The sequence below is a fragment of the Doryrhamphus excisus genome, chromosome 6, assembly GCF_030265055.1.
Source record: "Doryrhamphus excisus isolate RoL2022-K1 chromosome 6, RoL_Dexc_1.0, whole genome shotgun sequence".
Classification (NCBI taxonomy): Eukaryota; Metazoa; Chordata; class Actinopteri; order Syngnathiformes; family Syngnathidae; genus Doryrhamphus; species Doryrhamphus excisus.
In genome coordinates, this window is record NC_080471.1 from 10,215,806 (window position 1) to 10,344,875 (window position 129,070).

At 42.3% G+C, this 129,070-nt stretch overlaps 12 protein-coding genes, 1 long non-coding RNA gene and 2 other non-coding genes across 27 annotated transcripts; 8 read left to right on the forward strand and 7 right to left on the reverse strand.

The window, feature by feature from the left end:
- Nucleotides 1-2,098: 2,098 nt before the first annotated feature.
- Nucleotides 2,099-8,399, reverse strand: LOC131131185 (calcitonin gene-related peptide-like). 4 transcript variants are annotated; one of them, XM_058075646.1, is made up of 5 exons: nt 7,739-7,915; nt 7,578-7,669; nt 6,340-6,468; nt 3,915-4,100; nt 2,099-3,016 (listed from the first exon to the last, which is right to left on the reverse strand). In XM_058075646.1, exons 1-4 carry the CDS (start codon nt 7,784-7,786, stop codon nt 3,941-3,943), a joined length of 429 nt encoding a protein of 142 aa, XP_057931629.1. In that variant the 5' UTR covers nt 7,787-7,915; the 3' UTR covers nt 2,099-3,016; nt 3,915-3,940. The 4 variants fall into 4 exon arrangements, with proteins under 4 accessions (XP_057931629.1, XP_057931628.1, XP_057931630.1 ...); XM_058075645.1 differs by having other exon boundaries at nt 3,915-4,103; XM_058075647.1 differs by lacking the exons at nt 2,099-3,016; nt 7,739-7,915 and adding an exon at nt 8,316-8,399 and having other exon boundaries at nt 3,973-4,872.
- A 17,895-nt stretch (nt 8,400-26,294) lies between these two features.
- On the forward strand, nt 26,295-31,709 carry psma1 (proteasome 20S subunit alpha 1). Its single transcript, XM_058076397.1, has 10 exons — nt 26,295-26,418; nt 28,283-28,327; nt 28,401-28,502; nt 29,621-29,724; nt 29,805-29,893; nt 30,803-30,873; nt 30,956-31,085; nt 31,160-31,239; nt 31,305-31,409; nt 31,481-31,709. Exons 1-10 carry the CDS (start codon nt 26,416-26,418, stop codon nt 31,541-31,543), a joined length of 792 nt encoding a protein of 263 aa, XP_057932380.1. The 5' UTR covers nt 26,295-26,415; the 3' UTR covers nt 31,544-31,709.
- A 41-nt stretch (nt 31,710-31,750) lies between these two features.
- ric3b (RIC3 acetylcholine receptor chaperone b) lies at nt 31,751-35,384 on the reverse strand. The gene is made up of 6 exons (XM_058076396.1): nt 35,175-35,384; nt 34,526-34,749; nt 34,088-34,166; nt 33,916-34,009; nt 33,084-33,220; nt 31,751-33,014 (listed from the first exon to the last, which is right to left on the reverse strand). The coding sequence occupies exons 1-6, from the start codon at nt 35,293-35,295 to the stop codon at nt 32,551-32,553; spliced, it is 1,119 nt and encodes a 372-aa protein (XP_057932379.1). The 5' UTR covers nt 35,296-35,384; the 3' UTR covers nt 31,751-32,550.
- Nucleotides 35,385-35,561: 177 nt separating this feature from the next.
- On the reverse strand, nt 35,562-45,937 carry LOC131131491 (rhombotin-1-like). The gene is made up of 5 exons (XM_058076239.1): nt 45,671-45,937; nt 43,890-44,103; nt 38,990-39,115; nt 38,627-38,723; nt 35,562-37,116 (listed from the first exon to the last, which is right to left on the reverse strand). The coding sequence occupies exons 1-4, from the start codon at nt 45,690-45,692 to the stop codon at nt 38,630-38,632; spliced, it is 456 nt and encodes a 151-aa protein (XP_057932222.1). The 5' UTR covers nt 45,693-45,937; the 3' UTR covers nt 35,562-37,116; nt 38,627-38,629.
- Nucleotides 45,938-53,027: 7,090 nt separating this feature from the next.
- On the forward strand, nt 53,028-58,166 carry LOC131131493 (uncharacterized). Of its 2 annotated transcripts, none has more exons than XR_009130195.1 (3): nt 53,028-53,349; nt 55,565-55,683; nt 56,131-58,166. It is a non-coding gene; the product is annotated as an uncharacterized LOC131131493 (long non-coding RNA). The 2 variants fall into 2 exon arrangements; XR_009130194.1 differs by lacking the exon at nt 53,028-53,349 and adding an exon at nt 53,400-53,561.
- Nucleotides 53,337-59,781, reverse strand: rerglb (RERG/RAS-like b). The gene is made up of 5 exons (XM_058076238.1): nt 59,324-59,781; nt 57,679-57,735; nt 57,482-57,555; nt 56,152-56,300; nt 53,337-55,192 (listed from the first exon to the last, which is right to left on the reverse strand). The coding sequence occupies exons 1-5, from the start codon at nt 59,373-59,375 to the stop codon at nt 54,904-54,906; spliced, it is 621 nt and encodes a 206-aa protein (XP_057932221.1). The 5' UTR covers nt 59,376-59,781; the 3' UTR covers nt 53,337-54,903.
- On the reverse strand, nt 55,344-55,415 carry trnaa-cgc (transfer RNA alanine (anticodon CGC)). The gene has a single exon. It is a non-coding gene; the product is annotated as a tRNA-Ala (tRNA).
- Nucleotides 59,782-64,150: 4,369 nt separating the features above from the next.
- Nucleotides 64,151-68,623, reverse strand: LOC131131242 (tripartite motif-containing protein 66-like). The gene is made up of 8 exons (XM_058075750.1): nt 68,332-68,623; nt 67,873-68,118; nt 67,734-67,789; nt 66,658-67,011; nt 66,474-66,579; nt 66,332-66,406; nt 65,982-66,134; nt 64,151-65,155 (listed from the first exon to the last, which is right to left on the reverse strand). The coding sequence occupies exons 2-8, from the start codon at nt 68,095-68,097 to the stop codon at nt 64,955-64,957; spliced, it is 1,170 nt and encodes a 389-aa protein (XP_057931733.1). The 5' UTR covers nt 68,098-68,118; nt 68,332-68,623; the 3' UTR covers nt 64,151-64,954.
- Nucleotides 68,624-69,209: 586 nt separating this feature from the next.
- On the forward strand, nt 69,210-72,181 carry rpl27a (ribosomal protein L27a). The gene is made up of 5 exons (XM_058075490.1): nt 69,210-69,306; nt 69,889-69,952; nt 70,031-70,106; nt 71,732-71,906; nt 72,009-72,181. The coding sequence occupies exons 1-5, from the start codon at nt 69,304-69,306 to the stop codon at nt 72,135-72,137; spliced, it is 447 nt and encodes a 148-aa protein (XP_057931473.1). The 5' UTR covers nt 69,210-69,303; the 3' UTR covers nt 72,138-72,181.
- Nucleotides 70,568-70,697, forward strand: LOC131131744 (small nucleolar RNA SNORA3/SNORA45 family). The gene has a single exon (XR_009130248.1). It is a non-coding gene; the product is annotated as a small nucleolar RNA SNORA3/SNORA45 family (small nucleolar RNA).
- Nucleotides 72,182-73,293: 1,112 nt separating the features above from the next.
- On the forward strand, nt 73,294-78,434 carry akip1 (A kinase (PRKA) interacting protein 1). Of its 3 annotated transcripts, XR_009130160.1 has the most exons (8): nt 73,616-73,761; nt 73,849-73,911; nt 74,658-74,844; nt 74,906-74,980; nt 75,065-75,172; nt 76,188-76,367; nt 77,395-77,657; nt 77,747-78,434. XR_009130160.1 is itself a non-coding variant. In XM_058075679.1 (7 exons), exons 2-6 carry the CDS (start codon nt 73,901-73,903, stop codon nt 76,335-76,337), a joined length of 531 nt encoding a protein of 176 aa, XP_057931662.1. In that variant the 5' UTR covers nt 73,616-73,761; nt 73,849-73,900; the 3' UTR covers nt 76,338-76,367; nt 77,395-78,434. The 3 variants fall into 3 exon arrangements, 1 of the variants encoding a protein (XP_057931662.1); XR_009130161.1 differs by lacking the exons at nt 73,616-73,761; nt 73,849-73,911 and adding an exon at nt 73,294-73,411; XM_058075679.1 differs by having other exon boundaries at nt 77,395-78,434.
- Nucleotides 78,435-81,948: 3,514 nt separating this feature from the next.
- LOC131131303 (nuclear receptor-interacting protein 3-like) lies at nt 81,949-86,451 on the reverse strand. 3 transcript variants are annotated; one of them, XM_058075901.1, is made up of 7 exons: nt 86,165-86,451; nt 85,516-85,692; nt 85,351-85,433; nt 85,112-85,251; nt 84,738-84,790; nt 83,697-83,779; nt 81,949-82,718 (listed from the first exon to the last, which is right to left on the reverse strand). In XM_058075901.1, the coding sequence occupies exons 1-7, from the start codon at nt 86,330-86,332 to the stop codon at nt 82,709-82,711; spliced, it is 714 nt and encodes a 237-aa protein (XP_057931884.1). In that variant the 5' UTR covers nt 86,333-86,451; the 3' UTR covers nt 81,949-82,708. The 3 variants fall into 3 exon arrangements, with proteins under 3 accessions (XP_057931884.1, XP_057931883.1, XP_057931885.1); XM_058075900.1 differs by having other exon boundaries at nt 85,504-85,692; XM_058075902.1 differs by lacking the exon at nt 83,697-83,779 and having other exon boundaries at nt 85,504-85,692.
- An 869-nt stretch (nt 86,452-87,320) lies between these two features.
- znf143b (zinc finger protein 143b) lies at nt 87,321-96,168 on the forward strand. 5 transcript variants are annotated; one of them, XM_058076065.1, is made up of 15 exons: nt 87,321-87,598; nt 88,963-89,078; nt 89,572-89,760; nt 89,850-89,930; nt 90,055-90,251; nt 90,682-90,750; nt 90,839-90,955; nt 91,032-91,107; nt 91,238-91,363; nt 92,657-92,836; nt 92,946-93,173; nt 93,250-93,398; nt 93,479-93,592; nt 93,989-94,117; nt 95,799-96,168. In XM_058076065.1, the coding sequence occupies exons 2-15, from the start codon at nt 88,973-88,975 to the stop codon at nt 95,880-95,882; spliced, it is 1,845 nt and encodes a 614-aa protein (XP_057932048.1). In that variant the 5' UTR covers nt 87,321-87,598; nt 88,963-88,972; the 3' UTR covers nt 95,883-96,168. The 5 variants fall into 5 exon arrangements, with proteins under 5 accessions (XP_057932048.1, XP_057932045.1, XP_057932047.1 ...); XM_058076062.1 differs by lacking the exon at nt 87,321-87,598 and adding an exon at nt 87,633-87,723; XM_058076064.1 differs by lacking the exon at nt 87,321-87,598 and adding an exon at nt 87,667-87,723 and having other exon boundaries at nt 88,966-89,078.
- Nucleotides 96,169-96,322: 154 nt separating this feature from the next.
- On the forward strand, nt 96,323-102,700 carry wee1 (WEE1 G2 checkpoint kinase). The gene is made up of 10 exons (XM_058076061.1): nt 96,323-97,238; nt 98,494-98,699; nt 98,860-98,926; nt 99,005-99,180; nt 100,359-100,627; nt 100,705-100,827; nt 100,907-100,992; nt 101,071-101,241; nt 102,091-102,236; nt 102,469-102,700. The coding sequence occupies exons 1-10, from the start codon at nt 96,765-96,767 to the stop codon at nt 102,596-102,598; spliced, it is 1,848 nt and encodes a 615-aa protein (XP_057932044.1). The 5' UTR covers nt 96,323-96,764; the 3' UTR covers nt 102,599-102,700.
- A 1,163-nt stretch (nt 102,701-103,863) lies between these two features.
- Nucleotides 103,864-117,487, forward strand: swap70b (switching B cell complex subunit SWAP70b). The gene is made up of 12 exons (XM_058076476.1): nt 103,864-104,148; nt 105,362-105,502; nt 108,087-108,260; nt 108,684-108,914; nt 110,025-110,171; nt 111,104-111,212; nt 111,284-111,465; nt 114,747-114,854; nt 115,132-115,298; nt 116,127-116,325; nt 116,660-116,756; nt 116,846-117,487. Exons 1-12 carry the CDS (start codon nt 104,053-104,055, stop codon nt 116,962-116,964), a joined length of 1,770 nt encoding a protein of 589 aa, XP_057932459.1. The 5' UTR covers nt 103,864-104,052; the 3' UTR covers nt 116,965-117,487.
- Nucleotides 117,488-129,070: the final 11,583 nt, after the last annotated feature.

Below are 129,070 nucleotides of genomic sequence, written 5' to 3' on the forward strand. Positions count from 1 at the left end.
GCTGCCCTTGCGACCTGCACCTGAAGAAAATGGATGGATGCTACAAAGGAGGCCCAATCTGGTAAATTTGACCAGTATTGGGCTGATACAGAGCCTGAGTATCAGATCAGATCATCCCAAATTGTATTTCCAATATATACATTTACCCTTTAGTTGGGATAACAGTCATACTACAGTATAATTTGTGCTAAACACACTGCTAACTACGGATTGGTCGACAGAAAAGTCACTTGGAACAGTAAGAAAACCAAAAAACGGAGAGGAATTATTGCTTGTGTTGTGTTGGTTTGTGTTGGATATTTACAGATAGCCATGTTGTGTTTATCTTTCTTAATTAATTGGTGTGTTAGCCACATAGCAGCTATGATGTCATGTTTTCTAAACAACCGTGGGCTACTTTCCTACACCCTCCACAGTGTAAATGAAAGCCTCATCAGGGTTTTTCAGTCTGAACTGTATCACTCGGTTGAAATGTGTTTACACATGTTTGGTCTGAAATGAAATCTACAAGAAGTCAGTAATAAAAGTGAATTAATGCTGGTGTCGTTCCTGGTTTCTGGTATTTTTCCTCTTCTCCTGCTTTTAACAACAAAAGGCATTAACTGCATTTCCAGAAGAACTAAAAACCAAAGGTCTCCGGTTTGGAAAGGGCTTTGTGGTGTCAGATTCTGGGAATTGGGTCTGGGTCTTCTTCACTTTTTTAGGGGGACGGCTTGTGTCTTGGTTTCTCTTACACAAACCCTTTAATTTTCAGCTTGGAGGGGCCCCATGCAATGCATCTGTGGACCATTAGGACCACTTCCCTCGCTGCCATTGTGGCCTTGTTACATCACTGCTGGGACGCCAGCCCTAAACCAAAACGAGCCACAAAGCAGCCCTCCGGTTCCCCTCCGCACAAAATATTAGAGAAGTAAGAGAAGTTGATATTTTTCCTGCTCGGTCGTCCAGGAAAAATTTCCATGCGGTTGTGGCTGGTCTCCAGTCAGATAGTAAGATGGAGAGAACAGGAAAATGATGGCCTGAGGGGGAGTAACTATAACACATATTTCTTATGAATGGGTAGCTTCTATCGATATTTTAGTCATACATCTCATTAAATTAGCAAGAGATGAACTTTGCAGTGTCAAGTTATGACTTCACATTTTTGTTATGTTGGATGCTTGACAAAATAACATTCAGCTATGAAAGTGATGCTTGCGGTGACAAATTTCCTGCCCTCGCTCTGGTGCCCTCTCACCATTCATCCATGCTGCTAAATAGGATCAACCATATCCTGTTTTGCAATTTCACCGTTATTGAATTGGCTCATTATGCTCTCTATGCGCAAATTTGTCAGCCTCAGTTGACGAGCCTTTTCATCGTCCCTTCAATGGTTTGCTGGCCAGCACTGTACCATGAATCTGGAGCTTAACCTTTACCTTGTTTGTGCATATCATACAGTTATATATGTATGCAGTAATTCATAAAACCCAAAATTGCAATAAAAACCCTGGTCAAACAAAGCAACAGGTCTTACAGTATTGCCCTTAGGATTAGCCAACTGTACTGCAGCCAATCGTCCACAGTTACATTTCACAAACATTCATCATAGTCTCTTAATTAATGCAGACGCTCCTGATTTGTTCCAGTTATGAAATAATTTTACCAATGGGATATAACTAATCAGAAAAAAGCACTATGAATGGTACAGTTAGTTTTTCTGTTCTCAAATTAAATGAAACAGTTATAGACACTGGTAATAATACTATATGATAGATGATGTGCTTGCATAAAGTTTGTTGTTTACTCCAGTATCAATGAAAATATGATGTGTAGCATGATGATGTGTTGTTATGTTTGGTTAATTGTAGCAATAAAATACACTCCAGTGGTTAAACAGGGTGATTATACTGTATGTGCTCTTCATAGGGCCACTATTGAAACTCTGAAATTGATAAAAATGGCGCCACCTATTGGATCTGTGCGGTAAAAAGCACGTGGTCAACCGTTCTGAAAACGTCTCATGGAAGTGCATGCGGTTCATTTCCGTCAATTGAAGCTCCAAAAGAACAAGTCTCGTTGCAGGTTTGACTGCCTTTTTATTCAGCAATTACCCATGCAGTTTGTTTTTTTATTTTCTTTTTGCCTATTTCTCAACATATCCAATCATCTCAACAGAGCGTGTGCATATGTGCTGTTGTGTGCACGTGACCCAAATCAGGAATCACTCTGTTCCGGTGGAATTGTCGTGATATTTTGTCACTAATAATTGATCAACAAAGTTTTAAATATGTGAATATACAAATATATGTATGTAGCCTCTCAGAATGTGGCCGAGCTAGTCGCCCCCTTAAAAACCTGTGAAGAACAACACAAGTACCCCAAACCCGAGTGTATCTAAAATACATTTTAATCTTGCTGAAACTTCGTTATTTTCACAATAATTTTCACAATATTCATCATCCATTGTCTCCATTCGCGCTCGGCTCTTCTTCACAGAACTGTACAATCATGTAAATTGTTCTACATCAAGGCACAAGACAACAGCCGTTGTGGGGGGAGGGGCAGTCCTGGGGAGGCTGATTTTAAATGGGGGGGGGGGGTCCTGCTGGCGTTGAGATATGATGGTACACGAAAAGAAGACCACAAATGGCGAGGACGAGGGGGGGCGCAGAGTTATGTGCTCTGACAAGGCCAAAGGAGCAAAATGTAAGGAGGTGAACACTTTTTAGTTTTTTTTGTCTTTTTTTTCTCTGATATTGATGCAAAAAAAAAAAAAAGACAGTAAGGAAGTAATTTGTTCTGTACAGAAACTAAAGTGCTTTTTTTCAATATTTTTTTTACCTGTTTGCCAAAGGCAAAAAGGTTCACTGACAAGATGGAAACTTTTTTTGTTTTTATTATTATTATTTAACGTAAGAATGCTATTAAGTGAGTGTATAAACGGCCAGTTTACTGTTGATTTTCTGCTGCATTTTATGTTCTTCTTGTGTTTTTTCTCCTTTTTTCCTCCCCGATGGTTACTTGCCGTGTCAACCTGTGGAAGATACAAAGAAAGAGACAAAACAAAATGTTACTTGTTTGTCTTCCATTTTTCCCCCCTCGGGGTCACCATAGCAAATCAATTGCATGTTTGAGTTGGCTTCATTCAACCCTCCCATTTATGTGGGTTTGGTCATCTTCAATGGCTGGGTGTTAGGCTGTCAAATGAGAATAAAACCCACAAAAGGTAGCAACTTGTACCATTCCAACACCAGGGTCCGTGTTGTTATACATATGCAGATATGTTTTTACACATCTTCTTCTTCTTCCTTCTTCTCTTTGGGCTTTTCCCTTCAGGGGTCGCCACAGCAAATCAATCTCCTCCATCCAACCCTGTCTTCTGCATCTGTCTCTCTACACACCAACCACCCTCATGTCCTTCTTCACTACATCCATAAACCTCCTCTTTGGTCTTCCTCCACGCCTCCTACCTGGCAGCATCCTTCTACCAATATATTCACTATCTCTCCTCTGGACATGTCCCAACCATCTCAGTCTGGCCTCTCTGACTTCATCTCCAACGCCTCTGATGTACTCGTTCCTGATCCTATCCATCCTGGTCACTCCCAATGAGAACCTCAGCATCCTCATCTCTGCTACCTCCAGTTCTGCTTCCCGTCTTTTTTACACTGTAAACAAAAATGTTAATGGTGTTGATCACGTGGACTTGGTGCGATTCTGGTGTTGTATTTTTATTATCAGTTAGTTATCAGAATTATCCTCCAAACATGATGCAAGGTTAATTGAAGACTGTAACTGTGAGCGTTAATGTTTTTTTGTCTAAATGGATTGGCTGCCGACCAGGCCAGGTTGTACTCCACCTCTCACCCAACTTATCTAGGAAGTGTGATAGAAAATGGATGGATGGATGGGTTTTTTTTAAATCTTATTACCGTTTTCCCTGAAGACATCAGGGTGCTCACATTGTGATGCTTCTCCTCCGCCGGCCAAAGGCTTTGGCGCCAACATTGGTGGGGACAAAGTTGCTGTTGCCCATCCCTCCCGACCGGCTCAGGAAGTCGGCCAGGCGGTGGGTGACGCAGGTGGCTGTGTTGCAGGCTCGCTTCTGTGCTGTAACGCTGCTTCAGGAGAAGCAGAGTGGTGGTTAACGCAAAGATTGTGTATGCAAAACTCATGATATTTAAATGAAGCATGTCAAGTTCAGCTGTTTGCCTGTTTTTTTTTATTCTTACCTGAGCACACGGTGAAAGCCTCAAAGATCTTTTTACAGCTCCCCTCCCCCGCTACTCAGTGCCTCTAAGAGCCTATTTAAATCAATTTTATAGCCAGGTCACCGTGTACTGGACTGAATAGTAGCGTGTGCCAGCCGTCTGAATGAAAGTGAGCTAAGGCTTTCTGGTAGAAAAATATGTTTATTGAACAGGAAAAATGGCGTCTGGTGAGTGGAGCAGTTAATTATGTTACGACGAGGTATGTGTGCTTTCGGTTTCTCTGCAAAAGTAAAGGTTTGACGGGTCTTTGCATGTACAGCAAAGAACATCTGATTGTCTGACATGTCGAGGCTCTGCCAAAAAATGGGGGGATTGCTTTTTTTTTGCTGTTTTCTTCACGTGTCAGTCAGGCAACTCAAGCCAACATGCACTTGCCAATGAGCTCTACTGGGAGATAATGACAGGGCAGGGAAAGGGGGGCAGGCAGGGTTAGATGGTGTCAAAAGTCTCGCCGTAGCTTGCATAACGCTCGCTCTCGGGCGCTCTGCGCTTCTTGCCGGGCGTGCCCGCTCCCACGTTGGTGCGAGGGAACGTCTGCAACTTGTGCAGCTCCTGAGACAGTTTGCCCAGCACGCAGGTGCTGAGGTTGGAGCAGCGCTTGGTTAGGGGTCTGTCCATGCTGTTGGGGAAGGGACACAGATCACATGCAGAGAACAGGCTCATAGACATGAGGGAAAAAAGACATGCAGGAATTAATTTATCCCACCGGAATTCCTGGATTCTTCTGGTCAAGCAAGTATTACTTCTACCTGAGGGGTGTCCAAACATTTTCCAACTAGAGAGGATATTTTACTTTGTGTTACAGGTATAGTGTCAAATAATGTATAACATTAATAATATGCCAAGAGACCCTGGTGGTGGTGTGGGTTCAATTCTTGGCCCCAACACCCAATCATAGGAGATGTCAAGTGCTGATGCCAAGGATAGATGGGAGGGGTGAAGCTCCTCGAGTGTAAACTAAGCCAAGCAAACCACGCTGTGGTACTGTATCCCCTGATTGGAAAAGCCAAAAGGCAACAACAATAAAATAAGTAAGTGGCTGCAGATAGCCGGGCTGGCCGCTGCTCGTATCGGCTATTTTCCCTTTGTGGCGCTGGTCTTGTGTCTATGTGTGTGAACAATGTCTTTTACCTGCCGATTTGTATGCCGAGGTTTTTTTTAACGGTCCCACACTGTACTCCTTCATCTAAGAGTCTAGTTTGGAGTTGTTGTTTTTTTTCCCCTCCCCTCTCCTCGTGTTGTCCCCCCCCTTCTCCCCCCACTTCATGCAAATTTCCCCACTGTGGGACGAATAAAGGCATATCATCATCATCAATATGCTGAGGGCCTCTAATGGCCCTCACAGGCTGCACATTGGACACCCTTGTCCCTTGTTTTTCCGAATGAAAATGGCCTCCTGGATCTGATGGTGTTTGACTTCTTATGTGTCCACTGTACTTGAAAATGCTTGTTAACACAAGGGAGCACACATTGGCTTGAGCAAATGTACTAATTGGAACGCATGACAAAAAAAATCCAGAAGACATCCGGTGGGATACGTAGTGGTTGTCTACAACCATGCATTTGTCATTACATCCATCTTCAGCTTGCCCTTTTTCCCCATTCCAGTCACACGTTAATGCAGGCGTTGTCATCACATGCCTCTGTGTTTTCATGGCAAACCACCCAACCTCTTCTCATGCCCCCTCCCGCCATCATGCGCTTCCGATCCCACCACGCCACCTCGCCCGCCAACCTTTTCACACATTTTTTTACACCCACAGAACAAACAGAAACCAGTTGCTTCTCTCTCTCATGCAACTCCACTTGGCTACCGTCATGCACAATTATTCAATGCATGCCCCTCCCAACCAAACCCCAATCGTGCATTAATAGGAACTCAAACTCGTCCATGCGGGGGTTTCATGACAGAGAATTACAGTTGAAATATGTGTTGGAATGTGAGAAGTTACAGTACCTTTAAAGTCTAACTGATTGCTATCATCGTCATTGTTGAAGCACAAAGAGAGGAGCTGTCCATTGTACCCACTTTGTTTCCATTTGTTAACCCCCCCAACTTCCTGAGCACCCCCATCAGCACATGTACCTGTTCCCATCAGTTGCTTGCTGCTCCTCGGCCGTCATCTGCACAAACTCCTTTACGATGGCATTGAGTAACCTTCGTGCCTCGTAGTCCGTGAGCCTCACTCGGTCTGACATGGACTCCAAACCCGGTCTGTGGGAAAGGGGAAGGGCGGGCAGGGTATTAAAAAAAAAGGAGAGACATATTCAACCCTTTGCGGGACATTAAAAGGTGGTGGCTTGATTGGGGGAGCTGGGGGTTGTCAAGGCAGTGTGGGGTTGGGAGAGGTCACTGGGACGTCATCAGCTTTGAGGGGTATGACGTCTGACTTGGACTTTCGCCCGCCAACACAGGAAAACAATCTGTACAAAGTGCCTCGTCTCGTTTTAGATATATGAGGCCTCGTATAATATAGACAGCAAAAGGCCAATACATTTATCCCCATTAAAAGGTACACACATTAAGTACACGCTCGTGGCATCAATGCAACAATGACTTTTTTTATTCATTCAACTCTCCTGTCTAGATAAATAAGGGGACCAATATATGAGAAACTGTATAAAAATAATCATATTCATAATAATGATTGATTACATTAAAATTCAACCAAAACTGTGCCATATTATTTTTGTAAAAGCAACTTTTTTGCCGGATCTCAGTGCAGGTGTACCTAATTAAGTGTCCCTTTCTATACCCAGTGTCCCTAAAATCATATAATATATATATACATTATACAAAATTAATTTCATTTTAATTAAGCAATAAATAAATGCATGAATTATACAATAAGTAATCAGTTATTTAAACGTATATTCATAAATAGTTGTTAATTCCAATATTATATAAAGAAAAAAAAATTCTACATAGTAATTTAAAAAAAAAAAAAATATATATATATATATATATATATAAAATAAAAACATAAAATATAACATAAAAACATCTTCGCCTGTGTCCACCCAGTACTTTAGGGCATGCTTAGTGAAATTCACGTGACTGACTTCACCAGAATATTTCCTTTCCAAAGGACAGTACAGTTACATCGAATTAGCTTTAATTTATTAATTGCATTATTTTCAGTCTGAGTGCTTCAAGCAGGAAAATGAAATTAGAGATGAGCAATGGGATCTTGGAACTTGAAATAAGTGGATTAGCGGCATGGAAGGACATCTCCTTCAACTCGTTGCTTTAATCACACCCATTTTTACTGTGCGTTGATGGTTTCAGTTCTAATTCAAAATGTAAAGTGTCAAAGGTCTCACCTGGCGGGGGCGGCTTGTGAGCAGTACATCTGGCAAATGACCAGGGCGTAGGCAACGAGGAAAGCGGAGATCTTCAACATAACCATGGTCCCCTGCACGGCGAAACAGAGACCCTTGTCAGCTCCTCATCCTTACATGCGTAACCCCCCCCACACACACACATTTTCTTGTGTTCCAGCAAGCAAGGCAGGAAAACAAAAGAGTGACATTTGTCACAAAGTCCCGAGCTCCTCTACACAAAACCTCTTCCACTAATCCTCCTCAGCAATGCTGTGCCAAAAGCATCCCACCAAAGAACGAGGGACAGCTCGTTCCTGCAAGTGTGTGTGTGTGTGAGAGAGAGAGAGAACGTTAGGGTCCTAGCCTGTGCTCTACATGTTGCTTTTGCACTGGGAGCAGAGAGGAACAGGGTGACAGGGATGGTTGAATTTGGGAGGGGGGGTTACTCTAATCTTGCCAACTCCCTGAGGAACCAGTGCATTAGTGTAATGAGCTGCCATTGCCTCACACACACACACACACACATGCTTCCTTGTGAATGTTTTTTCCCCTTGCTCTCGTATTGCCGCTTCTTTCATTTACCTTCACTTTAATTCCCTAAAACCACCCACTTGGCCTCAACAGTGCAGCCGGTGGTGACCCCAGCGGCCGCCATCCAATTCCTACACATATCATCATCCTGGTATCAACATGCATGCAAACATCTCCTCACAAGTCAGTATTAAAGTCAACACTCACCTTCAGCAAGAAGCACCCAACTCAAAAGAAATAAATCTCTAGTGGTGGGACTTTGTCCTAACTTGCGATACTCGTGCTCAATCTTGACTGTTGCGTGTAGCGCCAAGGAAGCGGCCTATATATCCCTCCACTCGGATTTGTGCATTGACTGTGTAGGTGTTTAATTATCTACAGGCAGCCAATGGGGCAGCACCAGCGTCTGCAGGCAGCCAATGGGACACATCAGCGGGCCGACGAGGCAGGCGGCTCGTCGCTGACGTCCGTCCCCGGTCACTAAGTGCTCCATTCACAAAATCCACCAGTCGGACCACTTCCCTAATTTGCATTGATGTCATTAATGAAATAGGAAGCGGAGCAAAGTGGCGGAACCTTACCCACCCACCCCCACTCCAAATAAAAAAGTTCCATTGCATTGTATGCTATATCTTAAATGTCAAATCGATAAGGGTCCCCCGCCCGCACCCGCACCGGCACTTGCAGGCGGGGCCATCTGCTGGAGATGGCCACATACTACATGATGACGCACTTCATTCATGAGCCCAATTGTGTAGCTCAGTAGACAACTTATGTAAGCACATAGTTATTGATTCTATTAGAAGAACATGACTCACCGCAAATGCTAAACTTTTACATATCATCTTTCATCACATCACGTATGAGGCACGCGATGTCTGTTTAAAACAAGCGACTTTGCTGTTTGTGGTTAAACATGAGCGTGCGAACCTTGGTGCTCACAACAGCGCACCATCAAAGCCAATTGAGCTAATAGAGTGATAGCGCAGCGGCTGCACTAATGATGGTTGCCGCCCGGGCCTCCGCCCCCACACTAAGTAAACGAGTTGTCCTCGGCGGGGACCGATCGATGGAAGCTTCCTACAAGAGCCGTTTCTCAAAAGCAATTACACAACTCTTTGTCATGCGCCATCGTCTCAATTCCCTTCCTTTTCATTAGCAAGTGCCAATGTGGCCTTGTTCGTGTATGTGTGTGTGTGTGTGTGTGTGTCTCAGTCAGTACAGGGTGAAGCAAATGAATGGCTATACAGGATGAGTGTGTGTCTTTTCTACGTGTGTGTGCTAGATGATATGTCAGAGGAACAGGAAGGGAGGGGCCTGTGCGTCATAGAGGAACCCCATTAGACGGGATGAGCCTTTTAGTGCTATTGAGCCAGCAGGCTCACCCATGTCAGGTGCTAAATCACCTCTCACCAGACAGCTCTGCTTCTCAGGCCTCGAACGTGGACCTGCTTCCTGCACTTTTACACCACGGAGGAACTTAGTGAACCCAGTTGGGTTCTCATCACAGGACGGCATTTCTGTGATCGTTTCATTGCGGTTTTTAGCTCTCTTTAATGGTCTAAAGCAGGGGTCCCCAAACTGAGGGCCAGGGGCTGGACTTGGCCTGCTTCCACATTTGACCCGGAACCGGAAATGGTAACCCCTACTGTGAGCCACGTTACTACAACCTCACTTTGCAAGGAAAAGTTATGGAGCCCTCACTAGACCCCTGGTCTAAAGGTGTTTTCTCATTTGGTCCTTGATCCCAACCACCTCAGTGTGTACTCACACTACCGTGATTAACATGGCCGCGATTCTCTTCCACTCTCCTGAGCTCACGTTGAGCATTTGTTCCTACGGCTGGTTTACTTGTCCCATCACTTCTGTTCTGCTAGGTTACTGTCATTTTCCTGACTTTGTGGCTCATTCAATTTTCTGATTATTTTGTACTTGATGGCCACTGTCAAGTCTTTGGTCTTTAGATTTAGTTACAAGCTACTTCCCCCAAGAAGTACAGAAATACTCCTTCAAAAATGTAATTACTTGCAAAGGAAAGTAATTTGCGATGCTTGAGATGTTGGAACTGAGCACTTCTGTTGATGTGCTAAGGTCAGAATAAAGTAAAATTAGTCAGACTCTGTGGGACTAACACAGTGGTCAGCAACTTTTTTGAGGCCAAGACAGGCAGGATCTGGCAAAATTGGTAGATCTCGTTATTATTGCTTTTCAGTTTTTTCCCATTGTGACTTTTGCTGTATGAGTAAAATTGTTGCTGTTTATTAATTTTGTTTCAGCAGTGTGCCTCAGGCCAGTGGAAAATAATAATGTGGCTCTTGACTCTTTGGGAATCCAAATATTGTGGCTCTTTTTTGGTTTCAGTATGTGGTATCACCTCTGTGGCAAACTACAACTAGTTTCAACTAGTACTTGTATCAACTAGTAGGACAAATAATAAAAACAGAATGGGGCACAGGACTGAGCCCTGGGGGACACCACGCAGTACATTTCCAGGCTCTGACATTATACGGTTGGCAGACACACTGAAACTTCTGCCAGTCAATTATGAGGTAAATTATGAGGTCGCGCAGTCTGTTGTGATCAAGCGTGTCGAAGGTCCAGCAGGACTAATACTGTACATCTCTCTATGGCAGCAGACATCATGAGGTCATCATAACTGCATACTTTCAGTAGGGAAGTTTCGGTAGAGCGGTGTTTCCAAAAACCTGACTGACTCATAGTTGTTATGTGACTCAAGGAATGACACAAGTTGTATGGAAGCCACTTTTTCTAGCAGTTTGGCAAGGAAGGGAAGTTTAGATATTGGCCTGAAGTTCTTCAGTTCTGACTGGTCCAATATTAATTTCTTGAGTTTTGGTTCCACGATGGTTTGCTTGAAAGAACTTGGAAACATACCAGAAGAGAGTGACAAATCGAACTGCTTGGTCACCCATGGTCCAATTATGTCAAAGACTGTAGCAAAAAGCTTAAATGGCAGCAAATTTACAGAACTGGAGCAGTGCTTCATTTTAGCAAACATTGTTGAGATTTCATCGAGTGACACAGGATTAAAAGATGACCACGACTGGGAGGGAGGTTCAACATCTGATGTTAACTGATGATAACATGTAATACTTGCAGCATCTTGTCGTATGTTCATTATTTCAAACAATTTCAACATACTTTATGTATGACTACGTTCACTTATATACAAAATAAGGATACTGTAATAGCTTAGCTTTCTAAAAATGTGACCCACAGAGCAATTTAGTTGAATACCCCTGGTCTAGTTCGTCAGTGTCGCCCTGTTATCCTTTTTGAATCTAATTGGTTTGGGATAGTTAGATAATTGTGTTTGTGTGTCTTGTCATTTTTCCAGCGTAGGTGGGACTCTTTGGTTTGTTTACATCACAGTCCGCCCCAGAGAGTGGACACAGCCATCTGGACGGCTTCAAAGTTTCCCTTTCGTTGTTGGAAACAAAAATTTAAAAAAAAAAACTTTGAGGCATGAGTCGATATAGTAACCTTTGCAAGCAGCACACCCACCTCCATCAACACACCCAGGCTAATGCACAATAAACAACTGCTTCACTGGATGTGCATAATGATTTAATGGCTTCTCTGTTTTTGTTTAAGTATGAAACACAATGTGTGGCTGCAGACATGATTATTGAATGACCTCATTATAAGACTGACAGCCATCCTTAATTGTTATTAACCCTACCAATTACCAATTTGTACCGATTGTATAGATTTTTGTACCTCAAATCATTATCACAATAAATTGATAAATGATAATAAATGTGTGATCAATCCCGGACTACATATATCTTTGCCATCTGAAAGTAATAGCAGGAAATGCTAATTAACAGGCTTTACATTGATTTATTGACCAAATGGCACACATTACTTTCATTGAAATATAATGCACGTAATGGGACATATCTATTCTGCTTTCTGGAAAAAAACCTCCATAAGCACCAACAACACTCCATTCATATCATGTGCTTTGGGTGGTGGACCAGTTTTCATTCTCACTTTGCAGTTTGTGCTCTTTTGTTCAACATCATCTTTGTAGAACCCAAAATAAAAAAAATTATCCTTATTTCCAGTCTTTTCAAACTACTATTTGTCAGTGTCTGTACAGATTCTGACTGGTTGGGAGAAAAAAACATATCATACAAAACTGCCTCTACTCCAAATGGTCCACACACAACTTTACATTGACTTTTTTATGTTGTTTTGATACTTGCTAGGATTTCAGCTTTATATTTCAGTCAGAAGGCTGAATGGCGGAGGAGTGGTTAGCGCACAGGCCTCACAGCTAGGAGACCGGAGTTCAATTCCACCCTCGGCCATTTCTGTGTGGAGTTTCCATGTTCTCCCCGTTTATGCGTGGCTTTTCTCCGGGGACTCCGGTTTCCTCCCACATTCCAAAAACATGCTAGGTTAATTGGTGACTCCAAATTGTCCATCGGTATGAATGTGAGTGTGAATGGTTGTTTGTCTATATGTGCCCTGTGATTGGCTGGCCACCAGTCCAGGGTGTAGACCGCCTCTGGCCCGCAAAGAGCTGGGATAAGCTCCAGTACCCCTGCAACCCTCGTGAGGATAAGCGGTAGAAAATGAATGAATGAATGAATTTCAGTCATAACTATCTGATTTTGAATGATACTCAACTCAATGGCACCCAATTAGCACCTCTTTGTTGGTTACAATTTCCTATTGATCTTCTACAGATGTTCCGCCTTTATTGATTTTGAACAAGACGCCTGGCACAGTGGAGTTGCTGGTGTTACTAGTGGTTTCACTGTTGCGTGGATGTATGGCATTGCTAATTAGTGATGTTGCATGTGTGTGTGCTCGTATGTGTTTCTAATGACTTACCTCATTAACACTGTGGTATTTATTACAGGTCATTGTTACAGCTTCACACATGGCTTTGCTCAAATCAGCTCAAATACAGTAGTTAAGATAATAATACAACAGTGATGTGATGAATATTATTTGTTGACATAAGAATATCCATGCTGTATTGTATCTTTGTTCATTCCACTTTGTTCTCCCAAATGTATTACAGCCCATTTTGTCACTTTACTTATCTCAGCATAAAAAGCACAGATGGTGCATTTTAAATGACCGTGCTTAAAGTCATTCCACACACAGCATGTTTGGCCAAGACTAGCATTAGTGTTAGCATCTGGTCAAGGGCCTTAACAAAAAAACATAACCTCCCCACCCACAACCCCTCAAGGGGAATATGTTATGTGAATAACCTTTGTATTTTATTGTTTAGGTTTAACCTTGCTTATATTAAGTATTACTTGTTACCTGTATTGTTTTTATGACGCCAACTATTTCACCCTGGAAGGGATTATGTCTACTACCATTATTTTCCTATACGTTACGCCCACACAAGAAGAATGAGCGGAAACTTCCCTGTATTGAATATTGGATGAACTAAACTAATGAACGTACCTTTCACTCTCGGAAAAGGAAAAACAATTGAAGGGACACCAGTTTCAATATTGAAAGTGCCAGTGCCACCCACGGAAAAGCAGGAAGAAGTTGATGTATTTTCACTCCAATGTGATGAAGAACCCCAAGTGAAATGCAGGAAATCAAATATAAGGACAAATAATCAAGTTGATCAAGCTGATCAAATCCCACCTGCAAGCTTTCACAAGCTATTGTCTATTATTTAGGAACAAGTGATCAGTGACATGCGAGTCGGAGTCCTACATATAATGAGCACCAGAACATCACACATATACAGAAGCTATTAATCGTCTTTGATCCTGAAACAGAAACGGTCGATTATGCCAGCGCACATGATGTGATTTATGAATGGCCGTGTTCACTCGCAGGTACCTCCGTGTTTGTCGGAGCCACAGCGATCCAGATAAATCACTTCCTGAGGAGAATCAGTACTTAAGTCATTATCCGGCTAATGGTTCTTCAACTTCAAATCTAATCAGCTGCTTGCCACCACTAAGGAAACCTCACCACCTGATTAAATGTTTGTTCAACCACCAATGTGAATGTGGCAGCTTTCACTCAGAGGGACTGTTTGGAAATCCTGGATGGCAACGGAACACCTGGATGACTGGGAAGCTAATGGCAAACATGGAGCATCACTTAAAGTAGCATGCGTAACCTGTCCGGTGAAGACAGCCTGCTGAGTCGAGAGTGCCATCGAGCAAAAATCCTGAGCTCCTGAGAATAAGGTTTGTTCTTGCACAGCTGCACCAGATGGAATTTCTTACATTGGCCACCCTAAACCTCATCTCCATCCTGGTCACATCCCCAATGTAACCCACCTGATCCACCCTGGCTTGAACCAAGGTCTGTAAAATCAAAGTCGAGAGCACCGGCCATCAGGCAAAAACTTGATGTCCAGCACGACTCCTAAAGCATCAGGGAGTGTGAGGTTTACCAGTGTACTCATACATTAGTTGGCCTCTGCTATATTCTCCACCCTAAACCTCACTCTCATCCACGTCATTGCCCCAATGTAATCCAGCCAGCCCCGCATTATGCCCAGGCTGGAACCAGGATCTGCAGAATGAGAATCAAGAGCATTACCCATCAAGCCAAATGCCGGAGCTGTCAACTCAATGTCCAACACAACTCCTAAAGCAGGGGTCTCAAACTCAATTTACCTGGGGGCCACTGGAGCTAGGTTCTGGGTGAAGCAGGGCCGCATCAGGTTTTCAAAAAAAACCCAAAACGCATTTATTGAAAACTGGAAAAAACATCAATAAAAAAAATATCTTCAATGCTTTTGCTTCTGCTACTTTTTCAGTACTTTGGTTCCGGTTTTTCCACACCAAAATATCTGATAAAACATTCCACTGTTCTCAAATATCTTAATTTTTATTTTTCTATACACAAAATGAGATAAAAAAATAAGAATAAAGACAATAAAACAATCAATCAGTAATAAATAAGTAAAATAATAATAAAAAAGCAAATAAGAAAAACGTAAGAAACCACATACATGTGTTGGTAGAGAAATTATTTTTTTCAGATTCAAATGTACAGTATTAACAGTTATTTAACCTTTAACATGAACATTAATGAAATAATTGTACCCAATTAGCAAGTTAGCATCGTACTCAGTTCCATCTGGGAGCAGCGTCGTAACTTTAACAACATGTTTGATGGGATGCATTATCTTGACATGTATTTTCCGTTTTATTCCAAATCATTTCCTGCATTTATTTGTACCCAGCGTCATAAGCCTTTAGCTTCATTGCTAATCCAAAGCAAAACAGGGCGGTGTAACAGGGTAGGGTAACAGTATGGGCGGGGCAAAATTATGTTGTGTCCGGTGTGCACACAGCTTTAAGCTGTCATTTCAACATTAAACTTTGGTATCAAGGTGGGGGCCTCAAACTAGCGTCTCGCGGGCCGCATTTGGCCCACGGGCCACGAGTTTGAGACCCCTGTCCTAAAGCATCAGGGAGTGAGGTTTACCAATGTACCTTTGCACGGCCGCACCAGCTGGCATCTGTTACACGTGTCAAGTTGGAAGGAGTGTTCTTTAACAGTTTGCAGCTTGTCCTTTGCCGGACATTAGGAAGATTACATCTTATGTTTGAAACCTGGAAGCATCCATCAAAGCCTTCAACGTGATGACATGTTGGATGCTGTGACTCTGCATATCATTCAAGGGAAAAGGAGTGACAGGCGGGTAAACAAAAAGGAAAAAACTAATGGATAGAGAGACACGAACAAATGAAGTGGAGGAATGCTAAGGAGAGTTTGTGTTTCTGAAAGGTGCCTGCTCGAAGCTCCATTCGTTATGATTACACAAGAAGGAATGAAGTAGCAGCCGTTGTGCTTGCCAAGTCAACTGCATAAAATCTTACCAGGATCAATCACGCATTTTATCCGCTCACATTTCTCTAATAATAGCCTCGCCCTGTTAGCTGTGTGGAGGATGTGCACAAAGCTAGTGACATGTCAGTGACTGTTTAGTGAGTGGAGACCTCCACCAAGGCCAAACCATAATGGCAGATAGTGCTTAGTTCCTGGTATGAAAAGTTACAGTCAATAGGTGGCAGGAATGCTGATGGTTCTTATGGTCTCAAATTCAATTTACTTGGGGGCCACTGGAGCTCGGGTCTAGGAAAAAAAAACAATAAACACATGTATTAAAAACAAAAAAATTTAAAAACTTCGCTTTGGTTCCAATTTTCTGCAAGAAAATCTCTGATAAAACATTCCACTGTTCTCAAATATCTTACTTTTTATTTTTCGACACAAAATAAGATGAAAAATAAATAAACAAATCAAGAATAAAGAAAATCAATCAATCAGTAATAAAAATAATAATAATAATAAAACGGCAAATAATAAAAACGTAAGAAACCACATATAGTTGGTGGGTAGACAAATTATTTTTTTCAGATTAAATTGAACAAAGCATTATTAGAGCCCTGTAGACATGACAAAACGCGACTATAGTCACATTTATACTCTTTTTATTTACAACATATTGCGCAACTGCAGGGTCTTGAGACACATGCTAACTCGCAAACTTCTCTCTTGGAACTTGCCACAATCCGAAATCCATTGATAAAAATATAGGGGTGCACCAAAAATCAGAAACAATGGTGAGTTTGATACACAGGAACATATGAACCCATTTCTAAATGATGATTTCACACTTCATTGTCAGGCTAAAGCTAATGCTAACTCTTTGCATGCCCTGTCCCCCAGTGAGCCTCTATAAGGGATGAGCTCACATCATGTCAGCAGATATTAGCATTTATGCTTTTCTTCTCGTGTTGCAGCAATGATGTTTGTGCTTGCTTGCAAAAAAGTCTTGAGGTTTTTTTTTTGTGGCATTTTTGCTTGAAAGTGTCGGTGACTCAGGCTGACGTGAAGAGGGCAGTTCCTCTGAAGTATCTTGAGAAAACTTGGCTTTCATCTGAGGAGTCATTTCAGATTCAATCACACTTGATCAACTTGGACGGCGTCCTGCGGTATTTATAGAAAGTTAAACGTTATGCGGTTATAAAGCCTGGCCGCGGCCCAACAATATGCTTTCATTTCTGTCTCTGCACCAAAGCTCCCAGTTTGCCCTCAAATCACGCCCAGCTGGAAAACGTTGATTAGCTGACAAAACGACTTCTTCTGGTTTTTCCAGCCACCCAGATAAATTGAGACCATTGTCAGTGGTCTGTCGTGGATCATCTCAGTCCTGTGCTGCATCATCTTCTTTCATTACCTATTTACTTCTCTGCTTCTACTTTTGTGCTGCTGGGAAGAGTACTCATCATCCTTTGGAGAGCCCTATTTCACACCGAGAGAGGGATAACTCCAATTGTCAACCATCAGATTCCTGAACTATGAACCTTTTCTTCCTCTTGTTACAACCCCTTCTCCCTTTCACTCATTGATGTCATTGAGTCTGACAGTAAAAGCTTTGGCTCCGGTGGTTGGTGACTGTGATCATGTGATTCTTTACGTCAAGATGTGTTTGCATGCAAAGGCAATAAGAACATTCACGTTCACATGTTAATCTTTTTTTCAGCTATTGATATAAAAATACAGTCGAGGCCAGTTGGAATTTCCAATTTCAAAATGTTGCCTCGGTTTGTGTACATTTCCCAGTGAAAAAGCACAGTACCGATATTGGCCAATACTTGCTTTAAAATGCTGATCAGCGCCGCCCCTGCTGCAGCATTAAGAACAACCTGTCACGGTCGGTCACGGGAGCTTTGCGGTGCAACCCCAGGATCCAGAAAGCAGGACCAAATGCAGGTAAAGATGAATTTAATGCTTATAATAGCAGCAGCAGCATACAACAACTCAAGACATCGACGGACAAACTATAATGATCCCACACAGGGAGAAGCACACACCTGAACTAAATACACACAGAAATTAGGGACAGGTGTGGGTGACTATGGCAACGAAGGAAGACAGGGCAAAACAGGAAGTTAAATACAAAATAAGAGCATGCAAAACGGAAACCAAAGCCCAAACAGGAAACTCAAACTCAACTGTCACTTGGGAACCCACACAGGGCGTGACACAACCACATTTGACGTGTGTGGGACTTCCTGTCTTTGTGAGAGTGATATAATTTTTGCACCCTCAAAAAATGTCTCACCGGGGTGGCGCTTTGAAAAGCTTTAGATTGGTACGGCAATTATTCGGGGGTGATCACTTGCAGGGTGCAGTGTGTTTGAAACTGATGTGATCATCCATCAAGCAGTGGCTAAAACCCCGGTCCCAAACCGCTGTGCTGGCAACTGTAGGCAAGGATTTGAGTGCATGCATACACTATGTAGCACTTTTAGTGCAGGAGGAACTTTTGTTGGGTGCAGGGCTGCAGGTGTGTGATCGGTATTGGTATCGGTCAATTTCACTCATAGATATTATTGGGATCGGTATCAGTAGCATAAAACCCTGATCAGAAGATCCCCAATTCCCAATCACAGTCATCTGTTCTATGAGCCCAAAGCGTGTGATGGTCGGCTAGCTCAATAGCATGCCGCTTTCAGGCACTTAAGCCCACCTGGGTGGGATGTGTTGACAACAGTACTCTGGAACAAGTTGAAGATTGGTGAACCGGTGCTGCTGGGAAATCCAATATCAAAAAGTTATTGTCAAGTGTAAGATGTTAAACCAGACCAGATAGGAGCAAAATAGTACTATAAATCAGTGCTCTCAAACACGCGTGTGTGGCCCGCAGGACACTAGTTTTTGAGGCCCCCGCCTTGATATGAAAGTTTAATGTTAGTGCGGCCCGCGCAAGTTTGATATGGATGCTGTATGGCATCATGTACCCAGAAAAAAATATTACGTTTGATTAATGTTCATGTTAAAGGTTAAATAACTGTTAATAGTTATCCTCCCTATCCGTGTGGAAGTGGTAGGTTTTTGGCTATTTAAGTTTAAAGGAAATAACTTGAAGGCTACCGTTTAGGTCGCTAGCTCTCTAGTTTGCGAGTTAGCATGTGTCTCAAGACCCTGCAGTTGCACAATATGTTGTAAATAAAAAGTATAAATGTGACTATAGTCGTGTTTTGTCATGTCTACAGGGCTCTAATAATGCTTTGTTAATTTTAATCTGAAAAAAATAATTTGTCTACCCACCAACTATATGTGGTTTCTTAAGTTTTTATTATTTGCCGTTTTATAATTATTATTATATTTATTCATTTATTACTGATTGATTGATTTTCTTTATTCTTGATTTGTTTATTTATTTTTCATCTTATTTTGTGTAGAAAAATAAAAAGTAAGATATTTGAGAACATTGGAATGTTTTATCAGAGCTTTTCTTTTGGAAAAAAAAAATTGGAACCAAAGCAAAGTTTTTTTTATTTTTTTGTTTTTAATAAATGCGTTTTTTTTTGGGGGGGGGTTTGAAAACCTGATGCGGCCCAGTCTTACCCAGACCCGAGCTCCAGTGGCCCCTAAGTAAATTGAGTTTGAGACCCCTGCTATAAATGATACTATAAACCTGAAAATCTGGAAGCTTCTTCCTTGCCATCCATCATGTTCTTCTGCTAGTTTTCTTTAACTGCCCTTGTTACCATGGTGTTCATCTCAGTTCTTTTTTGCCTAGATCATCGTCCTCAACTCGGAGTGCCACTTTAAATGAATGATTCACACCGATGTCGAGTGGCTGCAAATACTTTGCTGTGCCCCCAGGAATCACAGCTGGAGTGGTGTTTGTCCTCTTGATGGCCACTTTCACAGAATATGTTCTATGGGCCCTCATGGGTGCACAATTAATCTTATTCATGATCCCTTTCAAAAGCAGCATCGGATGCATTTCATAACGTGTTTTCCATGATGGAAAATTGTGACTACCGGGTTGTCATTGCACATGTGCAGAACATGTCTACATCCGAGCGACCTCCATGATGAAGAGCACTTCTATATTCCGGTACAGTAGGTGGCGGTATGCACCTAAACGTTGGTTGTGAAGTAATCGCGTTTTCCAAAATACATGTTGAAATGAAGAGGCAAAAAGTGAAGTGCAACTTGTGTCATTATCTTTTCACATACAACATGACAGCTTGACCCCAGTGTAATTGTACACAGCTGGTGGCAATTACAATCAGTGGGGTTTAAATGCCCAGCGTCACCAAAGGGACGGCACTGGTTCATAGCGACTGACTCGTGGGCCCTCACCTGTGCCGTCACCTGAATTAAGTTTTTGTCATTACAGAGTGTTTTTCCTCTTTTTCCTTTTGTTGCTTCTGCCCGTACTCAATAAAACTATTGTCTCAGCATCCTGGGGGTCATTGACAGCAGCCTGAGATCTGTTTATTTGGTGGGATCACCATTAGATCTGGGACTGCACAGTGGACGAGTGGTTAGCTCGCAAGCCTCACAGCTGGGAGACCTGAGTTCAATTCCACCCTTGGCCATCTGTGTGTGGAGTTTGCATGTTCTCCTCGTGCATGCGTGGGTTTTGTCCGCCTTCCTCCCACATTCCAAAAACATGCTAGGTTAATTGGTGACTCCAAATTGTCCATAGGTATGAATGTGAGTGTGAATGGTTGTTTGTTTATATGTGCCCTGTGATTGGCTGGCGACCAGTCCAGGGTGTACCCTGCCTCTCGCCCAAAGTCAGCTGGGATAGGCACCAGCACCCCCGAGACCCTAAGGATAAGCAGTAGAAAATGAACGAATGAACCATTAGCTCTGCTCTTCAAAAAATTATTATTGGGCTATGGACCAAATCTAATCTGATTCTACCATGAACACCCTCAGTCAAAGACAGGCCTAATATTTATCATGAATTACATTTGTCTCCTCCCTCACTCCACAAATGTAAGCCCTGACCACACTATTTTATTTATTTACATTATATATTTTTTTTCTTTAGTCTAACACTTGTTGCGTGTTTGGGTTGTGCGCAATGTATTTCACTAAGCTCAACAAAAGCGCACGGTGACGTCAATGAGTGCTCACGTGACGTCCAGCTGGCTCAGCATCAAAGAAACGCTACATTTCCTGTGAAATACATCCTGATCAGATTGGCCGGAAAAATCTCATCAGCACCAAAGTGGTGAGTCAGAGTGAAGTCGTCAGCCCCGCCCACTGCACCGCCTACAGCACGCATAGTCATTAATTAGTGTGATCATGGAGCATGCAACATGATGTTGCAGATCTGTTTGACATGCGAACTTGACTTTTATTATTTGGTGGTAAAACTGCAGCACTACATGAGCAAATGTAATTAAAGCAAGGAGGCAATGTGCTGTGTTAAGACTGCAGCCCATCCGCCCATTCAAAATGCTTTTACTGGCTCACTATTTGTATGTTTGTAATTATTAGTGTTGTAGTTGTAGAGACATCAGAAAGGTCCTGGGATTAAACTCAACATTTCATCAATTTCAATCTGATGATAATTTATTTTAACATTGTCTTCTCACATTCTTTCATATCAGTATACATCACATATCACAATTCCACATGTCCAAAAGGACCAACCTGCAAGCTGTCTGTCCCCAACACAGCGGTTATATGCTCATGAAGCACACAAACTAGTCCTGTGCTTTCAACAAGAAGCTTGGCGAGAAAGAGACCATAATTGGTGCAATAATTCGTAAATACCAGAAATACAAGATAACAGTCAATCGCACTTGCAATGGAAGATGCAAGTTTTCACCTGGTGGGGTGTGGATGATTGTGAGAAAGGGCAGGTGCCAGACCAGAATTATAATTGTAGCCAGTGGCTTAATTGTGCCAGCAGGGGTCGCTGTGGTTTGTCTGCAACATGTTCTGTTCCTTTGGTCCCTCTTGGTTGCCTTTCTCCATGAGTATGAACTTCAGTTCCGTTTCCTGTATGTGAAGGTAGGCAGCATGGCTGTTTTCTCTTGAGTAATGGCTTTGTTTAGGCCTCGTATGATTGTTTTGTGTCAATCGTTTTTTTTATTTTTGCAAAGTACTTATTGTCTGTAATGTCGAGTAGTTTATTTGATTATTAACAGTTCCGTTTCCTGTATGTGAAGTGGGAATAAAGAGACTATCAGCATCACAAACGCTCCCTGCTTCGTGGTCATCTCCGTTCGCCACACCTAATAAAAAAACACAATGCAGAGCCACGAAGGTGCAGCAGCCATGCCATCGAGCGGAAAGGGTTACATAATCAAGGAGCTGCTTAGTGATGTCAAGGGAGTTGGGAGCACACTCTGAACATTTGACAATCTTGAACGACTCAGATAAAGCTTGGGTGAATGTGATGCAGTCGCAAGAAACCACAATTGAGCTCTTTGGCATCAAGTGGACTGAAGGCACAGAAACACCACCATCCCTACAAAAAAAATGTAACCTACATTTTGTGTACATTTTCCAGTTAGCATGGCGCATGTTTTGTTGTGTTATTAATAAAATCCATGAATCCAATCCTGTTTGCATTGTTTGTTGTGTGTTTAAAAAAAAAAGCCTAGTTGGGCTTCAGCTAAAAACTTTAGAAGTGTTGTTTCAGCGACTGTTCAGACATAATCATCAGGGTGATGGATGCTAGTACTTGGGCCGTACTCGCTGGCATCAGAATCCATGAAGATGATGGATAGATGAACTCTAATCACTGCTAGCATCATCGACCAACAGCCTCTCCCCCTTCACAGCCCAGTGTATCATTCAGTCACTTTTCATACTCGGATTACCATTTTATTTTATATATTACTGTTGATAGGAGTGGCTCACAGGTTGCCTCAAACAACATTACAACAAAAATACTTGTTAATGACATGGCCTTTGGAAGGAGTAAAAATGATAGCACTTCCATCCCTGAGTTGTACTCGAGGAACCTCTGCTGATGTTTTTTTTGAGAACTTGTCACAATGACGTTACTTCTTGTGGACATCCATACAACGCTGCTCCTTTTGTGTGCTAGAGACGAGCAAAGTGACCATCTATCTCGGCTGTGATTATTAAGTGCTCCTCAATGTATTTTGCACCAAAAAGCTTCTTCAGCCATTTGCAGCTGAAACGCTGCATAAGCGCTTTCATCAACAGCGAGGAAACTGGCCTCTGTTGCTTAACAGGATCTCCCACTTCACCTCCTGGCCTCCTCTCGCTCCAGTGACACTCGGCAGCAACAGTAGTAGAAGTCGCTCTTCTAGAAGGTGGCTTTAAGTGACCTTGCCGGCAGATGACACGGGTAGCCTGATTGCGGAATTAGTTTCATATTGCACAAGTTGGCTTTTTAATTCCCCAATAAATTGAGTGCAAATGCTGAGAGATAATGTTACAAAGTTCAAATGGCAGCCTATTATAGCAATCCCCCAATCGCTATGCATCCTAGTGGCTGTCAGCGGCTTATGGATGAGCAATCTACCAGCGTCCTCCCTGTCATGAAGCAATATCCCTTCTTTTCGAGATGCAAATCAACTGCTGACTCTGGGCCTTAAGAAAGAACACTCATATATTGTTGATGCATTTGTATAAGTAAATACAGTAAATACAGTAAAGGTCACTGGACTTCTCACTCCACTACATTACACATTCATTCCTTATTTTGAAGGACGTTCATGTGTGTGGAGAATGTCTGCTAAGATGAGCTCAAAAATAAAAGTGCTTCTCGTATTTTTTCACTCAGAACCTGCATGTTGTCATCGGGCATATGGTAAAATGTTCCTTACATTAAAGCCATAAAACAATGAAAATATACTAGTGTATAAATATAAATACAATATAATATTGTAATAAAATAATATAATAAAAAAATATAATAGTGAAAATATACTCATCCAACCTGAGTCACACACTCAACCACAGACGCATGCTAAACTAAGCTAACCCCCGCTAGCTTCCATTCACGCTCATTAAGAGGAGATTCTGCCAACTTTCACCTGTGTTTATCGCCATTTCAACCTGTTTAGGTTGGAAGAGGGATGTTTAGTGTTTAGTGTTTGCATACCCCACAACATTTACAGTCTCAAAAATCTATCACAGGCAGCCCAAACTGACATTTGGCCAGAGTTATCGATGAGGCTGTGTTCATCAAGATGGCGGAAAACCAATGTGAGGTGCGACAGGTGTTCCTTGGCCAAAGGACTGGCCACCAATATGTCGTCTAGACAGACAGACAAAAGCCCAAAATGCGCAAAAATTCAAAAAACCCAAATGAGGTCATTTTTGCACACAGGAACCTGGTGATAACCAGGGACCAGGCTGCCCAGGCGCGCAAAAAAAATCCTGGATGTGCGTTATGGCATAGCATAGCATAATGATATAGCTAAGGCAGTGCAAATCGCCCAAAGTTGCAATGATGCATCCACCTTGGACACCATGTGCAGGGGTTAAGCTCAAACTACTCTTTAGCTGATTTAGGTAGCCTGCAGACCCCCCGATTCTCGCAAGAAATCCTTCCCCCACAGGGAATAGGTAATGAAGAGCAGCTCCCTCCTTTCCCCAGGGGGCCACAGCCACTAGTAGAAACCAGCGCTGGCATGTAGGTGGGTACCCAATGCCGAGCCTTTGCACCGGACCACTCGTGAAAGCACAGATCTTTCTGAGTCACCACAACATCCACCACTCTGGCCCCGTAGCAAGGAGAACCCGATCAGCTTTCTCAGCAAAGCCTTGCAGGAAGCAAAAATGAAAGTAAAAACGAACCCAACCATCATCTGAGCCTAGCAGTGATGGCATATTGTCCATCAAATCCATTGTCATGCTGTCGCCCTCAACCGGCAAAGAAAACAGTCTGTCCACTCTCTCTGAGCAGAAGCTGCTTGAGTGCGTCCAATTTCCCCACACATGGAGGTGCACTCAACAGCAGCGTGACATCATTTGGTCATCTGGTCGAGAGCACCAACGTCCAGGCAATGCTTGGGGTCATCCATTGTGATACTCCTCAAGTGGAACAGTGCTCTCTTATAAGACCATGATGGTGTGTATAAACTTGTAAACCCAGGTTTGATTCCACAGTCAGCCTTTTTTTCAGTCTGTTATTTTTTTCCCACCAAAAAATGAATTTATCTCAATATAGTATCTACTGGAAATTGCTTATTTTAGTTGATTGTTGCTATTAACACAATGCAGATCTGAAGTATCTGCTCTTTTTCTCAATACCCTTCAACACCAGTGGATGCTGTAGTAATAAGGTGGATGTAGATTTTTACATGAGCTCATGTTTAAAGGGCTCTTGGACACACTTGGGGGTGCTCTAATGTGTCAGTGATGGTGTTTGCCGTGTTGAAATAATACAGCAAAGTCAGGTTCTTTTGAGAGTGAAAGAGTGAAGTGCATGAATGGTTTCATAAATCAGAAGACCGGTTGGGGTCTTTCCCCCTTCGGTTTCCCGCCAGCTCTGCTTTGGCAGCGAGCGGCAGCTCAGACGGTCAGCTCAGTGTGTCTGAGAGCCGTCGCACAGTGACTCAGGCTGCTCTCCATTTGAAAAATTAAACTGGGTTGGGGGGGGCGTTTGGCAGATTTAAATGAGGCACCCAGGAAGAAACATGCTGATCTCAGCACAACTTCTACAATCTCAATCACAAAGGAGGAGGTTGGTGAGCTGATGTAATGGTCCAATGCTGCCTCAGTGCTGCCACAGCCTTGGCACAGCACCATACACCCCCCCTCCCTGCCCAAAACCTCAGCACACCCCCTCCCTCCACTAATACCTCACATAGCAATAACAGAATCACCAAATTCTACTCACCTTATTTTTACATTTATTCCTTACATCACATTAGACAAATCATAGCACTCCTTGTTTCAGTCAATTTGATGGAATATTTCCTCGCTCATAATTATCTGGATAGTTAGCCTTTGCTTTGCTTATTAACACTGAGAGCTCCCATTTTGTTTTGATTGTTAGGCAAAGTGATTCCAGTGTAGACTGAAATTATTTTATCCAAGTTCTATTCCAGTTTATTTATTGCCAGTTTAAAGGTTACGTTTTGCTGTTGTGTTTGCAACAGTGGATGATAAAAAATATATACACAGCAATCACACATTGGAGTGTCAAATTCATGTCAAATTCATGCAACAGAGGGCCGAGAATGAATTGTTTACCACAGTATCTTCTAATCAAGTGCTGCCTCCTAGTGGTCATGTAAAGCCGGACAATGTATTATAATGTACCATTATAATAGCGCCACTTTAATATTATAATAATCATCGCTCTGATAAAATGATGCGCATCGTGTTGTAAATATAATTTTTAAGGTTCCACTTCATTTACAAAAATGTATTTCATCGGCAACGAGCTGACCATCACATCCAGTCACTGATTTCCACTCGGAGATCGACTGTTTTTCCTGTGACGGCACGACCAGGCTAGGAAATCGAGCAAAGAGGCCGGCAAAGACAGAGGCAGGTTACGCTAGCTGGAGCAAATATGGTGAGTTTGAATTGAATGGTTGTAAGTTGTACAACGTGAACATTGTGCGTGATTTATGTGTATCATTAGTCCGTCTGCAGCTTGTTTAATGGTTAATCCTTAAGAATCTGACGGATAGCTTGGTCGTTTGCGGCTAATGCTAGCTTGCTAGCTCCGACTGCAACTGTGAGTAAGCAAAACAGCCTGACTGAAGGCTAACATTAGCGAGCAATGATGCTGGTTATAAAGTGGACTGGAAAGCGTTACATGTTTACACGAATATCCCAATCAACGTTTCAAATTCGTTACACACGCAGTGACATAGCATGATAGTTCGTCGTCATTTACGCAGGCAGAAAAGTTGAAGGTGGAAAATAATTAGGCAGCTAGCAGAAGCTAGCATAAAATGATTGTGGCACATTTTGCTTTCGTTTATTCACCGCAAAGCAACTTGCCTCTGTCAACTTATTGTATTAATTGAAACCTTGACATTTGATTGTAAACCTGATAATATTATATAGCATGGTTTTCTGCTGTAAGACAAAGTGAAAGAAATTGTATTAACTTTAGTTTACTGAACGCAACTTGATATGAATTACTTTTTATAACAAACATATAACACCGTCGCCAACTGGCATATGTTGCCAAATGGTTTAAAATATGACTATAATACAACGTGTATTTTAAAGTATGTTCAATTGAAATTATAACAGTTATAACAGATTTGTTACAGAAGACGCTCCATGCACATTAAAAAATATATAAAAATAGCCACTGAAATAAAGTGGGCCATTCTGTTTTAAATAAATATAAGAAAAAGTTAAATAGAATATTTTTATAACAAACCTTGAGCTATGCTCAAATAATCAGCAAGGAACTAAACATAAAGGAGTGCTTGGTTTAAGAGGATATTTTAAAATGTCATTTTCAGCAGGTTCATTCATTCATTTTCTACCGCTTATCCGGGGGTCACCGGCATGCTGGAGTCTATCCCAGCTGACTTCGGGCGAGAGGCGGGGTACACCCTGGAGTGGTCGCCAGCCAATCACAGGGCACATATAGACAAACAACCATTCACATTCATATCGATGGACAATTTGGAGTCGCCAATTAACCTAACATGTTTTTGGAATGTGGGGGGGAAACCGGAGCAGGTTTTAAAAGCCATTTTTCCACTGTTGCTTTGGAGACCATAACAATGTGATAAGGCTGCTTTTTCATTCATGAGGAACACAACACAAGCATGACAGGCACACATTCCTTATATTGTGCCAAGTTTTAAGGTGGTGAAGTACCACCATATTAGTGAGTTATTGCTTATTCCTTGCTGACTTCTTCTACCGCAGACACGGTAGCCTGTTGGCTTCAAATAAGCCTCCGGGCTTCTGCTCCGCAAATCCCGTCCACGACATGGTTGGTTTTGATATTGTGCTTAAAGTAAATATAAATATTTTTAAAATATCAATATATCGCCCACCCCTAGCAGCAAGGCAATGAAAGAAGGAAAACTAAATTTAAATAAAAAAATAGACAGAAAATGTGGCTAAACAGCTATTTCAACACACTGTGATTTGTGTACTTTGTAATGCTGCACTTCGCCGTTGCCACTGTGTAATGTATTTTTCTCATTTACTTTGTTTTCTGTTTAAGTCATTGTTTTTTTTTACTAGCACCTCGGGTTACTCCAGCTTACCATTATGAATTATTTAGTCACTTTTGGAACTCAAGCCCACCTTCTAGAACAGTGTGTGCCAGTCGTGTCGTTTCTGTGAGCTACAACTTATATGAATAATGGCGATGCAAGACAACTATGTAGGCCTCTCTGCAGCATCATTTCAGTAATCTATTAGTCCTCATGTGATAAATGTTTTGCTTTCATCTGCAGTTTCGCAATCAGTACGACAACGATGTGACTGTATGGAGCCCACAGGTAAGTCCGAAATGTTGATTTCAGTGGTGTCATAGTGGGAACTGACAGGTAGTGTCTCCATGTTTGCATTCAGGGTCGTATTCATCAAATAGAGTATGCCATGGAGGCTGTGAAACAAGGCTCTGCTACTGTTGGACTCAAATCCAGAACACAAGCAGTCCTGGTTGCGCTAAAGGTAAGATGAACTTCTATTGGCTTTGTTTACATATTTGAAAAGCGTTTGCTTGCCACCCGGGTTTGGTCTGATCACTATCTAAGCTACTTATTATAATAAACTCACCACACCAAGGTAATCTTTTCAGCGCCTCTGTTAAGCACAGAGGACCCATTCTCACTCTCTCAGCGGCAAAAAGGTACAAGGAGGCTGCAATATTTAGTATACATGTGAAACACTGCTAAGCCATGTCAGGGGTCTCCAACCATGGAACTGGTCCATGGATGGGCTAACAGAGCAGCTGAAAACTTTGACAAACAATTATTTTAAAAAAATTAATCAATACAGGTTTTGGAAATATGGGTGAATATTAGGGTATAGATTTGTCCCATGATAAGAAAATGGCTTATACTGGTATGAATGATAACGTAAACAAGCCCGGCTGGTGTTTACATTGTTTTGAGAATCAAAACACTTTACTTTTGTGTCGCTACCAACTTGTGGGAACGACTCTCTTCAACACCAAAAACTGACCAGAACTCGTACAACGTCATGTAAAAAAAATCTGAATTACCAGGAAAACTGCCCTTTTTTTAGAATTTGGAATAAAGCCCAACATTAAAACATCTTCAAAGCACCTCTAGCTGGAACTCACTCATAACCTGAAGGCCATCTATACTGCGGTATATATGTGGTAGTGTTCATTCCTGTACTGTGTATTGATTTTGTCCTAAAACATAACATAGAATTGAAAGATATTGTGTAGTTCTTTTGAGTACCATCATGATATGTCCAGCTTAGTGTTGCATAGCCAAGCACTTGTGTCTGATCCCACTTGGAATAGACCAGGCAAAGAAGGAGGGTCTATACAGAGTCCAGCAGTCCTGTCTGACTCTCAGACTCGCAGGCTGTGCTGTCTGCCAAGCCCCACTTCTTCATTGATGATTTAAAAGGTCTTGTGCTCCTTGTTGCAGGAGTGGCAACACTGGTTGTTTCATGCATCATGTACCTGTCTTGTTTTTGGGCTTCCTTAGCCAGCATGAGGCTAGCAGCCCCTGCTGTTAATAACAGGATCAACCACATTTCGTGCAGTGGATTACAGACGATGAGATCACATGATCGTGTGTGTGTATTTGCAGAGAGCTCAGTCAGAGCTGGCCGCCCACCAGAAGAAGATACTCCATGTTGACAACCACATTGGCATCTCAATCGCTGGACTGACTGCAGACGCCAGGCTGCTATGGTGGCTGACATCACTCTTCCTCATGAATGAAATACAGCCGTGTGTTTAAATAAATAACTAAAGCAGCTTGTCTCTTCTAGTAACTTCATGCGTCAGGAGTGTTTGGACTCCAGGTTCGTCTTCGACCGCCCCCTCCCCACGTCACGACTTGTCCATCTCGTCGGCAGCAGTATCCTTACAAGTCAAAGTCACACAACTCTCAGAGTATGAACTATTAGGGGCCATCATAGTGGTTTGGTTCGGATCTCTTTAAGAACACAGTTCAGTTTATGTTGGGTAAGTAGGGAATGCATACGTCTTGAACTAAATGGAAAAATAAAATGCAAACTGCTGGCAGGTAATTCTTTAAGAAATAAATTCTGCAACTTTAAAATTCTTACAACTTTTAATCTTGTTAATTTAGGATTTTTTTCTAGAATATCCACCTTTTTTACTTGTAAAAGATTAGCATTATTTTCATTAAATGTATAACTTTTTGTCATATGGGACGGCTGGACTGCTGCATGCTGGGGCTTGGGAGCTGGGTGCCTCGGGGCAGGGGGACCTCCTGAGGGAGTTATGGGGAAGTTTGGTTCCAACACTGGGAGAGGACGACTTTAGTGGTTTTCGTTCCCAGAAGGAGGGCAGTAATAAATGACTTTTCTGGTAGGCTACTGTTTAACCAGCCGTGTTATATGCATTTTTTTTCTATGAGTACTAAATATCCCACGTTACAATGTGGCACCTGCTGCTTCTATATTGGTGCAGCCTATACATGTGCAAATCTTTTTTCCCTTTAAATTTAGTGGGTATGGCCTTATTGTCCGGAAATTATGGTTTATTTTTTAGTTTATTTTTTTCTAGTTTATTTTATTGTACAATTACAACTATTTTTCCCCTCATAAAAAAACTGTACCGAATGTTTGTGACTAAAACATTCTGGTACATGTACCTTTAAACCCTTACTTTTCATGAACGTATTCAAACGTATGTCAGCTGTAAGGAAAATGTAAGAATTCTTGTAGAGAGACTTTGTTCAATGCATGAATTGCTGCCTTTTGCTAAAGAACCATAGCATTCATCCTTGACTGAATCCCAGAAACCCAAATCCCAACACAGAGGTATGGAAGGAGGCCCTACGGCGTTGGACTCCTCATCGCTGGCTATGATGTAAATTCGACTTAAAATAGTAGATTATGATGAGGTAGTCCCACAACGTTTGTGTGACTGACATGTTTTTGTGTTGTCTCAGGACATGGGTCCTCACATCTTCCAGACGTGTCCATCAGCTAACTACTTTGACTGCAAAGCCATGTCCATCGGAGCACGCTCGCAGTCTGCTCGCACCTACCTGGAGAGATGCATGGACAAGTTTGCTGACTGTGAGCTTCACTCCATCTAGACAACAAACGAGTAAACTTTAACTGGTGAGTGACGGCGTCTTTCTGGTTGTCAGGTAATCTGAATGAGCTGGTCCAACACGGCCTCAGAGCCCTCAGAGAGACCCTCCCCACGGAGCAGGACCTAACCACCAAGGTACCAAGCAGCACTACCTCCTAGCTGTACTTCAATCCACTCAATGAATCTAATTCATCTTGTAGAATGTTTCCATCGGCATTGTGGGTAAGGACATGGAGTTCACCATTTATGACGACGACGACGTGGCCCCCTTTCTGGAGGGCCTGGAGGAGAGGCCACAGAGAAGGGTGATTATTATCCAACTTGGCTGCCGAAGCTGAATTGCCGAAGTCTGTACTGACCGAGCTTTTTGTCTCAGGTGGCCCCGCCCGCTGATGATGACGCCCCTGCAGGTGCTGCCGACGAGCCCATGGAACACTGAGGTGTCCCCGTCGTCATTCCACCCATCCCTGCCAAACATTGACGCACTTCCTGTTTCTCAGACGTGCCACCTGATGACAAATTCTGCTAGCATCAGTCAGTGCGATGTTTGCTTTTGTATGGCTCACATGTCAAACCCGTCAACAAATAAACTCCCTTTTTTCCAATTGACTGACTTTGCAACATTAATGAGGGCTTTGCATCTAGTTGAGGTATTTCTTTATTAAATCTCACCAAACTGCTGAAAGTTACAAAACGTGACTGACGTTCTTTTGATTTAACTCAAAGATAATGCCACTTAGTTCAGCTACAGGATACAATATTAGTACTTTTGTACATTAAGAAATTGTTTAAAAAGTGAACTGTGATGTCAGTGCGGGAATCTGGGTGGAAACATCCATTTTGGAGGCACAGCAGCATATCATGCACTGCCATGACTGACTGGATAAATAACATTATCACAATATATGATCACTGTTGAGTTCAAGCACTTCCTGTCCCTGAATGTATTTTGTTTGGGAACTCTAGGAGCACAACTACCTACTTTCTGAAGGCTATGCAGAAACACATTGGAGGTTGTCTTAATTGTTTTGTTTACGTTTATGCATAGAAATAAATGTATAGATTACAGCAGATCATTAGCTCTATGAACACATGTACTGCTTCTCTCAAAGTCCCTCCATTTATCCTGCAGAAGTTCACGTTTTTACACATTATTGGGCTAAAAACAACCTGTGAGGACCAGCTTGAACCTTTCAGTCACGCTGAGCTGGTCACAGTGAAGGAACAACGGTGTGTAGAAGTGGCAATCACAGACTCGTTTGGTTGAAAAAACATTACAGATGATTTAAAAACCTCCTAAACAAACACCACACAAGTCAGGAAGGGACAATACATGAAACTGACCCCAATGTATTTTTCTTTGCTATCAGGGCGAGTCCAAAGACGTGAAATTCATGCAGCATGTTGTCGTGAAGAACAAAGAGCGACATGTTCTTCTCCACCAGGTCACTGAGATTCTTTCTTGCTTCTTCTTCTTTTGTTCCGCCGTCTGATCGCACCGCCGCACGTGTCCATCTCACTGGGTCGGATGAGGTGATCCATCTTCTCCTTCTCCATGGCTGAAGTCATCTTCAAGGTGACCTCAAGCTCCTGCAGGACGCCGAGCAGCTCCTCGTCTGGGACATCCAGTTGGATCTGACCTGCTTCCTCCTCCTCCTTGCACTCATTCATGTTCTGCTTCTGTTTCAGATGACCATCCTGCTCCATCTCTAAGTCCTCGTCAACTCCTGGACTCTGGGCTGCGTGGTCCAGGTCTGTTTCACCTCTACATGGAGCAGCTTCTGGAATGTTATGCACATGGCTGCTCCTGTCATCAGCTTCAGCCTCATCCTGTGAGCCACTACGCTGAGTAGCCTGTTGACAGCAGCAATGGGGACGCTCCCACATGACGTCAGTCTCGTCTTCATCATCTGAGGTAAACATCACACAGACATGATACAAGTCATTAGGCACCACTACTTTATCTCTACTTTGCTCACCTTCCCATCTCTTCTGGTTGGTCTTCTGGTGTGGAGCCACACCCTCCACCAGCTGACCCTCCTGCATCACACGAGTGATTTCTGTCAGCTGCTGGAGGAGACTCTCCTCCTGGTCCACTGTCACCCCCTTTGATTCCCTGTGGCACACACACACACACACACACACACACAAACACACACACTGTAGGGGATTTTGAAGGTGTACCTAATGTTGTGCCCAATATAGTTTTTTTTTTATAGTTTATTATATATATTATGTACAGTTTTTTTTCTTGTCTGAAGTCAGCTGGGATAGGCTCCAGCATCCAGAAAATGGATGGATGGATTTGTTATTATCATGTTTATTATGTATTTATTACTAATACTATTATTCTTTATAATGACTCTCATAATAATGAAGATCATTATTAATCATTACTATTATTGCATTATATTTCCTTTCTATCTCTATTATGATGATGATTATTATTATAATTTATTACTATTACTATTCATTCATTCATTTTCTACCGCTTTTCCTCACGAGGGTTGCGGGGGTTGCTGGAGCCTATCCCAGCTGTCTTTGGGCGAGAAGCGGAGTACACCCTGGACTGGTTTACTATTACTATTATCCTGTTTAATTTTTTCTTTCGCCTCTCGCACCAAGACAGCTGGGATAGACTCCAGCCCGCGCACGATCCTCATGAGGATAAGGGGTACAAAATGAATGAATGATTTTTTTTCTCTGTCGAAAAATTGGCCAACAACATATAATCTCCATAAACGTACCCCTAAATGTACGGGTCGCACTTAGGACACCCCTGCACCGCCACACAGACTAGCTAGCACGCACCTGTCAGGACTGTGCTGGGCGTTGGAAACAATGTTCTCCATCACCAGCTCAGTTTCCCTCAACTTCTCCTGCAGCTGAGCCAGCTCAAAGTCCGCTGGAGGTTTTTTAGAACGCGAGTTAGTTGAGCTGGTCAGAGATCAGTTAGTCGGTCACCTGAATAAACAACACTCACTGATCTTTCGCTTCATGTTCTCCGAGCGCGTCGAAGACATCCTGCTCTCTGATGGCTGACTGCTGCCTTTTGACGTGATCTGACAACATGGACAAACAACATTTACACTGAAATCTAAACAAAAATTATACAAACAATATTAAGATTAAAAAGATTGTAATGTAGTGTATATCATATCACATAAATAGCTTCTTTTTAATGCATTTTTATTGTAATTTTACATTTTTATTTGTTTTATTAACATAATATATACTGTATTGTATGTATGTATTTATTTAAATATCTAATATATTAATTGTTTTCTAATTATAAATAAAGAAAATGGATATTGTATGTAAAGAAAATGTACTGTAGACACTTTTAGGCTATCCTGTCCACCATAAACTGCATGCAAACACGCCCCCTAGCGTCTGTGAGCAGTATACAAATATGTGTTACCTTGAAGAGGATGTATAGGATGTAGAGTAAAATTCCAAAGCCATAGACCGGAATGATCTGTCCCGCCAGGTTGGACTTTCCCGCTGGTGCCGCCCCTGGCCCTGCTCCTTTGGCCCTGGCTATGGCCTCCGTGTTGTGGGCTCTAGAGAGGCTCGAACCCGCAGCCCTCTGGCCCCGGCCCTCTGGGGCCATCTGACGGTGCACCATGGGGGGGAAGTGACCTCCTGTAGATAGTGGACAGATAAAAGACAGTCAGCTAATCGTTATTAGAGGTTTATTGTGACCAACTCAAGACCTGGTTCACGTTGGCTTTTTCCCTGTGAGGGAACAGTGAGTGAATTGTATTGATTTAGTTTTTAAACTGGATGCCTTCATGACGCAAACTGGGAATCGAACCCATAACTGCTGCCATGAAAGAAAGGAGGGCCGACGTCGACGTAACCGTTGTGGATGAGCCACTGAATGGTACCTATTTATCGTACACCGACAATTTGGAGGTTTTGGCGCCCCCGTTGGGGAGGAAAGTGTAACTACATGTAACCATCGAGTGCACTAGATGCTCGCTTTTAACCTGAACGAAACGAAACGAAATCTACACAAAAGACAAGGACACAAAAGAGCAGAGCTATTTTTAAGCGTCGGAACGCACCTTCCGGTCGTTGGTCGGTGTCCATCCTGCCGCGGGACAGCAACATTTTAGGAAGCAGCAGCGCCACGCACAGCACGAGGCACGTGGCGAGCGTCACCTTCTGGAATGTGGACATCACCATGGCAACACGTCAAGATGCAAGAAGGACAAACAAACGTTTTCAGTCACCGAAGAGACAGACAGGGGTTAGTGATGATGATGGGGATGATCGCTTCTCTGACAATCGATTGGATTTCCTTGTTGAACCGGAAATGCGCTGTGGCCGTAATTACATGTTGTGACCACCGGGTGACGCCAAAACACAAGCCTTGATACATTATATTGTGGATACAATAACGAATGCTTTGATTATAGAAAATGTGTCAATATTTTATTAATATTCTCGATTTATGAAGGCGTTGATCCAAATAGAATTATTCTTCCCAGTGTCAGTCCAACCTTTAAATTCCTATTATCGCAACTCAAATGAATAGTTTTAGCTAGTTTTAGCTTCTGTTTATTTATGTCATAATTTTCTCCACAAATGGGGAAGTTTACATATTTTGTTGTGTCACATAAAACACCGAGATGATTTAATCCTCAAACTCCAAAGTTTGTACATACCGGTGGTCCTGTATACAGGACAGTACATCCGACTGTGATGTAAGTCGAGTTTTAGTGTAAACTGGAACTAATACATTGATCCTAATCAAGTCACACACACTGTACAAAGAACACACGGAAGGCATATAAAAGTAACAGTAATGAAAAGATTAAACACAAGAATTAAATGAAACCATAATAAAAAAAAAATGACTTTTATGCCCGTGGTTGTCTTGCAGGCCTTTCTACCATCTTAAACTGTTGTCTTTTGTTTACAAACCAAAATTAAGTCTTATCCTCTTTAGTGTCACAGGAGCATGCTGGAGCCTATCCCAGCTGTCTTGGGGCGAGAGGCGGGGTACACCCTGGACTGGTCGCCAGCCAATCACAGGGTACATATAGACAAACAACCATTCACACTCACATTCATACCTATGGACAATTTGGAGTCACCAATTAACCTAGCATGTTTTTGGCATGTGGGAGGAAACCGTGGAGAACATGCAAACTACACACAGAGATTGACTGTGTGGCCAACATGCTAACCGCTGTTAGACATCATTATTACACCTTTTGGTTGTCATATAATGACTTTTTGACACATACACACACATACAGTGTCACCATCAGAGTTGCGCAACACTTACATACGACTGATGTAAAAATATTCAGAGACACAAAACAGATATAGTCTTCAAACTTAACTCTCACTTCTACACACATGTTCACTCTCTAGAGGGGCGTGACAGCTGCTCTGTGTACTTTAATTCTCATTAGTCCTCCTTGGTGATAGAGTCCAGCACTGTAACCAAATATATTACTCTTATTTTTTAATACATTGTACATTATTACATAATACATTTTTTTTTCATTGAATTGTGTCATCATTGACCTCTTCTCCGATGGCAATGCGGTCCCAAGCTAAGGAGAAGAAATAGCACAAACACCACAAAACGTAGTAACACGGAACGTGGTAAACTGAGGACCGCCTGTACAAAGTTTCAATCTTTATAAAATAAAGCCAACGACAGTTTCTTTCACGTTATCGCATTTCTTTGGTGGCAATGAAGAAGAAAGAGTAGATTGTCCTCGACTTCACTTTGTTTTCTCGCCCCCTTCCCTGACAGATGGGTAGAGCTGAACAAGAAACATAGTTAGAGAAGATTTTTTTAAAAGATTTATCAGTCCCAAGATCCATCCATGAATTGCCTGGATATTTCCCGGAATTTCCTGGTGTTTCGAAGTCCATTGGTTTACAAATAGCAGCTTTCAGCTCCACAAAGAAAGGCCAAGAAGAAGCTGCGGCAAACTCCCAAAGAGACAAAGTCCAAGTGTTTATTCTTTCGGTCTGCTTCTTCACCTGCATGGAGAATACAGGAAAAAAGGTAAATATGGTCAATATTGAAATGTTGATGTACGTTTTCCCTACTTCATAGCGCAAACAACATTTGAGTCTGGTTGAAAAGACCAGCGTCTGAATACCTTCATACTCTCCAGATCAGGGGTCTCAAACTCAATTTACCAGGGAGCCACCGGAGCTAGGTTCTGTGTGAAGCCGGGCCGCATCAGTTTTAAAAAAAAAACAACCCAAAACGCATTTATTCAAAACTGGGGAAAAAAATCAATAAAAAAACTATCTTCAATGCTTTTGCTTCTGCTATACCCTACACTTTTTCAGTACTTTGGTTCCGGTTTTCCACACCAAAATATCTGATAAAACATTCCACTGTTCTCAAATATCTTAATTTTTATTTTTCTATACACAAAATAAGATAAAAAAAACAAATTAAGAATAAAGACAATAAATCAATCAATCAGTAATAAATAAGTAAAATAATAATAAAACAGCAAATAAGAAAAACGTAAGAAACCACATACAGTTGGTAGAGAAATTATTTTTTTCAGATTCAAATGTAAAGTATTAACAGTTATTTAACTTTTAACATGAACATTAATGAAACTTAATAATTTTACCCAATTAGCAAGTTAGCATCGTACTCAGTTCCATCTGGGAGCAGCGTTGTAACTTTAACAACATGTTTGATGAGATGCTTTATCTTGACGTGTATTTTCCGTTTTTATTCCAAATCATTTCCTGCATTTATTTGTACCCAGCGTCATAAGCCTTTAGCTTCATTGCTAATCCAAAGCAAAACAGGGCGGGGTAACAGGCTAGGGCAGGGGTCAGCAACCCGCGGCTCCAGAGCCGCATGTGGCTCTCCAGCCTCTTTGTTGCGGCTCCCTTTGCAATGCTTGAATATTTTTTAGCACCCGTGTGGTGAAAATGCACGTCTTTGTTATGAGTTTACAAAAATCCAACTTTGTGTGAGACCATGAATGCATCCTGACTGAGTTCTGACTGGTGACTGAATGAGCAGACAGGATGCTATCCAGTTCTCTCTGACAGGTTAACATAAAGGGAAATGAGTAATACTTTGAGTTATTTGAGTTATTAATTATTATTAATGAGTTATTTGACGATTCTAAAAAATAAATTAGAGCTCATTTAAAAACAAAAGTTTATCTCCAGTACTAGCAAGAGTACTCCAACTCGTCTTTTTTTTCCCTCCAATGTTGTTTTAAACATACAACGTTTTGCGGCTCCAGGCTATTTTTCTTTAGTGGGCAAGTGGGTGAAATGGCTCTTTTCATAGTAAAGGTTGCCGACCCCTGGGCTAGGGTAACAGTATGGGCGGGGCAAAATCATGTTAATTGTGTCCGGTGTGCACACAGCTTTAAACTGTCATTTCAACATTAAACTTTGGTATCAAGGTGAGGGCTTCAAACTAGCGTCTCGCGGGCCGCAAGTTTGAGACCCCTGCTCCAGATGGACAGATAGACAGATGTCTGCTTTGGCTTGTGATTGTTACCTCTCAGTGTGTGCTGCCGTTAAGATGGCCACCTTCGTAGTCCAGCTGGCACAGGATCATGTTGTTCTTCAGGAAGAAGCGGTCTCCCACACAAAATCTGCAATACAGACGAAACCATCACAATATGGAATGTGGAGTCTCAGAGGCGCCTCTGACATATCTCCAGCCACTATGCTAACAGCAGAATAAATCATAAACGATCAGAGACTGATTAACGACCCCGGTAATGAACAGGCTTTTAACCACTTGAGGCTCGTCAAACCCGGGATGTAAATCTCATCGCATTCCGATGACGGCAAACAGATCTCACAGATCTGACTCCCATGACAGTGATGTCTGGACTAATTGCTGCGCTAATCTTACCTCTGGCGACACAGCTGACAGGCGAAGCAGTCTAAGTGGTAGACGTTGTCTCGCGCCCTCATTACCATCTCAAAGGCGGGAATCAGCTTCCTGCAGGCTGCGCAGTTCCCTGTCACTCCAAAGAGCCTGCAGAGGAACACAACAACACTCACTTCATATGGTTGCGTTAGCAACTACAAGGGAATGCTTCACTTTTGGACAGGGGTGGAACGGTACATAGTCGTCCCCTTTTGCTTTATTAAAGTCTCTTGTTTGGGAACACCTCCCAATGAAATATATACACAGATTAAGAAAAGCATTGTCCAGATATGAGGAACCGGGCTACGGGGTGCAACTATTCATTCTACACTTCGGACAATGAGACAATCATTCACACTCTTCATACTGTTGTCTGTACCCTTGTACTGTACTTGTACTGTGAACCATATACAGTACACTCAATTCAATGCCAAATCACAACAGAAGTCATCTCAAGCCACTTTACACATAATGGAGGTCATAAATGAAAAGACAAAGCAACTGAATCCCATATGAGCAAGCACTTGGCAATGGAGGTGAGGAAAAACTCCCTCTGGGAAAGAAACCATGAACAGGACCCAGGCTCTGTGGGGCCGCTGGGTCAGTCTCCATCGGTTGGGTTAGGATAGAACCAAACAGAGTAGAGGGATAGATGGTAGATCAAGTGGGAAAACAAGAGTCTTTATCTTAGCCCAAAGAACAGGGAGGTGTATCAGGAGCGAGGGGGTCAGTCTAAAAACAGAGACTTTTGCATTTATTTGGAATAGAGAGCGGGTGCTTATTGCATTCTAAAAGCCCTCTGACCTTTCAACAGTGTCCCAAAGGCTCTGAGAACAAAGCCATGGTTGTTGTAAAGTGGACATGGTAGTCCCCACTTCAGTGACAAAGCATGAAGAAGAATTTCCCCTCGGCCGACCAAGTGCGGGTAAAAACTTCATCTTAATTATTTAAAGTAGCAAAAAGGATTTAGGCAAATAACTGGCATAAAGCACACATACACCAAAATAGGAAGAACTAAATACTGCAATCAACAATTACTACCAGGTGCGCCAATCAACAATTACTACCAGGTGCGTGTAAGAGCAGCAGAAAACAGTTTCACATAAGAATTGCGAATAGTGGGCAACATTGTTTTTAAACGTGCAGTTCCACTTTAATCAGGAAGGGAGGCAAGGAGGATAGTCCTCCTACATGAAGATAAGCCTCCACCGCTGTTCATTCCTTCTACTAAAAACCTTGTCCAGCTTTGGTCTCCTAATGGACGACGTCATCAAGCGAGCGGCCAACAAAAGCCAGTCCTAATGACCAACATGCTCTCATATAACGAGCAAGCACCTGGTGGGTTCTTTCCTCCTTTCCTTAACGAGCTCAATGCTAATTCTCCGCTAATGGTCCAATTAAAAGAAATCACATGCTTCTAATCCCGCGCTTCAAAGGCCAGCGCTGACGAGGAAAACAGGAGGCCATGGAGCCAATTGAACTGTCAGAAGGGCTTTGGGTCTGCTAATGAGAGACTTAGCCGCCAGCAAATCCATCTGGATCGTACATGAGACTAACACATGAGCCGGGCTATCAGGAGTTCTGCAGCTGACCCGGACCGCCGCAGTGCTACTTACTTATGAGGACATAAAATCAACACATGCTGTGTTTGGAAACACAGCCTCCAGGTTTTTCTTTCCAAGTTTCAAAGTCTTTGGTTTTAAGAGTGCGTCACGTTCCCTGGCAGGGACCCGTTCTCTTTAGCTTGGTAGGCCACAGAGACTACTTTTACTGCAAATAGAAACGTGTAGACCACCAACATCACTGCTAATTTAAGCTAGCTTACTGTAGTCCAAAACCTATTCAACCTGTACTGGGTTCTTTTCAAGCTGTTTGTAATAGCTTGGATTGTTTTTGTTCCTTAATAATTGACATAAACTTGAAGCTACGCTAGGCTAACTGTTAGCTACCTTGCTACTACATGTTTAGCAAGCTATTTACCAGGAAACAAACCAACAGGCTAATTATTGCTAGTCATATTCAATAGGTTGTTTAGGTTGCTGGATTTGCATTGTGAGTTGCTAGTAGCCATAGCTCCTCCTAGCCGATCTTGAGGCGTTCCCGGGCTAGTTTAGAGACATAGTTTCCAACATGTCCTAGGTCTTCCCTGAAGCCTCCTACCAGTCAGATGCAGGTGCAGGAAGCGTCCTGACCAGATGCCCGAGCCACCTCATCTGGATCCTTTCAATGCGGAGGAGCAGCGGTGTTACTCTGAGTTTCTCCCAGATGACAGCGCTCCTTACCCTGTCTCTAAGGGAAAGTCCAGCCACCCTACGGAGAAAACCTATTTCGGCCACTACCAAAAGCTTATAATCATAGGTGAGTGAAGGAACTGTGTGTGGGTTTTCTCCTGGTACTCCCACATTCCAAAAACATGTATGTAAGGTTAATTGGCGACTCAAAATTAATGGTTGTTTGTCTATATGTGCCCTGTGATTGGCTGGCGACCAGTCCAGGGTGTACCCTGCCTCTCGCCCGAAGACAGCTGGGATAGGCTCCAGCACCCCCACGACACTAGTGAGGATAAGCGGCATAGAAAATGGATGGATGCTTGTCATCACATATTTGTTCTTTTGTCATCGCTGCATTTTGTGGTGACGTCACGTCCAGCTGCTGCAGCTGTACGAAAGTACCTTGGTAGACCTTGGTAGACCTCCCTCCCTGATGCCATAGGAGTCATAGGAACATAGAGAAGCTTTGTCTTTCGGCTCAGCTCCCTCTTCACCACAACGGACCAATGCAGCGTCCGCATCACTGCAGATGCATGTCGATCTCACGTTGCATCCTTCGCTCACTCAGGAACAAACCCAGAGGTACTTAAACTCCTCCACTTGGGGCAGGACCTCATCATCATCATTGAAAGAGTGACATTTACTAACCTAGCTCTCAATTTCGCAACAAAGACTCAACAAGATGCTTGTTTGCTGTTAGCATTTTTAACCCGAGGACCGCAGCACAAGTCTTGTGCTGGAAGACACAGCCATCCCAATGAGAGCAGACATTGTAAGTGTTGTCGCTGTTTCTATACTGCTGTTGTTGACGGAAGTAGCCTAATCTCCTGGGATAGTGTGCCTTGGAAAGATGTTTCGGTAAGGTTTTAAATAATCAAAATACAGCAAGGTACAATAAGTATTACATTTTATCATCAATGTACTTGTTAATGCATGATCACAGTATGTATATCAAATGATACAATGTTGTTAAAATGTTTTTTGGAGGGCTTTGTAGTCAAAATAGGTAACTCCCAATGATGTGCATTGTTAGATAGCTCACACTAACTTGTTTTCTTTCGTTAGAATGCACAGAAAAGGGAACGAATTAAAGCATGAAACAGTGATCATTTGCGAAATCATTTTTTGAAAAACAGCAGTAGAGCGATGTGAGGGATGTTCAAACTGTGACGTAGGGAGGGACCAAGAGGAGTAAGGGAAGCCGTCTATGTCTCAGTTGAGAAACCAACTCTGAACAGAAGGGTAGGTCTACAACACCACCCCTATGCACTCATGCACTCCCCTACATACAATACTGTCCTTTCATTCCTTCCTAAGAGATTCAATATATTAGTCAATAACAAATAAACACAACAGGTGAATCCATGACCATTGTTACAGCTGAGCAGAATACAAACAAGGGTGATTCTACCCACTCTCAACTGTCAACCCAACTGTCATTGGCTGGTCGTTGTTGACTGTCATTTTGCACCACAAGAGAGTGACACCACGGAAAATAAATACTCTGGACCATGCCCCCAGACAACGCCTGCCCTATCTAGTATTTGAGCATGAACCAATAAAGTCTGAAACCTGAACAGTCCGGTTGAGATCAATTTAGTACCCGGATACAATAATACAATGACCTGGATGAATGACAAAATTTACAGGCATAAATAAAGTCATTTGTTGAATGCCACTACCTGTGCAGGAGGAAAGGGTGTTGCAGCTATATGAATCCAGCAGAGGCCGCTGTCTCACAAGTCAATTTGATCAACATTTTTCAGCATGAAGACGCTTTGGCAGGTTAATACGGTATGCCTGCAATTGTTTCTGAAAGTGTAAAACTGTATTTAAAATGCATTTAATAATAGTGGGTGGCACGGTGGACAAGTGGTTAGCGTGCCGACCGCACAGCTAGGAGACAAGGGTTCAATTCCACCCTCGGCCATCTCTGTGTGGAGTTTGCATGTTCTCCCCGTGCATGCGTGGGTTTTCTCCGGGTACTCCGGTTTCCTCCCACATTCCAAAAGCATGCTAGGTTAATTGGCAACTCCAAATTGTGAATGAATGTGAGTGTGAATGGTTGTTTGTCTATATGTGCCCTGTGATTGGTTGGCGACCAGTCCAGGGTGTACCCCGCTTCTCAGCTGGGATAGGCTCCAGCACCCCCGCGACCCTCGTGAGGAAAAAGCAGTAGAAAATGAATGAATGAATGAATAAAAACAGTGAAAGGCATATTATGAGGTTTAGAGAATCAAAAATTTGAACTTTTAATGCTTTGTGTAGGTGCGTCTATTATTTGCAATTTACACCATTCGCAGGGGTCAGAAAATGGCTTGAAAATGAGCTAGATTACCTTACATATTGCCATTTAGTCACATGGCTGTCACATGACAACTACCCCAAAATGTTTCCTATATGTTACTTGAGAACTTCAAGAGATCAAGTGAAGCACAAAATTGTATTGGACACCTTTTAGGACATTTAGAGATTTTCTCACGGATCCAATTGTGGAAGACATTGGCTCTGAGTTGATTGTTGCATTAAAACGATAAAACCAGCAGAAAGTGCCCCATATCCACAGGCATGCGCACTAATGAAGTCTATGTCTCTTTGTGACCCACTTGTACCTGAGGTAGTCTCGGCGGCAGAGGATAAGGTTGGCGCGGGTGTAGAGGCTGGAGCCCACCCGGCCCAGGCGGCAGTCGCAGCAGGCACACTTGAGACAGTCCTCATGCCAGAAGCGGTCCAAGGCCTGCAGCATGAAGCGGTCCCTGATCCTTCCGTTGCAACCTGCGCAGCCTTGCACCTTCTCTCTGGACTGGAGGGACACCAGGGACACACCTGGGAAGGACCAGGACAGTTTGAGTCCAAACAGAGGTGAGGTCACATATTTACTGATGCGCACTGTACCATGGTGATGGACCATTTGTTGGAAACATGCCTTATAGGTGTGCCTTATTGGTGTAGCGGTGTACGCTCACACCCTAGAGTCTCGATTGACACCAAAATGACAGCTCAGGCTTTTACCCCAATGCCCCTGTGGTTTGAGCCTCAGGCGTGCACAAGGGTGGACCAGACGGGTGATGAGAGTGAGGTTTAGGGAGGTGAGTGTAACGCATGCCAGCTGGTGCAGCTGTGCAAAAGTACGTTGGTAAACCTCACTCCCTGATGCCTCAGGGATGCCTGACTGGACATCGAGTTTAGAGCTCTGGCTTTTAGTTCGACTCCTAGCGCTCTCGACTCTCATTTGATCGACAGTGGTTTGATCCCCAATGCTATGCAAGGGGCGGACCAGGCGGACCAGACGGGTTACACTGGCGTAAAAGACCAATTTCCTGTTCTATGGTTATCATTGGGGTTCACAGTGTTGGGGTGGTTAGCATGTAGGCCACACAGTCAGGAGATCGGGGAGACATGGGTTCGATTCTCCACTTGAGCATCTCTGTGTGGAGTTTGCATGTTCTCCCTGTGTGGGGGTTATCTCCTGGTACTCCCACATTCCAAAAACATGCATGTTAGGTTAATTGAATGGTTGTTTGTCTATATGTGCCCTGTGATTGGCTGGCGACCAGTCCAGGGTGTACCCCGCCTCTCCCCCAAAGTCAGCTCCAGCACCCCCACGACCCCCACGACACTAGTGAGGATAAGCAGCATAGAAAATGGATGGATGGCTGTCATCACATATTTGTTCTTTTGTCATCACTGCATTTTGTGGTGACGTCACATCCAGCTGCTGCAGCTGTATGAAAGTACCTTGGTAGACCTTGGTAGACCTCCTTCCCTGATGCCATAGGAGTCTCGCTGAACATCATACTGATGGCTCAGGCTTTTAGCTCGATGCCTAGCACTCTCGACTCTCACATGGTAGGTTTGGACCAAAGTTACATTTGCTTCAATTTACTGTTCTATGGTTATCATCACACATTTTCTTTTTTGGCATTACTGTTTACCTCCTGTGGTGTTGTCACAACGCACAAAAAAAGGCTTTAATCTTTGGAGGTTCAACTATCACACGTTTCCAGCGCGGGTCTTTTCATGGTTAAATGGCTTTCACAATAAAACTTCTAACATTTAATGTGCTCATTGAATCTATTTTATGTATTTGTGACTTTCTTTTTAAGTATGACAGTATCCATCCATCCATTAAAAAAAAATGAGTGCCAAGAATTGCACGACTGGTGTGGTGTGTTGCAATGTGGCATTTTCTATCAGCAGAGATTTACTGATGAATTTCTGTCACCTTAGGTTGGTCTAAGTTCAGTTACAGGCAGAAAAAAGAGACACACATACAAGCAGCTCTTCATGATTAACTTTCATGCAACAACTTTGAACACATCAGTGCAATTCTTTTTCATTTAATAACTATTCCTAATTTGGATTGCCATGAAAAGATAACTTGTCTACTCACTCTCCTCCTTGTCCAGCACCATCCTTCTCTCAAACTAGACAAGACGTTCTTGTCTCTGCTGTTTGGAAGCAATGACTCACAATCCCCAAAAAACTAGAGCCAAAGAGAGTCTCCTGGTTTGAAGAAAAAGACGTGTCCACTTGGTTATCACCTCCGTTTGTTTGCAGGAGAGACCCCTTAACTGCCTCCAGGCCAGCCCCCCTTCAAATGTTGTCTTATCTGAGTTGATGTCAGAGCGCAAGCATTTGTGCATGTGTGGAGGCTGTTTTGTGCTCAGCACTGCTGCATCCTTCTTCCACCCCCTCTAACTCTATCTCCCTCTCCCTCTCCCCCTCTCTCTCTCTCTCTCTCTCTTTTTTTCCGCTGTGCTAATTATATGAAGTCATTATGCTCAGCTCTGATAGTAAGCCCCCCCCCCCTTCCCAATCAATTATTCAATATGCAGTCACACACGCGGCCTGAGGTGTTTTACAATGAGCTTATTCAACTCCAAGGACACCAATTATCTCCAGGGCGCCTTGCAGTCAACACCACCGCCTTTCACTCAGCCTTTCAGATGCTCTATGTACACATCCATATCTAAGTGCATATACGCACCTACACTGGGCAAAAGAAGTATTCGATCCCTCCGCTGATTTTGAAAGTTCAGAGATATGAGCAGTACCAAACTTTGATACTTTGATTACAGTAACAGAGAGTGTAAAAATCCATTTAAAAACATGAAATAGAGTAAATAAATTTCTATTTGATTGAGGGAAAGGATTCCGACCTGAACAGACCGGTTATGTGTCCATGAAGTACACAAATGAGTCCTGTCCCTTTAAGAAAGTGCCCCTAATCTCAACTCAGAATCTCTCTGACTGTTCTGAACTCCCATTTTCATGCCAATGTTGTAGTTGTCTCACCATATTTGGGACTGAATCAACAGCGGCTCTGCTATTTGCAGCCAAGTAGTGCATGCATTCCATCTTGCCCCATCTTTATTCAAGATTAGGAGGAAAGTGCCTTGCACAGTCACTTGTTACTAGGCAGAGTTCATTGAGCAGTGCCCCAAAGCACAATAAAGACCTAACACAAGAGATGGACAGTTTGGAAAGAAATAGTGATACCTCCGTTTTCATCATTAATTTGTTCCAAATGTTGTTCCAATTTGTTCTGACAAATGTATGAAAACTGAAGCAATTTCTCCCAGGGGGACAGTAGCTATTGCTGATTGACATTAAGGCATGCTAAACTTGGTAATTGGTCAAATATGCATTATTAAACTTACATTTGTAGGCTTAAAACGCCACTAAAGGTGAGCTAGAATGTGTTTAATTTCATGAGTATGTTTTTAATTAATTTGAGTTTGCTCTCTGACGTTATCTCTTCCCTCAGCATCACAGATGCTATGGTAACTCTTGATTGAAGCCTCAGCATGAGCTCATTGGAAACTGTCAGAGTAGATGTGAAATCTCTTAGTAAATTATTTGTCATTTCACAAGTCACAACTATACAACAATTTTCTCATCATGTGTCAAAAGCCAGTCTGAATAAATGAGTTTTTAATTGAGATTTAAAAACTGACAGCTCTGTAATAGACCTAAAAGGGGGTGCAAGGGAGTTCCAAAGCTCACAGCTATTGAGTTGTGTGCTGAGATGTGCGCAAGGCTCTGGAGTAGTGACGGACAGTTAGAAGCTCAGCCAGGTATGCTAGAGCGAGGTCATTGATGGCCTTGAACACAAATAAATTCTAAACAGTACCGGGAGTCAATGGAGAGAAGAGAGGACTGGAGTGGTATGGCTGGACCATTAGTAAGGAGGCGAGCGGACGCATTTTGAATCAACTGGAGCCTGCCGAGACGGGACTGATTTACACCAATGTAGAGGGCATTGCAATAATCAAGCCTCAAGCTGGTGAAAGCAAGGTTCTTAAAGACTGGAGCAAAAAAAAAAAGGGGAAGTGTTAAAATCGGGTTGAACAATGTTCTTCGTTTTTCCTTCATTTAAGTTAAGGAAATTCTGAGACAACCATTGTTTGATGCTGTGCAAGCAGATATGGACTTGATCTAAAGCCTTCTTGTTAGCGGTAGGTAGAGCTGGACATCATTTGCATCAAAATGAAAATTGTGTCTGGAGATGACTGATCCTAATAGTAGCATGTACATATAGTGAAACTTAAGTAGATCCAAGAATGGAACCTTGGGGCACGCCAGAGGAAAGCGGTTTTGGAGTGAAATGAATCGATCATTCATGAAAAACTCCAACAAGCACCAACACAACAGATGTTTTGGCATTGAGGGCTGTGTCATTGTGTACTTTCAAAAATGTGGATTCTGTGCTGTGGCAGGTCCTAAAGCCCGAAATGAAATTTATTAGCAATATTATGGGTTGACAGATATGGCTGGAGTTGTGAGAGGACAAGTATCTTCATGACCTTGGACAGGAAGGGCAGTTGTGAAATTGGACAGAAGTTGGACAGAATTGATGGATCTAGGTTTAGCTTTTTTAGAAGTGGTCTAGCTACAACTTGCTTAATGGCAGTGGGGAAAATACCCAACCTGAAGCAGCTCTTCATGAAAAAACAAGGCTGGAACCAATGGTATCTCTAACTCCTATCATCCTAACGTCTAGAGGTCAGTTGCTGGGGTTCAACTGTTGAACTTTTTTTTAAGAAGAGAAGTGGACATTGGTTCTCAAAAGTGTGTTTTACAAGGCAGCCGGGCAGACCAGGAACTAAGATCTTTGGAATGGATTGTCTGATTTTGGGACCCTGTCCATAAAAACAGTTGAAATGTATTACACATGTGTTCAGATTCATCATTAAAAACAACAGTGACTGAATTAATGACAGAATGAATTGTGCTATATAACACTCATGGGACAATTCCTTCACAGTTTTAGTAAGCCCAGTGATTTTAATAATAAATGATGAATGGATGGAACTTATTGTCGATGCGAACATCCGGTATATCCTGGCCAGATTGAATTTGATAGTGTCTTTATCCAGTCCAATTCACTGGATACTTTCATTGGCCCCATGGCAGGTTATTTTCACACTCAATAAAAATTCCACGGACAGTGAGTGAGAAATGCATAGGGTGCTTTATTCTGGCAGTCAGTGTCTTGTAATGGGGCACACAGTAGACGAGTGGTGAGCGTGTTGGCCACACAGTCAGGAGATCGGGAAGACCTGGGTTTGATTCTACGCTTGGGCATCTCTGTGTGGAGTTTGCATGTTCTCCCCGTGCATGGGTTTTCTCCAGTTTCCTGAATGGTTGTTTGTCTACATGTGCCCCGCGAGTGGAGTCTAGGGTGTACCCCGCCTCTTGCCCAAAGTCACTTGGCATAGGCTCCAGCATACCTCGCCAAACCAGTTAAGATAAGCAGCATGGAAAATGTTTCAGTATTAGTAATTAGTATGCAATACTGTACGTAAACAGGGACAGTGTTCGAAAGTCAAACGTTTGACAGAAAACAAATTCGAAAACTGGGACATCTGAAAACTGTATATACTTTATCATGTATATTCAAAGAACTTAGGCACTTCATTTTCTTCTTCCGCTGAGGTCATTGTAAGTCGTTAATACTGAGCACATTATTTGAGATGATTGCTACATTACAAAGATTCTCATACGAACACAAGTGTCTCTCAGCGGTGCTCATTAGATGCTGCGTCGTAAACAACATGGCCCTCGGATGAGGTCACACTAATTAAGCAGCACCATCGACCCTCCATTGTCTCATTATCCCGCCTCTCATTTGATCGCATGTGAGCCGTCTGCAGACTAATGAATCAGCTGATGAGGTGCAAGCTCTCCTTCTTCATTCTCGGCCCACACGGGAGCTAATTAGCTCAATTATTAACGTGCCTAATTAAATAGTTGCTCCCAGTAATCAGGCTCGCGCTGACAAATGGATGGAGGCTGCATGGACAGCGCTTGTCGTTATTTTGACATGCATCAGCGCCAATGCGGCGGCCCCCGACTTAACATAGCGGCCCGTTCGCAGACAGGGGGGCGCCATTAGGCTAATTGCGCTAAGAGCCGTCTGCGGCCGACATTAAAGGTGAGCTGAGGTTAGAGCGCTAATTAGCAGGCAGTGGAAATAGAAAAGCTTTTTGGACATCTGCTCATGCCCTTGTGTCCTCTGTGTGGACAAAGGGCACAGACAAATATAGACCATCTTTAGTGAACACACTGCTTGGCACTGAAACATCACTGTGTGTGTGTGTGTGTGTGTGTGTAGACAGCTGTATTTGTCAATGACACAAGCACACAATCAATCAATGTCATCTTCATGCGCTCTTTTTCCATCCTGGATTTTCAAGGCCACTTTCATACATTTTGTACATTCATTGTAGGTCAATACAGAACTACTACTCAACATCTTACCTTTGTGTTGAAGGCAACCAAAGTAATAATATCTAATAATATATATGTCATTAATATTTAATTACTGTATTCTTAATTCTTAAAGGCATAGTTCGGATATTTTGACATGACACCCCCATCAGCAGTGTAGTGCATCAACATTGCCTTTTCCCCCACTTCGTCCTGTAAGTCGAGTTCTGGTTGTTTTTTTTGTGTTGGTGGGGTCACATAAGTAAGGTATACTGCCTCTCAAAACAATATGCGTTCAAAAGAGCAATACATTTGCATACATTGTGGCCAAGATAGCGAGTATCGAAGGTGGCGCGTGTCCAGTAGAGGTGTGGACTTGAGTCACACGAGTTGGACTTGAGTCTAACTTGACTGTCTATGTCTTTGGACTCGACTTGACAATATCATCAGAACTTGTCTTGGACTTGGACATACGACTCGAGATTTGACTGAGACTTTAATCTCATGACTTGAAAATACTTACGAATTTCAGTGAACGTGTCAAATGAGTCTCCATTCAAAATATTAAACTCATGTGATCATTATTATGTAATTTAGAGCCAGACAACACATTTTCCCATGGAATCTGCCTTATTCACATCCAATCAGGTTTAAAGGGGACCTATTATGATAATATTTTGGCCTGTTGTATTGTGACTCCTATAGAGCAGCTCCACACAATAACCAGCACACAAAGATTTATCGTTCCTCCAGAATCTGCACCTATTCCAGCTGTATTTGTATGGATTTTGTGGTTCCTGCAAAAACGGTCTGTTTTAATGTATTCCACCCATGGCCCACATGCAGGCACGCCCACTCCGTTGTGGTTGGTCACACGCGACGCTAGCTGTGAACAGTATAGGAGTTGATAATCAATGTTGATATATACATTTTAAATGACGGCTTTTAATATACAGCCTTATGTGTTGGATCCTGAATGTGTTGGAGCCCCTCTATGATGTCACAAAGGAACGGTTTTACCACGCCTTTTGAAACCGAGTGCTTTGAGCCATCCCAAACTTCTTTGCTCACTTCCAAAATGCGCAACCCTCATTATCTGAAACTTTGCCATCGTTAAACACGAGAATACAACATTCTACCTTCATTTATAGGTCAGAAAAGTGGAAAAAGCATAAAGGTCCCCTTTAACAACAAACAACCAATGTGTGTATTACATTCTTGTGCACTGAATCCTACATCCTGACTTTTTCTGTGACTTGTCACACTGGCCTTATTTTATTAAAAAGATAAAACAATTCAAAATGCATTCATTGAGTTTGTCAAATGTAATCCATAGTTACTGTACATTGTTAAAATTGCATTTTATGTGGAAAACAGTGCTTATGACTTCAGACTTGACTTGGACTTGCACGTCTTCTTTATTTGAGACTCGACTCGAGACTTGAGTCTTGCACAACACTGATTCTGGTGTCCTGCACCGCACACTCCATTAGGAGCATTCATTCATTCATTTTCTACCGCTTATCCTCACAAGGGTGGCGGGGGTGCTGGAGCCTATCCCAGCTGTCTTTGGGTGAGAGGCTGGGTACACCCTGGACTGGTCGTTAGCCAATCACAGGACACATATAGACAAACAACCATTCACACTCACATTCATACCTATGGACAATTTGGAGTCACCAATTAACCTAGCATGTTTTTGGAATGTGGGAGGAAACCGGAGTACCCGGAGAAAACCCACGCATGCACGGGGAGAACATGCAAACTCCACACAGAGATGGCCGAGGGTGGAATTGAACCCTGGTCTTCTAGCTGTGAGGTCTGCGCTCTAACCACACCCATTGTGAGCAATGAGTGCAAAATCCAATGCATCTCCTCAGTGTGGACTCAGTTGTGCAGTAAAAAGACAAAGTGTAAGTATGTAAATGCACCAACAGAGGCACATCTGGTTTATCTTCATTACGGTAGCGGGGGTATGCTGGAGCCTATCCCACCCGGTACACCCTAGATTGGTCGCTGAATGGTTGGTCTCCGAATTTAAATTGTTTAATATAAAAAAGCCACTGAGCTGGAATCACAGCATAACATAAGCATTTAGATTGCATGTTATGCCAGAGATTTTGTCTCATTAAATGGAGTCAGTTTTGTACTATTCTAGCACATTCTGAGGAGATGTTAAATTATTCTGTTTTTTAAAGGACATGGAGGAGCTGATGTAGAGAGATCCATTTCTATGGAGATTCACGCCTTTTGGAAGTCATCCAATATGCTGTCAGATTTTGAGATTGCAGCAATGGAGGATGTGCTCACCAGCTGTGAGATTAAGGGGAACTGATCGATGGCCCTCCTGATTGGCTGGCGCCGCGTCCCGCCACCATCCAATCCCCCTCGGTCGGCCTGCTTGTCCTCAGTGGAGCCAAAACCAATTCTTCCTCCGCACGGGGGCCAAATAAGAGCACTGACCTGAAGCTTCAAGGCCACGCTTGAAGGCTCTGTCTCCATTTTGTCTTGGGGGGATAACCCCCCGCCCCCCGAAGGGAGGAAACATGGAGGGAATCAAATTAGAAACACCATCACACTTTTTTACAGGCATTACAGAGAAACAAGGCGGAAAAGGGTGAAGGGGTTTTTAATTTAATGTCTTTTTGATGACATCTTATTTGTGCAGCAGCTTGTCCCAGAAATAACATGTCAATCAAACAACGTGGGTGGAACTCTGATGTGTTTTTCTTTATTTCCTGTAGGTGGAATTTTTTCTGACTGCTTCCATTGAGGTTTCTTTTTACTTTATTGTCTGTGCAGTATGATATTTATCCATCCATCTCCGATGCCGCTTATCCTCAATAGGGTCGCGGGAGTATGTTGGAGCCTATCCCAGCTGACTTTGGGCGAGAGGCGGGACTGGTCACATGTACACAAACAATGATTCACTCTCACATTCATACCCATGGACAATTTGGAGTCGGTGTTGTGATGGTGATGTTCTGGATTCTGATGTTCATGAATGCACCTTGCTGTTAATGTTATGGGTGGATAGGGAGGATATGTGCGGTGTGAGAGAGTGAGGGCGACGGGGAGACTGGTTTTTAGTTGGAATTGTGCACCCTGTTGGCGTTAAGGCTTTAAAAGCTTGTCAGACCGCTACAATATGTGACTCTAAAATGAAGTTTTTTTTCTTTAATACATCGAAAATACATAAAGGTTTACAACACAGTTTCAAACAAGGACACACACAGTAAAACAGGTCGCTAACCGTTTTACCCTTTGAGGCCACCGTACTTCCCTGTCCATAGCACCCTATTTTAATTTAAGTGCTAAAGTTTTCCACACAGACGGCTGAGGTGGCAAATGTTTCAGGTAATACTTACAACTTGAAAACACTTTTTATTTAGAGGGGAGAAAAAACCTTGTAGCCTAGCATGACAGACTGCGCGTGACCAGTTCAAACTGATCTCAGAACAGCTAATGTGATGTCATGTGTAATGTGATGGTTTAGATGTCAGAAAGCGTCCTTGGACACAAATGAACTATAAGAAGAACAAACTATTTTACTGTGGGATCTTTCTAAAGTAAGTCTTCACAATCGGCATATGGTTAACAAAAAGTGTCGACACGAATAATACACTTAATTTGTGTGATCGTAGCGACATCAACTGTTCAAGTGCGGTAGTACACGTTCACTAAATGAGCTACAAAGTAGCACATTTATTGACTAATGGATTTTAGAGTAGTCATTGCGTTATTGATTGATTGAGTGTCGTCAGAATGTTTAAATCACTTTATAATCTCTGTCATCGTGGCTTCCATCTATTGGCCACACCCAATGTATCAGTTTGTGTGTAATCACATTGTGGTTTACATTTAAAAGATGACAAAATTGGCACTTTCACTTTCAAGCTAACCCTTTCAGCTGTACTTACTTTTTCCTGTTGTTTACAATAGTCTGTAAAAACACAAGCTGTGGGCCAAAACACTACATATATACCGTAAAAATCACATTACAAATATAATTCCACCCAGATGACACAGCTAATTTGTATAGAATGACATTTTATTGACATGAATTACTACCTACCAGGCTTTGTGCTCATGATGCAGCTCAACAAAACCTGAGTTTCCCAAACAAAGTTGACGATAAAACAATGGTGGCTTTACTTGGTCAAGACTCCAAGGTTTTTTTTGACGTCATATTATTCTCCTTCCGCACAAAAAGAAAGCAAATCCAGACAGAGTATGTCACTCAAGACGAGCCAGTAATTATTATGGAACATCATGAGGAATTGAACACTGTCACCGCCAATACAGCGAGGGATAAAGAATTATGCTGAGCGTGCATGCGCGATTTAACACTGATTATTATACTAAGTATACCCCACTCGTCTTTCCATTTATCAACACTCATCATTGCACAACTTTGACGTATTAACACTTATTAATTTAAAAAAAAAATCCTTTCTCTTATATTAAAAGGGACCTAAGTTTCAGAAAATTAAATTTGCATTTGAAAGAAGTTTGGGATGGCTCAGAACACTGTTTGTAAGAGTTTTTTCTAACACCGACTCCCTGTGACATCACAGTGAGCTGGGCTTCCTTATATGAGTGTTCCTGAATAGAAGCTGTACACCTGCTAAATTAAAACAGACCATTTTGGAAAGCCAAGGAAATACAGCTGGAATAGGTGCAGATTCTGGAAGATCTGGAAAGCTTTCTGTGCGGGTTATCGTGTGTATACACACAACTAGTCAGTACTTCACCTTAATGCTCAAAGGTGGTGTTGTGTCCTGTGTTTTTTGTCAGTAAAATATGGGGAGCAAAAATATAATCAGTTCAATTAAGGCTTTCCTTGGCATTATTCATCTCCTGGCTCACGCTCCCTTTTAAATAAATGCCTAAACTTGAGTTTGTGATCCATCACACGGACTTCCTCCTCTTGCCAAACACGTTGTTGATGAGCTTAGCCATGGACTTGGACCCACTGTAGCGGCGGCGGTCGGCGCGGTACTTCAGGTGTTCCATCACCTGGCGGATGAGCTGTGTGAACAGGCCGGCGATATCCTGGTAGCTCTCAGCCGCCGACACCTCCTGGAAGTGGCAGCCATTATCCTGGGCCAGGCGGCGGCCCTCGTCCTCGCACACCTGCCGGACGTGACACAGGTCCTGCTTGTTGCCCAGCAGGCACACGGGAACACACAGCAGCTCGCTGAAAAAGACACAAATCTTGGCATTGGTGTGCGGGTGGAAATATTCAACAACATAGTGGGAAGGTTTATTGTTATCTACTGTACATGTTTCTATGAACATATCATGCATTTCTAATTATATACAGCTATAAGCTGGTTTTCTTAAAGAAATGGAGATGCCAGGGATTGAACCTGGGACCTCATACATGCGAAGCATGCGCTCTACCACTGAGCTACATCCCCCTTCTTTTAAGGAATTTGCCAGGCTTGCCAGGCTTTTTGTGCATACACTAGCTGGTGGTGATATTCTTATATGTGTTGATGTTTTGATGTTTGAAGCGATTTGCATTCAGTCCATTTAATGTTGGACCTTTTATTTTTTTCCTTTACAGTGTGCTGAGCTTCACCAGAGCTTCATGCATGTCCTGCACATCATGAATCAGTTGTCCAGGAATCCGAGCATTCCACCCAGCTATCACGGCATGAGGATCCATGCGCAGCTTCAAAGAAAGTAGGATGTTACTTCCTCATTTATGCCACGTAAAGATCCCCATGGCTTATCTACACACAATTTATAGCCGCAAGCATGCAGACTTGGGTTTGTTATTGTACAAAACCATAATATGGAGGTGAAGAGAAGTACAGGAACAGTCGAAGGTTTGGTCATGCTTTTTCATGCTATTGAATGAGGTGTGCACACTTTTTATTTCCCCGACCATCATGATAGGGGTTTAGAGTCTTTCAACTGCCTTATTGTTGCTTGTGAAATGTAACTGTGGAGGAGCGATTGCATTACAGTCAGCTATGCGGTGCAAGCGCATGTAAGACACACACATAAGCACCAAATGTAACTGTACAGGCGTGATCACATGCATTACAGTAGGCTGTGCTGCATACATGTGCTTGGGGCTCCACCTAGCCTAAAGAAAGACGTAACAATACTTTCAAATATTCCCAGTGGGGCTGTGGAGCATCTGACCCTTTGCAGTGGTTCACGCGGGCCTCGCCAATCTGCCGCAGGATGTTCTTGGCATTGATGAAGGACGTGCGGTCGCTGATGTTGTAGACCACCACGAAACCATCTGCCCACTCCAATGGCTCCTTCAGGATGCAACTGGCCTCCGAGTTCTGACAGGGAGAGCAAACGCAGTGTTTGACTATTCTGACACGACTACACAATTGTTGCTTTATGTCATTCCGATGCCAGCCAGGAAGTAACACACCCAGGAAGAACACACCCACCCACAGTGTACTTTCTTCCTGAACACATCCATTACTGTCATTACGCACTTACAGTAATGACAATCACAATATTTACCCTCTTCTTCTTTTTTACTTCTTCATCTTTTTGTCTTTGTTCTCCTTCTTCTCCTTTCCTTCTTCTCCTCTTTCACCTTCTTTCACTCTTTCTTCATACCCTACTTTTTTTCCTTTCTTCTTCCCTTCCTTTCCCTCTTTCTTCCACTTATTGTTTTTATTCTGTGTTCTTTATCTCCTCCTTCTCCATTGTTTTATTTTTCTCTTCTCACCCCTCTTTCCTAATCTATCTCCATCTTCTTCTCCTTTGTTTTCGTCTTCTCTTTCTTCTTTTTGTGCCTTCTTCTCTTCTTTTTCTACTTCTTCGTTTTCCACATCTCTCTTCCTTGTTCTCCTTTTCCTTCTTCTTCTCCTTCTTGTAACTCTCTTCTTCTCATTATTTGTCTTGTCTCCTTTTGAATGGTGAATAGCAAACACTCAGTATGGCATTATCGCCAACATTTGGATCATCTGGCGTATGCCCCCACCATTGTACAATTATTACAGCTGAATTTGTTGACTTTTTTCTGACTTGCGTGTATCCCCTGATGCAAATGAAGCATAAATTACGCCGTCGTTTTTTTGTTTGGTAGTCATGCTTCTTCTGTGTCTTCAAAGAGGCTGCTCCTTGCCTCGGGACACTCACGTGAATAGTTTCAGATTCCGGACTTGATGCGGCTGGAGCATATGTGTCTGTGTGGAATGATGCGGTCCATCCCATGTCCACAGCCAGCAGGATCTGCACTGAGGTTGGAAGCACTTTGGAACATTTAGCTTTCCTCATTGGAAAACTTCCTGGGTCTCGTCCACTTGGCAGGTTTTTGCCCACGTTGGTGGACTTTTCACTAAATTAGCCCTTCTTGAGGCTTGGCGTCCAACTGCAGGACAATCACTAGGGTGTAACCGTGCAATATTCTATTTCATGATTACAATGCATCAAGCTGTTGCTGCTGTGTCTTTGCTGCATGTGAGGATGTACAAAGACAATGACACGTTTCTTGGATGTGTTGTACCTGTGAACAGGGGTCAAACACCTCCAGATTTAGCTGTCTGCCATCAATGGACAGCCGCTTTCGATACAGTGAACCTGTAGCAGCAAAAACAAAATATACAACCCATATTGTAATATGTATCATAATTGGAAAGTTAACTGTTCCACTGTAGGTCTTTGAGCCCATAAAAAGGCATGTAAACAATGCAAGAAACTCACTGGTGTTGGAGGCATATTCTCCGATGAAGCGTCTGGTCAGGAAGCGAACGAGGACAGCTGGACAAAATGGAAAATGACAAAATGAAGAATGGCATCATTGCAGGTGCAGGCAGTGTGACCAGGCAGGTTTTGGTGTTTTGGTGTTGGGTGTGGGGGGGTGCTTCTGTGGGGAATGAATGTGCAGACGGTGCCAAAAGTCGTTGCAAGTCTGCGGGTGAAACTGAAGCCTCACATGAAAGGCAGCAGGACCTTCCTGGAAGTGTTCCCGAATGTTTTTTGGCAAGCCGATGGATTTTATTTCCAGTTTACTTTTGGGCCAACTGCAGACAATCAGTTTTTATTAGCCACTCAAGTGCTGAAGTCTGCTCGTGACACAGGTCTTGCATGGTCCTCTGTGGGGGCTTAGATGGAGACACATATGGACACTTCTTTAGATACACGATTCTAATGAGAGCCAAAAACATGCTAGGTTAATTGGCGACTCCAAATTGTCCATAGGTATGAATGTGAGTGTGAATGGTTGTTTGTCTATATGTGCCCTGTGATTGGCTGGCGACCAGTCCAGGATTTAACCCACCTGAAGTCAGCTGGGGTAGGCTCCAGCTTACTCCTGTGACCCTTGAGAGGATAAGCAGCATAGTAAATGGATGGATGGATGTTTTTCATGTGGGAGGAATCCATATAAAGGATTTCCAATGTAAATTAGCATGGAGCTAGCAAATTTGTTTAAATGCATTTTGCTTTTGTTGAATGTAAATGCTCCCAGGCTGTACTTTGGACACCACTGACTTACATATTTGGTTATATATTTGGTTATTATAACCAGAAACGTCCCAAACTGGATTGTTTATCTAACTTTAATGATTCGTACAGTGGGACCTCAGTTTTTGTTATTTATTACAGTGGCGCCTCGGTTAGCATCCAGTCCTGTTTTGGTTAACGTTGAAAAGATTTGCCTCAGTTTGTCTGCAACCTCTGCATTCTGCATTCAACTGTTCTTAATGTGTTTTTTAATCACAAAACATCCTTCCTTGTTAGCTATCTATTGGCTAGTTAAAAAATGGCAACGGCCAAATCTCCAGTTTGACTCTCAAAAATGTTAACACAAATTGCATTTTTATAGTTTTGCAATGATATTTTTACATGCATAAAACCATTGTAAATGCATGTAAATAACGACTGAAAGGGATAAATGAACATTTAAGGTTACTTTTACCTGCATTGATGCGACTGTTCCCAAAGACACGATGTGGCAGTCACATCAAGAATCACGTCTTCTGTGAAGGTAAAAGCAACCTTAAATGTTCATATATCCCTTTCACGCAGCACTTATATGGATTTTAAATTGTGTTCCGCATGTAACACTATAGTTGTAAAACTCTAAAACCTTTTTTTTAGATTAATATTTTTGACTTTCTGGAACTTGTGCAAAACTGTGCAAACAAGGCTTTGCCTCTATGTTGGTAATTTGTTCTGCATTCTGCACTAAATTGAGTTCTTTTAGATCTGCAATGTAAATTCAGCCTGAGAGAATGTCTGGTGGTATACATTGTGGATGTGCATTTGTATTTTATCATGCACCCTAATAGTAGTAATAATCATCATGATTAAATATGTGTAGCTTAGTGAATAAGAAATATCTAACCTGACTTTCCAGCTCCTGGACTTCCCAGCAGAGCCAACTTAATGTCGTTCATGGTCTTGTTTCCTCGATTTTCCTGTCCCTTTTCTTCTTCTTCTCTTTCTTCAGAGTGCTGTTCTTCCACGTTTTAAAGAAGCAGAAGGATCAAAAACAAGCCCTCCTCGCCCTACTCTCTTTCTGACTCTCTAAGCCCAGTGCTGTTTTCTCTGTGGAGCAGCCCTTCCTTCTCTCTCTTCTCTCTCTCTCTCTCCCACTCATGTATCTCCTCCTCCTGTCTCTACCCAGGTCTTTCATGTCTTTGCTCAACGACATTAAATGTAAACATGTGATGTCAGTCATTTGTGAAATGCAGCAACAGCAAGTAAAAATGTTCACTTAATTGCCTGTTTCCGTAGTGCTGGATGGGCCAGTAAGCATCTAATTGTGGGATCTGATTGGAGAACCTGAGGATGGCATCAATTTCAGCTCTTGTTTGTGCAGTGCTCATTTCAATTGGCATTAAAGCTCATTTTAAAGCCATTTAAGAAATCTAACGTACGCCACCTCCCTCCTCCTCTGCAATCCTTCTTGCCTAGCATGATGTGTACCCCAAAAATCTTGGTCAGCTGTTTTACATTATTTCCTGTGTGTATATGACTTCCTCAGAGTGGACTTGTCATCTTTGTGATTGCCTTCTCCTCTGATTTTGGCTCAGCATTTGCACTAAAAGTGACAGACTCCCCTTCTCTCTTTAATTACCTTTGTTCACTAGCAATGACAGGAGCTAGCAAGCTAAATAGTTGTGGCTGCTCACATGAGTTGAGCTACAAGAGCAGGAGCATCCACAGTGCTGCCCAGGGGGCATTTGTGGCTCTTGGTTAGTTATTTATTGGTAGAAATAAAATCAAGCATTAAAAAGCCGCAAAAACATAAAAACATTGGAGCAAAAAGGCACAATGTATCGAGAAAAACTTGAACTGTTGATACCAAAAACTACAAAGTGCTCCACTGGGAGGACACCATCATAATCCAAGGCCAGATGTGAGATCATTTCTCTAGCGTGACCTAGGTCTTTTCCCCCAGGGCCTTCTCAAGGCTAGGCATGCCCGAAACACCTCATCAGGGAGGTGTCCTTGAGGCATCTGGACTAGATGCCCAAGCCACCTCAACTGGCTCATCTGGATGTGAAGGAGAAGCGGCTCTACTCTGAGCCCCGCCCGGATGACTGAGCTCCTCACCCTATCTCTTAAGGGGAGTCCAGCTACCTTACGGAGGAAACTCATTTCAGTCGCTTGTATCCACAAGCTTGTTTTTTCATCGCGACCCAAAGCTCATGAACACAAATGAGGGTGGAAACACAGATCCACTGTTAAATTCAGAGTTTGCCTTCCGACTCCGCTCTCTCTTCAACATGACAGTCCAGTACAGTGACCGCATTACTGCAGACGCTGTGCTCCTACGCTCCTACCTCCTACCACCAAATTATAAAGTTTTTCAGAATGACAAATCTTGTAGCCGGACGGTGAGCATGTAGGTCGAGACATGGGTTCAAATCTCAGCTTGGGCATCTCTGTGTGGAGTTTGCATGTTCTCCCCGTGCATGCGTGGGATTTCTGCGAGTACTCCGGTTTCCTCCCACATTCCAAAAACATGCTAGGTTAATTGGCAACTCCAAATTGTCCATAGGTATGAATGTGAGTGTGAATGGTTGTTTGTCTATATGTGCCCTGTGATTGGCTGGTGACCAGTCCAGGGTGTACCCCGTCTTTCACCCGAAGACAGCTGGGATAGGCTGTCTTTGGGATAAGCGATGAGGATGAGGATAAGCAGTATAGAAGATGAATGGATGGGATGGAAATCTCATCACCTTTTAATTTTGCAAGATCTTGTGATGGAGAAATATCTCATTTTTTCCAAGAAGAAATACAGGTCCTGAATTGATACATAAACAACGTAACTTATATATACTAACATCACACATTTCGGACATGAAAAACTCTTTTCTGTTGTATAGCTCCCATCATTTTAAGCACGGAGAGATCTGAAAGAGAAAACTTTGGATCAGAAGTTTGTTTATTCTTATGATCTCATGATTGTAAAAATCAAATCTAAGTTTCTCATCATTCTGAACCAAATTAGATTTTTTTATGGCAGCAGTGGGCCTTCTAAATAAGTTAAAATCAAGAAATCTTTATTCCTCCAGGTTACGTATATACCGGTACTTTAGTTCCTGCTGGGAACAGCTTCATAAGCCAGTCCAGAATTAATAAAACTCTCATCCAAGGAAAGTTGTTTTATTGAAATAGTATTTTCGTGAAGAAAAGGCAGTGACACTATGGGGAAAAAATGTATATGTCCATGTTTGGGGCGCTTTATCAGCAAGAGAGTCGCTAAAAGTCATAGCGTGAAGAAGGCTGTAGATGTCAACACTGATGGCAGCACCACATCCAGCATATGCATCCCTCACGGCAATCTTGTACGTTTCATTGGCACCAAATGTCAGCCAATAAAACTCAGATTCTTGTAAGCAAAAACACATTTTTCATCCGGCCGGACCCCTTGCATACTCATTCCTGGCACTTTGGACTCATTTCCAAATCGTTTTATTGGTACTGAAAAGAAAGTTTTCAATAAAACAACACAATGACGAACTGACTGCCTTTTCCAAAAGCAGTCAAAACCAAATGATGGCTAGCTGTTCAAATGGTTTTGTGGTTTTGTACTTACAGTGGCAGTGAGGCCCAGGCAATTCCCGGTAAACGCTAAGAGCGTGTTCTAGATTATTCCAAGCATCAGGAACCCCTTCAGTCAATTACAAAGTCAAGCAAATGTTTGCAAGTTCCCCTTTTTTGGACTTTCTTTCCTATGTGTTGACTTTATAGTATTGGTACCATTGAACGTTTGGTTGGCGTGAATCAAAAGATGATATGAAATGTTTACGCAATGATGTTCTCTTGCTTCTCTGCTGTTTACATATCAAATGGCTCGCTCCAGACGGGCTAATTAGTCCCAGTCAGGACATCAGGACATCATTTGATTGAATATAAAATGACATATTTTATATTGTGTCTGACTGTAATAGCATTAGGTTGCACGTCGGACAAGTGGTTAGAACACAGGCCACACAGCGAGTTCGATCCCACCCTCAGCCATCTATGTGTGGAGTTTGCATGTTCTCCCTGTGCATGCGATGCAGGGGTTTTCTCCGGGTACTCCGGTTTCCTCCCACATTCCAAAAACATGCTAGGTTAATTGGCGACTCCAAATTGTCCATAGGTATGAATGTGAGTGTGAATGGTTGTTTGTCTATATGTGCCCTGTGATTGGCTGGCGACCAGTCCAAAGTGTAGCCCGCCTCTCGCCCAAAGACAGCTGGGGTAGGCTCCAGCACCCCCGCACCCTTTGTGAGGAAAAGCAGTAAAAAATGAATGTAGCTGCACTTTTATATATTATATAATATTTAATATATACATACTTGCTATACCTGCTTCCTTGGCTCATGCTGTCCCCCACAGCAGAAAAAGGACATCGGTCTCAAAAGATTGTGGACGTTCCTGCTCCAGTCGGAATGCAGTGGTGCTACTTAAGAGGCGAGCACATGATCACACAGCCCCTTTCACATGGAACAGCATCATGTGCAACACACACACACTAAACGCACTAAACACACAGGCAGCGTGGTTACATAACGTCTATAGCCAGGGATCTGTCTGGAAGCTTTCTGTTTATTTTGCACAAAGGGTTAATCTGCCAAGTGAGACTTCAAGGCTAGAAGAATACCAAGTTGAAGTTTAAGGAGTAGCAAATGTACCTTTTGGAGTACAGTCTGATGTTGGTGTTGTTGGTTTACTATATTTGATTAGTGTGCTTTTCATTGTAAGTCCTTGCTTCCTTAAAAACAAACAGTAACTAATTACATGCCTTTGTAACATTGTCACCAGATGCCCTTTTAAAATCTGGAGGAGGGGTGGGCCAAATTTTGGTATGGATTCCATGGTACTTTTTTCTAGAACTTGCATGTTGCAATATTTGTGTTTGTGTTTATTTGTAATGTATCCACTGGCAACACGGGAAAAGAAACATGTTCATTACATAACATGTGACCTAACATTAATTTGAGCAAAGAGCTGTTGCCAATACTGGTTAATATAAGCATTAAACGAGCTGAAAAACATCTATCGATTCAATATATCGATACATCCCTAATCTGTATCATTGCTAATTTTAGGCCAATAAAAATCCTTGACAGTTGCAAGAAGTTCATCAACCAAATATGGGCATTGTGATAGTTTGAAGTATTGAAATAATTGATGGGGCATATTTGGAGGTCTTGAAAAGAAGTCAAGTGGAGCTAGGAGACAGGCGAAAGCGGTCTAAAAAAAGAGATATCTTGGACTGGGAATTCTTCTTATTCAAGCATCATTTCAGTAAAAAGTGCAAAGCATCCACTGCAGCATCCAAAGTAAACATCCTGCTCATTTGAAGACGTCCACCTCCTAATGCCGCATCTTATCCGCAACGCCAGGGAGGAAATGAGCGGGAATGACCTCAAATGACACAGAAATGGAAAACATCAGGTGGCTGATCACAGCAAATGCTGGTAGTAAACATCACATGGGGGTCTTCTTCTTTTTCCTCCATTGTCCATTCATGTGACTCACGCATAGTGTTTGATGTCCTAAAACCAAACATCTGCACGTTTCAGGTCAGCGAGGAGAAACACGTGAGGGCGGAATAAAATGACTTGAGGAACTCAAGCCTTTTTTGATAAAAATCTCACTCAATTTCCTCAGATTTGTCTGAACATGAGCCACGAGAACACTGACCCCCCAAAACGCTCCCCCAACCAACCTCCACACTCTACTCCTGCTTCTGTGATCTAAGACATTCAGCCTTTATGACCACGCTGCAGATTTCTCTTATCAGCAGACTTTGTCCGTGTCTTTTTATGGCAAGAGCTGCTTTTTCCTGACAGATGATCCTGTATATGAGTGTTTGTTTGAGAAGAGGCCAAATGTGGAGGCTGAAGAAGCTGAAAGGCCCGAGGCAGCAAGACATGCAACACTAATGCATAGATTATAGAGTATTGTGGGAAGGTTGTTGCACCCCCTGATTTGTTATTGATTTGTATGTAGGTCACACTAAAATGTTTCAGATCATTAAACAAATTTTAATATTTGTCAATGACAACACAACTGAACATAACAAAATTAAACGTTTTTTTTTATTAAGGGAGAACAAAGAATCCAAACCTACATGGTGGCCGTGTGTTGAAAAGTGATTGACCCCCTTTTCAAACATAACGTGACTGAGATTAACTGAGATCTATCAGTTTGAAAAAGGTTATAAAGCCGTTTCTAAAGCTTTGGGACTCCAGCAAACCACAGTGAGAGCCATTATCCAAAAATGATTGACACACCTAGGAAAGAAGTTCCAGTACAGATAGTTACAGTTACAGTAAGATAGTTTAGTTTTTCCCTATTAAATATAGTTTTCCCTATTTTCCCTATTACATGTTATCATCCATGTATCTGAACATGTAAGTGTGATAAACATGCAAAAAAATAAGAAATTAGACACTTTTTTCACACCACTGTAGCTGTAGCTCGAAATAACATATTTTTATTGGTGACCCAACATGACAGCCAAGAATGTTTAGAGTAGAAAGTGTTTTCTCCTCACACATCTCTTCCGTCTGCTGGCCTCTTTCCTCCTCCTGCTGCGCCACTGCAGGCGAGCGCGCTCCATCCTGTCCCGGCTGGCCAACGAGAACATCCTGTCGGGAAAAATCTCCCTCAGCTTGCACAGAAAAAACACCTCCAGGTTTTGACCGGCCCGGGCCACCTCCGAGTCGGGCTGTGGTGAGGAGAGTGCTGGGGTCAGAGAGCCTGCTGCATTTGTGTGACTTCAACATCACACCGCTAATGAGGCCCTAGTTAGTTTACTCTTACGACACTCCCACTCAAGTCCTCTAATCACATCTGATGCTTGTCCTTAAAGGCTCGGGTTACAATGCAGTTATAATAATAGAGTTGAAATGTGGTACCACAGTATATACAGTAATTTATCAGATGTGTGGACTTAAGTCACAATTTTGATGACTCGACTTGGACTTTGACATCAATGACTCGGGACTTGACTCGGACTTTAGTTTGATGATTTTAAAATACAAGAGATATTCTGTGAATGCGTTGAGTAAATTCTATTCAGCTAACGTGATTTTACGTTTTTCATTCATTCATTCATTTTCTACCGCTTTTTCCTCACGAGGGTCGCGGGGGTGCTGGAGCCTATCTCAGCTGTCTTCGGGCGAGAGGCGGGGTACACCCTGGACTGGTCGCCAGCCAATCACAGGGCACATATAGACAAACAACCATTCACACTCACATTCATACCTATGGAAAGTTTGGAGTGGCCAATTAACATAGCATGTTTTTGGAATGTGGGAGGAAACCGGAGTACCCGGAGAAAACCCACGCATGCACAGGGAGAACATGCAAACTCCACACAGAGATGGCAGAGGGAGGAATTGAACCCGGGTCTCCTAGCTGTGAGGTCTGCATGCTAACCACTCGACCGCCGTGCCGCCCGATTTTACGTTTTTATGTCATTAATATTACAAGCTGCTATCAGGGGGAAACGTGCAGCTTCCTCCTACATCAGGAATAACCATTCAGCTTACGTAGTTGAAGGTAGCACAGTTGCTGAGCATCAGAAGGACGTCGTGGACAAACTGGTCAGCTGTAAAGTAGTGCAGAGTGTTGCTCTTGTCCAGTTTCCTGCGGATCAGTGAAAGGTCCATGGGCCTCCTGATGACCTGGTAGTAGTTCCTCGCCTGAGGCACAGTCACCACTTCAATGAACTTCATGAATATTGTATGTATTATATGGGCTATTCTTTGCTTTATGATCATGTTTGTGTACTTCAACATTTCAGGGTCTCAAAATTATATATTATCAGAACTTCGCTGTTCCAAACCAAATTTGGAAACAATTACACCCCTTTTCAAGCTACAGCAGTGGGGTTACCTACTAGGTGGCTGACGGGCTCGTGGAAAGGAGCGCTCAGTGTGTTGACATACAGCAGTAATGTCAGCTTCTCACATCTCTGCAAAATAGAATACAAGAGGCTCAACTTCCTCCATCAACGTGAACGTTAACCCCTACATGCTCACCCTCTGGTCCCGATGGGACAGAGCGTACGAGGTGCTGACTCCCTCACTGGTGAAGGCTTCATTTGGGTTGTGATCTGTTGTGCACAGTGAACATGCCCAGTCTCCCCTGCAGGACAGTCAGTGGAAATGATATTTCAATGTTCATTGATGTTCATTGAAGGAAAGGAGATGAGTCAGCACGCACATCGGGATGCTCAGGAGTGAAGGAATGTGACAGGCCAAGTGGTAAACTTTTGGGCAAACGTCACAGCACAGAAGATCACCTCCATTCAGACAAACAGCACAGTAGTCTTCACTCTCCATCTCCTCACTTCCACTTTGGACCACTTCCTGAGATGAGAGGTCCTCATTAGGATCTCCACATTTGGACTCTGGTGCCTGTTCACATCCCGGCTCTTCAGGCTCAAGCTCAAGCACCATGATGAGCTGCCGGTCAGGATCCAAGTAGAAGGTGTCTGAGTCGGTCTTCCCATGCTGGTGAACCACAATGTAAGATAGATCTGGATTGGATTCCTGTTCTGGTGTCAGTGCAGGGGAGCTGTCAGGACAGAGTAGTTCAGTCCAGGATGATCCTGTTTCTGTTGTTACTGAAGGTGTGTTCACACTTGTCACACTTGCTCTGAAAAAAAAAAAAAAACTCTAGTCTCGGTCTGCCTGCTAGTGGACTATATTACTGAGTGAGGAATGCAACAATGCACCGAAACAGCTAATATGATGTCACGGAATATGAGTGAAACCAGGCAATGGTTAGCCAGAACCAAAATCATTGTGTTGCTCATTACAGTACTCACAGGTTCTCAGAAACACCGTCACCTTGGAGCACACCCCCAGGAATCTCTACGCAATATATATGCTTTTTGTTTCATCTCAGCTGGTACAATTTGGCCTATGCACCCCAAAGACATTGTGTTGTTTTGAAGACATAATGTATGTCACATATGAGGTACCACTTTGTGCGTATGATTTTGTCTTTGGTATACGTTTCATACGTTTCCGTGTCCTTCGTGTGTTCTGTGTACAGTGTCTTAGGAGTTAATTTAGGTTTGACTTAGGCATAAGATCCGACTTACACCAAAACTTAACTTACATCACAGTCTAGGAACGGAACATGTACATAAACTAACAACTTCCTGTATTTGGTCCCGTGAGAAAAATACAAGAGTGGTAACTGAACTGCACTCAAAAGTACTTTACAGTCCGGAGCAGAGTACCAGACTACAAGTGTGAAAGCACCCTGAGAGATTCAAGAAAGGTTTGGACCTGGGTCTTTTCTCTTCAATCTCCACCGCATATGATCCATTTGGATTCATTTCATTCTGAAAAGAGAAAGAGGAAAACAACAATTCAAAGTGTTATTCTGTTCATGCAAAGGACAATCCAAACATCATGACAATCGTACCAGAGTTCCCACAGGCTCCAGAGACGCTACAGATAAAGTGTTGAAGTCAAGACGCTCCAGTCTCACTACAGCTTTGCGAGAATTACCCAGAAGTCTCTGGACATCTTTGCTTACTACGTTTGGACGGGTCTCAGAAGACTCAGGCTCTATTGTCACGTTACTGTATTTGGTTTGTCCACTGGGGAAGTTGCTATGGCGTCTGTCGGGAAGATCTGCCATCTCCATGAGCTTGGGCCTCTGGAGGGCCTGAAGAAAACACAGAAGACACAAGTAAAATGTCTGATGTCGGAATAAAGTCTCACTTACATAAAAGCACTAAAGAGCAACTGAATAACCTTCTCTGGCTAATTATCTCAAGAAAAAGAGCATTAATACTACGTGCCAAATGAAAGGTACTAATTAGAAAAACTCCAACAATAGCAACAAAACACGATTAGTGCATAAAAGCATGAATCTTACCTAATTATGATGACAATAATGAGGGGATGAGCTTCCGAGAGGCTGATGAATGACTCTCCAGGCTGGATGAGAGATGATCATAAGAGCAGTGATGCAAGTATGAAGGTACCCTCTCACTGAGTCTCTGCAAGTGAGTGTCTCCTGTTAATGATGTCCTCGGTGGTCCTCCAGGGACACAAACAACAGCAATGATACACAATGAAAGACGCAAACACACTTGAAGTGCCTGTTTTGTCAATGAAAAGAGTGCTTCCAACCCTGCTGTGTTGTTGTGACAACACATGAAGCAGCTAATTACATATGATGTGAATTAGAAATATACCATGACATTTCATTTATAAGCAACATTCAGGCCACTTGATTTAAACAGCAGCTACCAATAGATACAAAACGCAGGACACGTGTAGACACAACCATTCACGCTCATATTCATACCTATGGACAATTTGGAGTCGCCAGGTAACCTAATATGCATGTTTTTGGTATGTGGGTGGAAACTGGAGTACCCAGAGAAAACCCATGCACGCACTTGGAGAACATGCAAATATATTTAGAAGCATTATAGTAGCAATAATAATATTTAATTCCACATCGTCAGAAGTAACATTAGGAAAACTGAGGTTTAACACAATTCCATAAACAAATAACTAAATATAAATATGCTTGTGTGAAGTTTGGAGGATAAACACACAACAAAGTCTTTGCCTCGTTCAAAATAATAAATGTTTATATTTGTCACATTCTGATTCTGCACATAGGCTCCAGCATACCCGCGACAAGTTGAGGACAAGCAGTAGAGAAAATCGATGAATATAAATGTTGACATTTGCCTTACATTTCACAAGCCAAACATTTATCACTTTTTAAACTGAACGCTAGAGAGCGGTCGAGTTTATTTATTTCCGGTAGTCAAATCTCACAGAAAACCGCGTGATTTTCAAGTCTCGCTCCTCTTTCAACCAGCCTCCAAAGATGGTAGGTGCTATCCTGTACCTCACCGTGGTTTGAACGCCATCTAAATCTACGTCCATCCTAGTTTTCATGTATTTACAGCAACCATCTGATGGTTCAAAGTGTTTCACATACCCGGCAGTTACAATTGTAGCAGTTATTGTGATAATTTTGTTAGTTTCACAGGAATTATGTCACTGCTCAGTGAGCTGCTGGGCCTCTGATTACGGCATGCTAACATGGTGTCTCTTAATTCATTTTGAATCCTACAGATTGTGCTCGTTTGTGTCGTTTAACATTTTAAATTGTTACAGTGTTGACTTCATTTTGGCAACGTTAATATGAGAGTGTTGTTCGAGCAAAAACTACCGGCGTTAGCATTAGCCACTTTGCATTGCTATACGGTGTTAGACGTGAAGGCGTTCATAATCAAATGGGCTAATCGATGTACAGTTTTACTGGGTGCCTGTATTGCATGTGTTAAATGCACTTTGTTAACTCGTTAATAAGGTAAGATCGATTTTCAAGCGAACGACATAATAGACCCGCACCGTGTTGGTTATCAAGTTAGCTAATGTAGCTGAATTGTCTGTCAACCTCCGACAGCCTACTAAGAAGACCAAGACCAGGAAGCTCCGAGGTCATGTCAGCCATGGACATGGTCGTGTTGGTAAGAATAAGTCTCTGTAAGTCTATTACATTGTCTACTGTAAGTGCACTATCAAATGCATTTGTTGTCTTTGCACAGGCAAGCACAGGAAGCATCCGGGAGGTCGTGGTAATGCTGGTGGTATGCATCACCACAGAATCAACTTTGATAAATAGTAAGTACTGCATTACCTCTAAGAATTTTGTACTGTTTAGTTGAGGTAGGTGACTAAAAATGTTGATATTGATTCAATATCTAATGCAGGGGTAACTTAAGCAAGTGCGCCTCATGCCTGTTGTACCGGTATGGATGTGAGCTTGGTTTTACATTGTATTCAGTTGTATTCATGATTTTTTTTTTTAGAAAGTTTTAAATTTCACCTGATACCTATCATTAAATCGTGCCTTCAGTGTGTGTGTGATCCAAGATGGTAGCATAAACACATTGCATTTGCAAACTTTAAGCAAACGTTTTGTCAAACCTGGCAATATTATCTGGCTGCTGAACCTCTATGCAGTCATTGACAATCATTCAATGCTCCAATGTGTGGTGAATAAGCGTTTTACAGTATATCCTTGTACCCGCCATTCTAAAGATGTAGTAGGACACATTTGTTTTGTCTTGTGAAGTTGTCTTGTAGAGACTAGAGTCTCATCTTGACAGTGAACGTTGTCTTGGTGTGCTAGAGTTCTCTTAGAGAAAAGACTGTTGCTATTCACCGACTGGCTCTCTTCTAGGCCAGTCAGACACATTGGCAGTCACAAGAAAACATTAAACATGGGGATAATCTTGCTTAACTAACATACTGTAGAGCAGGGGTGCTCACACTTTTTCAGCATGCGAGCTACTTTTAAAATGACAGTGTCAAAATGATCTACCCACTACAAAAATGCAAAACATCTATTTATTTTCAAATGTATTGAGGATTATTTGTACGTACAATGTATGTTGATGTACCTTACATAACCAAATGAGCCAATATTGCAAAACACACATAATTAACTATTAAAATGTTTTGTAATTACCTGAGTTTACTTTGATGACTTGCACTGAATTGAACCAGCCAGGGATGCATAGTCCGGACAGTAGCTGCTGATAGCCAGCCTCAAGCACACTTCCAAATGTTTATCAGTCATGGATAATATCCGTATGGAAGTGATGTTTTTTGCCTTTTTACTTGGTCCAGCTCCTTCACTCATTTTAGTGACCATAAACTTTAGCGAGGGCTTTAAAATCTCGCAATTCGCCGACTAGCTTAGCACTTTGCATCGTTGTTTACGCATGAGCGGTGACCTAAAGGTCAAAATTCAGTTGTCATCTGATTGGTTGTCCTGTATGTCAATCAAGTAACGGGGATGGATGATAGGCTGACATCGTAAGTTCTGCTGCACTTAGAGACGTTGTTTGATTTGATTGGTCGCCCGAAGGGCAACATTCTGTTATCTGAATGGCTGCCCTGTATATCAATCAAGTGACTGCATTGATGCTGGGATGATATTTTTTTAATGTCATGCCGCGATCGACCAGCGATCGACCAGTACCACCTCCACGATCGACCGGTAGCTCGCGATCGACTTAATGAGCACCCCTGCTGTAGAGGTTTATACTGTATGAAACATTAACATCTGTTATGTTTTAACTATAGTTGGAACCTGGTAGCATATGGGAAGGCTACAAATGTGTATTTCCACCAAGACTATTGCATGTTTTTAAGTTGTGCCGCTGTGTAAATGAAGTTGTTGATTAGTCAGTAATTTGGTTCATAGCAGAGTGTTAGTCTTTTTTGGTGTGTGCTTTCAGCCATCCCGGGTACTTCGGTAAGGTGGGTATGAGACATTACCATCTGAAGAGAAACACCACCTACTGTCCCACCATTAACCTGGACAAGCTGTGGACACTGGTGAGCGAGCAGACCAGGTTAAACTACAGCAAGAAGCCTGATGGACCCACCCCCGTCATCGATGCTGTGCGCGCTGTGAGTTGAACAGTCCTCTTCCTTCCTCGCTTGTTTTCAGCTTTCAACACCTCACAAGTTGAATTCTTTTGTGATCTTTTAATTTTTAAAAAATTCTTTCAGGGCTACTACAAAGTTCTGGGCAAAGGCAAGCTGCCCAAGCAGCCTATGATCGTCAAGGCCAAGTTCTTCAGTCGACGGGCTGAGGAAAAGATCAAGTCAGTGGGCGGAGCCTGCGTACTGATGGCGTAATGCCTTTAGTGTGCTTTTGCAAGAATAAATTGTATAAAAGGAAACTCATGTCTGGTCTTCACTACGCAGAGCTACATACACAAGGATATATTCTAATTTAAATGACGTTGTATGTACAGATGCATCAAAAAAAAATGCGCACAATTCCAGTTGGGATGATGTGGAAATTGTACCTTCAGTACAGTGATTTACAAATTATTTTTAAACTGATTGACTATGTTCACACTGGTAAACTTTATTTTTTGCAAATCTTAGCTTATTTGAAATTTGCCTGCGAAATGTTGGGACAGGTGGCAGAAAATACTGATAAAGTTGAGTGCTGTCAAACCTATTTGGAACAGGCTAATTGGAAACCGCTCTGTACCATGATTGGGTATGAAAGGAGCTTCCCTGAAAGGCTCGGCCATTCACAAGCAAGGATGAGGCGAGAGCCACCACTTGGTGAGCAAATAAACTGTTTATGAAAACTTTCTCAACAAACATACAAGGAATTTGGGGATTTCGTCTACGGTGCATAGATCGTAAAAATATTCAGAGAATATACAGAAACTGGAGAGTTTGAATATTAAATTGTTTTTGTAGTGTATTCAATTGGAAAGGACTTATGTATTCTGTTTCTGTTAACGTTGAACACAACGTCCCACATCATTGGAATTGGGTTTTGTCGTACGTCTTTGAAAAGTTACATTTCAGAAGCTCCAGTTAAGCCATTCTATAAATTGCCGACACAGTAAAGTCATGTATTTTAAGAATGGATTTTTAAGGGTGATTATAGCTTAAAACTCATAAAAGTAAAAATTAAGTATTTTGAAAATGGTCATTGTGAACTACAGGTTTACTCTCAAATCAGTAGATGACCTGCAAAAATGTCCTTTCCTATTGTCTACATTTAATGGTTGATATCACATAACTTTTGCACAATATCAAGTTGAGATGCAGCTGTATATTTCTAAGTTGAAAAAAATGCCTATACTGTATTTGGGGCTCATTTATGCACTTCAACAAAAGTCTGCAGATACTAGACAAATGTGACCATTGTTACGTTCATTAAACTATATATAAACTATTTAGGATTGAGCACATTTTAGGTCTAGTGAAGGTGAGCGGTTTACGAGTTGGGGGCGTGGTCTAAAGCGGGGCACTTCCTGCATTTTTTTCCAGGGGGCGTGGTTATCAAACGCTGAAGAATTGCTCGTCCTGTCGTGTGAAAAGTGTCATTTTTGTGAGGAGTGGAGAAATATCTCAGTAGACGTGGACGACGTGACGAGTCAAAGGTAAGATGGCGAATATTTCACAAGTTCTGTGCGAGCGCGTACGTTTAAAATGACCAATTCGACGTCCCCGCCCGCAGTAATCGCATCAACTTGCGCGAGACTCGCTGGCCCTGCTTGCTTGTTGACGTAATGACGTCACCGCTGGCCGAACCTGACAAGTCCGACTATATTTACTTTCTAATACTAAACAGTGCAACACTTAACCCCAAACAATGTAATAAGCAGGTTAAAGCGACGATGGAATGCTTAAGGAAGACAATAAGTCATCAGTAAGCTAGCATCCATTGTCACCCATGTGTTGTTAATGATTGTAATCAACAAGAAAAGTTTAATAATTCAACTTTTTTTGGGTGAGTCTATTGATCACAATACAAATTTGCTCTTTAACTTAATTTGACCACTAAACGTTTGCATGCCCAAACTGTTCAATGTTTCAGTACATTTTGCACAACTTGGCTGTTTTATGAGCTGAAGGAGCTGAACTGCACAATGGCCAGCAGGTATGATCCATGAATAGAACTATACATGCATTCTCTCATGCAGTTGTTTTTTGAGGTAGGAGTGGGTTTTTTGGCATTTGCAGCCATTTCCTGATGCATTAATTTGATGGTGTTTGTTTATTTTGATCATTTGCTGTGTCTTTTTGTTGGCCTTGGGCACATAAAAATACAATTTGAAAAAACAGCAAATATGGGGGGTAAAGAGCACAAATTTATGAGTATATTTGGACAAGAATATAAATGAATATTAACAGGAAAAAATGTGCAATTTTCTAAGAATAATAATGTTATGAGGAGGGAAAATATCCTTTCAGAAGCATAAAGGAGAAATACTTTAATGTATTAAAGAAAAAAATACTTTAAAAGCCATATTATAGGAAACAAATAAGTAGCAGTTTTGCAGTAAAAAAAAGATTTAGGAGCATTAAGCTTAAGTGCTAAAATGGAGGGAATCAGTAATTGTATGAGAATATGAGGACAAAAACAGAATTAAGTCACAATATTAACAGAAAAAATATTGTAATTTATAACTTAATGAGAATAGAGTGGTAATATGAGGGGGAAATGTCGCCTACAACCAACAAAGCATTTCTTGAAATATATAAAACCTCTTTGCATAGATGCAGGGATTGGTTTCAAACATTTAAAGTCACCTAGGATAGGCTCCAGCACCCTTCCACCCTGAACAGGATCAGCGGTACAAAATGGATGTATGGATTTTAAAGGTGTTGGGTTTTCCTTCTTAGGCGGGACCACGCCATGTTGATAACGACTGTAGCCTGGCTGGAGTCTACCATGAAGCGCTCTGCCCGCCTGGGCCTACAGGTGCTGGAGCGAGCATCCAGGCGGAGGATGGAATTGATGACAACTCCAGAGGTCTACATCGGTGAAGTGTCTGAAGACGAAGACGAAGACGAAGAAATACAAAGCAATGTGAGTCTGTCTGCTTGATGATGTGCTTTATGTGACCGTCATCGCTGTCTGTTGTGTTCAGGAAAGCCGGATAGAGCTGGGGGAGGCCTTTGCCACCATCGCAGAGTTTATGGCGCAGACCTGCTATAATTGCAAAGTCAGTGACCACCTCGCTGCACTGCGGCGCTGTTTGCAGCAGACACTGAATCAGTGTCGCGCTTGTTGACTGTTTGTATTGCAGAAGTTCTACCAGACGGCAGGATGCATGTGTGAGTCCAACATTGAGAAGAAACATGTGGCTCGCTTCCATAAGCATATGAATTTTGCTTCACGTCCACTCATACGACGTGTGAGTACATCACTTGCACTCTGATATGCGTCGGTTATAGAATGTTCAGGGTGTACCCTGCCTCTGACCTGAAGACTGCTGGGATAGGCTCTAGCACAGGGGTCTCAAACTCAATTTACTTGGGGGCCACTGGATCTAGGGTCTGGGCGAGACTGGGCCGCATCAGGTTTTCCAAAAAAAAAACGCATTTAGTAAAAACAGAAAAATGAATAAACTTTGCTTTGGTTTCGATTTTCTATACAAGAAAAGCTCTGATAAAACATTCCACTGTTCTCAAATATCTTACTTTTTATTTTTCTACACAAAATAAGATGAAAAATAAATAAACAAATCAAGAATAAAGAAAATCAATCAATAAGTAATAAATAAATAAATATAATAATAACAATAAAACGGCAAATAATAAAAACTTAAGAAACCCTATATAGTTGGTGGGTAGACAAATTATTTTTTTCAGATTAAAATCAACAAAGCATTATTAGAGCCCTGTAGACATGACAAAACCCGACTATAGTCACATTTATACTCTTTTTATTTACAACATATTGTGCAACTGCAGGGTCTTGAGACACATGCTAACTTGCAAACTAGAGAGCTAGCGACCTAAACGGTAGCCTTCAAGTTATTTCCTTTAAACTTAAATAGCCAAAAACTTACCACTTCCGCACGGATAGGGAGGATAACTATTAACAGTTATTTAACCTTTAACATGAACATTAATCAAACGTAATAATTTTTTCTGGGTACATGATACCATACAGCATCCATATCAAACTTGCGTGGGCCGCACTAACATTAAACTTTCATATCAAGGCGGGGGCCTCAAACTAGTGTTCTGCAGGCCCCATTTGGCCCGCGGGCTGCGTGTTTGAGACCCCTGCTCTAGCATACCCCGCGGCCCTCATGAGGATAAGCGGTATAGAAAATGGATGGATGATGTAAACATTGCAAGCGTTGTACCTTGTACGTTGAAGTGTTGGGTGATGTAATGCTTACGGTATTAACTTGTCTTCAGGGTAAAAGGTCGACGTCAGGGGAAGATTTCTACATTGAGGTTTCTCCTGGAGCGTACTCTGTCAGTGCCAGCCTTCCAGGCTCACAGCAGCAAACTAAGATGGTCGACCTCAACGCCGGCGAGACGATCAATCTCACGTTTAAGCTCTGACCTGGCCACAGCAAGACTACCACCACTAATGTAATCGTTTACGTTTATTTTAATGTCCAAGTGTTATGTCAGTGTTTTTATCCACAATCCAAATCATGCAGCACAGTGTCAAAATAAAAAAAATGTAATAAGAGAATGTGATGTTGTCTAACATCTTGTGGAGGCAGCTCTGGAGTTACTGGTGGAGTGACATCCTTGTGGTCCATGACCTGATACAGTGATTCCTGATGCTTTAAATGGAGTTACTCCAAAAGCAGCGCCGATGCTTGCCTTTCTGCCCCGAGAACCAGAAAGAAACACAGGGCCGTGATTGGACATAGAACCAGGAAGTGAAGTAAACTGAGAGCTGTGATTGGGCGAGGTGCTGCTTTGCAGAATAGGGAAGTTGGATCTTACAGGTGATGACAATGGTGCCGCCCTCACTGGAAACAAACATGATCACACGTCACCATATTTTACTATAACGGGTGTCCAAACGTTACCAGCATGAAAGTTGAGAATGCAGCGGGAGCCACTTTGATGATGTGCATTAAAGTTTGTGTAATATGAATGATTTTTATTTTCACAATATGCCCAGGACCAATCAAAAATGAGCTACAGGCCGGATATGACCCTTAGGGCTGCAGTTTGGAGACCCCGTATTACCATATATAACTATTATAAAAACATTAAAACTTTTACACACTGAGCAAGAATTAAAAAAAAATTACTAAATGATTTTTTGGACACCCTACATTATTTTCTGCATTTTTCCAAAGAATAATGCATTTTACTAATAAAATTCCTACCTATAATGATGATCCAATATACTTTGGTGAGTGCTCATGTTTTGAACAGGATGTCAGTGTAATGTATCCAAACCTTTCGTGTGTTGCGGTTCTGGCCCTGTTCTTCTCCAGTACCTCCACGGAGGACGTTGCTGGCTTACACGTCTTCTAACAGCAGAAAGAAGTGCACCCTCATTATCAGAGGACGATGATAGTGTCACATTGGTGTCACCCTCCATTTCAACTCCGTCATCAATCCCTGTCATGTCACATCCATTTATTCTGTCCAGGCTGGACCCGAGGTTCCATCTGTCGTATGCAGAACAGGACCAACACTTTGTGGAGGAGCGCAAGCAGCATGTAGACACACAGCATGAGCTGCTAGAACCATGGAGAGATGACGTCTGGTTGTGAAGCTCCAGCACTATTCTATGATAATGAGAGGCTGAAATAGTCTGAAGCAGACTGGCGGGTACCAGAGAGACGCATGTGTTCCACATCCGCACCTGAAGCATGCATTGGACCTCTCCTGACGGACACACAGATTAAAGGGGTAAATGCTTTATTTTCATATAAACACACTCATCGCTAATACACATGATGTCACCTGACCTCCACAAGTGTCTCCATGCACCCTCACAGCGGTCACTCTTCCAGGGCCATATCTATGCAGGTGTGGTTCCCATGGTGATAGAACAGCATCCCCACAGCGGAGGGAAGGCGGGTTTGTCCCACAGTGTTTGACCATGTCAGGGGAGGAAACCAGCTGATGCTGCTGCCGCCAGGGGAAGTAAGCACCCAAGATGACGCTTCCTGTATAGTCAAAGTCCACTACCCAAACTCCTGAACGGCCCTGTTTGGACAGAAAATAATGTTTATTTTAATAATGCCCATTTCCTCCACTGAAAGAAAGAAAATATACCAGTAGTAAGTCATAATTATGAGATTAAAAAAAAAAAAAAAGCCATAGGTATAAGATAAGAATTACAAATTACCAGATAAAACTTACGATTGGGATATTACTATATGGTAATGGTAATGGTTTTATTTCATTTGAACATGCATCAGATTACAATTGAGTGCATCACATAATCAGTTCACAGTTCCACATGTCCAAAAGGAGTAGGAAGAAGCAAAGCTAATTAAATCCTACCCCTCCATCTGGTACTTTTACAATCAGTAACTGTTACATTTGTTCACTTCCTGCTTTCCTAATATAGTTTTTTTTGTTTTTTTTTTATTTTTAATTTTTTTGTTGTTGTCCCGTACCAAAGTACGAGGTGATATATGAATATTTCACGTGAAGAATAAAGAGTTCCAGCCTTTCTAATATATTCATTCATTCATTTTTTACCGTTTTTTCCTCATGAGGGTCGCAGGGGTGCTGGAGCCTATCCCAGCTGTCTTTGGCCGAGAGGCGGGGTACACCCTGGACTGGTCGCCAGCCAATCACAGGGCACATATAGACAAACAACCATTCACACTCACATTCATACCTATGGACAATTTGGAGTGGCCAATTAACCTAGCATGTTTTTGGAATGTGGGAGGAAACCGGAGTACCCGGAGAAAACCCACGCATGCACGGGGAGAACATGCAAACTCCATGGTCTCCTAGCTGTGAGGTCTGCGCGCTAACCACTCGACCACCGTGCCGCCCCTTTCTAATATAATTTGAGTTATTTATAATTTTTTTTATAATTTTGTATTTTTTTTTTGTCATGTACCGAATTAAGGGGTGATATGACCATACAATGACATAAGTAAGTGTCAATATAGTGATATATATAGCTCATCATGACTGGTTCAAGACTCTTCATCCTTGTATTTAGCAAACACCAACTGCTTGTATTGTTTCTTAAATTCACTCATCATAGTTTGATTCCATAGTTTGATTAACTTTGTCCTAGCATACACATTATAAATACATTATATAAACAGGCTTCCATAGAACATGGCAATAACCACAAATACAATGCCTTCCATTGGCAAATTTGAACATGTGATGAAACAAAGTTGATAAGAGCAGGACAACGTTTAAAATGTCTATGTTCACCTGCACTTGCTGTATGACAGTAGCAAGGTAATAAAAAGCATCTAACTCCTTCCTGGCCAGCACTCGACAACCTGGAAAGAACTCCGAACTGGACGATATTCTGGCTGGAAGCTCACAGGAAGTCGCTGGATCAAGAGGGTGACCCCTGGAGGCCAACAGGAAGTCAACAAAGAGCTGAAGCTGCGGTTTATTGTTTACTCATATCATTTTGCAGACAGTACAGGGTGCTGTTGCCATGGAGACCCACCTGCACAGTGGCGTGGATGTTCTTCTTTGTGCTGTGAGGCAGGTAGAGATGGGTGGACAGCAACACTGGACCGGACAGGTATTTTCCACGCTGTGCAGCGGGACTGGCTGAGCACATAAACACGAGCATATTTTAGTCTTGACACTCTGCAACCTAAGCAAACTCAAACCTTATGACCTGTTTAGGGCCCCATCACTTATTTGTTGTCTACACGCAATGCAGATTTCATCTCAATGTAATGGGGGTGGGCGGCACGGCAGACTAGTGGTTAGCGCGCAGACCTCACAGCTAAGAGACCAGGGTTCAATTCCACCCTCGGCCATCTCTGTGTGGAGTTTCCTCCCACATTCCAAAAACATGCTAGGTTAATTGGCGACTCCAAATTGTCCATAGGTATGAATGTGAGTGTGAATGGTTGTTTGTCTATATGTGCCCTGTGATTGGCTGGCGACCAGTCCGGGGTGTACCCCGCCTCTCGCCCAGGGACAGCTGGGATTGGCTCCAGCACCCCCGCGGTAGATAACGTTTTGTATTGCTTCTTTTTGTCATTTTTTCTTAAAGGGGACGTGTTATGCTTTTTCACCTATAAATGTAGTCAGAATGTTGTATTCTTATGTTAAACGATGCTAAAGTTTCAGCTAATGAGGTTTGAGCATTTGGAAGTGAGCCCTGAAAAATGTTTGGGATGGCTCTGAACGCTCGGTTTCAGAGTTTTTTTATAACACCGACTCACTGTGACATCACAGTCTGATTACTTGCGAAAAATAGTGGGCAACACTGATGCTTCCTGCTACATCTTCTTATTCTCTGACAGACCTATTGTGTATGAAGTGCGGGAAACACTGCCGTACCTGGTCTAGGCCACCGTGCTGATTGACAGGAATTAAATAACAGCTCCCCCCTGTGGTGAGAGTCAGACCGTGCAGGTAGTCTCTTGTGTGGACGTCCAGTTGATCTCCATCATCCAGCAGGTGAAGGATGTTGATGGGCCTACCAGCTGCTAAGTCAGGCAGCGCCCTCAGGGCAGCTGCCGCCTGGTCGGCCAAGGTGGTGCTTAACAGCTGAACCGCTTGGCATGATGGGTCTGCGAAAGCCAGCGTCAGGGCGGACAGGAAGTCCTTTCCTGGGCCGCAAGTGATGGAGCAAATCCAGGACAGGGCTGTGTACACGGAGTGGGCAGTGCAGGGGCGCATGTAGGGGGACCAGCAGCTTACCTGTCATGGGGGGGTCGGCAAAATCAGACCCCCACAGAAGAACACTTTGGAACGACACCTTGATTCTTACCTTTCCTGAGAAGGAGACAATGTTGAAGAGCGAGTCCCTGTGGGAAGATTTGCTCACAAGCGTCTGGATCAGAAGCTCCTTCACAGACTCCAGACCAGCTTGCATGTCGGCTGAACAGTTCAACACAAACGTGGTGTTACCGCCTGGCTGACCCATGGCCAGTGTAGCCAGTGTCGACTGCCTGGACGCCATTGTTGACCAAAAGCACATATCTTCCATACAAATATTCTGCCAAAAAATGGAAGTCAAAATATTTGTTACTGTTGCATCCTTCCATTTTTCACTATGTGGACACCCTTGGGTTATAGTATTGATAATGTCCTAAATTAAATGAGTGGTGGTCATCCATTAAAATGGAAGTACGTTGACGTAAAATGTGAATATTTTCCCACCGGAAAATGTCTTTCTCTCAGTCAGCTGCTGACGACAAGCCTCTCCTTCCCTGTCTTGTTGACTGTCGTCCATGGAAACGCCACTCAAGTCTTCTCCAAAGCCACTCACTCCAAATGCTGTTGACGAGCATTTCTCATCACTACGGTAACGCCAGTTAGGTCGGTCATGCCTGTCTGGGATGGACCCTCATCGTCTCAGCTCTCATTAGTATGAAATTAATTTAGCCTGGCCCACTTTCACAGCAGACCAGAATAGCACAGACACAACCAGTCCAACATTTTTATTTCATTTCCATTGCTGAACTCTGCTACATTCCAGTGTCATGTATTGAGTTTGTAAAAAGCAGCATCCTCAATGCAATGCAATTGTGCTAAGCTTATCACCAATAAATAAACAATGCTTTGCCCTAATACAGGGGTGTCCACGCAGGGCCGCATACTGAAATATTTAATATTTAACATTTTCTAAAACCAATCCAAGGTACAATACACCTCCACATATTTGTGCATTTGTTTATCTGCTTTAAATTGTAAATTATTCATCTTTGCAGAGGCTATGAATCCAAACAGGGCGCTCAACTCACTCAAAATTTTCCAGCAGGAAGACGCTTTGACAAGACATGATGTTGTCTAAGTACAATGCTGTATACTGTACTGTACGCCTGTAATTATTTATTATTGTGTCAACCTGAATTTAAAATGTGTTTAAAGACTATTAAAGTATTAAAAATAGGTATGGAAGACGTGGGGTTTCATCGAGATGGCTCCTCTCACGAGTAGACCGAGACAGCCACTGTCTTTCTTCCACTGTAGAAATAATGACAAAAACTACAAATAGAACAGGAAATAATCAACAAAGTAAGAGTAATTTTAGTACAACTATAAAAAGTATATTTTAATTAATGCAATTCATTCCCTCACAAATAATTAATGACAGAGGACGCCTTTCATGGTAAAAAAAATAATCAAAGCGACTCCAAATATGACTGGAAATAATCCACAAAGTTAGAGAAATGTTAGTAAAACCATGCAGATGAATGTGTATTTTAATTCATGTGATTGCTTCTCTTACAAATAATCCATGAGAGCGAGAGGTAAAAATAAAACGACTCCAAATATGACTGGAAATAACCCACAAAGTAAAGATAGATTTCATTAAAAGGAACGAAAGGGTCACTGAATTAATGCAATTGCTTCTCTCAAAAATAATTAATGACAACTGCAGCCTTTTTACGGTAAGAATAATCAAAATGACTCCACAAAATAATCTACCAAGTCAAGGAAATAGCAGTAATGCAGCAGAGTAGAAGTGATGGGACAAGCAAGCAGGCTGTACTTTGGGGACCCCTGTACTACTTTACAGTTTACAGCACAAAAACCTTTTACATTTTTGTGTATACTGTGTCAAAAAATGATCTGCTTGAACAGAAACTCTCTAATGCCAAAGTAGCAACACATGTACTTAACTGCTTGCAATGCTACATGTAAAGAACATTACTGAGTGCATTTGTCAATATCGCCATCAATCTCAAACTGTGACAAGAATGCTGATGATTTCAGTGGCGTTAAGCATTCAAAGTGCTACACAGGCAGGAAACGATTCTATTGCTGCTGATGCCTTTGGTTTACACGTTTCTGCAGAGAGATAAGCAGAACAAGGAAGCCCGTCATCAACTTCAGCCAATCACAAAGCACATATAGACAAACAACCATTCACACTCACATTCATACCTATGGACAATTTGGAGTCGCCAATTAACCTAGCATGTTTTTGGAATGTGGGAGGAAACCGGAGTACCCGGAGAAAAACCACGCATGCACAGGGAGAACACAGAGATGCCCAAGCAGGGAATCAAACCCAGGTCTTTTTCCTGATCTCCTGACTATGTGGCTTACAAGCTAACCACTCGTTCACCATGCCGGCCGGCCACCATCATTCTGATTATTATTATTGTTGTTTTTATTATCATTCCACTCCCCATTGTCTCATTCTGCTTTAAAGAACATTCCATTCGTTTTTCTGTCGTTCTTCGTAGGAAGGACAGTTGACTTGGAATTTCTTAACAAAAATGAATAGGAAGACTGAAAAACTCCAGTGTTTCCTCAGGGGGGGTCCTCCACACAGGGGGATGTGTCGGGTCTGCTGAGGGGGTGCCATCCTTGGGTCCCTTCGACCCAGCCAGCTGGGGGTTCCTCCCTTTGATGTGGGGATCCACCCGTCTGTCAGAGTCGGGGGGCCTGGGTGCTGGTCCCCCGATGGCACGGCCTGCGGCTCCTCCCAGTGTGGACGGCCCCACCCCATCCCATGTCTCCCGAATGTGTATTATTGTGTGTGTTTGTGTGTGTGTGTGTCTAGTATGGAGGGTGGGAGGGAGGGGCTTTCTTTGTAATTGTTTTTCCTCTTAATTCTGGTAATTGTTTTTAATTCTGTAAAGCACTTTGTGTTGCATGTCTTTGCATTTGATTTGATTTGAAAATAATCGAAAAATCCTGAAAAAAAAAATTGGCAACAGTACATCCATTAGAATACATGCAAGTGAATCGGGATTCAATTTACTTTTGTTTGTGCAGCCCTGATGCATGTCCTAAAACATTTCTAAAACGACATCTTACCTTTCTGTCTTTTTCAAAAAGTGAACTTGCTCCCTGGTGGTTCGCCCAAAGGTGAAGGTCTGGCTCTCAGTGTCAATCACACACTGCAAAAATCATCATCTTTTGTTGTGGTATCAGTCTTTAAATGTTTGTCTTTTCCCTAGTCCTCAAACCACACACATGCTCGTGACTACACTCACTTGTGACTACACTCGCTCGTGACTACACTCACATACACTCACAGAGCACACAACCTCAACTCATCTTGATTTTCAATGGCCTATTCATTCATTCATTACTGCTTATCCTCACAAGAGTTGCGGGGGTGCTGGAGCCTATCCCATATGTGCCAATCACAGGGCACATATAGACAAACAACCATTCACACTCACATTCATACCTGTGGACAATTTGGAGTCGCCAATTAACCTAGCATGTTTTTGGAATGTGGGAGGAAACCGGAGTACCTGGAGAAAACCCACGCATGCACAAGGAGAACATGCAAACTCCACACAGAGATGCCCGAGGGTGGAATCGAACTTGGGTCTCCTAGCTGTGAGGCCTGCTCGCTAACCACCTGACAAAATTCCTATTGAAATTCAATTCAACAATTTCCTTGTTAGCTCCCACATCTTTGCTGTGCTGTCATGTTTCACATAAGGATTGTGGACGATGGGCAAAATTTAAAAAAAGTGACACATGAACACATATTTTGTTCCCTATTCTGAGAGAAAACAAAATAGCGTGAGCCAGCTAAGATGTCATGGGAGGTACCTATTTTCACGCTAACTTATTTTCTCTTTTTATTATACACAGAAAAGGGAAATAAATATGTGTTCATGTTTGACATGATTGTGGATAATGGGCTCCACACTCGGTTTTCCTTTAAGAACTGCTACTACTTCCACATTTCTCAATGAATTCAAACCATCCCCACACCCAAATATTTAGCTCTAATATTCACAAAAAAAGCATTTCAGCTTCAGCATTCACACACAATTTCGACACAATTTTCATTCTGCAGGTCAAGTCATCAAGTGCATTACATGCTTAGTAAATCACCTTGAGTGACTTTAACGTCTTGCTGCCCAGACACATCAGTGGCTTGTTGCTTTCTGCAGAAAAAGATAAAGTCTGTATTAGTGAGGAACAAATACACCTATGGACAATTTGGAATTGCCAATTAACCTAACATGTTTTTGGAATGTGGGAGGAAACCGGAGTACCTGGAGAAAACCCACACACGCATGGGGAGAACATGCAAACTCCACTCAGAGATGCCTGAGCGAAGAATCTAACCCGGGTCTATGTTGTGTGGCCTCCGCACTAACCACTCAACCACCGTGCAGCCCAATTAAATAATATATGATACTATTTTGATTGATATATTAATTGTGAGAGAGAGAGAACAATCTGTTCTAATGACTGGTCCTCACCTACGACAGCAAAGGAGCAGTTGATCTTCATTTGGCCGATGGTGATGCTGAGCTCCTGGATGGAAGCATCCATGTGAAGCTTACGCTGGAAGGGGAAGGCGTCCGTCTCCAGTTTGTTCTCCTCCATCAGTTCCTTCACACTTGAACAGCAGAGACATAAAGAGATGACGTGAATGACTACAAGTCATCTTTCCTTCAAATAAAAATAACTTTATGCGAGGACAGAAAGTAACACTCACCCTAATCTCTCCACAGTCGCTGAGGACATTAGATTCAGTTTGCAGCCCGTGTCAATCAACACATGGACCTCCTGCCCTAAACACTGGATGGACACACAGACACACACAGAGCAGGTAAAATGGCTTAGTAATGTCTGCACGAGAACTCCACACCTCATCAGTCACCTTGCAGGCCACGTAGATGAAGTCATCCTCGTCTGGATCTTCCTTGTCGAGCGACTTTGAGTGATTGCGCTTCAGGAGGAAGTTGTTATTGCCTGGTGACAGCCCGTATCCGCCCAACCTTCCCCGCGACGACAACTTGGCCTCCAGCAGCCGCTTCTGGAGGATGTGATGCGGCTGCTACAAGGACAGCAAGCGCTTTCAAATCATCCATCCATCATGAGACAAATATTGAAGATGACATCATGTTGACTACGAGGACAATAAAAGACAACTTGATGCAGTTTGAAGTCATCTACATGAAAATTATGCAAATTTCAACAATATAAATTCATATATTATACTCATTGATCACTACCAACGTAATGCTAAATCTCTACAGTGTTTACTAATTAATTATGCATTTCAAACTTTTATCACTGTATTTATGTATACATTTATATTTAATGGCATTACTTATTTTATGCATTATTACCTCTATTCCTATTTTATTGCGCTTATATTACACTTAATATTTTTTCCCACATACACTGCACAAGTTCACAAGTTACTGTCAGTTTCCTCCTCTTCCTATTTGCTTTTAAAATATTTCATTTATAAATTTCGGTTTATACAAATGTTTACATGACAGTGAAATATAAAGTATCCCCACCCCTTGCTTGGATGTTCCAAGCTTTTTGAGTCCGTCCAAAGGCAGCAGGTCCGCCGAGTCTTTGTGAAGGAACTGGACCGCCTGTTTCAGCCTCCTCTGCTGCCTGAGCCTCGCAGCATCCAGGATGCCGGACTCTTCGCGGTTCTCCGGCCGCATCCCACTAAACATGTCGTCTTCGACGTGTGCGTGTTCTGTTTGTGCGGAGCTGCGAAGAGATCCCTCAGGGATGTCTCAAGTTGACGCAAGTTAATGTCAGTGAGGACGAGGACAATTCACCTATCGTTAAGTGTGGATGTTCGAAGCACAACTTCCGGTAGTGGTGTGTTTATTCTACATTCCAAAGCATTGCTGCAGATACGCCACTTTCAACTAACGTGCTCGTTTTAAAACATTACAAGGCAGTGTGTACCCAGAGATAACAAACAAATGTCGATTTTTGTATGTATTTTTTCTTTATTTTGACAGGTTCATCACACAACATCCGGTTTGCTTCTTCGCTTCAAGTGTGACGACAGGCAATGACGCCATTAATACTACTTCATGATTCCTGTGGAAATCATTTTTTGCCGTTTATTTACTTCCAATACACGGAAAATTTTAATTTGATTGGATTTTTTTTAATCTCAGCGAATAGAATAGAAAGAAGTAAAACTGTTTGTATATCTTTTACATTTTCTTGAGGGAATACGAACTTTTAAAACGAAATAAAGCACAAGCACAATTACCTCAGTAGACCATTGTGACTCATTTTATTTTCAGAATTATACTACCTTTCATTTCGGCCTATATTGTAGTTTGTATTTGCATTTACTTTATTACAGTATAGTTTGGCAAAGCAGCAAGACAACACATCATCTTACTACTAGAAACATCAAAACAGATTGCATGGCTAAAAAATGTTTTAAATGTTCTAATATATTTGTGCAGCCATTTTGTATGTTTATAATGCAAGTGTGCCTCATGTTTTGCCCTGTCTTGTAACATTCCACTGACGTTGAGTCAGTGGTAAACCTACGTGTCTTTAGAAATTGAGCCATTGAAGAAAGTATTTAGTTGCAATGATGTGTTAGTCGTGTCAGACTGCATTGCCCACACTGCCCTTGTTTTTTTTTTTACCCACACAGCCCTGTTTCCAACATGGACGCCCAAACGGCTCCCCGCTCTTGCGGGATTTATACCAACAGACTGAAAGCCACATTCCCAAGACAAACACGTCTCCCGGTTCACAATCGGCGGCTGTTGTGCCTTTGAAGTGTCTTCTAGGGCAACGTTAAAGTCGAAAAGTCACACCGACAATAACGAACGCGACGCAGAATGGCGCCCATCAGTGGCCCGCGAACATGTATGGCTGCAATACTTCCGTCCGTGTGTGGGATAAGCGTTGGTCATAGCCAATAGGAGGCATCCCTGCCAGCGTTTGCAAATCAGAATTTGGTAAGTAGGAGTAGGCGGGCCCTCTTGCGATGATGCTAATGCTGTCATACACGTTCCCGGTGGGAGTGTTTCCTGCACTGGTGCATGGTGGTCGAACAGGAGGAATTGTTGGAAATTTTTCGGAGGTTAGTATATAAATTGGTTTTTACCCAGTGTGCAGTGTTCCTACAGCCGTCACCCGGGTAGAGGGTGTGGCTGTTGGCGATCGGGAGCTGTTCTCGTGGACTAGGATTGTCTTATAGCAGCGTTTAAAATGTTTGACAGTCTGGTGATGAAAATGCTTATGTTATCAATAATTAGCTTCTTGTTGTTGCTGCTCTGATAGAATTAGTGTGGAAGCTTCATCACCGCTGTTAGCTCGTCTTTTAGCACTTTAGCCTCAACAACTGAGCAACGGGACACTGACTTGAACACACTTTAGTAATAATATGGTCGACTTGTTACACATCAACGTCAACTTGTTTGTAAGGCACGTCTTCAAAGTCGCGACAGCACTTAGCTGCCGCAGTTAGCGTGGAGGCTAACTCGTCACTATGCTTCAGCTGTTGACGAAAACAAAAGTTATTTACGTTTTAATGGGACGTTTTTTTTAGGGTTATTTATATGTAACACGAAAAACGTAGCAGAAAATGGGTGATTCATACATAAAATTGAGTTTTCAAATATTAAAGTAGCACATTTTATAGCTGTGACTGCATCATTATCATTGATATCAAGTTTACAAACGGCTTTTTAGGTCACTAAAACGCAACATTTAACAGTACTTGCTAGAGGTAGGCGAAACTGAGAATTTCGGCATTGATCCGCTACCACATAAATATAGGGACCGTATTGCCAATACCGATATACGGAAAATGTTCAAGATCGTTGGATGACTGTGATGGTGCCTTGGGTTTCTTGATCATGATTATACTGTGGCCCACGGCGGCAAATGCCATCGTCCAAAGGCTTCAAACAGAAATGGTCCAACAACACACAAACACCATAAAAAATATGCAGCAGGAAAATGCTGCAATCACATGAATGGTGCAGGATTAAAAAACAAAAAACAAATGCAAAAGAAAAATGCTGCAAATACAAAAAAAAAACTCTCAAAACAACCCAGTGAGAGAAATGCTGCAAGTCAAAGCAGGAAGTTAGCCAGTGAAAAGGGGTGCTAGACTTGAGCAATATTTCTCTTTAAACGCTTTACAGCAACCAATTTTTAAGAGTTAACAAATATACCTTTGGGAATTCTTGTGTGGAAGCTTCATAGGAAGGTCCTGAACATCACAACAGCAGTAAAACATGTAAAACTTGTGTTTATGCATTTTTTAAAATATACTTATATATGACACTCATTCATTGGATGTGTGTGCTTGCAGCAGCTGAAGCATGCTCTTGGCCCAGATAAACCGGGACTCCCAGGGAATGACGGAGTTTCACGATGCCAACGGGCAGCCGGTCACACTCTGTCTGACCGAAGCGGTGGCAGTGGCGGGTGAGCTTCCTCTTTGTGTTCACTTAGTCAAATTTTGTCTCCCACATACTCTTTGTGCTGTGCCATGTACAGTGGAGCCATGTAGCAGTGACGTCTCCTGGTAGAGCGCGCACACCTCCTACAAGGCTTATCTTAATACTGTGTTGAGAAGAAAAAGCAGGAGGCTGAGCCATTTGTAAACCTAAAAAAAATACACTGATTGGCCTCCAGCTTGTTGTAATTGATGTGCAATGCATTACAGTGGCAAGTTGTTGCCATCATTTAACATTTATCAGTTGTACAGGCAATGTTTTAACCTGTCACAAGTCAGATCCATTAGTGTTTGAAGTAAAATTATGGACCTCAGACCACAAGGAACACACAGAAGACATTCTTCTTCTATTATTTTGATTTATATTATTATCTTAATAAATTATCTACAGTCTCTATATGATGTTTTTTCTTAAATAAAATAGTAATTAGTGGCCAATTAAATGTCTCCTATCGTTCCCAGATGGCGATCAGATGGATACCATGGACACGGTGAGCCTGCAGGCGGTCACTCTGGCGGATGGCTCCACCGCCTACATTCAACACGACTCCAAGCCAGCCTTCTCTGACGCACAGATCATGGATGGCCAGGTGATCCAGCTGGAGGACGGCTCGGCAGCATACGTCCAGCATGTGTCCATGCCCAAAACAGGTGAAACCCCCGTCACCAATGAGCTCATTAGGTTTATCTCTGTAAGACTATGCTGAGGTGCTAAGAAAAAAAACGTTTGGATATTGAAGGAGGGGAGAGTTTACAGCTGGAAGATGGACAAGCAGTTCAACTGGAAGACGGAACGACAGCCTTCATTCACACACCCAAAGGTATGAACAAATGTGTTAGCGTGTGTTAATTGTTCAAGTCATCATTGACACTGTGTTTTATTTTATTGTATTGTACCATACCAAATTTCCAAGTACTATCTCTAAATAGTGAAATTCTTGGCAGAAACGTACGAGCAAGGCAGCCTGCAGGAAGTGCAGCTGGAGGATGGCAGCACGGCCTACATTCAGCACACTGTGCACATGCCTCAGCCCAACACCATCCTGGCCATCCAGGCTGACGGCACTATCGCTGACCTGCAGGCCGAGGCCGCCGCCATTGACCCAGAGACTATCAGCGTGCTGGAGCAGTACACCACCAAGGTAAAAGGATGTCTTTCACACTGTCGCATATCTGTATCATTTGGGTTTTCTTTTCGGTTGATAATGATATTGGGCTGAGCTGCAATCACAAACGCACAAGTGTGCATACACACATGCACATACATGCACACACAAATTAACTTAACCTTCTTGAGTGCACAAGCCCCCCTCAAAATATAGGGAAAATGTTGCTTTATATATTTTTTTAATTCTGAAAGTTTGTGAAATCAAACTGTGGATGAGCCATTGCAATACTGTCAACTACACTTGAATGCAGGATTGTATAGGTGTATCATTATTAGCCCAATCTACCTGAACCCATAAACATGTGTGTCCAAACCTAACCATAGTGGAGCAATCACATTTTGGTAGACCTAGGCGAAACACTGACAGAGCTGAGCTATTTACAGAAGATGTCATTTGTCCTCAGGTGGAGAACATTGAGAACCCGTTGGTTCCCTTTGGGACAGTGGAAGCAGACAACGGCGTGCACATGCGGGTAAAACACACCCCTCCAGTTCCATTAAACACTTCCTCCTCTGTCTGGTTGCCATGTTGGAGTCACACTGGTGTTCCTTGCCTGTCAGATTGTATTACAGGGTCAAGAGAATAGGACGGCCAGGGTCGCTAATGTCGGTGAGAAGTCATTCCGCTGTGAACATGATGGCTGTGGAAAGTTGTACACGACTGCCCATCATCTCAAGGTCAGTGTGGGGTTTTATCGTTTGTCAATTAGACTTTGACACAGTCAGAAAACCTCATTCATGTGTGTTGGCACAGGTACACGAGCGTTCCCACACTGGAGACAAACCATACGTGTGCGACTATCCAGGATGTGGCAAAAAGTTTGCAACAGGTATGTTATTAGTGATGTAAATCTTTCTGTGATAGATGATTGGATTCAAATCTAGACACACAGGTTACGATGCGAGTTATCATACCTCACATGTAATGAATAATAACATGTGAATGTGAATTGTTTGCAGGGTATGGGCTCAAGAGTCACTCACGTACGCACACTGGGGAGAAGCCGTATAGATGTCAGGAGATCAACTGCTGCAAGTCCTTCAAAACATCTGGAGACCTTCAAAAGCACACGCGCACACACACAGGTACCAAAGCATCTATACAGAATTACAACCATATTTAGGGCTGTGTCTCAGTTGGCATATTTCCTCACTGGGTGAAAACAATGTAATACATAAGGCACACATAACTGTGGCGCTGTAAAAAGACACACAGAACCACGTGACACTCCAAACCATAGATGGACAACAAACACATGTCCCTATGTCCGCCGTCGTCCATTTTTCAAGGCTTATCTACATTTACGATGAAGTGGAATTACATTTGCAAGTCATTTTGGCGTCTAAGACTGCAAAATATCAGGAGAATGTAGACTGGGGTCATGCCAGTTGAAATATTCTGATATTTTGTTGGCTTGTAGTCAAAGCTCACTTCTGAGCTCACTTCATATAGCAGCAATTTGCTCGTCTACATGGAAAAGACAAGCCGGCATTTTCAGATTCTGTTTCTGATGAAAGGCTGAAACGATGTACAGTACAGGCCAAAAGTTTGCACACTCCTTCTCATTCAATGTGTTGTCATTTTCACGGCTGTTTATGTTGTATATTCTCAAAACTATGAATAAAAAACAGTGTGAAATAATTAAATATGTCTTATATTTACATATATACATATGTCTTTTATATATTTTTTTGTGCTGCAAACACCTGGTGTTCTCTCCGTGAGCTTCATGAGGAAGTCGTCTGAAGTGGTTTTCACTTCACATGTGCCTTGTCAGGGTTACTCAGTGGAATATCTTGCCTTATTAATGGGCTCGGGACCATCTCTTGTGTTGTGTGTGTGTGTGTGTCCACACTTTTGGCCTGTATTATAATACTTTGCTGTTTTGACTTGAAACGTTTCATGTGGGCAGCCCCTGAGGAGCACAGCAAAGTGCACTGTGAGGACTCTTGATACATAGCAGCAGGGGAAGGACTACCAAAAAATATTGACGGGGTGTTGACAGCCTCGTTCGAGGCACGGGGTACACACAAGTGAGATAAAGTCAGAACAAATAAATTTTTTATGATTGTGGGGCGGAATATGCTTTTATAAGCTGATCCAAATGTTGGCGATAATGCTCTGATGAGTACTTGAAATTCAGCATTAAAAAGGAGAAGACGTGTGTAAATATTGCATTTGTCATTTCCAGTAAGTGTGCAACAACTCACAGTATGTATTTGCAACACTACTGTAAAAATTGGTGCTCTTGCAAATAAAGTACACAGCATCTGCAGTCAATGAAGTATCCATTTGAGACACAGCGCATATACCCACACACCTAAATATCTTCTGTTAAACCTTGTGTCACAGATTTGTGTATCTGTTTGGTGTTCCAGGAGAGAAGCCGTTCAAGTGTCCAGTAGAAGGATGCGGCAGGTCCTTCACCACCTCCAACATCCGAAAAGTTCACATCCGCACGCACACGGGAGAGCGGCCATACTATTGCTCTGAGCCCAGCTGTGGGCGCTCTTTCGCCAGCGCCACCAACTACAAAAACCATATGAGGATCCACACAGGTAGCTTCGTCTTGACTGGAAACAGCAACTGCCACCACTGATGTGAACAATGTTTTGTTTTGGTCCATAAGGAAGAGATGTCTTCACGTCTTGCTTTTTCCTTTTGCAGGGGAGAAACCATATGTGTGCACTGTGCCTGGCTGTGAGAAGCGCTTCACAGAATACTCCAGCCTTTACAAACACCATGTGGTCCACACACCATGCAAGCCTTACAACTGCAACCACTGCGGGAAGACCTACAAGCAGATCTCCACCCTGGCCATGCACAAGCGGACGGCCCACAACGATACAGAGCCTATCGAAGAGGAGCAAGAAGCGTACTTTGAACCGCCCACTGGTCAGTGGAAGTGGAGTAAATGGTACATTGACAGTGAAGATGATTTGTATATTTAAAAGTCTTCTGCTAATCTCAGATGCCATTGATGACCCCAACGTGAGCTACACCACAACTGTGGTCGGGGGAGAGGACTCGGGCTCCGAGCAGGTTCCAGTGGAGAGCTCAGACGTGGTTGGTCAGCAACATGTTGCCTTGGTAACACAGGCGGATGGAACGCAACAGCAGGTAGTGGCATGCAGCCCTGTGTTTTTATTTAAAGTCACGTTGTGTTGGTGTGCTCAACTCTTTGTGTTCTCTTTCATCAGGTCAGTATCTCTGAAGCTGATTTACAAGCCATGGGGGGCACGATCACCATGGTAACGCAAGAAGGCACCACCATAACCATCCCAACCCATGAACTGACAACGCAAGGTGCTCAGGTACAAATAAATGTTTTTGTTTAAATCTAAAATCGTGGTAATGTATTTCGCTATCTGGTGGCTCACTTGCACTGAAATGTTAGAAACGAGCAACTGTTTGCATCCGAAGTGCGGACAGGGAAATAATAAAATGTATTATTAGACAATACACTAATAACTATGTGCTTTGTGTAAAAAAGCTTGGATCTCAATGTTTTATTCAAATAGCTTTGCATATATTGTTGATTTGTATTTATTTATTTTTTTTAGAAGAAAATGTTTAAAATTATGGGTATCATACAGAAGATTAATTTAGAGCACATTTAAGTGGAAAAGTATTCGTATTTTTATCGCAATTAATGTTTTTATTTTATGATGATGATGCTTTTCCTGACCCCACTACGCTGTCACCCTCAGGTGGCCATCATGACACCCGGCATGACGTCGTTTGAAACTGTGGAGGAGGCTGCCTACAGCCAAGAGACTGAAGACCTCCATCCTGTCACTTTGTTGGCCACCTCCAATGGCACTCACATCGCTGTGCAGGTTGGTAGAGCCATGTTGAAGACTACTTCCTTTCATGGTTGTTCACCTTCAGGAAATATTTTAAGAATTTAACAAACCGCTGGTCTATTGCTTTTGCAAATATCATATTTTTTATTCCTTCTTGTTTTTGTGTTCACGCTCATTCATGTTCTGTCAACTTATTATACTCCAGTGGCATGCTTAATGCGCAAGCCAACTGCTGAGCTAAGTTAGACATTGCTACTATTTATGATATTGTTAGCATGCTATTTCTGTGTGTTTCGTGGACTGCATATAGCTGAGATGTAGTGTTGCTGTGCATTTGTTTATGTTGCAAACTACTAGCTTCATAAACATGGCAGTAGAGTAGGTGAATATCATTAATAATTCATAATAACATAACGTAACTCGGTTTCAAAAAGGTTGGTGACCCCGGTGACAAACAGAAATGCAAATAAAAACAATAAGTGGATATTTTTGCCCTTAATGCTAAGTACATTTTACTGCATTTAATGATGCTGGGAAATCCCTTTTAAAATTCACTCAAAACATGTAAATTCATATTAAATGACGCAAGTCCTCATTGCTCATCATAAAACGGTTCAAGTCTGATTCAAATAATCTGCTATTAAAGGATCCATCCATCTTCTGTGCCGCGTATCCTCACTAGGTTTGCGGGGGTATGCTGGAGCCTATCCCAGCTGATTTCAGGCGCAAATTAAATAAAGCACTATATGTAAAAATGTCATGCAGCTGTACTGCGCATGCAGTACTAAATCCTGAAGAGGTGGAGGTGTGCGTAAACTGGAAGGTGCTTCTTGTCACTGATGTCCTCCTGCAGATGAAAAGCCAGAACTCATCAGGTGGTGATCAAGCTTTTGCAGCAAAGTATCAGAATTTTTCCAAGAGAAAGAAAGGCTGCATGCACTTCATATACAAACAAGTTACCACCACCAATAATTTGTCGATTTTTAAAGTAAATAAATGGGTCTCAGAAATATCCAACAATTCAGAACAATTTTTAACCAAAGTGATTCTCTTTTTTTGGTTGTCCTCTTAACCAACTTAAGCAACCTGTATTAACATAAAAAAACTCTAAAGCATTCAGTGCATGTCATTGTGATACTCAGAGTTTCTATCAAGACCAGAGATCCGTTTATGTTAAATGTGCAGTATAACATATTGGCAGGCGGGGTCCAGCTCAGGGGGTGTCATTCTGTTGATGGTGATTTGATGAGGGATCAAACTGAACCGAAACCACAAGAAATGTCTTGCATGTTATCTAAGCTAGTTTCCTCTGTACGCTACTGCTGTTCTGACTAACTATATTTAATCACTACCACGTCAAATTTTTGTATTGCCTTAAAATACATTCACTATGATCTACAAACACAACATTCCGTAGTATGACTGGGCAATAAGAATTTAGCTTCATATTATCTAAATGTCCTGAGGCCTGCAGTCACATCAAAACTTGCAGTTTTTGTCACCCTTTGTTTACCCTGAAAAACCTAGTTGCCATTTACTTTCTCCTCCTTCTGTTATGCTAATTACAAAGCAAACGCCATGGTGCATCTTCATGGTCATCAATTGGAATTGATGCATTTAACTCCAATTGTTTTTTCCTCTGATTAAGCCCACAGATTTAATCAATTTGTTTTAATGATTTCAGTACATAATTGTGTTGTTTTGATCCGAACAGCTCAGTGATCAGCCCTCGTTGGAGGAAGCCATCAGGATAGCTTCAAGAATTCAGCAAGGAGAGTCGCCTGGCCTGGATGATTGACGCGACATGCCATGGATCATGACTCAAATCAACTAAAGAGAACTTAGAAGTCTTCCTTCTCTGCAAAATAACTGTTTTTAAGTGTACATAGGATTTTGATAACTGGACTATTTTGTCTTTCAACCAAACAGATGATTGGATGAGGGGACATGCTTTCTCATGATCATGCACAGTGCAGGGTACAGCAAATGATATTTCTAATTAAAAAAAAATCACTCTTGGTTGAGCTGTACTTCATTTTGGAACGTTGCTGCTCTATAAACTGCTATAAAAATATTTTGTAATACATTATGTCCTATTTGTGAGCAACTATACATTTCTACTATAACCTGATAAGTATATAGTAGGTATGTTTTCTGTTCCAGGCGTCGTACGTGACGACGTCATCACTGGCATCACTTCCATTTCTGGCACGCCCACTTTTCAGATTTTCGAGGTGTCCTCTGATTGGCTGTCCAGACCACGTGACTAACGGTCGCGGGAAGTACGTTACCTAGCGCGTGACGAGACGAGGCTACTTGAAGTGTTCGTTTTAAAACAACATTTTTTCCTTGTGTTACGTCGTATGACGTGTTCTATGTGTGTCTGGACCGAGGAGGTGCTGTCGGGCATCGATACCCGCCTGGAACGGGTAGTTTAAAGTTTTTCCTTTGACTCTAACCAACGTGTGGTCGAGTTGGTCACTTGGTCGCTTCTCAGCGCGTGGAGTTGGCAAACAATTTCGCCATTTTGGGGATTAGCTGACTTCGCCAAGACGCCTCACCAACTTTTTTCTCGTTTTGGGACACTAATATCTTCAAAGTTGACTTTTGCTTAGGAGAAAACCATCGGAGGTAGTGGTTGTTGTATTTCGACGACAAACTTGTACTCGTTTAAGCTAGTATGTCGAGCTACAACCGCCATTGGGAAGACTCTCCGTCGCCCAAAACTCGACCAGTCCGACAGAAGCTAAACTTCACAGCCAGCGATGGAGAGGATGAGCCAGTTGACGACGTCAACGAGTCCGGCTTCACAGAGATGGACTCCCCAACGCCGATACGAGCTGGTGCCTTCGAAAAACTTCTGGACGGCGGCAGCAGCCCCGTGAAGCGCTCCGGCGAGGACGAAGCGGCTGAGCTTTGGACCGAAGAGGGCTTCGGCTCCCCGTCCCACTTGCTGTCGCCGACTTCAGCTCTTTTCGCCGCCTGCACGCCCTCACCAAGGAAAGCTTCCCGGCTACACCCGGCCTCACCCGAGCGGCCGTACGACCAGATCGACGAAGACGAATGCAGCTCCCCGATCCCCGCCTGCCCCGACACACCTCCACACAAAACACTGAGGAAACTGCGACTTTTTGACACGCCGCACACACCAAAGGTCAGTAATCGCCACTAAATAGGCAATATTTCCCTTACAACGCAGATATATGAACGTTAGTGGCAGTTGTTATTGCAACGTTTGAAGGTAAACCGATTTGCCGTGTCAGTTAGTGACCCAGTTACCCACTTTAATGCCATATTGCATAATACAGTACTGTTACTGTACTCTGTGCTGTGTACGGTGTACACTGGCGTTCATGTCTTAACATGTTTTTCTTAGGGATTACCACTCATCATACAACTAACCCATTGATCTACAGCCTTATTTTTAACCGGACAGTAACTTGTAACTTACGCAACTGACAACAAATAGACGAGTACAGTAAGGATTTTGAGGTGAAATTTTTAAGGGTGAATATAAAATGTATTTTAACCTATACAGGTGAACTATGCCCCTGAACATTGTTTTGGTTATAACCCCTAAAAATAGCCACTAAATAAACGTAAAGCTGGCATTGAATAATTTGAAGCAAAGTAAAGGCTTTGGACTCAAGCTGATTTTTTTAATCGTCAACAGCCAGAATCTGTCAATGTGGTTTATTTTAAATTAGCTTATTTTTTTCCTGAAAAGTTTGTTTAAAAAATAACCAGGTTGGTGGAATGAACTGGAAACATATATTTGCATTAGAATGAGTCCTTATCTAATCAGATTTCAAATTTGACACAGATACTACAAAAATGTAGCAAATGACAAAAGCCCACCCATCAATCAGCATTTTATTTTCAGTTTTATTTAGGTATTCAACATGTTTGTCATCATTAAGATTCAATGTGATTGGTCTGAGCTACATACATTAGATGAGTTGTTGGAACATTTTTGCACACAGAGGTCAATTGGCTGTTGTGCCAATAGGGAAAGCACTTTCCTATTGGTTCAAGTGAGGTGCCTATCAAAAGTTCAGTTGAGCAGTGATCATCACATAGTGTGAGGTGACTACTGCATCCACATTCATCTGAATTTACAGTCAACAACATGTGGAAAATATGCTTTATGCGTTTAGTTTGTTCATGGGGGTGAAGTGTCATGTCCACACAAAATGGGGATGAAGTGTCATGTCCACACTTTCTAACACTTGAAGGTGTGTAGAAAAGTGGTAACGTGAACGTTCCTTGATGTTCGCATGTACAAGGGGATTGTTCGGCACGATGGTGCACAGATGTATCTTTATAGATATGGCAATCTGATGATGATTAAAAAAACAAATGTATGCTTTGTTTGTCAGCACTAAACCCCGGGTTTTGTGTTTGCTCAGAGCCTTCTGTCACGTGTGAGGGGCTCATCCAGCATGAGGGGGTCCCTCTTCAAGAATATGGAGCCTGCAGCCAAGTCCCTCAGAGACGGGGTCACCAGGAGACAGCCCATGCCCCTGGTCAACTTTAACCCCTTCACACCCGACTCCCTGCTCATCCAGTCGGCCACGCAGCAACACAACAATAGGAAGCGAGCGCACTGCAGTGTGTATGTCTCCTCTTTTATCCTCTTTTCTCAGTGATTTTAGTTCATAATAATAAAGACAGCACCATGTTCACCTTCACACCAAAAACATGATATAGAAGCCTTTGGCCATGGTGCCCCTGCGGGACAGAAGGCTAAATACTCGCTCTTGTCCTCTTCACAGCTCTGGTGGTGAAGACATGGAGACCAGTGATGCCGAGGGAGATGGAGAAATCTTGCCACCATCAAAGGTAACAACCTTAATGTTTGTTTCTCTCCCACGTTGTTCAAGATAAAGGCTCTACTAAACTTTCTCTACTCTGCCTCAGAGGATCACCATGATGAAGACCAACATGATGACATCTCGCTACGCCTCAGAGTTTCTGGAGCTGGAAAAAATAGGCTGCGGTCAGTTTGGTGCTGTGTTCAAGTGCGTGAAGAGACTGGATGGCTGCATCTACGCCATCAAGCGCTCCAAGAAGCCTTTGGCTGGATCGGTGGATGAGTAAGTTTGCCAGCACATTGGGATTATATATGTCTGCCCTTATCATATTGACTCTGCTATGGCTTGTCAAACTGTGGTCGAGAGAACACTACATTTACATGCTCGAAAACATAAAATACAGGGAAAGGCATTATGTAAAGAGAAAGTAGATTGCCACACAGCTAACCAATCTGAAATGATGAGGTCGCCCCCTAGCGTTTGGGATACACACAGCGTTTGTCCATTTAGAGATGTAAAATGGAATTCACACTAAACCGTGAAAAACAGACAACTATTTGGTTAATGTGGTCTGCTTTAGTGCATGTAAATGTAGTCATGTGTGAAAGGAGACAGTCGGTTCACAAGCTGAGACTGTAGATGTTTGGGTCTACGAGGACAAGACAAAATTTTAACTTAAGAAAAGTACAATGAAAAAAACGATCAATTCAGTCTACTAATTTAATTTCTACTACGTTATACTTTTCTGCACTCTGTGTATGCTGGCGGCCCCACATATATCCACCAAGACAAAGCGACTGTATGGCTGAAAAAAGAGCTTGCCCCATTCATGCCATTGTTTTTAGGAACAAACATACCAAGGTGCTAAAGCAATGACAAAGTGAACTCTCTTGCCTATATGGAGGCGAGAAACGCATGCACAAGGCAATGTATTGAGGGCGGCAGAATGATCAAATTCATTTTCATTTGTTGTGTGTGATGAATTATCCCAGACTGAGAAACCACTGACTACTATTTATTAGAGATGTCCCCATTATAACGGATTCTGATATTGCAACCTTGAATAGTGGCCCATATCCATTCGATTTCAGCACAGGGCAAACGTACTTTCTTGTATTCTGGAATGTTGGAACAGGCTTGATGAAGTGATATTACTCAGAGAATAGTAAACATCAGTATGACAAAAAATGGACCCATTTACTTTGATGCACGCATCATGTATAGCTTTATCAACAATGGGCGTAATGTAGTGAGGCCCAACAAAGCCTTTAAACCTGACATTATGCACTACAGATGGGCTGGCTCTGTTCTACTACAGCCAAGGATTTTTTTCCATCCTGCAGAAGCTTAGGTTTTGCAAATGTTTTTAACATCGGCGTGCCAATATCTGAGATTGTAATATGCAGTCTGGGACATCCCTTCTATTCATCTAAAATACCTTCTATTTTCTTCCTCATCAGACAGAACGCCCTGCGCGAGGTGTATGCCCACGCCGTGCTGGGCCAGCACCCCCATGTGGTGCGCTACTACTCCGCATGGGCTGAGGACGACCACATGCTCATCCAAAACGAGTACTGCAATGGTGGCACGCTGTCGGATGTCATCACCCACAATGCCAAGCGTCTCTGCCACCTGACAGAGCTCGAACTCAAGGACATCCTGCTGCAGGTCGCCCGCGGCCTCAAGTACATCCACTCCATGTCACTAGTGCACATGGACATCAAGCCAAGTGAGGCTCTTATTATGAAAGCTGTTTGGTAGAAAGTGTGTGGCGGTAAAACTAACAAAGTTGCTGTGGTTGCCCAGGCAACATCTTCATCTGTCGCAGGTCTGTCAGCAGCTGTGGCGGTGTTGGTGATGATGATGGTGGTGGTGGTGATGGTGATGATGACGATGACGACCTGAACTCCAGCATTGTCTACAAAATAGGTTAGTTTTATCATTTTAATGGACTTTGTTACAAACACTGGCATTTAAAATAAGCCTTAGTAAACATGCCATCTTGCAGGGGATCTGGGTCATGTTACACGAGCCAACAACCGTCAGGCAGAGGAAGGCGACATTCGATATTTGGCCAACGAAGTTCTCCAAGAGGTTAGTGGCCTTTGAACTACAAAGAAGCTCCTCCCACAATGTCAGTCCCACTAACGCCTACCTGTCATTTCCCCTCAGGACTACACGGATCTGGCTAAGGCAGACATCTTTGCCCTCGCTCTCACTGTCATTAGTGCTTCAGGTGCGGAGCCTCTGTCCACCAATGGAGACGCGTGGCATGAAATCCGCCAGGGCAAACTACCTACCATCCCACAAGTGCTCTCATCGGAGTTTATCACTTTGCTCAAGGTGACCTTTGATGACCTATGACTTAGCTAGCATAAAATGGTGACTTTCATCTTGCCAAATTGAAACATATTTCGTGTAAATGTACAACTTATTATATATTTTTTCATATTCTAACTTTGTTCTTGTAACATTATTTTCTTGTCTAAAATGACTTTTTATTTAAAATGGCAACTTTTTTTTTCTTGTATACCAATATGAATGTGTAAAATTGTCCCTTAAATGCAGACGGTATATAATGGCCAACAAGGTTTGTTTTTAGGAAAGTGAAACAAAGCAGACAAGCACCAGCGTGAATGATTTAATTTTATCCACTTGTCTTTTGTCTTCCATATTTCACTGCGAAAGGCCCAAAGTGTTCCCAAACAGGAGATATTAGCAATAGAAAAGGGTTTTCAAGCTCTGGCTTGTCCATGGTACTATCTCTAGCCATCGTAATAGAGGTCTACACGGCTGTGCTTTTCCTTGGCTGGCCCCGCCCCACAGCCGTGGCACAACAGCCACAGCCGTCCACAGCCGTGGTGAGATTTGAGCGGCCAGCCATCAGCCGGCCGAACAAGCGCAAAAATTAAATTACCCCTTTTCAGCTCAAGATAGTATAAATTGTGTGAAAAAGATGATATAAGGAAGGATTATGGACAATATAGGTGACCTTTCAAGAAACCAATGAGGCTATCAATATTTTTTTATATTAGTTTTCCATAGCCGTGGCCATGTTCTTGAGATTTCTTCAGCCCGCCCCGTTAGCCAAGGAGTCCGGCCAGCCGTGGGGCCAGCCGCTCCGTGTAGACCTCAACATGGTAATAATGTCTTCCCTTCACTGAGCCGAAGTATCCTTTTTCCATGTTGCAGCTGATGATAGACCCTGACCCCGCCAGACGTCCATCCAGCTCTGACCTTATCCGTCACCCGGTGCTCCTGACTGCATCCAGAATGAGTGCGGAGCAGCTCAGAGTCGAGCTCAACGCTGTCAAGTTCAAGAATGCTCTCTTGCAGAAGTAAGTTCATGTTGAGTTTCTCCATGAACATAATTCTTCCAAATAGTAACCGCTATAAACCTATAATACACCACTAGGGGATGTAATGACCTTTTTAATACAACATGGACAGTCAAGTATTTTTCATGGTGATTTTTCATTCCAAACAGTATAAAGTAGTCACTTGATGTTATCATGAAGGACCCCCTGCATCATACGCTCAAGTGAACTCTGGTGTTTTCCTTGTCATCAGGGAGCTTCAGAAGGCCCAGCTGGCCAAAACTGCCGCCGAGGAGACCAGCAGCACGCGGACCCGCTCCACCAGAACCTGCAGACTCATCGGCAAAATGATGAACCGATCAGTCAGCCTCAACATATTTTGAAAGTTCACTTTCTTGTACATAGTTTAAAAAAGACACTTCACTTTGCCATTTGCAACTTGCCAACTTGTACATAGTTATTTAATAAATGTCTTATCTACATGCTGTCTATCGACTCATGATCAGATGAATGTACACACATTCGTCATGTAATTAAAAGGTCAGAATGTACATTTAGTATACGGGTCGATAACGACAAAATGACTATTTTTAAGCATCTCTCAACACTAAAATTAGATCTCAGTATCCATCCTAGGCAGCATCACGGGAGAAGCACCCTAAACAAGCACATCATTCTGCCTGTCCAGCCTTCCCTCATAAACAAGACATTGAGGTACTTGAACTCTTCCACTTTTCAGCGTGAGAACCATGGACTCAACATATTGAATATGTTGCAGTGAGATTTGAAGTCACAGCCCGATGAAGCCAAGAGACAATCCTGTAGCCACCAAACCAGATCCCCTCAACACCCTGGCCTTAGAACTTCTGTCCATAAAAGTAATCAACAGAATTGGTGACAAAACGGCAGCTCTGACTGAGTCTAATCCTTACTGGGAACTAATTGATGAAGCTCTGTCACATCCTTCTCTCCGGGACCCCTAATAGACCGTACCAGGAAGGCTGAGGAGAGTGGTCAGATGATAGTTGGAACACACCCTCCATTTCCACTTAAACAGCCACCCGGTCTGCCAATAGAGCGGCACCAATCAATGTGTCAACCAACCAAATATCATGGAAAAGGTCAATATTTTGTCACTTCAGAAAGTATAACTACAAACAATTATTTCCTCAAAGTCTGATTAATTCAATGTCTTGGAAAATTGGAGTATTACAATGAAGACAATATTTTAAACAGAAATGTCAGGCTTCTGAAAAGTCTGTAAAGCATTTCCATAAAGCATGTCAGCAGCCTCGCCTGCCTTAAATTGTTATATCATTAAACATATTCTGTGTGGTTCCAATTGTTTGAATCGGACAATAAAATACACTGAAATGTCATACGTGATGCACTTGCAGTACTAATGCATCCTGACAGGGTTAGGTTGGAGTTGGAAGGCGCTTGTTGCTGCTGTCCTTCCATAGAAAAACGAAAGTGAATATTTAATTTCAAATGTTATCAGAGGAATCTTTCTAGCAGATGTGTACATGTACAGTACAATAGTATGCATCTTTACGGTTGGTTTGTAATTTCAAATATTTTAAAGCGAGGGTCAATTGTTAGTCAGGTGGCACGTGAACACATCGCGTCGTCTGACGTGCCAGCTGCGGACTGTCACGTAATCGGGACGGTCCACTCCACTATTGAGGAAGAAGAGAGGAAGAGTGGGAGGAAGGCTGCTGGCTGACTAACAGTCTTCGGGTTATCTAGCGTTTGACTGCTAAGTCATTTGTAAGTTCTAAAAGTAGTTTTAAAAGTAGCAAAGTAACGTATAACTAAGTAGGTAATACAAGTGAAAATGTCTGCACGCGAGGACCTGTTAAAGTCCATCTGGCACGCCTTCACCGCCCTGGACGTGGACCACAGCGGCAAAGTGTCCAAATCTCAACTGAAGGTAACAACGGCAACAAACGTGAATTCTCACACCTGCTACACACACACAGACACAAAGATTGATTCCATTGATGGCACCTAATTATTCACTTCATTAACTCCAACCTCAGCATCGTCAAAAGTTAGCAAAGTCGTCATTAAACGTCTCGAATACTTGAACGCACCGTCATGGTCACGTGTTTTACAGTACACTTGACGTTAATGATGGTAAAGTGTGTTGGATCGATCATAATATAGATGCCAGAGTATTGGATTGATTTTTTTTATTTTTCAGTTCTCGAAAAAACAAATAAACACATAACAAAAGCACTTTTGTTGTTGTTCAAATATATTGTATTGTTAGATTGATATATAGTTCACAAACTGAGGGAATAAGTTATTGGACACACGAGGGCTTTGCAGGGGAAAAAGCCAAACATTTGTATGAAAGGCAATAATACCTTTTGTTTTGCTTTACTTCTTTGGCACTACTGACTTCATTTCTTTAATGTTATCTAATGAAATGAAATTATCTTGCCTGAGCAGGGAAACAATAACATGTAGCTTCCAAGTGGTGTGCTAGCATCCTTTGTGAAATAACTCCTGGTCCGACATGATGTTGTTATTATTATTATTAAAAGTCTACGCTGACATACAGTACATGGTTGACCACCAAAGTCAACGCAAAATGTGACAGCCAAATGTGTTATTTTGGTGAAAAATGTGTCCTTTTAATGTCCAAGTTAATGTCATCTTCATCACTAAGCCACAGCATGACAGCATTAAAATGTGCTTGTGTAGTGCAAAACATACCACAAAATGGTACATACAAGGGAATTAGCACAGTAGCTGTTAGATAAGTAGATTAAGTATTACTTTTATTAGCTGTGTCAGTAAATGACCCTAGCGTGAAAAGTTCTTTATCATCCATTCTCTGTATGTGTTTGGACAAAGTCACTAGTAAAGGTGCAGTCAGTGGAAAGTTTGTTTTGCTTATTTCAATGCCAGTCTGCCAGTCCCAGGGGGCGTCGAGATAAGGTGTTCCGTTGCCATGCTTTCATTTTGAAGCTCACTCACTTGGGAGTGAAAACGTGTCGCTTGTTCAGTAATGAAAAGAAAATGAAATAAAATGTGAGTCATCTTTTTCTGATAAAAAATGATGACATTGATATGTGTAATTAAATCTAATATAGAACCTACTATAATATACCTACTTGGTCTATGTTGTGTTGCAGGTGTTGTCACACAACTTGTGTACTGTCATGAGGATCCCGCATGACCCAGTAGCTCTGGAAGAACACTTTAAAGATGATGATGAAGGTCCAGTCTCCAACCAAGGATACATGCCCTACCTCAACAAGTTCATCCTGGACAAGGTCACACAGTGCACTCACACTGCATATACAACTATACACTACATTACAACAACTACTGCACTATACTACACTGCAACACCCCATGAACAACAATTACTACTCTACACTTCAGTACACTGTACTACAATAACTAGAACACTATACTTCAACTACTACAGTACAGTGGCTACAATATAACAACACAAGAACACAACCATGACACTATAACACCACAACACACTACCTTACACTACAGTACAGACTAAGAAGTACAATTATTGTTTGGTTGTCCTGAAAAAAAAGGCATAAATGTACACTAACGAGTTGATGTTCATGCCAGTGTACCTAATGTTGTGACCTTTGTATCAGTGTGTGTCAGGCTGGCATTGAACAACGGCTCATTTATTGCGATGCGTGTCTGTCCCTTGCTGATGATGTCAAGAGATTTGCTACTCTGTCACACGTTCATTGTCGTTATGACAGAGCATGAACCCTATTCATTTTGAAACACACCCGTTGTGTTTTTGTATGCGTGATGTCAGGATGGGATTGAGTGGGTTTGGCCACTTGCTGAGTGTAAGACTTTTTGATACAGGAAATACTGTACAAAACTAGTGATGTAAGTGCAGGATGTGTTGTCATTACACACACGCACACACACACACAAATATATATATATAGGGCAACATTGAAGTGAGGAAACTCCACCCTGACAGACTAGCAAATAGTCAAAGTGTGTGTGTGTATACATACAGTTACTCGTACACACACACTGATTGTAAAGGTGCGCGACGACCTTCTGAAAGGTCACATGACCGCACAAAGCATCACATTGTACACATGAATGGACTCTTAAGTCCTGTACGTGTGCGTGGGTGATGTCGGTGACCTGAAACTAAAATGTGAAGTGAATTTGAAGTGTCTGAAGGTGTGTGAGAAGAAAGAGTAGGTTTGTGATGAAGAAGGAAGAAGGATTCCTAATGAACCAATGAATTAATCCCAATGAACATGTGGCGCTGCAGGCCACGCCCACACAAATACCCCCTTGTTGTCTGTGGTGAGTTAGTCAGGATGAGACTGGAGAGCGTGAAGGGAAGGCAATGGACAGAAAACAGTTTGAGATGGACTCATGTCAGTATATAGATGTATGTTTCCATGGAAACCAACAACCTGGCTGGTGATCTTCCTGTAGTAAATAGACGATGGTACCTCTGGAATATTCCATATTTACATGATGCATAGATCATCATTCACTACGTTTACGTGCACTAGAAATAACAGACCTTTAGGGTCTGTTATTAAGGTTCATGTCTTAGTCTTAGTGAGACTGGCATTAGACTGGCAAGTGTTTCTATGACAACAACCTTGGTCTCCGCGGAAACGCAGTGACTCGTCTGGCAGTTTCCAGCAAAGTGACAAAAAGCTTCCAGTGGAGCGTCTGCACTTTAAGGAAGCTGACTTTTATTTTGGTAAATGTCACTAATCTGTTTTTGGGTGGAGCAGCACCAGTTTCCACACTGGGCCTAAATGAACACAATAGTTTGTTGCATCATATCCTCTGTGTGTGGTACTGCTTTCCCGGCATGTTAATGTCATTAAATGAAAAGTTCCCTACTCTGTCATGTCTACCAGAAATGATGTTTATATACACGTGTACGACTAAGTTTGGGCACTCCTTGTCGGGATCAGCAATTTCAGTTAAATAGTATATCATATAGCAGAGGAACACAGTGATGTATGAGAAGTGAAAGGAAGCTTATAGGATTTACAGAAAGTGTTCAATAATTATTTAAACAAAATTTTAAATGAATTTGGGCACCCTTGTTTTATTGATTTGAATACCTTTGAATAACACTAATTATTGGAACACAAAATGTGTTTGGTAAGCTCATTGACCCTTGACCTACATACACAAGTGAAGCCAATCACGAGAAAGGGTATTTAAGGTGGCCAATTGCAAGTTGCATCTTCTCTGAAGACTAGCACTATGGTAGCCTCAAAACAACTGTCAAAGAGAGCAAAGACTGTTTAACAGCATGGTCTATGGGAAGGATACAAAAAACTAGCTCAGACAGGTTCCACTGCCAAACAAAATTGGCCAGTGCAGTGACGACTCATCTAAGAGGTTGCAAAAGACCCCACAACAACATCCAAAGAACTGCAGCCCTGACTTGCCTCAGTTAAAACCAGTGTTCATGACTCCATCAGAAGAAAGACTGGGGAAAAACAGCCTACATGGACTTCCAGGATGAAAACCACTGCTGAACAAAAAAAACATCAAGGCTGGTCTCAGTTTTGCCAAAAACATCTTGATTAAACCCAAGATCTTTGGGAAAATACTCTAACGAGACAAAAGTTAAACCTTTTGGAAGGTGTGTTTCCCATTATATCTGGCGTAAAAGTAATGCTGCATTTCAGAAAAAAACATCACACCAACAGTAAAATATGGTGGTGGTAGTGTGACGGTAATTTCTTGTAATCCTGTTAATCAAAGAAATAATAGTAGCTCGCTTATTATGGGATGTTAGGATATGTGCTATCATCCGTGAACAATGACTAAAGTTCCTAAAACCTCTAACTGTGTCTGTTGTTGTGTGTGTGACAGGTGACGGACAACTTTGACCGCCAGGACTTCAACAGAATGTGCTGGACTTTGTGCTGCAGGAAGAACCTAGATCAGAACGAGCTGCTCATCTCCAACGATGACGCCTTCAGAATCTGGTGCATCTTCAACTTCCTGTCTGAGGACCACTACCCTCTGGTCATGGTCGCGGAGGAGGTAAACGCTGCCTGTGCTGGACACGCAATCAGAACTGAAACGGAATCTAGAAGCAAGTTTGGGTCTGATGTGCGTGGACTTGATAGAAGAAGGAAGCCCCCGACTTCCTGTTCTGTTACAAAAACTGGAAAATTGACCGTTTAACAAACATTAGAGTAAATCAGGAAGTTTGTAAAAAGTGTGCTGCAATTTTTTAGACTGCGTGAGTGACACATCTACACATGAATATTCTTCATTCTGACATTTTGTGTCTGAATTCTGCATTAAGTTGTCATTGTGTGTCAAAAACGTGAATGTCTGAGGATGATGCCACGGTATTGCCTATATAGTACGTTCCATATTGGACATATTGGCTAGTTGACGGCCTCGCTCATCATGCACACGCAATTTGCAATCCCTTCTATATGTGTGGATGTTTTGCAGATTGAGTACTTCCTGCGTAAGCTGACGGAGGCGATGGGGGGCAGCTGGGTGGAAGAGCGCTTCGAGGACTACAAGCTGCAGCTGATCTCCAAGCAGGAGCAGAGTCTGAGTGCCTGGCAGCTCATCACGCTGGTGGGCTCAGGACGCTTCAGCAAAGGAATGGACCGACAGAGCCTGTCTATGGGCATCCAGGAGGTCTACCAGGAGCTCATCCTGGACGTGCTCAAGCAGGTGCGTTTCTGATGGCTGGAAATGGGAACAGCTTGAGAAAATGTTGGATTTTGAAACTGATTGAACGTGATGGATTCCCTTTGCAATACAAACCAGAGAGGCAAGCGTTTTGGTTTAGTGCAGGGTATGGGCCCTATGTAGAAAAATGTGAATATTTTGGTCAATATCTGATCTTTGTTTTAGTTGGCAAATCGAATCAAAAGTATAGTGCAGAGGTCTCAAACATGCGACCCCCAAACACACTAGTTTGAGGCCCCCGCCTTGATATGAAAGTTTAATGTTTGATATGGATGCTGTATGGTATCATGTACCCAGAAAAAATTATTAAGTTTGATTAATGTTCATGTTAAAGGTTAGATAACTGTTAATAGTTATCCTCCCTATCCGTGTGGAAGTGGTACGTTTTTGGCTATTTAAGTTTAAAGGAAATAACTTGAAGGCTACCGTTTAGGTTGCTAGCTCGCTACTTTGCGAGTTAGCATGTGTCTCAAGACCCTGCAGTTGCGCAATATGTTGTAAATGAAAAGAGTATAAATGTGACTATAGTCGTGTTTTGTCATGTCTACAGGGCTCTAATAATGCTTTAATTTTAATCTGAAAAAAATTTTTGTCTACCCACCAACTATATGTGGTTTCTTAAGTTTTTATTATTTGCCGTTTTATTATTATAATTATATTTATTTATTTATTACTGATTGATTGATTTTCTTTATTCTTGATTTGTTTATTTATTTTTCATCTTATTTTGTGTAGAAAAATAAAAAGTAAGATATTTGAGAACAGTGGAATGTTTTATCAGAGCTTTTCTTGTAGAAAATTGGAACCAAAGCGAAGTTTAAAATTTTTTTTTGTTTTTAATAAATGCATTTTTTTTGGAAAACCTGATGCGGCCCAGTCTCACCCAGACCCAAGCTCCAGTGGCCCCCAAGTAAATTGAGTTTGAGACCCCTGGTATAGTGTAATGTCTTACAATATTCAACATTTCAATGTTTTTTGTAATGTAACACATTTAAATATTACGTGCTGCAGGCCAATAAGAAATTAGATCTACACAGCCTCTGGTTTAGCATGATGGTGTATTGATGATGCAGACCTTGTTGTCTTTTGCAGGGCTACATGATGAAAAAAGGTCACAAAAGGAAGAACTGGACAGAGCGCTGGTTCATGCTGAAGCCCACCTCCATCTCCTACTACATCAGTGAGGACCAGGCTGAGAAGAAAGGAGACATCGTGTTAGACCAGCACTGCAGTGTGGAGGCAAGGAGGTTATATAATTTAACGACTAACACTGCTAAATAAATAACTTTACATGACCAACATAATTAGCATTTCTGTAGGATCTATTTGTGGACATTAGGTCTCCACATTATCGAGTTTTCTTTTTAAGCACAGGTGCATGTAATCAGGGGAAGTAGACGATCATGAGGTTTTTAACGCTCGCTCTGCTCATTCACCTCTTTTTGCTTTGCAGCACCATCACATCGGCAGGTTTTCAGTTCCTTTTTTGCATCAGTATAGTCATGTTTTGGCAGCCACTTGTCGAGCATTAAATGTGAACAGGGCAAGATAGTCCGTAGTTGTTGTCCAAACTAAACACAAGGAGAACAAAACTAATCAAAAATCAATTAATTGCTGTCAGTTTCACACTTTTCACATCATTTTCAAAGTGAAATACAAGATGCTGAAGAAGCAAAGGTCAAATCATCCACCTGTATGCCCTAAGCAGCTCAATACTGATTTTAAACAAATCTGCAAAGATATCGATGTTTGTTATACTTAAATGTTTCACATCATCAAACAAATTGAAATATTAGTCTATGATAATACAACTGAGCACAAAATGCAGTTTCTAAATTAACCTTTTTATTATTAGGGAGAAAAAAATCCAAACTTTCATGGCCCTGTGTGAGCAACTGCAATCATGCATTTGTGATAACTTGCAATGAGTCTCTTACAGCACTGTGGAGGAATTATCATGACTGGAAAAAAATCTTTTTTTTCTACTCTTTATTAAAAGAAATGCTTTTTCCCATCCCAAGTGACACTGATTAACACACCGCATTGTTCCTAGCTGCTTCTTTTCTGACAGCAAGTTTTGACAATGAAAATAGGAAACTTAAGTATTGCCCACCTTAGCTAATGTATACTTTTGGTGAGTTAGCTGTTTGATTGTGTCTTCCATGTCGCAGCCTCTACCAGACAAAGAGGGAAAGAAGTGCCTCTTCTTCATCAGATCTTCACAGAAGGGTTTTGAGATCAGCGCGTCGGACAAGAAGAAGAAACAGGAGTGGATGCATGGTGAGTGTATGATGATTCCTTGACAGTAAACGACACAACAAGGTGTGTGTGTCATTCATTGTGTGGTGTAGCCATTCAGACGTGTGTCAACCTGCTGCGAGCGGGCCGCCCGGCGCCGCATTGCGAGGCCCGACAGAAACGACGAGAGCTGCGCCTCAAGCAGCTGGCCAACCAGGAGGAGTTGGAGATGAGGATGAAGGAGCTGCAGACTGCTAATGAGGCCAAGCAGCATGAACTGGAAGACATGAGAAAGGTGAGACTTTCTCATGAGCTTTGACATTGATAGCAGGATTACATAAAAAATACACAAGCCACTTCTTGTTTAGACAGCTCTGCTAAGGAAGAATCCTATACATTTCGGTGCAAAATGATGTTAAAAATCATTTGAGTCTTACGTTGCCGAGTATATTATTAAATTACTGTTAGCATTACTATAGTTGTATTAGTTGTACCTTGTGCTGTGGCAGGCTCGTGCAGCTCATATTTTTGTGTTGTCATTAATAGTTACTGAATTTATTTTCTCAAGTCCCAAACTTTTGTACTTGTGCAACATAGTGGATTCACACTGAGTACGACAAATTGCAGTGCACTGTCAGTACCCGCATCCATCCATTCATTTTCTATGCCGCTTATCCTCACTAAGGTCGCAGGTATGCTGGAGCCTATCCCAGCTGACTTTGGGTGAGTGGCAGGGTACACGCTGGACTGGTCGCCAGCCAATCACAGGGCACATATAGACAAAGAACCATTAAGTCGCCAATTAACCTAACATGCATTTTTTGGAATGTGGGAGGAAACCGGAGAACCTGGAGATATCCCAGTCACGCATGGGGAGAACATGCAAATTCCACACAGAGATGCCCAAACAGAGAATCAAACCCAGGTCTTCCCTATTTCCTGACTGTGTAGCCAACATGCAAACCATTTTTCCACTGTACAGCCCAGTACACACATGTGAGTGTGCAGTGCTGGAGGCTTAGCACCCTCAATACGTACGTAGGAAGGGGAGGGACGAACTTGAAATAAAAATGGCTGAGGTGCAACCTGCAGTGGTAGAAAATAGTAAAAAGAAGAAGTGGGAAAAGATAGGATGTTAAGTGTGCAGCACTGTGCACTTTCACAGTGCATCTATGACAATCACTACGTTTACATGCAGTCAATATTCCGGTTAGGGTCAATATTCTGGTTTCTGAAACATTCCGAATAACCCGTTTACATGTTCGAGCAAACAGGGTTATCCCAAATTGTAAAACATCGGGATATCCCGATCAAAACTGCGACGCACGGACAACATCTCGACGCACGGAGAACATCATGACGCAGTGCACGTCATTTCCGCTTCTTTGTCCTGTATACAAAACAAAAACAACACCAGCAAGACATATAATGAACAACGGTTAGTTTCCTCGCTGTTACAATTTTTTCAAATTCATTACCTCCTGTCAAAGACCCAAGATTCCTTTCGGATGGAACATGCGCAGAACACAAATCCTTTTCATTCATTCATTTTCTACCGCTTTTCCTCACGAGGGTCGCGGAGCCTATCCCAGCTGTCTTCGGGCGTGAGGCGGGGTACACCCTGGACTGTTCGCCAGCCAATCACAGGGCACATATAGACAAACAACCATTCCCACTCACATTCATACCTATGGACAATTTGGAGTCACCAATTAACCTAGCATGTTTTTGGAATGTGGGAGGAAACCGGGGTACCCGGAGAAAACCCACGCATGCACAGGGAGAACATGCAAACTCCACACAGAGATGGCAGAGGGTGGAATTGAACCCTAGTCTCCTAGCTGTGAGGTCTGCGTGCTAACCACTAGATCACCGTGCCGCCCACAAATCCTTTTGATGTTGATATCCCGATAGGCGTATACTACAGACCCAATATTCAGGTGACAAAAGGTGTAACCCAGGGGTAATATTCAGGTTTTTAAAAATCTGAATATGAGCATATTTGGGGTTTTCAAAATGATTATTGGTGTTTACATGGCCGAGCGCAACCGGGTTATAATTATTCCGGTTATGACAGGGTCATTTGACTGAATGTAAACATCGCATTGACATTGCCATTGCCCTTCTTTCATCACACTTATGCACTCAAAAGACTAAGTATAAGTATGGACGGGCACTAATTAAAACACAGCACAGGCTAACTGAAGGACAAAAGAGTCTGTGAAAAATGTGCAGTCATGATCCTAAAGTGTTGAGACTGATGAGCAACATTCCAGGTGGTCACTGGAGCGGCGGCCATTGTTATTCCAAACGCAGTATTGCTCCAAGGTTAAAACACTGTGGTACTTTCACTCACACACTCGCTGCAGAGTTTGACGCAACTTCATGAATACCAATAGCTAAGTGGCTCCGCCCCCCTGACCCACTCCCCCAGCATGGCCTCCGATCCATGCATAATGCTGGCTTGTTGTAATGCAGGAATGTGGATTGAAACAGGAATGGTGGCCCATCAGTCACTATTAAACACGTAATTCAACTTAACATCTCGAAAGCCGACTGACTGGTGGCGCTGTGGTCGTGTGGATTGACTGTTTCGTGTTTACTGTTTTTTGTTCAGGGGTGTGGGAGAAACCTCCCACATTCTCATCAGGTGTCCTGGCAGGACCCCAAAATATGACATTGTATGTGAATTTGGGGTGAGGTGGTTTAGGTGTTGGGGAGGGGGTTTGAGCATTTAGGGCTAAGTTTGCTAACTGACACACTTTTGCTGTGTCTCAAATATAATACTTTTCACAGTGCACTTAAATAGTCCGTACACTTTAGTATACACTCGAAAGACTAAGTGTAAGCACAGAAGTGTGCCAATTGAGAACACAGCCACAGCGTTTGTCTTTGTGTTGCATGCACAAACATTTGCCATTGAGGTGCCATTCTTTGTCTCCACACAGTCGACAGCATGAATGGACAATGAGCACACATACAGTCGACGTGCAGACACACACGCACAAACGCACACACAGCATATACATAGAACCTTTAAGAGAAAGTAGAATGTCTTGACTCTTCTCTGTGGCATTCACAAGTAAATGGTGTGTCTTTAGTGTGTTTGTTCACTTGTATTGACATTGTGAAGTGTATTGTGCCTTGTTCTCATGCACACACACACACAATGCAAGTCTACATCATCATGGACCTTGGAGGAGTCACGGGTCCTATTGGTAGCTATTCTCTGTGTGACTTCATGTTTATTACTCATGATTGACGTCACACTGAAACAACACATTTTCCACTACCACACACAGACAAAAGTATTGAAACACAAGTTCTAATTCCGCCATCAGCGACCTCTCATAAGTGATGCTGTCCAAATTTGTTGAAGCTATAAAGACACCACATTTTCTTCACATTTCACTTCCTGCAGCCATGTCCCAAAACTTTTGTCCACATGTTGGGAATCTGTAAAGTCACAGATTAGGGGTGTCCAAAACTGAATGAGCCTCGGACAGAAAATGGCCCCCGGGCCGCACTGTGGAGACCCCTGCCATACGAAGTTAAAGGTGTGTTCTTACTGATCAGGCTCTGGAGGAAGCAGCAGCAAATGCGGCAGAGGAAGAGCGGCGGCGATTGCAGACCCAGACAGAACTTCAGGACCGCTACAGGCTGGACCTGGAGAGAGAGAAGATGGTACATGTACAGAACAGCACACACCAGCCACAGCTTTTGGGTTGGGTATTGTTTACATGCAGCATTGGTGCCATATCAGTATTTTTGAAAAGCAACTTTAAACAAAGGAAAATAGACTAATTCTATCCAAAAACAACGCCTTTTTATTTTTACAGAATTTTGTGACGTACCAATTGAACAGAATAGTAATTTAAATAGAATGACGATAATGTCCTAAAATTCACATACATGGTATCAGTCAGTGATTGTGTTACCAAGGTGTCGTCTGTATGTTCAGGTGAGGCAGCAGATGGAGGAGCAGGTGGCCCAAAAGTCCACAGAGCTGGAGCAGTACCTGCAACGGGTCCAGGAGATGGAGGACATGTACCGACGGCTGGAGGATGCCCTGGAGGATGAGCGACGCGCCCGGCAGGATGAGGAGACGGTTCGCAAGCTGCAGGCGCGGTCAGTCCTAAAAATGTACACTTCCTGTTGGACCGCCACTTGTTCCACGTGCACATTAGGAGGAATCATCTGCACCTTACTACCTGCTGTTTATAATATTCTGACTTGAATGTAGCTAAATATTACATCAATACAAGCACAATTACATAGTTATATGTGAATTACATTGTTAATTATGTGAATGCCGAATCACTTAACATTTACACACCATAATACTTCACCTCCAACCACTTCCACATTTCAAAACATTCCAACTACAAGATGTTCGGCTCATTCGGGACATGCAGGCCATCTATGGACTCATCCCTCCATATTTCCACTTCTTTTCATAAATTCCACATTTTCGGTTGAGTTCAGCTTCAGCACTCACATGCAAATTCTCTGTAGGTTATTATTAGTACACATGGCAGGTATGATGCTACATCAGTCAGATCTTCAGCTTGTGGTTTAGCCCCGCTCATCCATTTCCTCTTTGACCTTCCTTCCTCTCTGCTGACATTTACTTTCCAACTGAGACATGTTCAGGCGTTCAGTGAGTCAGCATAATTTGACCCAAACAGACAATGAATGTTCTAACTGAGCTGGAGAACAAATAAAGAACATAAACCAGGAGCTTCATTCTAAAAAGACACCACAGCACCACCTGCTGGCTATTTGTAGGTCTATTTCATAGTAGTCAACTCAATTAGGCCGACAACTGCAATCCCATTGGTGATAATGTAGTATATGATGAAATCATCTATTCCTGAGTGGCCACTATACACATTTTAGAGTGTTTATTATGATGTTAGGTGACTGTGTGTGTGTGTGTGTGTGTGTGTGGAGCAGCTTACTGGAGGAGGAGGCGGCCAAGAGAGCAGAGCTGGAGCAGATCCACCTCCGCCAGCAGCGGGCCATCTCGGAAACAGAGGCTGAGAAGCAGGAGCTGGAAAAGGAGCGCATGGCCAAGGAGAGTGCCTTACAGGACGCCATGGAGCAGCTGAAGCAGCTGGAAAACGAGAGGCAGGGGGCGCTGGAGCAATACCAGGTCAGCTGAACAGATGTCCTTAAGGTGGACACCAGTCTCAGACCTAAGATCATTTTGACAAATGTATATGACTTAATCTGTGCTACTATTGGAGGATTTATGGTTATCTCAGTCAACTTCCTGTCAGTATGTTGAGTCATGACATTCGGAGGCATTTGCACACAGGAAGTACACACTGTGTCTCAAATGGAATACTTTCATCAGTCCACCTCAATAAGTACACCCTGTACACTGTGTACTTGGTGTAGTTCCTAAGTGTGCCAATTTTGAGAGTGTAATGTCTCAAATGGAATAGTGTACTTTTCATAAGTGTGTGTGTGTGTGTGTCTGTCAGACGGTGATGAAGAAGCTAGAAGACGCCACCAACAACACAAAAACATGGAAGCACAAAGTGGCGGAGCAGGAGGGCTTCTTGCGCCTCATACAGCCAGGTAACCATAGCAATGTGACAGCATGCTGGAGTTGCCATGAATACATTCCCTGTTTTACGCACGTCTCCTACCGTCTCCCCCCCTTTCAGGTTCCAAGGGGCAGAAGCTGATCACAAACTGGGGCCCGGCTGCTTTTTCCGACGCTGAGCTGAGCCTGCGGGAAAAGAAATGGCAGGAGATGAAGAACCAGGTGACACAGGCTCAGTAGCAGACGTAGATGCTTACAACATACAGTAGCAAGATGGGAGGTGGAGGTGTTCTTTTTGAATGCTACGTTAGAAACGCTAACACCGTGAAGACTTTGGATACTGGCGTTGAGTTCAGGGTTCTCACTAACTAACCTGCCCGCAGAGGATGAGATAACCAAAATATGATACCACCCTCAGTACGATGACGTACTGTTCTACACAAGCACCATGAATAATATCATAAACATATGGTTACATTAATAGCTATCAAAGTCAACATTACTGTGCTCACCTAATAAAGTGTAAGAAGTTTTTAAAGTTTTATGAATGAAAATTGTAATGTAAATATGTTGTCACTTTGATGTGCTGTCTGACATAATGAGATAAAGGTAGCAGTGTGTGGGCTGGTGTGTGTTCACACCAAAATGCTAACTGCTTAATACTGCCATATTTGGACATGCAGCATGTGTGACTGTTGTTGTTTTTATATGTGAATAAATAAAGAAAACACACTGAATAACTTACTTGATCTGTAAATATAAACACTTGAAGACTTTTAGGAGTTCATGTGGTTCATGTGGTCAGCAGGGGGCACTACAGGACCAAAGAGCACACTGGTTAATCAGTGTCCCACTCCATCCAAGCATCTCAGGAAAACAATGTATCTAGTCTTCCAAAGTGCTGTCTGATAATACACTGAACCTGATAAAATGATACTTTGTTATCAGGATAAGCATACAGACGCTAACCTAAGAGTTAGCTTTTCATGAAATCCTCAACCCTGCAGACACAGGAGAGACAAAAATGAAGACAAATGTGTAGAAATGCTCGATATTGGCTTTATTACTGATATACCGATATTGTCCAGTGCAGCACTTCATTACCCATTTGGGCAGCAGCTCTTCCCTCAAACTCGTGGTGCAATGAACACGTTATGATTCTGCTGAATGCATTTCACAAATAACCACGGTTTGTGCAAAAGAAGCAAAAGTGCCAAAAAGCTGTATGTAATATCAGTGATTCTTTCTTAGCTTAGAAAAATCTAACAACTCAGATTGGACTATGAAAATCCTAGGTCGAAGACAGCCCTAAATTCCACACCACGGGCATACTGACTTGTTGCTCTGTGAAGCACATAATCACTTGCATGCCGATGTCACTATCGGTACCCATATGATCTGATATGTCATTTTTATGCCAATATCAACTGAATATTCCCTAGAGCAGGTAGCAAAGGGTGGCCCAAGAGCCATTTGCGGCGCACAATTTTTTTTTTGGTGGCATGAAGTTAAAATAATATGGAAATAAAGTCATATTAAGAGTGAAAAAATACAAGCAGAAAGTTAAAAAAAAAAACGGAAAAAAATGGAAAAACAAGTGTGACATAAGATGAAAAAGTCACACAGTGGCCTAGTACTTGCTAGTAGTAGCATATTGTCCCTGTGGATGGGTACTCCAGCTTCCTCCCACATTCCAAAAACATGCTAGGTTAATTGGTGACTCCAAATTGTCCATAGGTATGAACGTGAGTGTGAATGGTTGTTTGTCTATATGTGCCCTGTGATTGGCTGTCAACGAACTAGTCAATGATGTAACTTGCCTCTCGCTCAGAGTCAGTTGGGATATGCTCCCACACGCCCCTGTGACCCTAGTGAGGATAAGCGACATAGAAGATGGATGTGTGATTATAAGGTGAAAAAGTTCATATTAGGCTGTTTTTTCTCAAAATATACATCTTAGAGCAGTGGTCTCAAACTCGCGGCCCACGAGAGGCTAGTTTGAGGCCCCCGCCTTGATACCAAAGTTTAAATGTTGAAATGACAGCTTAAAAGCTGTGTGCACACCGGACACAACATGATTTTGTCCCACCCATACTGTTACCCTACCCTGTTACCCCGCCCTGTTTTGCTTTGGATTAGCAATGAAGCTAAAGGCTTATGACGCTGGGTACAAATAAATGCAGGAAATGATTTGGAATAAAAGGGAAAATACACGTCATTTAAAGCATCTCATCAAACATGTTGTTAAAGTTACGACGCTGCTCCCTGATGGAACTGAGTACGATGCTAACTTGCTAATTGGGTAAAATTATTAAGTTTCATTAATGTTCATGTTAAAAGTTAAATAACTGTTAATACTGCACATTTGAATCTGAAAAAATAATTTCTCTACCAACTGTATGTGGTTTCTTACGTTTTTCTTATTTGCTGTTTTATTATTATTTTACTTATTTATTACTGATTGATTGATTTATTGTCTTTATTCTTAATTTGTTTATTTTTTTTTTTATATTATTTTGTGTATAGAAAAATACAAATTAAGATATTTGAGAATAGTGGAATGTTTTATCAGATATTTTGGTGTGGAAAACCGGAACCAAAGTACTGAAAAAGTGTAGAGTATAGCAGAGGCAAAAGCATTGAAGATAGTTTTTTTTTTGATTTTTTTTTTTCCCAGTTTTTAATAAATGCGTTTTTTTTTTTTTTTGAAAACCTGATGCGGCCCGGCTTCACCCAGAACCTAGCTCCGGTGGCCCCCAGGTAAATTGAGTTTGAGACCCGTGTGACATGAAAAAGTTTTAGTGAATTTGAACTTTGATTCGTTGGAAGAGATTTTCAAGAATGTATACAGTAAGGTAGGGGTGCCCAAAGTGCGACTTGAGGGATATTTTCGGGCTAGAGCTATTTATTTTCAGTTTCTTGGATGGGTCATTCGAATTAACAAATGTATTCAAAGAGTCTTTTTGTGTTTATTCATTGTCGGTTTCTTGGAAACTATTGCTTTGCTACCTTGGAACATATCAAAATCTGCAAGCATTCAGCATGTAGACCACGACCACCTGGAGAAAGACTACTTATGTCTATTCTGTCCCCACTCCATTGATTAATGTCTTACCAAACTTTGTTAAGCATGTTGCAAATTAAGCCAACCATGACCACATTGTCTTGATGTTAGCGTGTTTATTAAATTAAATGTGAATAGAATAAAAGAATATCAGAGTGCTTCCCCCGCACCCTTCAATTTCTCTATTTAAGTCGTAAAAGTTTGGAACCCCTGTCAGAAGTAGGATATTGCAGCGACACAATGGGCATAGTTGAATGACCAAACATTCCTCCTTGTAAAACCTCCACTTTTAGATCTGACAACCTTCCCAAAAATCCCCATTCTCCCTAATTGACTCCATCCTTCCTCTCGGTATCGTGCAACATTAGTTAACGTGAGTGCGCCGGCACAGACCAAACAAACACACAATCTGCCGTCCAGATGCGCTCGGCACATACCACAGCTGCGTTTGTGATGCTTTATGCAACAAGATGAAGCGTCATGAACACGGAGTCATGCACACACTGTCAAGCCCCCCCCCACCTCCAAACGCCACCAATCTGCCTCCCAACACCCCCAGCAGCGTCTGCATCCCATCATCCCGCTTGCTCTCTTTAAACATCCTCACACTCATCAGCTTGATGTTAGGAGGATTGTGGCTTGCATGCCGCATTCTTGGGAAGTGATGCAAAACAGAAATGCATTAAATTCCCGATCTGGAACCCATCGCAGGGGGTGTATTTGGGCTGTTAGGGGGGCGCCGACATTGGGAAATATGGGGTTAAAGGGTCTCACTGCCCCCTTGAGTACCGGAGCATCTAAGATCCAAAGCGTCTGAGGAATTCCAAATGTACAGGGTTAGGGCGTTTTAGGAATTCTGGGTATTTACAGCAATCGGGGTTCTTGGGAGGTTGACGAGGCTGAGGCGAGCTCTTAGGACAGTAAAATAAAAGGCCTGCACAAACTTTACCTTTAACTTTAACTTTTCCCTCGTGGTATCGCACAGGACAGCTCATGGACCCCAAGGGTGTGATATGATTAGATGGGGCAAGAGTGGACACAAAAATTGAGCACGACCACGTTGTCACGTTTCATCTCAACGGAGGAGAGAGTTCCTGTAACAACAAACAGATATCGTCCTCAGACTCATATAAATGAAAAATGGCAGCATTCCCGTCTCACTGGGGTGACGTTGACTGTACTGTAGTTACTGTAAAGAGTGATGGGTCTCTGTGTCACATGTTCATCTTGAACAAGGGCTGCACAAAAAAACATCTGATTCACCCTAACTTGCGATTTAATTTCAAAATTATGATATTAAAAAAAAAAATTTACTTGACAAGTAGTCATGGACCCAATCTGGCATAGGCATAGTAGTCGTGGCTGGCCGACACTTCCTCCTCACTCCCCCGGTCCCCCAGCGAGCCTCGCTGGCCAGGACTAGTTGGCTCTGCTGGTAATCTAGCTCGCAGGGTTAGCAGGTGCATTACCATAAATTCCATTTGTTGTTCGCCACTCATCTTCTTCAACGTCGGAAATGAACAGCCTCATAATTCCTTCATCACACGCTTTGAGACACATTGAGCTTGTCCTGTCAATCACAAAGTAGCGGCTCATACAATTTCTAATGAATTAATTGATTTGTCTTTGTTTTTATTACCCACATGCATGCCGTGTTTTTGACTTTATGGATTATTTGCTGTCTTTCTATTCACTTCTATCAAAAAAGTCCCATTTCGGAACCTCCCAGGAAGAACGACAGAAAAAAACCTTGGGCATTTCTTTAAAGCAGATGAAGATGACGAGGAGTCTAATAATAATAATGTGTGATTTCTTTAAATCGGAAATGTGGAAAAATCGTCCTAGAGCAGGGATCTCAAACTCAATTTACCTGGGGGCCACTGGAGGTAGGGTCTGGGCAAGGCTGGGCCGCATCAGGTTTTCAAAAAAAACAAAACAAAAACACATTTATTAAAAACAGAAAAATATACAAACTTTTTCAGTGCTTTGGTTCCGATTTTCTACAATAAAAGCTCTGATAAAACATTGCACTGTTCTCAAATATCTTAATTGTTATTTTTCTACACAAAATAAGATGAAAAATAAATAAACAAATCAAGAATAAAGAAAATCAATCAGTAATAAATAAATATAATAATAATAATAAAATGGCAAATAATAAAAACTTAAGAAACCACATATAGTTGGTGGGTAGACAAATTATTTTTTCAGATTAAAATTAACAAAGCATTATTAGAGCCCTGTCGACATGACAAAACACGACTATAATCACATTTATACTTTTTTATTTACAACATATTGCGCAACTGCAGGGTCTTGAGACACATGCTAACTCGCAAACTAGAGAGCTAGCGACCTAGATGGTAGCCTTCAAGTTATTTCCTTTAAACTTAAAAAGCCAAAAACTTACCACTTCCACACGGATAGGGAGGATAACTATTAACAGTTATTTAACCTTTAACATGAACATTAATCAAACGTAATCATTTTTTCTGGGTACATGATACCATACAGCATCCATATCAAACTTGCGTGGGCCGCACTAACATTAAACTTTCATATCAAGGTGGGGGCCTCAAACTAGTGGCCGCGTGTTTGAGACCCCTGTCCTAGAGAATTCCAACCCCAATTTTAAGCAGAGAAATTATCTATCCATCCATTCATTTCCGATGCCACTTATCCTCAGTAGAGTCACAGGGGTATGCTGGAGCCTATCCCAGCTGACTTGTTGCGAGAGGCAGGGGAAGGGCAGCCCCGCCTTGAACCGTCTTCACCTGCTCATTGTCATCTCCCCAACATCAATGGAGATGTCCACCATGAGGACTCATGATGATGGTTAGAAGTAAATTTCAAAAGGATGCGAGGAGGCAGAATTTGGGACAAAGATCTGGCTCTAATCAGTCCAGTGGACCGAGGTTCACTCGGCACCATCAGGAAGGCCACAGCAGGGAAATCAAAACCGTCTTTCCCAATGGCGCCGAGCTGATATAAATAACGTCTTATGACAGCAGAGGGGAGATGGAGGTGAGCGGAGCGTACCTACTGCGTGTATAGCAGATACAGTGCTTGCCACAAGAAGAGCTCCCCATGCCGACAATGAAACAGACAAATTCAATAAAAGACGCGCCTAGACAGATAAATAATAGTAACCATCAACCGAAACTGGGCCAGAGGTTTCCAGATTCCAAAACGAAAAGGACTGCTTGTCTCCGTGGCGCTACTTTATTGGCGTGGAATGCTTTACGTGACAGAAAGCCTACAGCCAGCATCTCATCCCCGCCCCCCCCCATGAAGACAAAAGAATGTGTGGCAAGGCGCAAATATAAAACACAAGTGTTTCTGAGGAGGGGAAAAAGAAACGCTTCCAACCCCCATGGACCGTGCTGCGCTCCAGCCAACACATCAAGTTGTTCCTCCTGGCTGGAAAGCGTCTGATGGCCTCAGGAGCGAGCCAAGTTTGGCGTCCAACCAGCGCATTGTTTACCCGCATCCTCTGCCGCAGTACAGAAAGCATCAGGTCATTCCAATAATAGCTGAGCACAGCAGGATTTGAGGAGGAGTGGGCCAAGTGAACAAAGTGGGTGCGGCCGAACGTTCGATGACCCGTTGTCTCTGGAACTGCCGACCTCTGTGGCGGTCCAAAGCCAGCTTGCTTCCTGTAGCATCATCAAGAGTAAAGTGCAGCTGCATTGTTTGCGCCGACACGAAGACAGATGGTTTTCAAGGAGGTCGACTAGCTTGGGTCTTCTTCACTCTGCAAGGCTCAGCAAGTACTTGTGCAGGTCAAGTTCAGCTTAGGAGGGTCTGAATCTCTGACCCTTTCATTAGGTTCACTAAAGACTAGGATTGTAACGGTACAAAGCCTACTTTAGGTTGTGGGCCGGACTGTACATTTCCCCCCCAAAATGAACCCAACGGTTGCCTTAACACAGAGGTACGTACCGAACCACAATGATGGTGGAATGTCATACTCCTATTGAAAACTCTAATTTGTCCTGAGATTGACAGGTGATCAAGTCCAGGGTGTAGTCCAGAGATACCAGGAACAGGATAAGTGGTACAAAAAATGGGATGGGTGGCTAAGCTGGTCATGGGTCAGTGTTAGACCTGTCCAAGATACCTTAACCCCCAACCCACAAAGGTTGTCACCAACGTGAAACCAACAAGAAATAGCTGAGTCAGTAAAGACTGGACACCTGGACCAGTCCTCATACACTGACACTGAAGGGTCAAAATCGCCTTTGAAAAAACTTCACCGACAAGACAAAATGCTGCTCGGTTGTACTGCGGATCTTGGATGTGGGACCTTACACTGGTCCAGTGTCCAGCAAAAACCAAGAACCAAACGAGAACATACGGAGCAAGGCGGTGAACTAGCAACTGCTCCCTTGTTCATCACTATGTGGGCTTTCCATGATGAGATAGTATTCCATTCTAGTGAAAACTGTATTAGCTGTGTGCTGTCTAGTAGTTAGCGTGTTGGCTGCATAGTCAGGATATTGACCGTGTGAATTTGGGAATGTTTGGGAATTTTACATATTATCCCTGTTTGTGCGTTGGTTTTCTCCAGGTACTCCAGCTTCCTACCACATTCCCAATGCATGCATGTTAGGTTCATTGGGGACGCTAAAGCAGGTGTGTCAAACATATGCCCTGCGGTCCGGATGAGGCCCGCAGATGGGTTTAATCCGGCCCACAAGATGATCGTCTTTGTCGCAAATACACCTTCTCCAATGTGACCATCTGTCAAAATAAGACCGTCATTTGCCCCATGTCTTGAATGCCAAGTTGAAGGACGTTACTATGGCCATCTTTGGCGGTGGACCTAAATGGTAAAAACATCTCTATGATTTGAGTCACTCCAGTCAGACAGGGCCTGGAGCCCGGAGCACCTGAGTCAGTCCTGTCTTCATGACAGAAAGGTTTCCATGAAGCCACAGGTTAAACCATGAAGTAAGACCTATTTGTCGTATCTGGAAGAGAGCATCTTGACTGCAGATAATAAATGACTTCTGTTTCTTCCCTGCAACACTTTTTCCAAGTGATGAAACATGTGCTAACCAGGACAATGTGATGTTTGAGGAGATAAATCCAGTGATTGAGGGCTCCCGTGTCAAGGTCACATGTCAGCGTGTGTAAATCTAAAATAAAGGACTATTTTAGTTTTTTTTTTTTAATAAACAACAAAATCACTCAAACCTTCCAGTGTGCACCAAGTCAAAAGTTTAACACTGAGCATGGTAGTGCTAACATTAGTAAACATTCTATTTTTAGAAACACATCAGGGGCCTCAAAGAGGAACAGGGGTGGAGGGGGGGTCCATCTGCTGTAAAGGATGTGGAATCTAAGTCAATAAAACATCTTGAAATGTGATCCCAGTTCACTCAGTGTTGAGTACAAAAAACAACTGTGACCAATATATCACTGAATTGATCATCAACATATTTTTCTGTTATTCGTTGGCCAAGGCTTGAGGAATCTTTTTTTTTTAATCAGTGCATGTGTATTCACGAGTATGTATAAAAGTGCTTGTTTGTTGTGTACAATAAATGTTAGAAACCACCAACTACAATAAAGCTAATGTTACGTTATCATTATTTAGTATTATTTAGTATTTAGTATTATTTAGTAATTATTTAGTAAGCAAGGCAAAGTAAAGCCTCTGCATCACATGCAATTACTTTTCATTAACAAGCTGCATTGCAAACAGAGGCTGCTACTTTGTAACAGGACTCACACTGCACTCTTCCTGACTCTCCCGGTCTCCCAGCTAGCCTAGCTAGCAATCACTTTAATTAATTTCACTTTTATTTTGTTATGTGCATGAATGTACTGTCGAAAGAATGAGACTTGATGGATTATTTTTAGTCTTTCTATTCGTTTCGATCAAGAAAACCTCCAAGACCTCCCATGAAGAATTGTAAAAAGATGATTGGACATTTCTTTAAAGCAGAACAAGACATTTATGTTAATAATAATAAAAGAGTGTGATGACCTCAAAACATAAACACATGGTGTCACAGCCTGTTAACTCATTCACTACCTACTTCACTACCTATTTACTACCTATTCACTACCTACTACCTATTTATTTGCATTTTACGTTTTTTGCGTGAGAGGCACAAAGAGGTGATGATTCAACTCTACAATAGAAGAGGAAAAGAGCCGGAAACATATGTGCATTTTAAAAGAGCACGGCCTGCATTATTGCCTCTAACGGAGCGCTATGCAGCAACCAGGAGGTGAAAAGGCTTGGAGTTGTGTTTTCACGAGGGAGGTTACGCATTGGAGGGAAACGCATGTGCAAACGTGTTCACACACACAGTTCACTTGTAAATGTTGACCATTCATGGTGTTATATTTGTAAAAAAAAAAAAGGTTATTTTCATGTAAAACAAGCATTTCTCGTGTTGTTTATTTTGGGGCATCATTCTTATACAGACATTTAATGTATAATAATGCATAATAATGCATAAGGCTAAAAACAACCAATTAGCTAAAAATGTCATCCAATACTTCTCTACAAGAGAGGAGAAATATGATCTCAGGGAAGAACTACATTTGAAACACTTCTATGCTAGGACTACGTTATGCTAGCCATAGCATTTCAGTATGTGGAATCAAACTATGGAATGGATTGAGTAAGGACCTCAAACAATGCACAACGATGAGCCAATTCAAGAAACAATACAAGCAGTTGATGTTTGCTAAATACAAGGATGAAGAGTCTTGAACCAGTCATGATGTGCTATATATATCACTATATTGACACTTACTATGGTACCCATTATGTCATTGGATGGCCATATCAGTACGAGGTACATTATTTAAAAAAAACAAACAAACAAACGCGAAGATCGCGAAGCAAGACGATACACGATATTGGGTTCATGTTAACATTACTCTTCAGATATCTGGATTGGTCACCAGTCAATCACAGGACTGGACAGTCCTTTTGTCTAAAATTTAACGAAGTTGCATAATGCTTTTAACTGTTGACCGTCTTTACACAAAGTGAAACAAAAAAACTAAGCATCCTTTGATTTTTCAGTATGCGGCCCTCAGTGGAAATGGCTTGGATACCTCTGGTAAATGGGGGCCTAATGAAGTGGCTGATGAATATTTGTCAAGTGAAATAAAAACGTTCTGTGGAAATATTACATGAATAATAGCGTGTCATCCCTGAGCAGCTGCCACAACTATCTTTCTTTTAGCAGTAGAGTCTTGTGGTGCCACTGGAAGGTCAAACCTTGTGTGAAACCTCTAAAGTCAAATGTAGTGGTCACACTCCGATAAGTTTGGAGCATTTTTCATTTAACGCATTTGAAGCAGAGCTATTTGTTTTAAAAGTAAAATGAGGACATAGCACAAAGCGGTACACATACTAGACATTTGTGATGTTTTTCAAAATAAAATAGTACTAATTCATGTTAAAGAAAATATGAACAGCCTATTTCAATTCAATGGCTGTTAACAATAAATTGGTTATGCTAATATTTTTGAACTGGTCGGAAAATTGTGATGTGTGACTGTATAGGCCACATTATTTGTGGTAAATGTACTTCTTGTTTGAATGTATGTATTAACATATTACGGCACAGTGATAAGAATATGGAAGCAGAGTTGTGCAGTGTTGTTGCTCCTCTGTCTTTCATTACGTTACAAAAAGGCCAAATGGCAAATAGTGTCAGTGCCTTTCAGCCCGTTCTTCAATAAATCACACTTAACAGCTGGACAATGTGATGAAAGTTAAGCTCAGAGTCTCAAAATCCCCTAGCTGGCCCGTTAGTTTTGGACCAGAACCCTTGACAATCATAGGTATTCCGAATCGCAACTCCTCATATTCTAATGAAAGAGGAGAGCAGCTGCTGTCTTCCAGAAAGATATTTTTAAATGTAAACAATTATTATGTACAGGCTGTAAATGTGACATATTAATACAAAATATGGCACTTTATTTACTTATTATGTAACACTAGCCACATTTACATGAGGAGTTTTTCCTCATTCTGAATGACTTTTCCGAAAACAATGTTAAACATGGAAAGGAATATTCCAATCTCTTGTTTACATGCGCCGCTATAATCAAACAGAATAATCAATGGGGCATGCGCAGTAAAACATAAACATCAACCCCATGTGATACCCAATTCCCCAAGTTTTTCTTTCACTTGTTGGAATAACTCCTTATTGCAAGGTTTTCATTCGTACAGTCTTGAAATTTAGTTTGGATCAAAAACAAACTTTCTGCAGCAGTCCAGTGCCGGTTGTTGGCCTCCATTTTTAAAACTAAAGAACGTCTCGAGCTGCGTGTTACGTCATATCTGAGCATGCACTGAAAGAACGCACCCGAGATCAATTTAAACAGGAAAAGATACAATTCAATCTTGCTAATAATTTACAATTAAAATCGGGACATGTTTTATATAGTTATATATTTTCTTTTTTACGAAAGACTGGACTTATGAATTATTACTTATTACTTATGAATTAAGTACTGAAGGGTTTAGATTCTGTTCCACAGATGGCGGTAATGCACACCGAAAGCTGCTTGCCAACAATAAACAACAGAAGAAGAAGAACACACCCTGACAACTTTCCATACATGATACCTCAAAATGGTAAGTGCACATCGTAGTTGCCATCTTGGCTGCAAAGCGGAAGGGGAGGGACCGACTTGAAATCATGACGATTGGGGAGCAACACGTAGCGGTGGAAAGTAGGGAACAGAAGAAGAAGTGGGTAAATATTTAGGAACTCACTCAGGAACTACATAGTCGGGGGCAAAATTTTGCCAAAAAGTCAATCATGCAAAAATCAAGGTTTGACTGTATTCAGTGTACACAGTATACTTGTTAAAGTATACTGATTTAAGTATTGGCAGATGCTAATGACGACATGACAATAAGTTGTCATAAAATGTCACAAAACACAAAAATGTCCAAATGATGGATAAGATCTTGGTTTCATTTGAGGAATTTGACTGAGAATAACAATGGCAAACCATGAACTAGTACTGAAAGAAGCAGTGAATAAAAAGTACACATTACAAAGTCACTTTATCAACAGCTTTTGCATACCAGCACGCCGCACTTAACTCAATCCTTTCTATCTGAGGACTAATAAAAGACAGAGTGAAGCCCCAGCCTATAAATAGACAGGAAGGGTCTAAGAATATCCCATAATGGGAGGCGGCCAGCGTTGAGCTCACGTTGTGCTCTACTGACCCCGCACCGTGGAAATGGATCCCAGCTTCAAGCAAAGACGTACCGACAACATGACT

Excerpts from the sequence above, each read along its gene's own strand:
- LOC131131185 (XM_058075644.1), bottom strand. The coding sequence starts at position 7,786 with ATGTCACTCTTTTGTTTTCCTGCCTTGCTTGCTGGAACACAAGAAAAT. Across the intron at positions 7,670-7,738 it reads TTGCTGGAACACAAGAAAAT|GGGACCATGGTTATGTTGAA; the intron begins GTGTGTGTGTGG and ends TTCGCCGTGCAG. Across the intron at positions 6,469-7,577 it reads TCACAAGCCGCCCCCGCCAG|ACCGGGTTTGGAGTCCATGT; the intron begins GTGAGACCTTTG and ends CCTTTCCCACAG.
- psma1 (XM_058076397.1), top strand. Across the intron at positions 29,725-29,804 it reads GCAGACGCCAGGCTGCTATG|TAACTTCATGCGTCAGGAGT; the intron begins GTGGCTGACATC and ends TGTCTCTTCTAG. Across the intron at positions 30,874-30,955 it reads TCCTCATCGCTGGCTATGAT|GACATGGGTCCTCACATCTT; the intron begins GTAAATTCGACT and ends GTGTTGTCTCAG.
- ric3b (XM_058076396.1), bottom strand. The coding sequence starts at position 35,295 with ATGGTGATGTCCACATTCCAGAAGGTGACGCTCGCCACGTGCCTCGTG. Across the intron at positions 34,167-34,525 it reads TCCTATACATCCTCTTCAAG|ATCACGTCAAAAGGCAGCAG; the intron begins GTAACACATATT and ends CCATGTTGTCAG. Across the intron at positions 34,010-34,087 it reads GAACATGAAGCGAAAGATCA|CGGACTTTGAGCTGGCTCAG; the intron begins GTGAGTGTTGTT and ends AAAAACCTCCAG.
- LOC131131491 (XM_058076239.1), bottom strand. The coding sequence starts at position 45,692 with ATGGTGCTGGACAAGGAGGAGA. Across the intron at positions 44,104-45,670 it reads GGTGCTGGACAAGGAGGAGA|GTGTGTCCCTGGTGTCCCTC; the intron begins GTGAGTAGACAA and ends GGTCCTTCCCAG. Across the intron at positions 38,724-38,989 it reads TGTCAGCTGTGTCGCCAGAG|ATTTTGTGTGGGAGACCGCT; the intron begins GTAAGATTAGCG and ends TCTGTATTGCAG.
- rerglb (XM_058076238.1), bottom strand. The coding sequence starts at position 59,375 with ATGAACGACATTAAGTTGGCTCTGCTGGGAAGTCCAGGAGCTGGAAAG. Across the intron at positions 57,556-57,678 it reads AGAATATGCCTCCAACACCA|GTTCACTGTATCGAAAGCGG; the intron begins GTGAGTTTCTTG and ends TTGCTGCTACAG. Across the intron at positions 55,193-56,151 it reads CGCGTGAACCACTGCAAAGG|CGAGCTGCTGTGTGTTCCCG; the intron begins GTCAGATGCTCC and ends TGTCTTTTTCAG.
- LOC131131242 (XM_058075750.1), bottom strand. The coding sequence starts at position 68,097 with ATGGAGATGGCAGATCTTCCCGACAGACGCCATAGCAACTTCCCCAGT. Across the intron at positions 66,407-66,473 it reads TGTCCCATCGGGACCAGAGG|AGATGTGAGAAGCTGACATT; the intron begins GTGAGCATGTAG and ends TCTATTTTGCAG. Across the intron at positions 65,156-65,981 it reads ACTGTGCTACCTTCAACTAC|CCCGACTCGGAGGTGGCCCG; the intron begins GTAAGCTGAATG and ends TCCTCACCACAG.
- rpl27a (XM_058075490.1), top strand. Across the intron at positions 69,953-70,030 it reads CCATGGACATGGTCGTGTTG|GCAAGCACAGGAAGCATCCG; the intron begins GTAAGAATAAGT and ends GTCTTTGCACAG. Across the intron at positions 70,107-71,731 it reads AGAATCAACTTTGATAAATA|CCATCCCGGGTACTTCGGTA; the intron begins GTAAGTACTGCA and ends GTGTGCTTTCAG.
- akip1 (XM_058075679.1), top strand. Across the intron at positions 74,845-74,905 it reads ACGAAGAAATACAAAGCAAT|GAAAGCCGGATAGAGCTGGG; the intron begins GTGAGTCTGTCT and ends TGTTGTGTTCAG. Across the intron at positions 75,173-76,187 it reads CACGTCCACTCATACGACGT|GGTAAAAGGTCGACGTCAGG; the intron begins GTGAGTACATCA and ends ACTTGTCTTCAG.
- LOC131131303 (XM_058075900.1), bottom strand. The coding sequence starts at position 86,332 with ATGTTTAGTGGGATGCGGCCGGAGAACCGCGAAGAGTCCGGCATCCTG. Across the intron at positions 85,693-86,164 it reads TTGGAACATCCAAGCAAGGG|CAGCCGCATCACATCCTCCA; the intron begins GTGGGGATACTT and ends CTGTCCTTGTAG. Across the intron at positions 84,791-85,111 it reads CTGCTCCTTTGCTGTCGTAG|AAAGCAACAAGCCACTGATG; the intron begins GTGAGGACCAGT and ends CTTTTTCTGCAG.
- znf143b (XM_058076065.1), top strand. The coding sequence starts at position 88,973 with ATGCTCTTGGCCCAGATAAACCGGGACTCCCAGGGAATGACGGAGTTT. Across the intron at positions 90,956-91,031 it reads CGACTGCCCATCATCTCAAG|GTACACGAGCGTTCCCACAC; the intron begins GTCAGTGTGGGG and ends GTGTTGGCACAG. Across the intron at positions 91,364-92,656 it reads GCACACGCGCACACACACAG|GAGAGAAGCCGTTCAAGTGT; the intron begins GTACCAAAGCAT and ends TTGGTGTTCCAG.
- wee1 (XM_058076061.1), top strand. The coding sequence starts at position 96,765 with ATGTCGAGCTACAACCGCCATTGGGAAGACTCTCCGTCGCCCAAAACT. Across the intron at positions 97,239-98,493 it reads ACACGCCGCACACACCAAAG|AGCCTTCTGTCACGTGTGAG; the intron begins GTCAGTAATCGC and ends GTGTTTGCTCAG. Across the intron at positions 100,628-100,704 it reads GCACATGGACATCAAGCCAA|GCAACATCTTCATCTGTCGC; the intron begins GTGAGGCTCTTA and ends GTGGTTGCCCAG.
- swap70b (XM_058076476.1), top strand. The coding sequence starts at position 104,053 with ATGTCTGCACGCGAGGACCTGTTAAAGTCCATCTGGCACGCCTTCACC. Across the intron at positions 108,261-108,683 it reads TGGTCATGGTCGCGGAGGAG|ATTGAGTACTTCCTGCGTAA; the intron begins GTAAACGCTGCC and ends GATGTTTTGCAG. Across the intron at positions 111,466-114,746 it reads AACTGGAAGACATGAGAAAG|GCTCTGGAGGAAGCAGCAGC; the intron begins GTGAGACTTTCT and ends CTTACTGATCAG.